At 36.5% G+C, this 144179-nt stretch overlaps 5 protein-coding genes across 12 annotated transcripts; 3 read left to right on the plus strand and 2 right to left on the minus strand.

Moving 5' to 3' along the window:
• The first annotated feature begins 424 nt into the window (after nt 1–424).
• LOC132156281 (protein FAM107B-like) lies at nt 425–25929 on the plus strand. Of its 2 annotated transcripts, none has more exons than XM_059565213.1 (4): nt 425–706; nt 19956–20133; nt 24708–24864; nt 24949–25929. In XM_059565213.1, exons 2-4 carry the CDS (start codon nt 20006–20008, stop codon nt 25066–25068), a joined length of 405 nt encoding a protein of 134 aa, XP_059421196.1. In that variant the 5' UTR covers nt 425–706; nt 19956–20005; the 3' UTR covers nt 25069–25929. The 2 variants fall into 2 exon arrangements, with proteins under 2 accessions (XP_059421196.1, XP_059421195.1); XM_059565212.1 differs by lacking the exon at nt 425–706 and adding an exon at nt 18654–18805.
• A 1823-nt stretch (nt 25930–27752) lies between these two features.
• Nucleotides 27753–28320, plus strand: LOC132155773 (nuclear pore complex protein Nup205-like). The gene is made up of 2 exons (XM_059564467.1): nt 27753–28062; nt 28140–28320. Exons 1-2 carry the CDS (start codon nt 27866–27868, stop codon nt 28318–28320), a joined length of 378 nt encoding a protein of 125 aa, XP_059420450.1. The 5' UTR covers nt 27753–27865.
• Nucleotides 28321–31991: 3671 nt separating this feature from the next.
• On the minus strand, nt 31992–77336 carry LOC132156282 (FYVE, RhoGEF and PH domain-containing protein 4-like). 5 transcript variants are annotated; one of them, XM_059565214.1, is made up of 18 exons: nt 77018–77336; nt 58887–58973; nt 48615–48755; nt 46473–46635; nt 40174–40582; nt 36936–37025; nt 36650–36795; nt 36403–36559; nt 36090–36228; nt 35952–36010; nt 35634–35780; nt 35345–35517; nt 35187–35217; nt 35018–35098; nt 34376–34510; nt 34158–34304; nt 32720–32860; nt 31992–32630 (listed from the first exon to the last, which is right to left on the minus strand). In XM_059565214.1, exons 1-18 carry the CDS (start codon nt 77106–77108, stop codon nt 32379–32381), a joined length of 2589 nt encoding a protein of 862 aa, XP_059421197.1. In that variant the 5' UTR covers nt 77109–77336; the 3' UTR covers nt 31992–32378. The 5 variants fall into 5 exon arrangements, with proteins under 5 accessions (XP_059421197.1, XP_059421198.1, XP_059421200.1 ...); XM_059565215.1 differs by lacking the exon at nt 77018–77336 and adding an exon at nt 71055–71235; XM_059565217.1 differs by lacking the exon at nt 77018–77336 and adding an exon at nt 64467–64770.
• Nucleotides 77337–79349: 2013 nt separating this feature from the next.
• On the minus strand, nt 79350–118453 carry LOC132156284 (protein bicaudal D homolog 1-like). 3 transcript variants are annotated; one of them, XM_059565220.1, is made up of 9 exons: nt 117926–118453; nt 105237–105449; nt 101010–101162; nt 93925–94401; nt 86949–88058; nt 86704–86855; nt 85450–85660; nt 80565–80640; nt 79350–80040 (listed from the first exon to the last, which is right to left on the minus strand). In XM_059565220.1, the coding sequence occupies exons 1-8, from the start codon at nt 118139–118141 to the stop codon at nt 80593–80595; spliced, it is 2580 nt and encodes an 859-aa protein (XP_059421203.1). In that variant the 5' UTR covers nt 118142–118453; the 3' UTR covers nt 79350–80040; nt 80565–80592. The 3 variants fall into 3 exon arrangements, with proteins under 3 accessions (XP_059421203.1, XP_059421202.1, XP_059421204.1); XM_059565219.1 differs by having other exon boundaries at nt 80565–80650; XM_059565221.1 differs by lacking the exon at nt 80565–80640.
• Nucleotides 118454–121168: 2715 nt separating this feature from the next.
• LOC132156285 (solute carrier family 23 member 1-like) lies at nt 121169–128083 on the plus strand. The gene is made up of 12 exons (XM_059565222.1): nt 121169–121323; nt 121934–122077; nt 122804–122961; nt 124335–124494; nt 124660–124841; nt 125319–125439; nt 125514–125670; nt 125825–126078; nt 126263–126427; nt 126974–127082; nt 127206–127301; nt 127533–128083. Exons 1-12 carry the CDS (start codon nt 121195–121197, stop codon nt 127736–127738), a joined length of 1881 nt encoding a protein of 626 aa, XP_059421205.1. The 5' UTR covers nt 121169–121194; the 3' UTR covers nt 127739–128083.
• Nucleotides 128084–144179: the final 16096 nt, after the last annotated feature.

Below are 144179 nucleotides of genomic sequence, written 5' to 3' on the forward strand. Positions count from 1 at the left end.
TTAATTTAGTTGTAACAAAAATATGAATTCTGTAATCCACTTTGTTGATTTAATTATTTATTTACATTTTTTTTACTTGATGTAGCTACTTGATGTAGTCTGTTCCTTGCACAATGCTACAGTGTGACTTAAGATTCAGACTATGAACCAGGCGTATTGAAGTAAACGTATCAAACCTCTGGGATGAAATCACCTCCGTTTTTAAAGCTCTTCTGTCACCATTTATCAACAGAGACTGGAAGAGACCAATCAGGACGGAACGTAACGTGTCCCCCGTTGTGAAAATAAAAGAACACGAGAGTGAGTAAATCATAAAATAATTTTCAGTTTTGTGTAAACTACTCCTTTAATTATATATTCGCATTTGCTTTGTGTATGTTGCACCATTAGTCTCCGCCCACCGATACTGCGCCACGCCCAGACCGTTTTCGGGGTGTCCCCTGCGGATGAATAATCATGAGGGGGAAATGGGCGGAGCTTCGCATGTGACTATAGGCGTTGGGTTATGTTGTTCGCCCGCCCCCCACTCCAAGTATTAATTTACATTTCTAAGGGTCCTGTCCACTACTGAACTGTTTCCAGCAGTGAAATAAACAGATTTAACAGACACCTTCATAACAGGAGAGATGAACCGATGCATTTCCTTCTTCTGAGGTTCATCTGAAGTCACTTGCCATAGAGAAGTATCGCTCAGGACTGATTTGAGGTATGTGTGTGTTTTAATGGGTTTGTGTTTTCAGGACACTTTGCATCAAAACGCGTTATTTGTCGTAGTGGAAACGAGACGCGCGTTATTGGAAACAATGTTTATGCACAGACTCATGAATTAATTGATTCATTGTTTATATAGTAAATGTATCAGCAGATCAAACAATGTACAATAGAACAATAAAGCGCTCAAATCACGCGCTTCAGAACGCAGCAGAACAATAGCAAACAAATGTTTGAAATAATGAAATTAGGCGTGTTTCGTATGACTGTTTTCGCAACAATAATGACGTATTATTTTTTTAATAATCAGTTATTATTTTAAATAGTACACTTGTATAAATAAATGTTATATTAAATAAGTACATAAATAGAGTAATATATATTGTGTATGAGATAAAGGTTGAGTTAAAAATAAAAAAAAAGTATAGAGTAGTTCAGTCGGCTATTCCAAGCACATGGGATGTGTCATGTCTTGTCATGTCTTCCTCTCTGTAGAACAGTGGCTCTCAATTACTGTCCAAGATTTTGATTTTAAGTTTATCTTGTCTTGTTTATGTGTTAGACCTTCTTATTTACTGTGCACACTATGGGGGAGTTGAATAACATTTGTATATTTCTTAGAAATAGTGTTATTTTATTTCATTTTTACAGTAAATATCATGTTCAGATGAACACAGTCTGAGCACATGCTTAACAGTGACTCTGACTAAGATCTGTATATTAGTAAAGATGTTGCAGTATATGTTAAGTATGGTCATTTTGAAATGGGTTTTCTGTATTGGAGGGGATGTTCGGGGTAGGGAGGGGTTGGTTCTGACCACATGTGTTTGCAATTTGTCAAATGCCTTACATCTGCTTTTTGATCTTTGAACCAGTCCCCCAGTAGTGCTAGTGAAGCCTTCCTGTTTCTGTTTGCGTATCTCTTCATCTGTTTCTTTGTCAGACACACCAGTGTGTCTCAGTGTGTGGTTTCCATTCTGTCTAACTATGAATGTGACACAGAGAAAGTGAGATAGAGAAAAAGACAGTCATGACTTCAGACTTCCCGTACATGATGATGCTTGTCCCTTGTGGACGGGTAGGACAGTGGTGGACATCTGGACACTGTGAGTCAGCAGCATGACTGACTTTTGTCTACACTGCATATCGAATGCATGCTGGCGTGCATTTATATGCAGCATATTGATTAACCCAATGAACATGTTGCTCTAGAGGAACTTCTTTCTCTTGTGGGACAGTGCCACTTCTGTACACCAGAGATGCAATGATATGTCCACATGTGTGTGTGTGTCTCAGTGTGTCTTAATGTGCTATGTTCTGTTATAGAGAACCCCTTTGTCTGCTCATTTAGAACTCACACCATCTCTTGTATCTCATATACATCTTATTATAAATTATGATAATACAACATTTCAGTATACATATATCACACAAAGGATTCTGAGCTATATCTTCTCATTAAAGCATGATGCAATATTCATGTAGGTTTTGAAATCATAAACGTTTTTTTTTTGTTTCTCATTTCCATGGATTTTTGCAGTAACCTTGACACCTAGGGGCTAGATTTTGAGTTATGTTAAACGGCTTGCGTTGATGTTTTGAAGAATGGGTCAACATTGAGATTTGATGTTTGGTTGATCGTTTGCAATGGGAAATTGTACAACAGATACTTTGCGTAAAGTGCATACTGTGTTTTTGAAACCGTTATTAATGTCTCAAGCATCTTTGGCGTAATGTTAAGTGAAAGGCAGAAGAGAATGGAGAAATTAGATGATACGCAGTTACATGTATGTTGCTGGATAACGGTTTGTTTATAATGAACACGTATAGAATATCTTGTGCATTTTGAGTAAGAGAAATCATCAGTGGGCAAATAAATCTGGGTTAGTATGGGATTCATTTCGCATAACATTTAACAGAATCATAGTTGTATCATTGAATTAAAATGGTTTTCATTTCAGATTTGAATTATGATGTAGGAAATTGCATGTTGTTTTCTTTTTGTCTTCTTGTGATTTATAATTTGTGCAATTATGGCGTCATAAAAGTCTGTGTCTAATCTGTAGCATTTGCATGTTTTTTGCCCATGAGTTTAGGTGTATGTTTGTGTGAATTATAGATCTGTAGCGTAATCCAGACATGGACAGCTGTCTGTAAATCCTTTAGTCGGATCTGACCAATAGCTGCTAGACATTCTGTTGCTGACATTGATTCTCATCCAATTTAATCAAACAAAGAAACATGACAATCAATCAGATTACTCTTCTCTTTTGCCCCACGCAGTCCCCAAGCATGCCTCAAGCTTACAGGGCACAGTGAAGGCTGGACTAATGGATACACAGTCTGATTCATGACCACAATATAAATCTTAGATCAAAATCAGGATTTCACATACTCAAATTAAACATTCTGTCCTGTGGAACATTTCATATTGTCCTAATAGAAGCCCAAAGTGTTTGAGTGGTGATGTTCTATTGTAAATATAACTAGATATTCTCTGTTTTGTGAAGAAGTGTTGCAAGCTAATGCTAGTACTGTGTGATGTGATGTTTTAGGTAGTGGTTGGGTGTTTTAGGAGATTGCTAAGGTTGTTGCAATTCACTAGGATGATCTAGAGTCTTCTAGGTGGTTGCTAGTTGGTGGTTGGAACTTGCTAGGGTGTTCCAGGTGGTTAAAGTTCAATAGGATGTCCTGGATAGTTGCTAGGGTGTTATAGGTGGTTGTAAATGGCTAGGATGTTCTAAGTGATACCTAGGATGTTCTAAATGGTTGCTAGGGTTTTCTAGGTGGTTGTTAGGGTTTTCTAAGTTGTTCTAGTTGCAAAAGCATTCTAGGTGGTTGCTGGGTGTTCTAGGTGGTTATAAATTCTTAGGATGTTCTAGGTTTTTACTAGAATGTTCTAAACAACTTCTAGGATGTTAGGTGGCTGCAACTTAATATGATGTTCTAGGTGGTTGCTAGGTGGTCATGCAACAAGTGTTGGTCTGATCATTCTTAATACAAGCTGCATGATTTGAGGTATTTATGTCCATGGCTCAAATGGGGCAGAAGTTTAATAGCTAGGGTTACATGTTTGTTTTATATCTCTAACCCTAGTGAGAGAAATATAGTGCTACTTCCCTTGTATGAGCAACAGTAATAGTGATACTTCCCTTATCAAGCAACAGTAACAAAACCTGCTGTCTGTTTTTAAGCAGACACACAAATGCCAAGCAGATGTCTGTATTTTTTGTCATTCGTGTTAAATCCATCTGTCTGTGCGGACAGACAGCGCTTGGTCAGCAGTCTCTTTGATAGCTTATCCTCTTCTTCATGAAGGCAGCAGTTGGCTTTTGGTTGGATCATCCCTGTGAGTGGAGTGTTTGCAGTTTATAGACTTTTAAAGTGCTTTCAGTGTAAACACTGATTTTAGTTTAATTTTGGATGTGCAAAATTGTGGATTTTGGTTTTTAAGCCTTTTTGTCACATTAAGTCATAATAAAATGGAATAGGATAGAAAATGATGGGGGGGGGGGTGAGATTTAGTAATGATGAATGATAGATTCAAAGTCATGTTGCCCACATGAGCACCATAGATCAATGTGTCAATCTCTGTGTTCTCAGTGATTGTTCATTACTTGCAATCATTAGTTGTAATCCTTCATGTCAAATCCTCATGCATGCATTCACATACGTCCCCAAATATACATTAGCACCTCACATGCCTCTTTAACATAAGCCCTGACCCGGCAGGTGCTGGCCACAGCTGAGCAGAATCAATGGCCCCTCTGTTCCGCTCACTTTGTTCTAAAGCGCACAGTTGCTGGGTTCCTCATATACATACTCACACACACCTGACCCATTCTGGACAGTTGCTGCACCACGGTGACCTGAGCATAGAGATGCTGGTTTAGCTTTTGCTGTTTGGCTTAAAGGGATAGTTCATACCTTGGAGTCATTCCAAATGTGTATGGCTTTACTCTGCAGAACAGAACAGAAGATATAAAATGTAAAAAAAAAAAAAATGTTTTAAACATCCAAGATTCTTCAAAATACATTATTTTGTGTTCCGTCCAAGAAAGGAAATCATACATTCACACAGAATGACATGAGGGTGAGTAAATTGACAGATCAAAATTTTTGGGTGAATTATCCCTTTAAGACGTAAGATATTTTGAGTTTTTGGTAGAATAAAGGCAAATATCAGGAAAAACAGCTACTGGTCTCTGCTCCAGTTAGTTTATGTACACATGTACGTAAACTATGTAAGAATGTAGTGTTTACATTGCGGTTATGGTCATGCTACAGCATTTTTTTCATAGTCAACTATCCAAATATACATGACACAATGTATAATCAAATATTTAGTTACCATTAAATAAATATTAGCAGTTGTTATTTTTATATTATATTTCCATGTTTGTTATAAATAATATTCACTCGGATATACATCATAGGAAAGGAAAGATGCTCACAGTTGCTCATCATTTCTTTCCAGCTTTAAAGAATGAATGATAGTTTCAACTCTGTATTTTAGAGCAAGTGCACAATGCATTTGTAGTTTGATTAATGTGTATACATCCTGGATAAAATTATTGATTTAAACTGACTGAAAGCAAACTTTTAAATGCATGCAAACTTTATTATTTTGTGGTTTTTAGAGTCTTGTATGTAATATCTATTTAAAGTGATAATGTCATATTCACTGTATGCTATTGGAAAACCTTTGCAGGTTCATCACATTCCAGTGGTGTGATGTAACATGGTGTTGCATTCACTGAATGATCTCTATTCATGCAGTATCTCTTCTTTCGAGATTCCCTTCTGTAGGCCTCTCTAATGACACAGACTCAGACACATACACATACATGAAGCGAACTAAACGAACTAAAACAATCTGCAAGTGATAATACCAACACTGTACATTCAATTAATTGCGGACTCATTTTACCCTCACTTATGACCGTTTTATACTCATTTGGTCACAGCTAAAAAAGAATCTAGAGAAGACGTGAAGCTGTAAGAGCAGAAAAAGTTTGAGGTGAATAAAAAAAAAGACCCGTGGGGTGAGTGAGAGGAACAGGAAGTCAATTTTTTTTCCCTTTACAGTAAGCACTAAGCCCCCACAGAATAGAGAAATGGCACACATGAGTGTGTTTAGCAGTAGGTGGTGGTGTGATGGATGTTTAAACAAGGATATGTCGACATAGTGTTATCTCTAGCATCTAAGTTGTGACCCAACTCAGCCAATTCAGAACGAGTGCGTATGTAAATTTAGGTGTAGTGTACTAGTCTTTTCTTGTATATATAGCATAAATGATAGATTTGTATCTATTTCAGTTTTCAGTCCTATTGAATTATTGACTTAGTGTTGTTTTTGACATCCACAGCCACCAGAGAGCAGCACAAAGAAAAGTTATTTTTATTTTTTCAGTTTGACCTAGGGGTGGGCAATATGGAAAAAAATATCATATAAGGTTTTTTTTGTTTTGTTTTTTACGAATAACACAATTCACTATTTTATCACAATTCTTTGTCATGTTGGCTTTACTATTTTGAAAGTTGTCTGAGCATTACAGCCAAACTAACTTCCTTATTATAAAGACAAGCTTTTCAAGGTAACAAAAGAAAGAATGGCAGATATTTAGACCAAAGAGGGTGAAGATTAAAAGGGCTACTGTCCCTTTAAGACCTGCACGTATTTAACATCCAGGTATAGGTTTTTCTCTCAACTGTTTACTTTCATGTTAGATATAACCAACTGAGTCTACATGTAACCCTTGTGTGTTTTGACAGTATTAGCGCAAAATATAACTTAGTTCAATAAACAGGCACTGTTTGACAGGCTTTGAATGCAGAGGTCAGACCAGCGTGCAAATGAAAATTTAAAAGCAAATGCAAATAATGAGAGAGTAACTCTACTTCTGAATTAACACTGCTGTGAATGCATGTTGTGTTGTACAGTATATGACGGAGGCGCCAGAACTGCAGCTGATAGAATGTGCGCTGTAGAATGATATTACGATATTTCTTCAAAAGCAGATCGTGGAGACATTTTTATCATCCACATTTGTGTTTATTAGGGTTTATCAGAGCTCTTCTCCACAGCAGCAGATTCACAACCCCTGCGACCACAGTTGGCATGGTGTTTTGTCTTTGCATTGGCATAATAGACTGAATCAGTTTTTGTTGTTATTTTGTAGTTTGACTCCTGTGTGATGGGGTTATGCTATGTACAAGTGACTTGTTTTAATTATACTGACAATAGGCAGCAGTTTAGGCTTCAATCCTATTGCTATGGAGTCCAATTATGTTCTGTTTTTCATATGAATGCCCACCCTGTAGTGCGGATGACGCAAGCAGTTTAATGCTAATAAAATTAAGTGTCTAACCCCTGACCCTTAGAGGAGCCCATAAATGTTTATTTCTTTCTTTCCTCTGTGCTGTGGAAACCACTTGGAACATGAGTTTTAATGTTTTCCGTTGGCTTCAAGGACATGGATAAGATTCAGAAGATTGAGATGAAATTTTGAAGGCAAAAGTGGGCGGAGGCGGCTGCTTTTTTTCTGCTGTAAAGCTGGGCATTTTAACATGGGGAGTCTATGGGATTGACTCCCTTTTACAGCCAGCCTCTAGTGGCCAGTCGATGAATTGCAGTTTTAGTCACTTCTGTGTTGGTTTCAAGAGAGTCCGCCCACTTTGAGTTTCAAAAACACTCTTCAGGAATCTACGGGTGACATCATGGACACTACGTCTATGTTTTTTAACAGTCTATGGGCAAAACACAGAAAAAAGTTTCCCGTTTATGGCTTGAAAATGTCATGTAAACAGCCTTCTCTGATTTCTAGCTTGTTGGTGGTGGCCTGATTCATTCCTGTCAAGGGAAGAGGTGGTTCATGAGAAAATGAGGGAGAGAAATGAATCATCTAGAGGACTGTTGATACGAATTGATACCTCTGTGGTCCGTAACGGATGTCAGGGTGGGACGTGGAGTGGGGGTGGTCTGGAAAGGCCTTCATGCCAGAAATGGGGTATAGTTGTGTTTAGAAAAGTGTGTGAAGAATTTATTGAGTCTTAGGTTAGAAATGAATACATTATGAAGAATAGGTGAAAGTGACCGTGCTAGAGTACCAGTGAAAGGGAATTGGGGAGGGGCTAATATACCCTCCTGTTGTGTGTAAACTGTGCCCAATAAGGGTCAGATGGTGCAATAGACTGCCAGCTGCTCCGTTCCTCCCTGCATGTCTTTTTGCCTAATGTGAGCGGAACAAAGAAGTGGCATCCTTTCCACCTCCTCCATCTCTGTGTGTGTGTCCCAGTGCTTGAGACTCAGAAATAGCTTTTTTTTTTATCACCAAAATGGCAAGGGATTATTTGAGTTTGTCTGATTCCTGTTATTGCCACCCCTTGTCTTCATCCAAGCTCTGTGTGTGTAGGCATTGGGGAGATGACTGGAAAAGGAAGCTGAGGGTGATTGATTGAGGTGCACACGCCCTCTGGTCTATCCTTTTATGTTGTAGGCCATAAAAAAAAAAAGAAAAATACATATCGGGCTGTATTTTTTTAATTTATTGTAGAAATCTATAGTGAAATCCCCTATCATGCTGTTGGGCTTACATTTTACAAGGCTCAAGCCTTTTGGATGTCATATTTAAAACATGATTCTTAGCAATTCTGCACAAACAATGATCTAAGTATGTAAACACTGAAATCATAATGATGTCACTGTGTGATCATTTACAGTAATGGTTAGTGCTCAGAAAGAGGCATGAGTATTTCTTTTTTTTTGTCGTTCTCCAGCTTTTTATTGTGGAAGTGTGTAGGCAAGTGAGTTTGTGAAAATTTAATGTGTGTGTGTCTGTGGAAGAGGGTTAATAAGAGTCATCCAAGTCATTATGAACTCTTTAAGATAAGCTTGTTCCACCTTTCCAGTGAACTCTTCTTTAGTGCTTTAGTATCCTAATTAACAGTTTCTAGAATACTAGGAAATGCAGTTTCCCAATTATTTTCCCAATCATTTTGTAGAAACATATTTTCAGGATTCTTTGATGAATAGAAAGTTAGAAAACAGCAACAGAAATCTTTCATAGCATTATAAATGTATTTTAATATCATTTTCGATTCATGCTGAATAAAATATTTAGAAAAATACATTATTTCTGATAATCTTTAGAATGATATGCAGTGCACAAGGTTTAACACACTCTCCCATTTTATTGTTAGTTCTTTCAGTGTTTGGAAATAATATAGGCAAAGTTTCTGATTATCAAATAGGAATCAAATGAGTTTTTTTTTGCATCTTAGTACCAATAAATGGTCTTTCTGTATTGGAAAGGAAGTTTTGAGCTTTGACACTTACAGCATGTTTTGATGTTAATGAACGGTTTCAAAATATCAAGGAAAATTAGATTTTCATGCAGAACCATACCATAGTCACACACATTACCTAATTTTAAAGACCTACCATGTAAATGTGATTTAATTTGATCTAACCACACTAAAAAAAATTGCATGTAGGTCTAACTTAATAAAATTATGACGCACATTTCCATGCATTTAAACGGATTTATTTGAACTTAAATTAAGTTAAATGTACTGATGAGTAAAATTCATGCTAATTTAATGCGATCACACCAATTTCATTTGACATATTCTGTGAATGTTCCCTGAACATAGTTCACTCTTGTTGATCCAACCAGTGTTGTTGCTGTTCAGACTGGAGTTTTCTGCACTTTTATGAAAATGGAAAGGCCTGTTAGAGTTTAAGTGTTTAATATTTAGTTATTTTGAACATTTTAAAAGAGTTAAAACAACAAAAAATAATGTTTTTTTGTTACCATTGGGGTGAAGAGTGGAGCTTGTGCTTAGGTTGTCAATATCTGTCATACACTCACATAAATGTTCTATGATCGTTTGATTGTGAAGAGTAGAAATGCTAATATAGACTCTATAAATCACGTGCTGGCCCTCAAACTGATTCAATTTTATTGTCAATGTCACCTTTATTTATATAGCGCTTTAAACAAAATGCATTGCGTCAAAGCAACTGAACAACATTCATTAGGGAAACAGTGTCAATAATGCAAAAATGATAGTTAAAGGCAGTTCATCATTGGATTCAGTTATGTCATCTCTGTTCAGTTAAATAGTGTCTGTGCATTTATTTGCAATCAAGTCAACGATATCGCTGTAGATGAAGTGTCCCCAACTAAGCAAGCCAGAGGCGACAGCGGCAAGGAACCGAAACTCCATCGGTGACAGAATGGAGAAAAAAACCTTGGGAGAAACCAGGCTCAGTTGGGGGGTCAGTTCTCCTCTGACCAGACGAAACCAGCAGTTCAATTCCAGGCTGCAGCAAAGTCAGATTGTGCAGAAGAATCATCTGTTTCCTGTGGTCTTGTCCTGGTGCTCCTCTGAGACAAGGTCTTTACAGGGGATCTGTATCTGGGGCTCTAGTTGTCCTGGTCTCCACTGTCTTTCAGGGCAATAGAGGTCCTTTCTAGGTGCTGATCCACCATCTGGTCTGGATACGTACTGGATCCGGGTGACTGCAGTGACCCTCTGATCTGGACACAGACTGGATCTGGTGGCCACGGTGACCTCGGAACAAGAGAGAAACAGACAAATATTAGCGTAGATGCCATTCTTCTAATGATGTAGCAAGTACATAGGGTGTTATGGGAAGTGTTTCCGGTTCTTTTATGCAGCCTAAATTAATGCAGCCTAAAAATCCTTTAACGGATTTGGATAATAAAAGCATATGTTATGTGTATGCCAGGTTAAAGAGATGGGTCTTTAATCTAGATTTAAACTGCAAGAGTGTGTCTGCCTCCCGAACAATGTAAGGTAGGTTATTCCAGAGTTTGGGCACCAAATAGGAAAAGGATCTGCCGCCTGCAGTTGATTTTGATATTCTAGGTATTATCAAATTGCCTGAGTTTTGAGAACGTGGCGGACGTAGAGGATTATAACGTAAAAGGAGCTCATTCAAATACTGAGGTGCTAAACCATTCAGGGCTTTATAAGTAATAAGCAATATTTTAAAATCTATACGATGTTTGATAGGGAGCCAGTGCAGTGTTGACAGGACCGGGCTAATATGGTCATACTTCCTGGTTCTAGTAAGAACTCTTGCTGCTGCATTTTGGACTAGCTGTAGTTTGTTTACTAAGCATGCAGAACAACCACCCAATAAAGCATTACAATAATCTAACCTTGAGGTCATAAATGCATGGATTAACATTTCTGCATTTGACATTGAGAGCATAGGCCGTAATTTAGATATATTTTTGAGATGGAAAAATGCAGTTTTACAAATGCTAGAAACGTGGCTTTCTAAGGAAAGATTGCGATCAAATAGCACACCTAGGTTCCTAACTGATGACGAAGAATTGACAGAGCAACCATCAAGTCTTAGACAGTGTTCTAGGTTATTACAAGCGGAGTTTTTAGGTCCTATAATTAACACCTCTGTTTTTTCAGAATTTAGCAGTAAGAAATTACTCGTCATCCAGTTTTTTATACCGACTATGCAATCTATTAGTTTTTCAAATTGGTGTGTTTCACCGGGCTGCGAAGAAATATAGTTAATTATATAGAAATATAGTTAATAACAATTAATATTATTAATTGTTATAAGAATGTAACCGCCAACACAACACTTGTTCACATGCTAAGTAAAATGTTTGTAGCATGCAAGTAATGATCAAGTAAAAAATGTTCACATGACAATGACACAGTTGCAGCTCATGTAGCCTACATCCTAACCACAGGAACTATACTTCACCATAATGTTAACCTCAAAAATAAACAAACATTAATATGCCTTGCCCTTTACCAAAAACACATTAAACTGCAATTAATTTCAACATTTATTCTTCTAGTCTGTCCCTATGCAAAGCATGCTGGCAACTAGAAATCCACTGCCCAGTTTCAGTCAATGCAACGTAAATGATTCATGTCGGCCCAACTTAACTTCAGTGGTTTAAGTTAACATTTTAGAAATGTAATTTCATTTAATATAATAAAACTGAGTGCAAATGACAACTGTATAAAAAAAACGAAAGATTTACGTTGTTTTAGCTTATTTTATTTCAGCAAACTGAGCAAACAACTAAAAAAATTATTTTTTTGAGTGCATCTGCTTCTTGATTTAACTTTAATCTTAAGTGGAGCATGAACAAAAGCACTACAACTTTTAATCATTAATGCAAACCTGGCTGATATATGCATGATTGGCCGTATGCATTGGGATGTTAAATGAATGATGTCCCCTCTATTTGCATGTGCTAGAACAAGGTACAAGACTGAGAATGGCAAACAGATGCTCCAGTCCTGTTTTTTTTTTTTTTTTTTTTATTAATTATGCATCACATCTTATTCACATATACAACATTTTTTTTTACATCCATCCCCCCCTTCAAGAGAACCCCCCCCCCCCCCCCAAAAGTTGAACATACAGCACAGCATTCAGTCACAATCATGGCAGAGTATCATATGGCAATGGTAATAACAATAATTAACAATAGTATACAATTAAAAGATAATAATAATTAAAAAAATTTTTTAAAATAAAATAAATAAATAAATAAATAAATAAATAAATAAAAATAAGTATACATTACAACAGTTAGGAGATAAGATAAAGTAAAAAACAAAACAACCAAAAGTAATATTACAAACAGCAAAACTTCTCCTATAACATTTAACTGTTATTCCTTGGTCTGGGAAGCACCTTCCAAAATATGGCCGATATTCTAGGTCCTACATAATCAAGAAATGGGGTCCATATATGATAAAATAAACCAATTTTCCCTCTGGACCAGTATGTTAAGTATTCCATGGGTAAAAGTTCAAATATTACCTTATGCCAGTCTAAAACTGTAGGTGGTTTATTTGAAATCCATTTCAACAATATAGCTTTACGTGCAGCATATGTTAAAACATTCCACAATTTTTGACAATGTGAACCTTTTATTTGTGGGTGTGGTAATCCCAACAATAAACACACTGGGTCCAGGTCCAACTTCTTATTAAAAACCAAGTCTAATTTCAAAGCCACTTCTACCCAAAAATCCTGGATATGCATACAGGTCCATACAGTATGTATAAAGCTACCAACTTCCCTGTTACATTTCATACACAGAGCTGATTTCCTTGGGTCCATCTTATGTCTGAGTTCAGGTGATATCTGAAGGCGATGCAGTAACTTAAATTGTAATTCCTTTGCTCTATTACACATGGATATGCTGTTAGCATGCTCCCATATGTCCGCCTCCATAACTTTATCTATTACTGCCCCAAGGTCCCGAGCCCATGTTTGAATAATTGTATTATTAGTCTTAATGGACTTATAAAAGGCCTCATAGCATCGCCTTACTATAGCCTTATTGCTATGTATTTTGTATAGTAGTTGCTCAATTGGTGACATTTCCAGAGTAAATTTATGCCGAATTGGATTCTGTATAAAGCTTTTGATTTGTAGGAACCTAAGAAAATGTGTGTGTGATAAGTTGTATTTCAGTCTTAGTTGATCAAATGACATCATTCTGTCCCCTTCAAATAAGTCTTTCAAAGTTGTGATACCAGCATTTTCCCACAGAGCAAACCCATTATCTGTCATGCCAGGGAGAAAATCTGTATTTCTTCGTATTGGAGTAATTGGAGATAAAACATCTGTTCTCTTTTCCCATTTCTTAATCATGTCCCAAGCCTTTAGTGTGGATTTAACAATGAAATTACCCTCTGCAATCTCTAGTTTATTTCGATTCAGGATAAAAGGGAGACTAGCTAATTGTAATGGCTTACCTAAATTATATGCCTCAATATCAAGCCAGACAGAGTCCGAGTCACTCCGTACCCAATCTACTAGATATCGAAATTGGGAAGCCACTTGATATAGTCTAATGTTGGGAACTGCCAGACCTCCCTGACCCGATGACAGTTGCAATTTTGTTAATTTAAGTCGTGGTCTTTTGCCATTCCATATAAATGATCTGAACCAACCGTTAACCGTCTTAATAGTATTATTATTTAGTACGACTGGGATCATTTGGAATTTGTAGAGCAGTCGTGGTAAGATATTCATCTTAATTAAAGAGATTCTTCCCAGCATTGAGAGTGGTAAAGAAGACCATCTCTCTAGGTCATCATGGATGCGTTTCAGCAAAGGCTGAAAATTTGCTTTAAACATCCTTTGCAGCAGAGGAGTAATAAATATACCTAGATAAAGAAAACCTTCTGTTGCCCATCTGAAAGGTGACAAGCCGGGAGGAAGAGAGTGATGCACCCGACCAAATGGCAAGGCCTCTGACTTACTGAAATTTATTTTGTAACCAGAAAACTTACTAAACTCGTTAATAACAGTAAGGACTAACGTAACAGATATTTCTGGTTGCGTGATAAACAATAAAACATCGTCAGCATACAGAGAAATCTTATGTTGCCTATGATTAATCGATATACCATGAATAGAAGGGTGGGTTCTAATGGCTTCTGCTAGTGGCTCGATTGCGATTGCAAACAGCAGTGGTGATAAGGGGCACCCTTGGCGAGTGCCCCTTCCCAAAGCAAAGTAGGGAGAGCATTTACCATTTGTGATGACAGACCCTACTGGGTTATGATAAAGCAGCTTGACCCAATCAATAAAATCTTTACCTAAATCAAATTCCTTGAGTGTAAAAAACAAAAAATCCCATTCTATACGGTCAAAGGCTTTTTCTGCATCCAATGACACTACCATACCTTTAAGATTATTTTGCTGACACAGCTGAATAATGTTAAGTAACCTTCTAACATTATTACATGAGTTCCTTCCAGTAATAAACCCTGTCTGATCATTATTAATAATAGTTGGGAGGATTTTCTCTAGTCTTAAGGCTAGTATTTTAGATAAAATCTTAAAGTCTAAATTTAGTAGACTGATAGGTCGGTAGGATGAACACATATCCGCTGGTTTATCCTTCTTAAGAATCAGGCTAATGTTTGCTTCTGTAAGTGTTTTGGGAAGAGCTCTCTTCTCGAAGGAGTCATTAAACATGGCAAGTAGGGGCTTCACCAACAGCGGCTTAAAACATTTGTAAAAGTCCGAGCTAAAGCCATCAGGGCCTGGAGCCTTTCCTGATTGTAAAACACCAACAGCTTTAGCTACTTCTTCCAGTGTTATCGGTCCGTTCAGTACTGTCTTTTGTTGGTCATTAGGCTTGGGCAGATTCAGATTGGAGAAAAAGCCCTCCATAAGTCTGGAAGACCCTGCTGGCTGCTCACTTGTATATAACTTTGTATAAAATTCTACAAAAACCTTATTTATGCCATTGCTATCCAGTTTTTCCTGCCCCAAGACATCTTTAACTGAAGATATGTTCTACTCCAGTCCTGTTTAAAGAGTGAATAGATGGTTTAGAGCTGAAACAACGAATCGATTTAATCGATAAAAATCGATTATTAAAATAGTTGTCAACTAATTTAGTCATCGATTCGTTGCTAAATAACTTTTATTTGCCGTAAGCGGCTCATTTCGTGCATATTTCAAATCTGCGGTGACCAAAGTGTGGCAGTATTGAGCCACCGGAGGTTTTACTCAGCCAGTACAGCAGGAGAAGTAGCGAATAGCCAATAGCTGGCCTCGTTTTATGTCACGTGCTTCCCGAACAGCGTCTCTGCAGCATTTAGCGGGATGTGGGAGACTGGGAGTACTTTACTTTGAGCCTTCAAAAAAGAAGAGTAACCTGTAAACTCTGCACTACTGAACTGTTTAAGGGGACGTTCACATATCGCGTCTTTTGCGCGCTCAAGTTCATTATTTCCAACACCGCACCGCATCGAGTTAAAAACATCTCAACTTTTCAGAATGCTGCAAGCGCATCGCGGGTCATGTGACAAGAACTAACCAATCAGCTTCATCCTTTCCCGTAACAACGTTAAAAGCTCGGTCAAGATGAAAGGAACAGCTGATCATAGCTGTATATGGATTTCCATTTTGAAATAAATTTAGTAGCAGAGCTACTGCAAGCGATTTTTTGAGCTGCAAATCCATTTATCCTTTGCTGAAATTTCCGCGTCTTCAAGGAGAGAGCACGTCATGGTTGCTTAGCAAAGGCAGACGCCTCAGGGGCGCTTCTGCACGAGCGCTTTGGAAAGGAGAAAGCGGCGCGCCTAGCGTTTTCCACGCGTTTTTAGGCACGATATGTGAACGGCCCCTAAGACTTTTATTTGTGCAGATTCTCCAGTACAATGTTGTTTGCAAATGTTTAGTCGTAAAAGCTGATAACATTGCTTTTTAACAGTTAACATTTAAAGCTTTACAAACATGTTCTGTGATCAGTTTGTCGTTTACCAGTTCAAAATTCAGTCGTGCAGCCTAATTATGACTGAATGAGAGGGGTAAATGTTTAAAGATATTTGAAATGCACTTTTTTTCTAAGTATTCACTGCTCTTTTTCACACAGCAGGTTTTTTGTGTGTGTCCAATTTTTTTTTCTGGACAACCTTCTGATGGATTTTACTTTAAATTGTGAGTTCCATTCAGGTTTCATGCCATTAGCACTTTATTCGAAGGATTGTTTACAATTTCACAGCAAAAGCTATAAAGCTGTTTCCCAGTAAATAATAAAATACAATGCACTGCAATTTTATTCTGTTTTATCCTTATTCTTCGTGAAAATATGTTCTGAAAGATTCCTTAATAAGCTTCGTTCGGGATGTTAAACTACTTTAGGAGCTCTAAGGACTGCCATGGTGAAAACATTATTTTAAATCTCCTTGTGAAATTTGCTAGAGTATGGGTCAGTGTTCTGATTGCAGAAGAGTTCGACAAAGGATTACTAACACAATAAAACAACTCCAGGTATATTTTTGATGAGGATATGACAGTGCAAAATGGTTAAAATCTCTTAAAAATCTATGCTGAAGGATAAAGACCATTTATTAATAATTTACTTGGGGAAAAAATGGGAAAAACTAAAATATAAGTACATAAACCGATTAATCGTAAAAATAATCGACAGATTAATCGATTATCAAAATAATCGTTAGTTGCAGCCCTAAGATGGTTTACAAGCATTCCTTTAAACTTAAATGCACAAGCACAGACATGCATGCAAATATATGCTCTGATGCATCATTATCAATACACAATCAGTGTGAAAGTATATTGAAATGCTCAGCCATGGACACACCCATGTTGTTAGTGTTGTGGTGGTCACCATAGAGACCACAGGGTTGAAGAGTGCAGCTCTGTAATTAAAAGCTGGATGTGGGGCTTTTATTAAACAGTTTGTCCTGCAGGACTCCCTGTGCAGAGACGTATAAGCAGTGCACAATCCATGTTGAAAGTGCTGTTGATACTGCAACATGAAGTTTGTAGTTCACACTATGGTGGTTGTTTGAGCATTATCAATAAAAAAAGAGGTCAGTTATGTGCATGTTAAAGTGATAGTTCATGGAAAAAGGAAAAAAAACTGTATGTTGTTCCAAATTTGTTTGACTTCTTTTCTGCAGAACACAGAAGTAAAACATTATTTTGAAACATGTTTGCCATTCCAGTTAATAATGGTTTCGAAAAGCACTGTGAAACTGTCATAAATAAAATATGATTTGTGGGCTATTTTCAAGCCATATGATAGGTCTGTGAGAAAGAAACTGAACTAAAGTCTCACTGATAAGCTTATCAACAACCACTTTTGGTTTATTCCTCATATTAAGCTGACATTTGAAATATATGGACTACTTTTAAAATAGTTCAGTTATGTTTTTTGTCATTTTGGAGAATGATAGCCTCAGTGCCCATTACATTATATTGAAAAGAGTGTCCAGAAAGACCAAGTGAATACTTCTTGGGTGAACTGTCCCTAGATAAGATCAATGTACCATCTTGACTTGTGAAATGAGACTTCTTGTTTTTCAGACTTTGTGAAACTTTAACGTTTCAACATTGCACTGTCAACAGGAACTACTCTTCAGCTGTATCTGTAAGGAAAGTTTGAGTGCAGATACAAACATTATAAAGTGGCCTTGGATGCACAGCATTTTGATAGTAGCACCATCATCCACTTTCACTAAGGTGTTCTTCCCTGAATGCATGATGAAATTACTGGTTGTAAATAAAACTGCCATACCATGACATATCATATGTCAACATTTCAGAACGGGACACGCAAAAGTTATTGCAATAAAACGTGTGCAGCAGCTCAATTATGTGTATTTAAATAGTGCTGTCTACAAACAAATGGTCAATGATGAGTGTGGATTTTGTCTGTGAAGGAGTGCCACACACTTCAGGCAGTGACATAATTTACCCTTGAGGAATTAGGATAGTATTTGAAATGTCCTCATATTGCTTTTCAATATTAAATTATGTTGTGACAAGAACAACTGGCTTGTTGTGTATCAATAGTTGTAGGCGAGGATGACGTCTAGTGATCAGCAGATGAACTGCAGCTTACAAACTGAAACTCATTTGGCACAAATCCTCATTCATTCTTTAATAAACTACAATATTGATATTCTTTTGTGGTTTAATGTACGTGCAGCATTTCATCTTCCAGAATAATGGCTTTGCTTGTGGCCTAAAAAATGAATTTTTACTTTAAATCAGTCAATTCTAAATCAGTTTTGAAGGTTACAAGAAGATCGTGAAAATGCTACGCACATTAACGTGTTAGAAAATAACACACAAATTTATGATCGCTCTGAAATATTGAATACATTCCTGTAGCCCCGTCACGTTCAATATTTCCCTTCTTTTAATAGCTCTAATCTCAGAGTCGATCTTATACATAGAAACAGACCTGTGTGAATTCTTTAGTAGGGAGTGTTCGTCATTTTATGTACGTGTATTTGAGGCCAGCTCTTTGATGTTTCTGTCTCAGGTGATGAAAGATTAAGCGGGCGGGCTGTTTGAGGAGCCGTTCTGGCAGGGGTGGGTGGGCTGTTAGGTAATAAACCATCAGGCGGAGCCAGAAGAGCGTTTTATAGAGCACAACGCCCTGTCAGAGATACAGAGCTGCAGTTTCATCTAGCTGTGGGAAGTTGTGCTTAATATCTTGAGATTTTTAAAAACACTCAAACGCAGAGATGACTACTATGTTCAGATACCCTGTGTTTCCAGTCTTTCCAGGTGAGATTTGGGTTTGGAATGCATGCTAGTAGATGACAAATAACATGGAAATGCACTTCAAAAAGTGTGAAGCAGTGTAGTTTTAGGTTAAATGTATATTAACCTAAAATATAAATATAAAAAATATAAATATTGTATGTCGTCTTTCAATTGATGTGGTTAAAAAGTATAATTTTGTATTTATCTCTTTAGCTATTAACATATTATTTGTATTATTCATCTGCATTTTTATTATTAATAAAATATTTTTTTTTACTAAAATGTACTTAATGTATGATGGTTTTTCCTTGTTATTTCACATTGTTAGGATGTGTGTCACATGGACACTGTTATCAGGTGATGAGGTCTTGTTTATTCAGATATAGTTGATCAGCCTTTCAGCTGATATGGAGCTGTGTGCTGAATGATACATGCTTGTTTGTTACTATAAAACTAATGTCTAGGATCCCGCTGTAAACAAATAACCATGTGAGATAGCAGTCACATGGGCTCGTCATTCATCATCTGTTTAATGATATTAAAAAAAATATATAAGATAAACCAGTGAGAGAGAGCTTTATTTATAAACTAAAAGAATGGGTTTCCCCCATATATCCTCATTTTTATTATTTTGAAAATAATTCAAAGGAAAAAATAAATTGGTTTTACCTGGAGAGCAGTGATCATAATGTGATTATATGCACATGTTATTTATTAGTCAGTTATTTTGTTTTGTGCTTTTAACTTTATGATTTGGGCTTTTTATTTAATTTTATTTTATGTGCATATATATATATATATATATATATATATAAAAAATTGACATTAAAATGCAAATTGTTTATGCTTTTGCTTTTTACACTTTACATGGAGTGTTTATAATTGTGTTAGTTGCATGTTGTTATGATACAGCATGGCATGATTTTGTCTTGCCAGGGGTCTTGTTTATGTAGTAATTATACTTGTATTGAGCCTATAAATGGGCATTTTAAAGAACACATTAAAAGAAAGTTAATGTGTTTTTTGCCCCATTCATCAGATCGGTTACTGTGGTTTTTATAAAAGGAAAAATATAAAAATATAAAATAATAATAATAATTTCATTGCTAAGATAAATGCAGAACTTTTATTTATGTTTATGTTAAAATAGGTGTTTATGTCTTTTTCTCAGGTCTGGACCAGACAGACATACCAGAGGGACTGTCCCGTGCACGGAGCATTATGGCAGAGCCAGACTATATGGACGGTGATGGCGATGAACTCGTTAAGCCCAAGAAACTCCTCAACCCAGTGAAGTCCTCCAGAGATCACCAGGACTTACACAGAGAGCTCGTCATGAACCAGAAGAGGTAATGCACACACAGCGTACTGTACATTAGATCCGTCATCTTTCTCAGAATTCATTTTGTTCTCTGTGGACATGTGCCATTTATAAACTTTTTTTAAATTTATTTACTGTTGGACTATAAATCTGAAACAGCCATCAAAGCCATCCTTTTTCATATAAACATAAGTAAGATTTTGGCGGTCTTTATTGAAATAATCCCTGACAAAGTGATCTGGACCCTTTTCCCCCCTTCCTTTTTATTATTATTATAATTGATTATACATTTATCCCACATGATATGAAACTATCATAGCTATATAGGAAATACAGTCATTATATTAAAATATTTGACCACATTTGACCAATCAGAATAAAGTATTATGTGATTAAAAAAAATGCAGGCATAACTTATGCATCATATAAAGATCAGTTTCTGCAAGTCCACTGTTGCATATTTCACAGATGAGTTCTTTAAAAAAAAAAAAAAAATCATGAAATCTGATTCTACCTAGAGGACTTTCTGGACAAGACGAATGATTTCCACCTGTCTGATCTGTGTTTGTGTGCTGTATCTAGGCAGACAGGAACCAGGAAAAAAATGTTTGATTCACTCGTTTTAGTCCGCTCATTCTTTTTACCTCTGTCTCTCTCATTCTCATTGGTGATGAATTGCAACAGCAAAGGTATACACACGTTCCCTGTTACATAAAGCAGTTTCTTCTTTTTCATTTGGAAAATCCCTTGAGGTTCTTGCAGCTTTGATGTGAATAAGAATGGATAAGTCACAGCACAAGTTATTTATGTTGCAAGAAACTTCTAACACACGCATTCTACCAGCATGATTACATAAACTCCTGTTATCTGGTTCTCACCTCCCACATTAGTTGAGTATGAAGGGAAGAGTTTGTAGAATTCCCACTGATATCAGAATCCTCTGTTGGGGATGTGTGTGTGTGTGTATATATATATATATATATATATATATATATATATACACACACACACACACACATATATATATATATATAATAGTATGTGTGAGCAAATATATGTTAAAGATTTATTTTAAGTGTGTGTGTGTATACACAAAATAAAATCAACATTTTCATTTACTTTTATTGCATTTAGCAGATGCTTTTATCCAAAGCGACTTAAAGTGCATTCAGGCTATACGTTTTTTTTCACCAGTATGTTAATTTATATCAAATATTTCATAATAACTAACTTAATGATATAATCAGTATTTTTCATGCCCAGTGACTGGAGATTAAATTTACTTTTTTAGCTAATTTTGGGGCATGGAAATCATGAAGATCCTCAAAAAAAGAGGAGTTATAATTTCAGTATTAACACTTTTTGTATTTTTCCTTAAGATGTTAGTGAGTCTTACTTGATAGAGAGTTGGGAATTAAGTGTGTGTGCATGTTCTGGGTTTGGAAATCTAAATGGGATTTGTTCCAGATGTGGGATGCTGATGTTACATAAGAAGGATTACAGCATCCTTTTAGACTTTCTTCCCTCCTTTCTCTTTCTCTGGCGCCCACCTTCTGTCTGCCTCCCACCCTGCTGTCGCCAACACTCGAAGTGTTTCTGTACACTCAGAATGTTATGAAATCACATCTACAGCCAGTGCAGAAGGTGAAGAACACTGAGTGATGGAGAGATAGAGGTCAGGCTATATAGTCTGTTGCATCGTATATTAGATAATGTATTGAGTTGGGGGGCCGGAGTGGGCTTTTATGTAATTGAGGCCAAACTCTTCTTTGCTTTGTTAATTTCTGTTCGCTATTCATCTGTTTCCTTGTCTTTTTTCTGTCATTTGTCTTGCTGTCTTTGATGAGTGACCACACATAATGATGAAGTGACTGTTTCTAGCAGTTCCCAAGAGACCAGTGTGTTCCTGTTATACATCAGTGACGCCACACACTGGCATTCTTGAAGATGTTTGTACTTCAGAAATTCACAGAACAGAAGTATTTTTTATCTTTTTGTCCCAGGTACAGTTAAATGATACAGCTAAACCTTCAGTCTTTAAGGGATAGTTCACTTAAAAAAATTAACATTTTGTAATCATTTACTCACCCTCATGTTATTGATTTTTTTTTTTTTTTTTACTCAAACCCTCATGTCATTTCAAACCTGTATGATCGATTTTCTTCCAAAGATTATTCAAATAACACTGGACCCCACTGATTTTCAGTTTATGGACAAAACAGCACTGATGGAAATGACATGATGGTGAGTAAATGATTGCAGCATTATAAACAATCAGTGTTTGCAAGTCCGTTTGTTATTCTACAGTCACTTCACGCGAGAAATATCACTTGTTTACTCCGACCCAACCACTGTTCCTGTTAAAGCTGAACGACAAAGAGAAAACAGCCATAAAACCACACCTATGGACAAAAGCACATTCCTATCTTAATATTGACTCGAATAAAAACAATAACTTCCTGAAAACTCACTAGTCACAAGATGCCAGTGAAGTATTTTCTTTGGAAATGCTGCATTTACACATTGTTAGAGCCTGTTTGTGGTAATGGGGTTATTTTTTATTCACTTATTTCTAAATATATTAGTTTAGACCAGAAGAGTAGAGAATAGTCAAATAACAAAATGACAAAGGCAAAGTTTTATGTTTTTATTGTAGCTCTATTTTTGGGATGATATGAAACGCATCATATAATAGCTTCAGCTTGGCAAAACAGATTGCTAATGGATTTAATTATTAATCAGAAATGTGCCCTGAATCATAAACCAATCATTGTTTCCTCCTATCATGTTGGTGGAATATATCTGATCTGTAATTGGTCTCATAAAGTTACTTGCACAACAGACATATTCCACTCATGTGATAAACGCCTGATGTGCTGCTGTTGTTCTTACTTCTGAGAAGAGACAATAGTTGGAAGGAGAAAGTAAAATACTGTTCAGAAACGAAATTAGTGGCATGACACACAAATAGAGAACCGACAGAAGTGTGTTATTTTTTATTTTATTTTACACTCACCTGGCACAGATTGTCATAATTAATTTTTTTTGGAGCCCTATACTATATAACTGTTGTCCAAATAGCCAAAACATTTAATCTCCCATTTTCTTAGCTCTGATTTTTCATCTGCTCCTCTTATTTTTCTCTTCATTGTCTAGACAAGTTTACAAGTTTTGGAAGGATGGACAAAACTGTTGACATGTCTCTGGTGTACCAGACAGAGCGCTCGAATAAGTTGTTGTCAGTGTTTCAGTATTACTTCTATATTTTATGTAATATTTTATTAATATTTAGAATTAACTTTCATTTTTAATTACACTTTTTTTTTGTAGTTTTGTTTAGTGCTTTTGTCATTTTTTATTATTCAAAAGATATAGCATTACTCTTTATTTCATTGTTTTAGTTTTGGCAGTTTTACTACTTAAACATTTATTTTGGTTCATTTTAAAGATCTAACATTTATATTTTATTTTATGTCAGCTTAATTTCAATTACCAAAATTTTTTATAGTTTTAGTTAACAACACTGGTTGTTGTAACGGATAGATAGATGGATGCATGGATGGATGGATTTTTATCATTATTGAATGAATTATAAAATCAGTTGACTATTCTAAATATGTGTTTCTCTGAAATTCTTTACATATGAACTATAAGCGTTTAATAAATAACTGGTTTCTGGCTTGTGGTTTAGAGAAACATGGGATTGAGAATTATGAATCAAAGATGTCACAGAAAAGTACTTTAATTGAAAGAGTTAATCTCCATACGCTCTAAACGCACAGCAGCCTTTGGTCATTATAAACCAATTTCAATCCCCAAAACCCTTCCAGGAATCCATCCATACTGGATTACAGTATGTGGGGCAGTCAGGATTTGTTCACAGTCATATTATGCAACTCTATGGATTATTATCCTTAAACTGTTCAGGAGTCATCTAATTTTTTGCTCTCATTAAATCAGACCTCTGATCGTAATGGAAGCTGTTATGGTTTTAAACGAACCCCAAATCCTAAATGTTAAATTTCAAAGTGCTCAAATTATGAAACTATTTGATAAGAGGTGTGATGAAACATTTCTAAGCAATCAGACTTAGATTTTTCATTTTCTGGTGACTGATGATAAAATTTGAAGTGTCCCATAGATTCGCTTTGAAGGAGGTTCCTGAGCCATATTTTACGGTGCATCTCAAAATCGCGTACTGTCCGAGTAGGTTCTACTTTTGAATTTGAACTGACTTTGCAACCTTTTGAACTTTACTTTGTTAAAAAAGTATGTTCTGTATGAATTTGGGTAGTATGAATAGAATTTGGGCATACTATATCCACCATGTCATGTGATGCTTCACTGCCATTCATAAATACCCTCCCATGGCCTCATGGGATAGTAAAGTGTCCATCAAATACACACTTCAGAATCTATCCAGAAGTAGTAGGCCATCTGGGCACTTTTTGCCTACTGTTTTTGGAATACTGTGAATTCAGACATAAAACATCATACTGTCGAGTTTTGCAGGGCCAGTAACCACACAGTTTTTCACTAACCGTAAAATTCTGGATACTTCATGTCAAGTTTTTCATAGTCTCATTGTTTTTCTTATTACAGGGGTCTTGCACCACAGAATAAACCAGAACTCCAGAAGGTGATGGAAAAGAGGAAGAGAGACCAGGTGCTGAAGACTCAGAAAGAGGAGCAGGAGGCGCACAAGAAGAGGTCAGACCTTGAGATCGAGCTCATGAAGAGACGAGAGACCCTCGAACAGGTATGTTTACTCGCATACGAAGACATAGACATGGTATAATGGGCATATCCAGAAATGATCGACTAAAATTGTCTTCTTGTTTAGCTGGAATTGGAGCAACAAAAGAATGAAGAGGAGCAAGAAAACACCCCAGAGTTTGTCAAAATGAAAAGCAATCTGAGAAGAACCAAACAGGAAGAGGACGGGCAGGAGCGTGCCACCTAGAAACCGTTTCTATGGCACATTTGTTGACATGGCAACTGGACTGTTGTTTGTGGGGATTTCCTGGTGTTCCTCCCCCATGTGTCCCTGTGAAACGAGTGACTGTAGACGAACGGTTCCTGTTGCCTGCTCGCAGACACAACCAGTATTCACGCTGCCTCTTTTTCTAAACAACGATCACAAATAAAGAGGATTGAAGAATAAACGAAATGCATACACACAAACTCTTGTACATGGGTGCAGCCTCTTTGCCACTGGTTGACCGGCTTTAAAGAACACGCATGGCAGAACAAACAGAGACCACATGATTACTTTGGTATATTTAATTTTTTTTGAGGGGGGCACATATTATTTTACTATTTTACATTAAAAACCTGAAATGGGACACTGGATGGACTCTTTTAAGCCAAAACAATGCTCTTTTATTTATGTTCAGTGTCAGCTTTTGTTTGCAAGGGCTTCTCCGAGACATTTTTATCTTGGTTGATGATTAAAAAAAAAAAAAGAAGAAAGGAAAGTAAATATGCAAAGTTGTGATGCATCTTGCTTGCTTTTTATGAATTGTAATGTCTGTGTGCTCCCTCTGCTGAATTACATAAGCAATACTAGTTCTAGTTTTGTGAGGTTTCTTTGCAAATATTTTTGTTATAACTTTTTTAATGAATACATTAATAAGTTAATACACTTTAGTTTAATGTGGTATTAAACACAAGTGCAACTGTTTTCTTTAACTTGAATGGTAGTTGTTCTTAAGAGTTTAAAAAGAACATGAAATGTTATTAATGTAGATTTGAGCCAATAAATAACCACTTTTTGTGTTCCCTTAAAACCTTCTTTTAATAAATATTATTTTATCATGTTGAATTCTTTTGTTAATTTGATGTCTGTGCATTTCTGTGTGACGAAGATGTGCAATTATTCTTATAGAGCAAGGTAATACTTTTTAAAAAAATATAATTTCCCTAAAAAATGAACATTTGGTTAAAATTTACTCACCATCAGGAGTGAATGGGTGGTGCTAGAATGAAAGTTCAAACAGCTGATAAAAACAACAAAATAATCCACAACATGACTCCAGTCATTCTATTAACATATTGTAAAGTGAAAAGGTGCATGTTTATATGAAACTAATCCATCATTAAAGGGATACTCCACCCCGAAATGAAAATTTTGTCATTAATCACTTACCTCCATGTCGTTCAAAACCTGTAAAAGCTTTGTTCGTCTTCAGAGCACAATTTAAGATATTGTGGATTTTCGTACTCCACAAATGGTGATATGGAGAGACACAGAGGAGACTGTTGACAAAGGAATTGTTGAATAAAGTCTTATTCAGTTTTCTTCACTTACAAAAAGTATTCTAGTCGCCTCATAATGTTACGGTTGAACCACTGATAGCAGATGGACTATTCTGATGATGTCTTTCATCCTTTTCTGGACCTTGACACTGTTATTTACTTGGCAATTTATGGGACAGTCTCAAGCCTCCCGGTTTTCATCCAAAATATCTTAAATTGTGTTTCGAAGATGAACGAAGCTTTTACAGGTTTGGAAGTGATTAATGACAAAATTTTCATTTTGGGGTGGAGTATTCGTTTACGGTGCTTTAACTTTAAACCATTGTTTCTGGTCAAAATAAGAGTCATCTTGTAACAAAATCCCATCCCGTTGTCCTCACACCAAAATCCACCAACATGTTTGTATAGAACTTTTTTGGACTGTGTTGCTTGTAAATGGTGCTTGATCTGTGCATATTCCTCTCCTGATTCAGATGACTCGTTATCTTAGGATTTAAGTTAAAATGTTTTGATGGATTTGTTTATTACAAACACACAGCTTTTCCCTTCACAAGTTGTTTGGACTGTTTGAACTCCCACTCTGATGTTACCCGTTCACTGCAGAAGGTCTAATCATGAGCAAGTGTGATTTTTCTGTATGTCTGATTGAATGGAACAACAGCCTTGAAATCCTGCAACCTTTAAGTTGCTGGGGCATATTTCTAGCAATAACCAAAAATACATTGAATGGGTCAAAATTATTGATTTTTCGTTTATGCGAAAAAATCATTTGGATATTAAATAAAGATTATGTTCCATGAAGATATTTTGTAAATTTCCAACCATAAATATATCAAAACTTAATTTTTGGATTAGTAATATGTATTTTGCCAAGAATTCATCTGGACAACTTTAAAGGTAATGTTCTCACTATTTAGACTTTTTTTTTCACCCTCAGATTTTCAAATAGTTGTATCTTGGCAAAATATTGTCTGATCCTAATACATCAATTGAAAACTTATTTATTAAGCTTTCAGATGATGTATAAATCTCAGTTTCGAAAAATTGACACTTAAGACTAGTTTTGTGGTCCAGGGTCACATTTATAAAAAATATATGCAAATATAATAATACTGAATTTACAGGTACCTCCATGTGGGATCGTTTGACTGCCCCTGAAGATTGTTTCTCCAAGCTGCAGAGAGAAAACCTGACCATCATCGAGAGTTACGGCACCGCGCTCATGGAGGTGGTGTGCACAGATGCTTGTGACGGCCATGAGATTGGCAGGGGGAGAGCAAACAATTCAACATAACCTTACCGAGTTCTTGAGAAATTAGTTATTATAACAGTAAGACCTCCAAATGGCTAGTGAGTTGAGTCGAGGACATCGTCTCTTTTCCAGATGCTGGCTCTGGCTGTGTTGGACAGGGTGCTGTCTATAGACAGACAGGGCCAGTGGCTGGTGTACCTGTGTAACAGCGGGTACCTGCGTGTGCTGGTTGAGAGCTTGAGACAGGACGATGTGGCCCTGCAAACTCTGCTCACACCTCAGCCTCCACTGCTCAAACCACTCTACATCTATGAGTCCAAAATGGCACTGCTTGACCCGTGTGGCTAAGACAGCACAGGGTGCGATGGAGCTCCTGCGCTGGGGGCTGGTCGCTCAGCTGGTGGAGTGTCAGGTGTTTCACATGCTCCCTCAGAATGTCACGCTCAGGTCTGTACTTTATAATCTAGTGACTAAGTTACAGATGAACATGTCCTGTCATCTTCCTCTCTGTGTCTCTCTTCCAGAGTGTTTGAGCAGAGAGATCCATCAGGGTTTATTCCTAGTCCTCTAGAGCGATACAGACAGATCCTGCTGCCTACCCTCAGACTGATGCAGGTCATCTTGACCTCCACCACCACGCATCACCAGCAGGGGGCGGCACGGGTACTTAAACATCCAAGAAATGCTTCCTCTGAAACGGGCTGAATCCATAGACAGTAAAAGAAATGGACACAGCGACCCCATTGGAACTCAATTGAGACAAGTGAAGCCCATTTTTAGCGTTTTTTAGCACTTCCGTTTCGTATATCTGCAGAGACAGACGCTGCTGTAGTAGAGCCTTAAATTTGCTTGTTTGATTCAAATGTTCAAATTTAGGATGTATAATATGTCTGTCTGTGTGCAAAGCTGTGCCAGAGTCTGGTGACTGGTTCTGGTGGAGTGGAAAAGATCCCATCAGTGCAGAGAAACTTGCTTGCCAAGCGCAGACTCGTCCAGCTGGTCAACAGTCGAGCCAAACTTCTTGCCCTCTGCTCCTGTATCCTAACACAGTAAAGACTGCCTGAGAAATCCAGAGATGATCCAGTCTGCTTTTCAAAATAACTTTTGACTGTTTATTCGGTTACATTTTTTGACGATTGCAATCTGACACTCAGTATGTTGGAAACCGTTGCATGTTTTTCCTTGACATTTCTCTGAAGATGTCATTGAGACGTGCCTGTTTGTGTTTTGGCGCCATCTAGAGTTCTACTTGCTGTACTGCACTCCCACTTACCCCAAAGACGAGTAGTATGAAGCTTGCCAAAGACTCACTTCTGCCAGGTTACAGAGGTCAGCTGTCTTTCGATCTAGTCTTCAAAGATCAATCAGTTTTGGGGTGTTTTTAACTGCATGAGAGACACATTTATTGCTTTCTGTGCAGATCCTAGTGGCAGCAGAGGTTTAAGCGTGTCAAGAGTGAGCCAGCAGGATCTTGAACAGCTTCTCTTCTCTTCTCTTCTCTTCTCTTCTCTTCTCTTCTCTTCTCTTCTCTTCTCTTCTCTTCTCTTCTCTTCTCTTCTCTTCTCTTCTCTTCTCTTCTCTTCTCTCAAAAACTGTGACACTTCTCTGTGTGATGTGGCGAACAGCTTCAATGAGCCATTACAGAGGAAGCTGCTGGAGGTGGAGCGTCTGTATAGCAAAACCTGCTCGCGTCACACCTTCATCCAGGCCCTGACACGCGGGATCCGAGGCCTAGTGCATCACGCCAGAGGCTGATCACTCCCATACATGTAAATTCTCTCAAATAGTGTAAAACATTACTCTTTTGTATTAAGAAGCAAATAATTGCTTTTTGTAGTTTTGATAACTATCAATCAACAGATTACATTTTCTTGCTCGGAAGATCTCTGTATTAGATATCTGCTTTTTTTTTTTCAAATGTGTTTAATAAATGGTTTTTTAAACAGACAGACCAGTTGTTCCTGTGATTTTTATTTTTCTTAATCAGGATGCTAAGTACTGTTGCTTGAGCAAATAAAGCAGTTTTTGTTTCTGGTGATTCGCATAGTCAAGAGCAGAGGCACAAAACCATTGCAAGATAATCTTGTTTTATTTTACAAGGTACACTTTATAGAAGGCAGTAAAGTGTGTCATCTTCAGTTTAATTTGTATGTATAAAACAGGCTCTGTCTCAGTTTTGAGAGCTGTTGTAGCTTTACAGTGGAAGAGATTCTGGGACAGAGAGAAAACCAGCAGATTACATTCAGATTGCATGGTAAGGATTCTTTCGATTGGCAACAATGAACATACATCCATGTTTTAATACAGAAACTCACGTTCAATATACCAACCTTGTTGTTGCCATAGTTTGCCTGTAAAAATATGTAACTACATTTATAAATGTCATAGGCACATCCCATTCAAAAATATGGACTGTGGAATCAACAACTGGTTGACAAGGACAATGATATGACTAAAATTCTTAGCTGTGATATTTGTCAAGGTCAAGCAGCTTTAAAATTGTTCATTGTTACCACATGGCAGAGTTTCCCAGAAACATCAAACAAGTGGTTTATTTTCTTTTTAAATAAATTCAGATTAAGATTAAGATCGAGTGTGAAAGAGGGCCTGTAACGCACAATGTTGGTGTGTTGAAAGTTAAAAAATTAATTCCCAGTAATGTTAAGAATATGCAGAATGATGTACTTTAAGTCTGAAAGAAATAAATGAACATGCATATTTCTTAAATACAAAGGGATGAATAAATGGTCCGATCTACACAGAGACTGAAAACCGAATTGTGTGCTATGTAAAATCATGCATTTCTGCTATAAATTATTTTTAAATAATAAAATTATAATTACAATATTTAAAGAACATATACATATCCCTGCTCCAGCGGGCCTTCTGAGTGTGATTGTGCTGCCCACAGTAGATATACAGAACAAAACCACCTCCATTAGACAAATAAAGGTCCGTTACAGAAATCATCACACAAATTTGATGTACAACCAGTTATTCCATTAAATCCCGAATCTATTACCATGATTAGAGAGCTGATATAGAAGTCTGGGGGTTGACTGCTGATCTATTGACACCAAAGCCACAATTTTGTTCATGTTTGATTACAATGTGCTTTTAAATGAGGAAAAGAGAAACGGCTAATAACCGAGCGAAACATTATTCACATGGTCTCGACTGCTGTTGTTCCGTTTCAGAAACTGAGCCGAGGTACAGCAGACTTTTAGATCCGTCAAAAACTTGATGTCGGATGTGCTGAGGCACTGCAAACCAGAAAGTGGCATTGATGCTCACTTAAGTACATCCCTCATAAGAGACATGTTCCTTGTTGGTCCTGGACTGCCGCTAGTGGTTAGGATTGGTTAATACTGTCCTAGGAGGGTTGCAACGGTATGATATTTTGGCGTCTCGGTATACAATATTTGAATATATTTTAGCTGCACTTAAGCTAAACATGGGAACCCTCTCATTTGAAACATTCATATAAAAGAGTAAAATTCAGGACAGAGACTAAATGAATAGGCTACTCACGCAAAACAAACTTTTATACAAACATTCAAATTGCACATAATGTAGTTTTCATAAAAAACAGACATAAATTATTATTAACAGGTTAAGCTCCTTTCTTCTAGCTATCTATCAAAATTTCCTGAGGTAAATGTGACTTCTTTTCGTGGTCAAAACACTGATTGGGCGATTAAATGAGGTCTAATACATTTCAAGTAGGTCTTCTAAATCTTTCACCATACCTTCTGATGTTCATTCACGTTTATTTCATAGTAGTAAAGATGAAGATGATGTACATCACTGAGATGTCTATTTTGATGTCTACATTTAAAGTTGCATCCGCAAGATGTATTTTTAGAGTGTTTGCTCATCTGCAATACGTCTGTAAGATGTCGTGCAGACGTACGTGTGCTATCTGGTTTAACGCATGCTCCACTACTACAGCTTACTACATAGGCAGACACAACGATTAAAAGAGCGCCAAAAACAGCATTTCTTATTTGGGTTTCATGATAAAATTGACAGAATTTGAAGGCTTAAGACTTTGTTTCTTATCAGACAGGTCATTGTGCTACAAGTTTGGAGAAGCTCTATTCAGCCTCGCATCTCTTTCACGCATGTGCAGTTGAGATTCTCAGTCCAGTTGCATTTAAGCAATAGACGATTTTAATACTATGATATACCAGTATACCGCTGCAACACAACCAAGGATCAACAATGTTGACAACACACCATGTCTGCTTGCCATAATGAAGGAGCTTCTATTGCATGCGGAGCATTTTGCATCTGAATGCTATTTATATTTGCAGTAAATTGCAATCTTGTCTTTTGGAAAACGCCAATGTCCTGCATATACAAATCAATTATTATTATTTTTTTTAAATGGTGTCGACACATCTGGATTTTTGCCTCAATATACTATACATACAACATGTTAATGTTCTGAATTGTACAATTTTTACATTAGGCTAAAAACAGTGCTGCGTCAGCTGTAGTATAGTGTGATGATGGAATAGCATGTCTGTTTCTCCATGTGTTCACATGTGCTCCGTTTGCATCCTTTGTGAACTTCAAATCTCTCAGGTAAGAATGAAGCTGATATCCATATGCTTTCTGGATGTGTTCGAATCCAAATGGATCTTTAGAACAACTGGACCAGCAGTGATGGCGCAGCAAGCGGGAGCGTAAACACTCTTCTTACCGACAGCATTGCCACGTCAGTACTAAAATCTTCAACAAGAGTTTGCTCTCTTTGCTCAGACGCCATTAGAGCTCGGCTCTTGGGGGATTTCCGTAGAATGGTGTTCTTCAGGCGATTTTGGTACCTCTCCTGTCACTGCCATACGTATCACTTTGAGCCAGCGCTGTTTCAGTTCCTCGCTCTCTGCTGCAAAGCTGTGGACTGATTTCGACTGAGAGATTCTGAAGCTCGCGGGAGGGTCGGTGGGTCTTGGGCTGTCCTCCACCTGGTAGCCGAGCAGAGGAATCGAGGACTGGGCCTTGACATCCTGTGAGGACAGTAAATCTTTGTTTAGTAAACGGAAGTGCTGTGCAGGAACAGAAATAAGACAGTTCAGTGAGAAACAAGCACACTGACCTGAGGTGCTCTGTACAAGTAGAGAACTAGAGCTTCTTTTTGAGGAATGATACACCAGACTTTCTGCCATGGCTTGTTCTTCTCGCAGTACTGCAGGAAGCCACACATGATACTGTTGCCCGAGAACTGAGCAGCTTCAATCTGTGAGGAAGAAGCAGTGAAGTTTAGCACACTAGTATAAATGCTTCATCACTCCCATATTAGATGACAGCATGAATTTCATGAAGCGTGTCTGGGTCATATTTCACTTCAACATGAAAAGAAATCATTTTTCCAAAGAAACCTAAGGATATACATGACTATATATATATATATATATATATATATATATATATATATATATATAGACACAATGTTTCTTCAGTATATATAGGTTTTGTCCTAATTAAAACTATTTCTGATTCATTTACATCTCCAGTTTTCAGATAAAATTAAAAACTAAATAGCAAACCATCCAGACACATTCCAAAAATAAGAAAAAAAGAGGGAATAATATGCTTAAACATGGTGAAAATAAAATTATGGTCCAAGCATTGCCCTAATTCATGCTATATAGTTAAAAATTGTAAATATTGTAAAGTATGCATGAATCATGAAAGTATCTCTTAATTTGCCTTATTTCAATAATCAAATAACTAACCAAATAATATTGTAATGACAATCATCCTGTTAATGATAAATAACAATGACAAAAACTAAAAAGTAAAATACATGGATTCAATAACAAGGCTTCGTTTAATTTATGCAAAATGTAATTTACTATTTTTTATTGTAATTGTGAGGTGAAATATGAATCTGACATTCACTGAAAGTGAGTAAATCAAAGAATTAAAAAAAAAAAGCCAAAGAACAGTGTAAGTTTCAGTTTTTCAGTAATCATGATAAGTAAGAGCATTTCATCAAGAGTCAGTTTGCTTCCATGATACACAAAGTGACAATTTAGAACAGGGAACAAGCAAAACTATCACTTCACAAATGTATTTTAAAAATGATTTGCATAATCAGCTTTGTTGCTTTGCTCTCTCTTCTAAAGTGTTACCAAACCAGAACATTCAAAAATAAAGAGTACCAGTGATAACACTTTATAATAAGCCTTATTAATAATATTAAGTTAACAGATCATGAATTCATGTAAATTTGTTAAAAATGAAACATTCAAATATTTATAAATATACATCAACCACTGATCTGTTAAGCAATACTGAATGTTTGTTAATGACTGGTTACTGCAGGTTATTATAAAGTGTTACCGACCGATCTTACCGCTGATGAATTCACCACAACAGTTCGTGGACGTCGCAATTTCTTCCGTAACTGTATATATGTATATATATATATAAAGGTTATATGATGTCCTGTTTTCTGACAGTACAGTGCGTGGTAATTGATACATAACAAAATGCAGTTTTAAGCTCAGGTCACATGATCCTGAATTCACCTCTAGAATGCCCTTCTTCTTGCCCTCCCTCTCCTCGCTGTCTATATGGCCGGTCAGGATGCAGAAACAGTCTTTGCACACCTTGCTCATCTTATTCCCGTCATATTCCAGAGTGGTTTTGTAGTCTGAACACTTCCAGCAGACCACCTGAATGAAACAGACATTTCAGCGCATGAAAGGCGATTTAAAACGAATGCTTTTGGTTTGCTGCTGCTTACGTATCCGCAGGCCCGACAGTGATGTCTCCTGCGTGTGATGGCGTTAAAGGCTTCTTTGCACTTCATGCACATGGTCACCTCATTGTCTCGGATCCAGCGAGGGGCTCTTTTACCCAGCTCTGATATCTTAAGATCCTACACGGAAATATAGACATGATATGATAAAAACAAATACAAACAAACAAATCTGGAATACTATGACTGTATACTCCTGGGAATGTGTGTATTATATGCATACATAAGTACATATACACCAAAAAATGACCCTCTGACTTATACAATAAGTCTGAAACATCTAATAACAGTAGCATTATCATTCATAGTACTTATTTCTAGAATTGAGACATAATGCAATGGCTAAATAAATAAATACAAATAATTTACATTTAAATTGTTAAATGAGTTAATTAAAATAATTTAAAAACTAAAATAGCTGAAAAATAAATGTAAAAATGTAAAATTAATATCGGTCTTATGCCATTTCATTGTCTATAATGTTATTCATTTCAATAATATTTCAATAAATATTTAATTGATTTAAGTAATTTTCATTTAATTGTTAATTTCAATAATATTTCAATCATTTTGTTCTTTTAGAACATAGTTTAGGTGAATAGTACACTTCTGAGAAGACATACTGACCGTAACTTCCTCCACATCTTTGAATGCTGACTTAAAGGTCTCATTTTTCTGGAGGGAGATGTCTATTGTGTTCTGGAATGCCTAAACACAAATGAAGCCAATTTTAAAAATGGACTTGCAATGACTTGATTATAATCAGCATAAGTGACAGCTGATATTGCATTTTTACCTTTATCCAGCTTTCTTTATCCTGTTCAGAGCTGTAATAAGGCAACAATTAAAACCATTTACCTTAAGGCAACCATTAAAAACAACCTATATTGAATGAGATACAGTATGCATTAGGATTTCTAGAAAGATGGCAAGCACAGACGGTCTGCTCTGTACCTGGCCTGCAGCTCCAGTGTCCGTTCCTTTCCGGAAACCTGAAAGGTGTGAGGATAATCCTCATTGTATGTCTCCATCACCTTCATGCCTTCAATCCCGATACGTGTGCGGACCGTAAACTTCTGTCCCACCAAGCTGAACTTGGGAACGCAGTACAGCAGCATGTTGTTGAACTGTGGGAAGACGTTAATAGAGATTTAAGATAATAAATTGCCAAATGCTCCTATACTCATATTAACTCATCAATGGTTACAAATCCTCAGCATGGACAACAGTTACTTGTCCTTACCAGGAAGAGATATCTGTCCATGGCTGAAGTGTTTCTGGCTGCCAGTTTTAGAATATGACCCTCCTTTATTAACTCATTTGAGGCGTTCACAATGTCCTCTTCCTCTCCCAGCATCTCATAAATCTCCAGCAATTTCTTAAGGTTTTCCTGAGAGACAGAAGACAGTATAAACAGAAAGGCCACAAAACGACATTTTTTGAAGATGTTATTGAAACAAGAGGCAGAGATATTGAGTAAGTGACTGAACCGACTCTATTAAAAAAGGATTGTTAGACGTAATCTAGAGTTTCAGTCCTACAGCAGAGGAAAAACACTCACTGTTTTCCTAATGGCGGTGTTGGAATGAGTGGCAGCCGTGGCAATGATCTCTAATGACTCTGCGAAGACAAGGGTTTTACATTAAGAAATGGTCATGTTATAATTCTGGTTTAGGAATCTGCTCGCTCCTGAACTCACTTTCGGCATCCCGCTGGTCTATGTGATCCTGAGGAAGTTTCTTCAGATAGTCTTTGAGCAGCATCTCGTACCGTGGCACTCTCTGAACGGGCTCCAACATGTGGTGCTGCAAGGACAGACTGCCACATACTTCCTGACGCTAAGCACACAAACATACACATATGAAGGCTAAAACAAAAAGATATATCCAGAGAGAGTAAAGCAATATCTGCCAGACTGATTAAATCAGCTGTAATTTCGCTTTTTTGAAATGATCTGTCGTAGTATCGAAAGTAATAAACTGCAGTTTAATACTTAATACATCAATGATCACCTGGATTTCCAGAATGATGGCTTTAAACGGAGGTGATCGATCTGTCCACTGCTTCAGGAGATCCATGGCATGATCAAAGTTCTTCACATATTCAGCGTACATCTTTAGAAAGGGAGTGAGTTTCTGTAGGATGTCCCCAATGCGAGGTGTTTCCGTCCTAGAGAAACAAATCTCAGAGCATTAAGACCATATTCCTACTGAATAAACCAAAACCGATATCTGCGAAGAGAGAGTGGGAATGTCTTACCATTCTCCCATGCGTTTTTCCAGGTCAGGCAAAAGGAACTGGCTGTGGAAGGTATGAATGGAAGAGATGTTGGAAAAGATGTTTTTCACCACATCCACAGGGAACGTATCTTTTCTGGCTTCTTCTATCAGCTTGGCATAAAACACCTGCAGAGCCAGAACGAGATTATGTATGATCTACTATCTTTAACTTAACAGTACTGGTTTCCCGCTCAGGGTCTCGCAGGAGTTTGGTCAGAGTCTATGAAAAAAGCAAAAAATGTTTGAATACCCAAATGAGCTCTTACCTTATCTAGCAAGTTGAGTCGTGCAACATAAGCCTTCTCTGTCTGCAGAAGTTCATTTACTATCTTGTAGAGTTTCTGCTCATTGGTTTCCTAAACAAAAGTAGTTGAATATGAACACCTCATCCGATGCAAATCAACAGATTTTTTTTTATCCTTTTTCTGTTTCTTTGGCCTGATGTTTCATGAAAATGATAATGTTTCAAAGACCTATAATGGTTAATAATATCGCATTAAACATAGAATATAAAATATATCAAATATTTATAAATAAAAGAATAGTAGTATGATCAATTTTGTTCAAATTGCATAAATGACAATGAAAATAATGATTTCTTAGCAAAATAGAACTTTTTTTCCACACACACACACACACACACACACACACACACACACACACACACACACACACACACACACACACACACACACACACACACACACACACACACACACACACACAGATATATTCTATATTCACCCTTTACAATTAAAAGTAGACCAAGTTCACATTTTAATTAACAAAAGTTTGTTTTTAAACTTTTCTGTCCTTGGCAGCTCTTCTTGAGGCATTATAAATAATTCAGATTGTCTAAAATTCTGAGCTTTGGGCTTGTGTTAACTTAAATTATACAAGATATGTTTGTTGGATTTTGCTGAGAGGGAACTAACACTGCAGATGTGTCTTTGGCGTGACACCCAGCTCAGCACAGCAGTTCACATGGCTGAAGGGAAACAGAGATCTGAACCTAAGGGTCAAGGGCAAAGCCAATTCAGAGGCTGACTCCCACTCCACCTACATTCCTCACCTCCCCATAACATTTTTCCCCTTCTTTCTCTCTATCACACCCATACACAACTGAACATCCACTGGCATGCACTCGCTGTACACGCTAAGGTCTCTTAAAGGAACTTCCTGATGTACACTGCCCACATGTACACTTCCTGATGTACACTATCTGCCTGTCAGCAATTTGAAGACACATCACGTCTATCTCTTCTTATCAGAATCCACTATTTCAGACACCCTCTAAATCTTAGCTGATGAAAGAAACCAGGCTAACTTCCAATACATCCAGCCTTTGGCACAGCTGAGTGCAATTCAAAAGAAGCTCATTGTTGAAACGTAATTCAGAGGACAGGAAAAGAAAGGAGGGCTGAAAAAGGAAACAAGTTAAGCTAATCAAAGAGGGAGTGGTGTGGACAGAGGATGGATGGTCTGTGTACTTGAAGCTTCAAGCGTTTTCACATTCACAGAAAATCGGTCCTTACATTTTATTAACATTTTAAGTTAATATAAATGTAATACCATTAAAATAATTAAAACTATAAAATAACTCAAATGGAAGTATGTAAATAAATAAATAAAATAAATTACATACTGACCAAAAATGCTCACCAAAATGATATTATTTATGATAAATAAATAATCAAAAACATTAAAATATCATAATTGACATAAAAAAAATAAAGCTATGAAAAAACACAGATGGAGGTAAGTCAGTTACGTAGTATTATGTACAAACAATATTAACCATAATAAAATACATATGTAAAACAATAAAACATTCTAATTCAAAATTTTCAAAATGTAATTAATCTTTAAAATAATTAAAACTACAAAATAATTCCACTTCTATTCTGTCCACTTTTTGTTATGTGGTGACCAACGATAATACTATTATGATAATGATAATAATAATAATAGCTAAACTATGATACAACACAAATAGAATCAAGCTAATTATGTATAGACCAAAAATAGTTTTAAAATCGTTAATAAAACAAGTTAATAAAACCATAACTAACAATGGAAATATGGGAACTATTTAGTGACCTAAAATGTTAAACAATTCTGAAACTTGACTGTATTCTATTTCTAGATTCCAGCCTTGAAACATTTTCTTAACCAACTTCAGGAGGTGCATGCTGGGATGCTTTAAAAATGACACTTAAAGAGTACACATGCTGGACCCTTGCTGATTGTATTTCTATAACTATCCAGTTCAACGCATCCATTCCAAACAAGTTATTTCATTTATTTATCAATTTACTGATTACATGACTAAATTTTTAAACTTTTTAAAACCATATCATACATTTCAGTCAAGAGACTGACTAATCAACTTTTGATTGTCTATATCATCTAGTGCAGGGGTCAGCAACATCGAAACATGTAATCACTGGCACACAAGCAATAGGAACAACTGCATTCCCATGTACATTTTGAAGTATTCATTCCTCATAGACACAAAGTCTGTTAGGAGCCATAAATACTATGTGTGAGAATTAACCTACGCTAGTCTACAGATGTGCACGGCTTCTGCAAACCTTTCGCGCAAACGCTGCACAAGTGGGCATACAAGGTGCTGCTTGTGGTAAAGTCTGTTTAGCTTCAGTCAAACTACGCAATTGGCGGCATGACAGCTTATAGTTTATTCTGCATTTTTGTTGCTCATAGCAATAAATAAATTACTGCTATAAATGATGGTTATTTTGCAGTCGGTATATACCATGTGTGTGAATGACAACATTGACATACACTGGTGTCTACACTGAAAATCTGTTTTTTAAAGTGTCATTTAAACATTAGAATAAGCTATTTTTTTTTTAAGTAAAAAAAACTATTTATGAAAATATGCTTCTGAAATATTTAAGATTCTGCATTAAGATTCTGAGCTGGTGGGTGGACACAGTGGTTACCCGGAAAAATGTAAAATAGCACTTCATGCCCAAAAGTTTGCGAACCCCAGATCTGGTGGAAGGATGCCATTAAATACAATTAATTTTCTTGAAAAAAATATAGATTTCATTCATACTGGCAATACAGTATATAGCAGCTATTTTCACCCTTTAGCCGTGAATATACTCACAATATAAAAAAGCGCTTGAGTGCATAAGTGTACCATAATGGCAGATTTTGTCATCTGACGCAAGTCTACATATTCAATATCTATGAGATTTAAAAAACAAAACTGAAAGTGTTAATCCATGTGCAATGTTTTCTTCAGAGGAAATGAAGGCCTGGTCGTAAGTCTAAAGGTTCAAGAAAACAAAAAAAAAACAGGCTCTAATGTGAACGTCAGCATGTAAATCTGGCACATGAGACAGCACATTGAGGTGTCAAATAACTGTGTGCCAGTGTCACTTCCGACTCCATTAATACACTCACACTCACACAGACAGACAACATCGGAGCGGATCTTTGCAGAATACAACAAAATTTCCTTTCACATCTTACCTTCTGCTCTGGGATGCTGTTCATCACAACGTCATGCTGCTCTGGCTCTTTCCTCTCCTCCTCGGCCTGTTCTGTGTGAGCGTGAGGCGGGTCTACACAGTCCTCTTCCATAATTTCCTTCTTAGCCCCATCGCCGTCATCTCCATTCAGCAGTCCCTGGCTGTCTATCCTCTCAACCGGAGCTGTGTCATGTGTAATTTCATCCATGTCCTGATTAAAGTCCTGTTCTTTGTTCTTTTGGTTTAGAACCCCATTGGGGGGTTTGAGAGCATGATCTGGGCTGTTCGCAGCAGAGCTGGAGTCTGTGGGCTGCTCCGTCTGTCTCTGGTAGTTTTTGCGAGCCGGGCTGCAGTTGGGAGATCTGCTGACCTGCTTCAGAGGAGCGCCCTCCCTCCGACTGTCTGTGTGACTGTGAGCAAGAGAGAGAGACAGACAGAGTAGAGGAAGGTCACCTTCTTTAGAGTCAGAGAACTCCAAAAAATAACTTTTACCACTAACAGAGTTGGTGAACGGAAAGATGCAGAGAAGGATGTGTCGTTTGTGTAAATGTGAAGCTATTAAAAGAAGTGTTGAACAAACTTCCTGTGTCTTGTGGGGCGGTGATGTGTGTGCTTGCAGGGGACGTGTAAATGTGCTGGTCATGGGAAGAGTGGAGGAAAAGAGGAGGATGGGAGGAACAGGGAGGGTGAGGAGAGGTAGAATGCGGCTGCAGTGTCCCATGAGACAAGGCTGCCCTACTTTACAATACATGCCAACATGCAGGAACACACATTTACACACTCAAGAGAGTGAGACGGTCTTTCAGGAACAGTGGGAGCAAACTATAAAATATATAAGAGCTCATATACAGTCCTTCCAGACAGTCTGGTCATACTTTTATCACCCAGAAGGGGTTTATTTTGTGATAATGACCAGATGACTGGACAGGAACCCACTTATTACACGGCTGCTTATTGAATAAATAAATAAATAAATGGACATGAAATATTATTTTAGTTTAAATGATTTTACTATGAGACATCAAGTTGAGCCACTTTGTAAATATTTTATATATTAGGTTTTATGCAAAAATACAGCTTTTAAATGTATTAATCTATTAGTAAATGTCCAAATTAACATTAAGAATAAGAAATGCTTGAGATTTTAATTGTTAGTTCATGTTAACTAATCTAATTAACTATTAATGTAACAAATGCCTCGTTTTGAATTCTGGCTCAAAATGATAGAGCGTGTCACGTATATCGATTGACCAATCAAAATTGATTCATTCCAGAGTGCCGTGTAATAAGAACACTTTTTCTTTTTTTGACTGATGAACAATAAATAATAGAGATGCACAAAATAGAAATTGTGACAATACCAATAATAAATATTTTTATATCATATAAATAAAATAAATATTTTATATCATATAACTGAATTAATATTTTGACTTGGCCGGTTTTACCTTATTGTTTCTGTATAAGCATTTTACATGTAAAATCAGGCATTAGACTATTACAATGTACAATAGTTGAATAAATATTATATAAAATATGATATAGAAAAAATTTGGGGAAAAAATTAATCTTGATAATATTTGCTTCTTATGATGATAAAATTCTAATATCGGTGATATGGTCACTGATATATTGTGCATCACTGATATATTGTGCATAATCATCAAAACCACATAAGTAAACTGTAAAAACATAACCCATTCATGACTTTACACGAGCGTGCATAAAAGAACAAAATTAAGCCAAAATATAAAGCTTTGTGGTTCATGCACACACACACACACACACACACACACACACACACACACACACACACACACACACACACACACACACACACACACACACACACACACACACACAGATATCCTGCACCTCCAGCTGTTTCCCTGTCTATGGCCCACCTGCCCTCTAGATCAGATAGCGTTTCCTGTGAGATAGAAAATGGAGATGTGGATCTGAGGGTACAGAGCACCACAGTGAACACTCCAGATTATACACTTCTATTAATAAGCTGTTGAGCTCTGGACCACTGAGATGGATTAATATGTGCTATCTAATATTTTGTTCAGTGCATGACTCAAAACATTTCAAATCTGTCCTGCGCAAAGAACAAAAGGTAAGTCTTTGTAATCTGGTATGATGAACTGCAATCACAAAAAGGCATATCTGGAAAACAAAATTAATTTATCGAGTTAAACCACACAAGTAGGGCGGTATGGATTTCATTGTTTTTTTCCCAGGAGGTTGTAAACCAACCCCGTGCAGTTGTCTGAGGTCATGGGTCTTCGGTCAGCCCAGGCCAGACAGCTGCAGGAGTTATCAGACCCCGGTTTACTCCATCAACCCGTGCACTCTCCCTTTGCTCCATAGCTTACAGGATGAATTCCTGCACAGATTCTGACCCACACACAACACAATGGCACTAGACCAGCAGGCAAAACATGATAAGGGCTCGCAGGGGTTTATTTGAGCGGAACTGAGGTTAATGGTCAGTCTATTTTGTTACAGTGGCCATATGATTTCATGTGAACTACACTGATGCTGAGCTACAGACTTATAGCAGATGAAGTTAATGAGTATTATGCAAAAAAAAAAATGCTTTGCAATGAATGGTTAAGGGGAGTTATTAGTGTTTAAATCCATGTAACCATAGTAAAAACAGTAATCCACTGTCTCAAGAGGCTTGTTTCATTAAACAGCAGCAAAAGCAATGTGATATAAGACACCATTGTTTAATAAATAATTAAATGCATTCACATTAAAATAATTTTGCCAATAATATAGTATATTGGGAATTGCATGTTACTTGAAGAGACTTTCACAATTGTTTTGCTACAGAACAATTACATACAGTCACACCTCAAATTTCAGGCACTGGATATTTAGCAACTTGTTATCAACCTATGTTTTTTAAATCATTCAATAATTTCAAAATTCAGGACAGTGTGTAATTTATGTTTTAGAATGCAATGTGAAAGTCTCTTCAAATAATGGGAACCACAGATCTTATTTTACTCTTAAAACCCATTAGAAATTCCAGAGGGAGGCCTTGGTGAATTAGCCTTCAGGTTGTCCTACAAATGACTGAACAGCTAGCTCTGTTGGCAGCAGTAAAAGTAAAACATACTGTAGAGTAAGGCATGAGCCAGGGAAAAAGTCTAAATCATTGCACTTTGTTGAAATGCACTTTAAGCACTTTCAAAAAAGTTGTACCCGAGCTAACAGTGAAGAAAGGATGGCTAGAAATAAATTGATAAATCAGCCTTACCTTCTATGTTAAAGTTTCATCACATACAACACTAAATGTCTCATACAAAACCAGTTCTTTTCACAATACTTGAGAAACTCTGAACAGAACGTTAGAGTAAAACCAGCTTCTGCTTTTTGATCTTCTTGTGTAATGTCAGGGAAGACATTTCTTTACAGTACTTTAAACATGTTACACAGCTTACTCTGATTTCAAAATATTTCCCTCTATATTTTGTACAAACAGTACACAAATGAATAATTGTATATATATATGCATATATATATATTTATATATATATACTTACTTTTATATACTTGGGATGCACTAAATTGATCAAAAGTGGCAGTAAAGACATTTCTAATGTTGCAAAAGATTTGCTGTCATAAATGCTGTTCTTCTGAACTTTCTATTCAAGAAAGCTGTGAAAAATGTATCACGGTTTCCAAACAAATGTTTTTAACATTGATAATAAGCAATGTTTCTTGAGCATCAAAGAAGACTGGAGTAATGGCTGCTCAAAATTCAGCTTCGCATCACAAAAATACATTCTTTTTAACCCTCTGGAGAAGTTTTGTCATGCCTTGACATTTGTGCTTTTTTCAGTTTCTTATAAATATCTAAATGGGTAAAGACTAATCTCACTGTAATCAGCACAAACTGGGCTGTAATAATATGTGAAATGCATGTATGTACATGATTGTGTTTTTGACAAAAAAAATATTATGCGTGGTTAGTGAAAAACTAAAAATGTTAAAACGCTTGAATAAGGCAAAAAAACACATAAAGAACAATGGTTCCCGGGATTTTTGAGAACTGGAGCTTGTAGCCTAGAATTTCTCTTTCTAAATTATGTGAAAATCATCTTGTTTACTCACTCACAGAAAACAATATATTGATTTAAATTTTCTAAGACACTTTTTGTTGGTAAAAGTCATATGCGAGTAGGCGTCAACTACCATGAATATCATTGTGATTTACACCTGAGAAGACAAAGGGCCGCATAATGAGCTGCATAATGAGCCTTTAGGTCAGCTGTGTGTCACTGAGAGTGAGGAGTTACAAGAGAGAATGTGAGGACAAAATAAATCTATATCATTTTATGTTTGTAGTTTATTAAGAATATATTTAATTATCCCACAACATAATTTAATATCCACTTGGGGGAGCAGTTAAACAGTTTATTAGAAACAATCAAAGCTGACTTTCAAACAAATTGTTTGGCATGCTTACTCCAGTCACACAATCCTTCAGAAATCCTTTTAACAATCTTATTTTCTACAAAAAAAAAAAAACGTTCGTTGTTATTATTATCATCATTATTATTAATGTTGAAAAGAGCTGAGAATATTTTTCTGGGTTTTTAGGGGGAATAAATGGAAAGAAAAGCATTGTTTTTACATTTGTTACAGTTATCTATTTGTTACATTTATATTATTTACCTCAAGCTTTCGAAGGGTATAGTGTTGTATATTGTTATTGAAACTTCATAATGTTTCACTTGATTATACATTTAGTCAGGAATTATAGTTTGGAAAAAGTCTAACTAGTAAAACGTTTACACGTTATGTGAAAAATAGTACACGTATATAAATAAATAAACAGAGACCTACTCATGTTTATGATCTCTGCTGAATAAAGTGCTTCATTCTTTTTTTCTGAGGAAATCCATTTCTCAAATCCTCAACCACATCACATCTTTTTGGGGTGAATTATGTGTTATTCCTCTCATTGCGAAGCAAACAGTAAAATAAAAAAACTTGAACAGTCTCGCTGCTGGCCCTGTCCCAAATGGCACACTCCGGACTTGTGGACTTGCTCAGAGTCCACACTTCGGTGACGTCATGTAGTGCAGACCTATAGGGCCCTTAGCGCGAGTCCGCGAGGGTGCATTGAGAGGTATTTTGGGACAGACTCGATCATCACGCCGGAAACAGGAAGAAGGTCTGGTTGTTGTTGTTGGAGCTGCAGGTCGATATGCTGCCGATTGTTGTTGTTGTTTAGGGTTAGGGCCTGCTTTTACAGTTCTATAATTGTAAATGCCACCTGGGCATTAGAATAGATGTCATGGTTATTTAAATGATAAATACATTTGTACATAATAATACATAATGTTAAATTTTAACACAAAATTAAAATGAGTTTAAGAAAAATGTATAGGTTTCAATATTCATACTACGTTTATATGACTCATAAAGCCATGACATTCGGTTCTATTTATGTAATGAATCATAATGCGATCGTATTATTTAACGCGCTATTATTATGTTTGAGATATCAACTGGTCGATAATGTTTGTATAACTGTAAGTAACAACTGGTAAAATGTACGCCTATGTCATAAAAAACATTAATACTTTTACACTTAAATATTCTCTTCTCAGCCATGTTTACAGTCCGTGAGCGAAATATCCTCCCATCTGTTGTCTGATTGGTCTTTCGCAAGGATTCCTGGGTAGTTGAAGTGCGTGGAGCCTGCTTCTATGCGGGCTTCGCGGAAGACCGCTTCAAGGGTACAAAGGGTACTTTTTATCCAAAAAAAAGTAGACCCGTTACAGATTCGATTGATGTATTGCTCTTATCTGTACGATTAAAACTGAAAGTGTAATTTAAGTTCTTTTCGGGGTTATCAGGAGAAAATGACTCAAAACGCGTATCCGCGTTAATCGACTTGATAGGGTTAAATACACAAAAACAGTAACTTTTAATTGCAATAATATTTCTGTTTTTACTGTTTTTTTTATTCAATAAATGCAGCATTGGTGAGACATCTTTCAAAAACATTTTACTGACTTAAACTTTTGAAGAGTAGTGTACTAATGAGAAAACACTATAATCAAACTTCCTCAAACTGTAAGCTACAGTAATGGCAGGATATATGAATATATGAGACATATGAAATATGTCTGATCATATAACAGCCAGACGTGTTTGTCCGAAGCGACCAAAAGCAAACAAGATGAAAGAAACAGTAAACTTATGTCAGACTATGTCAGTATATACATATCAGCGAACAGAGGAAAGAGAGGGAGATATTGATCCCAAGTGTACCTGTTCTCCTCAAAGTGACTGATGAGGTTGGACACTAGGCCCCTCCCTTTTGCTCCTCCTACTCCTCCCCCCTCCATGCTGGGATCGATGGGTGACGTTCCAGCAGCCAGAGGAAAGGAGACTTCCGTCACCGTACTCTGAAGGTGTGGTGGCTTAGGAGGCACTGCAGGAAAACAAAAAGGGGACACAGATTATGTTTACTATGCTAATGTAACAAACCAATATTTACTTATTATACACGATCCAAGATTACCATTACATGACCAGTGTGAGTGGAATCAGGTTCCACAATCTCCACGCCATAAGCAGCATGAATTTACAGGAACGAGTGCCCTGGATTAGTTACATGTCTTGCTTAAAGGTACAGGTTGTAGGACCTGCCACTAGAGGGCGCACTATCAAAACAATAACAATCGCGTGGTTTGATGACGCTAAGAAGGAGCATGGAATGATGGGATTTGTTGTCTTCTACCCAACCGCTGACGGCCATCAATTAGACGGAAAGATAAATCATGGATTTAACGCGAGTTCAATGATTTGCGCAAGTAGATTACATACAAAGTCAATGCAAAGACGAGACCAGACTATGGATCAGACGCGTCCTCGCGCGGGTCTAGAGAATATTAAGCTTGTTGATCGTTATAATAGCGTGATCGGCATCTCTTTCTAGTTGAAATTTGTCACGAAGCCACTTCCGCATTTGTCCATGACACTGTTATCATGTGGTTTCTACGTCAGTAAAGGCGGTCACAAAGGGCAACTAACATCATTGACAGGCGACTGCACTGCCCCGTGTCACTGTTTAGAATGGGAATTTTCTCATGATTTACAAATAGTTGAAAACATTAGAGATATTGTTAGTAATCCGCTGGAAAAAATATATAACATTAGCCTAGTGGTTTTTGGATATTTTACTGCAATTATCTTACAAATTGTACCTTTAAGGGCAAACCAGCCCCAGAGCTTTCACTACACCTTTAATCGCATTTAAGGAAGTGTAATACAAAGTGCCGAAACAGAACATAAACGTGGGAAATTCCCTAAGTTGTTTTAAGGAAGCACTTGGGTTATTGCAGAAGGGAGGGCCACTGCCCTGCAGAGTTTAGCTCCAAACCCAATGAAACACACCTGAGCTAATCAAGGTCTTCAGACTCACTAGGAACCTTCAAGAAAGTGTGTTTTGGAGCTAAACTCTACAGGATATTGGCCCTCCAAGAGAAGGACTGGACACCTATGGTCACCACAAGGTGGCAGTGTAGCTTTAGTATATAGCGATGGAACCTGAAATACTCGGAAAGGTGAGATGAAGTGTATCTGAAAGCCAAAGAGTGACAGCTGATCTAAGTCAGTTTGATAGGGTGGATACATTTCATACATATCTAATTCACTAAATGTGGTCTTTGAGGTTTATGTCACTGGGCTTTTTGCTTTTCATTTTACATGAGTTTTATAAAAGAGGAACTTGATGCCTTTCTGTTAATCATATCCGCAGCAGATGCCCTGAATACTTTTCAGCAAATTTGCAGAGCGATGACAATGTAGAACTTTAGCGTCTGTAACCACCTATAGAACTGACTTTTTTTCTTTTTTTTTTTGAATTAACAGAGGTTTAACTGTGACTCTTATCACTAGGAAATCATTCACACTTTTCAAACACGACAGAGAATCTGCTTAGTGATCGAACACAGGTTCAGGGGCGCTATGAGGGTGTTGTACAGCACTGTTATTTCAACATTAATCAGTAGCCACGCTGATTTGAATCCTGTTTATGGTAACATTCAGTGTCCAGGGCCTGTTATAAAGGGAAAGATGTGTTTAAAAAAAGGTTTCAGAAAGAGCTTTAACAATGATGCCATAGATGAACCATTTGGGGTTCCTCAAAGTGAACAATTCTTAAAAGAACTTTTTATTTCTAAGTGTGAAGAACATTTTAATAATCTAAAGAACATTATTTTCCATTATAAAGAACCTTTTGTGCAATGGTAAGGTTCCAGGGATATTAAAGGTTCTCCACAGAAGCATTAATGTCAATATACCCCCATAGATGAGTTTGCATGTATTTCTGCTACTTCTTTAGCATGTATTCTGTGGAATTTTGGAAGGACTTGTGTGTCTGTGCATACGGTGGGCATTTATCCATACCTTGTGGTTTGAGATGGGGTGGAATCCGTCGGCCTGAAACTCTTCCATTTACTCCAGTAACGCTCTTTTTGCTGTATCTACAACCATGACTCAACTTCTCACTGCGATGATCTTGCTCATTAGGAATATGGCTAGCAACGGCTGAAGGACAGAAAAAAAGTATGGGTATAATTGGGATGGTAGCAGTTTCGAAAGCAGTTTGTTTTATCTAATTGCTTATAAGCCATACTGTGTGCAAACTTCAGTTGAGTGGCAAGAACATGCAGTACTAACAGTGTTCTGGTAAATACACTCTTTATGCAGAAGTGAAATGCAAGAGGTCTGTTTTTTTTGTGCTCCTGATATCAGTCAGGGCTGGTATAAAAGTGGCCTTGAAACTAAAAGTGACTTAAACTTGAAACAAAGACTAAAAATAACCACAAGTTCCTCTGTGTCTAATGCAGAACAGATAAATAACCAGCTTGTTTGGATGATTAATATTCAACCTGCTATGAGGAAGCTTTTTTGTTCACCTCAACCAAGAAATGTTTCCTGAAAAACAGCTTTGGCAAATACGGTAAGGCATGCACGTATCTGTAGACAATGACAGCTGACCTTGAAAAGTACAGATCTAAAAATGGCTGAATTTTTTTTTTCATGTGCAACACAGTGATCTGTTTTAAAATAACTACATGAAAATGATCTTGGTTCCCACGTTGTAGAAGAAAAACAAACTTTCCAAAACAACAAGAACAACATTTCAGTAAGCTATATTTTACTGCAAAAGTTGGACTAGTGATACAGTCTGCTCTCATAAAAATTAACAAGGTCTTTTGGAAAAGAATTAGAAAAAACAAAGGACTACAGACATGTCCATAACCACTAAAATAATGACACAGATATATTAATTAATACAGTTTGTAGTACCAGCATCAAGTCAACATGAAATGACTTTGCAAGTCATTGTACTTCCATAACCAATAAAGATATGGGACATGGGTTTATCCATCAGAAAACGTCTGGATCACAGAAACATTCTTTGGCAGGTTTTTGGAGGAAAAGGACAAAAAAAATAAGAGGACAATAAAATAAGAGAACCTGGTGATGTCATGCAAAAAGTAAAGTATTTTCAGAGGCAGAGCAAAAGATTTTGATGTTAAGTTACTGTAAAATGTTAATGTGAATTCCATTTCAGAATTCCTCTTTTGTTTCCGTAATGTACTTTCATGTGAAGCAGGATATGCAACAAGAAAATACAATTAAGGACGGGAACTGACTCGATCTTGAATGCTACATACCATAATGAAGCCAGACTGAAAACAAGTCTTCAAAGCTAATGCAAGTATGCAGTCTCTATTAGCTAATACTATCTCCCTGTGCGAGGACGTCAACAGAAAAGAAAACATTAAAGTATTACATTATTTAAATTTTTTTTAAAGACATGCACCAATAAATCATTCACAATCAGATGAGGAATGTGTATTGAGGAAGTAAACAGGGTTCATTTTGAATTTCGCTCGCATTAACCTATGCTGTACCATTCACTCATATTAGTAAGTATGGGAGAAACCACTACACAAGGTTCAGTGTGTCCAGTTTTCTTAATAGCCAATTGGTAAAGTCATTGCATCACTAAACCTGCATAGATGCAGCCCAAACAGTCAATGTTCTGAAATGCACACTTGTGACTATTCACGTGGACTGGCTTTATACCAACCTGAAATATGTGACCACAAAACCAGTCTTAAAGTGGCGCTATTATGGAAGTGAATGAAAACATCCAGCAAAGTTTGAAATCTAAAAGTGCACCATGTATAATGTTTTTTTCTGACTGAGTCATGAAAACGAGTCGTTTTTAAAACGAATCTTTAGCTTTTTCAAGGTGACGTCAAACTGAAACATTAGCATATTTATGCCCGCCCACTTGTTGTGTGCGCAGACCCGGGAAAACTTGAACCTCCCTTCCCTCAAACACCGTAGTGGATTCCTGTGGAGAAGACGCTGTGCTCTGCACTGTGAGGGGAAATCCGTTAGGGTACGTCGAAAAACTCATTTTCTCCACCAACTTCAAAATCATCCGAAATCGCTGCAGAAGCACCGACCCAGTGTTTACAAAGTGAACATGCAAGGATGGTCAAACAGTCTTTCCAAAAAAAAAAAAAAACTTTTAAACAACAATGTAGGACGATTTTGAAGTTGGAGGAGAAAAGTGTTGGGAGGTTTAAGACATACCCTGTCTTGAACCGTTGTACACAGAGTATGCATGCGCATCGCAGAGCTGAACAAGACTTGCAAAAAGTGTATAATCTGTATTTATTTTTTTAAGAAAATTACCAATCGTTTCGTTATATAAGTTGTGACTGATAAATTATTTGCGACTGAAGAAAGGGAGACATGAACATCTTGGATGACATGGGGGTGAGTAAATTATCAGGATATTTTTATTCTGAAAGTGGAGTAATTCTTTTAAAAACTCGTCGTCATGTACTCTGAAGCCTACTGTAGCATGCAAAATACGTTTTTAGTTCGCTCCGCGCAGCTTGTACGTATATATCTGTAGCAATATCTGTTCACTCGCAATTGTCTAGAAATGTATGGATGAATAGTGAATGCTTGTCATTGTTATTACTTGTAGTTCTGATAAAGAATACAGTAATACGTTCATGTACAAACTGCAGTGCTTTATCAACACGTTTCTGCATTGGGCTAACACATATAACATGGCTGTTTGGGTATATACCACCAAGCTGTGGGCAAGTAATGGTTGATGGGCGTTCTGTTATTGACCTGCACTACACACAGTAGACCAATCATGACAGACTGGGTCATCAGACCAATCACCACAGTTTAGCGTCACACAAAGGAGGAGTTTGAAAAATCAATCGTTAAAGAAATCGCTTGGGAGTCATTAGCCGCATTTCCACTGTAGGGCCAAAACCGGGCGTGCTAGTGCGTGCCACGGCCAGTCGCAATTCCACTGTTACTTCTGGTGCTTGATTGTGCCACGTTGGTGCTTCCTCGGCGCCAATGTCCCGGGTTTTTTGGCCCGACGAAAACCTTGGCCAAAGCGGGCCAGCTGGGGCTAGAGGAGTGGTTATGAACAAAGGCGGAGTTTCTCCACGTCTGGAGTCGTCAGCCGCGGATCATTTCAGAAAGCTAACAGCTATAACACCAGCATTAAATACTTTTTTAAATAAATTGAGCTCAAAACTCACTTTCAGTCAGCAGCGAGTGTTTGAAATAACTTGATCCGATGTGGATTATAATCACTAAACAAGGCAGAAATATTTATAAGCGATGCAATATGCACGCTAGGCATTAACATCACCATAGTAAACATGGTAAATGCGACTACTTGAAGAAATCAGATGTCAGCTCTTAATCTCTATCACAATTGTGTACTAATTTTGTAACATATTTTATCTGTCATAAGTCTCGTTATGTCTCGAGTTTAGCTCCACGTAGCCTAGGCCTAGCTAGGTCATAAAAATATAATAATTGTTTTTGTTCGGGAGCTTTTATAAAAATATAGAAATTATAATTCTTTCAAAATGTGATGTATATAGGCTATTGTGACTTCAAATAAACAGAAACAAGACTTGACTGAAACGCAGACTATGTTCATAACACTTTAATTCTGTGTGACTAATTTTCAATCCTGATAAATTAATTTATTATGATCAATGTATCACTTATTATAGTAAAACATCAATGCTTTTGGATTTAAATATTTAACAAAGCAGTGACTTATTTCTTATTATTTTTCTGATAACTTCTCTTTGTTGGTGAAATAATGGGGTTGCGTGACGTTGTTCCTGAGAGGCGTGTAAAGGGCGGGTTTTAGTGAAGTGCACTTTAAATGGAATATATTTTAAAATTGAGATAAGAATAGAAAATTTTTCCATTGATGTATGGTTTATTAGGATTGGACAATATTTGGCCGAGATACAACTATTTGAAAATCTGGAATCTGAGGGTGCAAAAAAATCTAAATACTAAGAAAATCACCTTTGAAGTTGTGCAAATGAATTCTTAGCAATGCAGGAAATAGGAAATTTACAAAATATCTTCACTTATCTTTATATTTTCTTTACTTAATATCCTAATGAAAATGGATAATTTTGACCCATACAATGTTTTTTTGGCTATTGCTAAAAATACACCCCAGCGTCTTTCATGTCAGGTTTTGTTCCGGATTTGAAATATTTAAATGTGAGTTTGGCAAGCAGTTTTTGACATATGATATTTCCCCAATTAGTTAGGCAACAGTAGAGCTGCAAACACAGCCACTTTTCTTCTTTTCTTCTAAAAGGACGGTGCTCTACCATACAACATGAAATAAAACAAATGCATAAATTTTGCAGACAAGATAAAATGCCACTGCAAGATCTGCGAGGCCACTGACTTCTTTACTGCACACTACATTCAAAAGTCATAACACATTAAGGAACTGTAGTTGCAACCCTGGTTTAGATTCCTCTTTCAGGTTATTCATCCTGTTCGACCACCATGACATCCTGTTCGACCAGTATGTGCTACTGTATTAACCTCACAATAGAGTCCATGTATATTCACACCAAGAATGATAGCTATAAAAAAAATATAACAATAACTATATTAGCGTACAAACCAATGGACCATTCCTTATTTGGGTGCAATGAACAGGACACACAAGTCTGTCGCTTTCCGCTGTAAACCATCTTGTTACAGGCCCTCATGCAAATGGTGTCTTGCCCATGTCTTGTTAAATTAAAGCATGGGGATGTTTATGCATTAGGGAGCACAAAGAGAGGCTTTCTATTGCCTTCCCAGCTTCATCTGGCCCCCTTTTCTTCACTGGAAACATCATGAGGATGAATGCTGCTGTTGTACTGGAAGTAAATATATGGTGGTGGTGGTGGTGGTGGTGATGGTTTAAGGACAGCGTCATATGTGATTGTCCCATTTTTCTCAGTTTTGGCTCAGTTTGTGGCCAGGATTGAAACAAGCTTTCTTTTATGGACCAAAGAATGCCTCTAAATGCCTGCATTTCCCAGAAAATTTCAGTCTCTTAAATAAATATTTTTGTAATATGATATCCCCAAGACCATCAAGACCAACACTTAAAATTATTATTATTATTATTATTTTTGCCTGTGTGTACATAATAACTTTTTCTGTATTTGAACAAACTCCTGGAGCTTATGTATATTAAACTCTGACCCAGGCAAACACCTAGCAACCATTCACAACACCCTAGCAACCATCAACATCACTACAGCACTGTGACAAGGAATTTTGCAGGGGCAAGCACCACCAACATTTTTATTAAAATTGGGTTTGCATTAATACATACCATTTAATAATAATTAAAAATGCATAAAAAGTGTGACAAATAGACAATTACAGTCCTTTCTTACTAAGCATCAAGATACAACAGAAATTAGTGATATTTAATTCTGACTTACATTGAGTACTTTCACACGTTCAGTATTATCAGTACATTCATCAACATTTTTCTATTAAGAGGTCATGTGTGACGAGGGTTGTTATTAAAATGAAGAAGTTGCAACATTACCGGAAAAGTTCTGAGGCTATGTGTGAAAAACAGTGTACAAGTACAAGGTTAGACGACTGACTCTAACATAAGAAGTCTGCTGACGCAGTTCTCCAGGCCATGTAGTTGTACACCTGTAGCACAGGACTCGAAAATTATAATTATCTAAACCGTGGAAAGAAATTTCATCAAACTGGATGGATGCTGAAATTAAGAGCTATTCTCCATTGAGAAGATGAAGAAATTATTCAACAGATTACTGGAAGAGATGTCTAACTGAAAGCTCTGTCAGTTATGTTTTATGTTATCTCACACAAGACAAATTACTAGTATTTTTAACATTTATACCAATGACTTTTCAATTGAAAGTGTTTAAAGGACAATTCCAGCAAACAGCAACAGAGTTGTAACTAAATGTTGGTGTTAATGTGTGAATGGTATTCGAAAAAAGACTGAAAGCTGCTGCAGATGTAGTAAATTTACTGGAAAAGTCAATTCAGCAATTTCGCATGAAATATTTGCACTGAATAATGCACTTGATAACTGGCCTCTGAGTTACCATGGCAAGAGATCAAAATATCCACATCATAACAGATGCAAATCTATTAGAAATGTGTGGCTGTTTTTTTGCAGCTATAATTAGAAAAGTGAGCCAGGTTAATGTTAAACCACGTGTGGCCTAGTGAATGTAAACTATGATAAAAATTGCCACTAAAATGTTTGCATTGGAAAAAGCATAAATGTTCTGCCTTCCGAGTCTAAAACACAGGGGTGTGCCAACTTTGGCATTCCTGGCTAAGTTTAGAAAGGAATAAAAAAGTCTGTGGTTTGACTTGACATATACAGAGAGTCCAGTTCAAGATAATGGCTTAAATCAGATCAGCATCTGAGTTTAATAACAGCAGTTTGTTCCAGTAAAAAAAAAAAAAAACTAGAAATGTCTAGCCTTTGGTCACTGAAAACATTCCAGATCTGTTTACATTTCTGTACATGAAAATAAGACACATGAATTCCAGTTTTAAGTAGTTGCAACATAAAAAAAATCAACCTTAATTTGAATAGTAAAATTTCTAGTTTATGGGAAATCCACCATAAATGTATATTTGAATATGGCTGCAATTTTGGTACTGTACTATCAATAAAAACCTTGTGGGAAAGTAACAACCAATACAGAACAGATAAGAACAGCTCATTTAGTTTGCAAATGGAGATGGGAACTGACCATAAGGAGCAGAAGTAGTTAGCAAAAGTTTTCGGAGCTTGTCATGCAACAGAGAAACACAGACAGGCAATAAATAAACGTGAAGGAAGTTAGAAATTAACATGCATGCAAAATGCATTTTCTTTATCATGCAATGGTGCTAGATGAAAAAAGCTAACTAACAAGACTGAAAAATGTGAACTGCTTGAACTTGTTCATCCATGTTGGCAAACAAACACATTACAAAATTATCTAAAATGTAAAAGACAGGTGACCAAATGTCTGAGATGGACATATCTATGTAGAATAAATCTAAAGCGGAACCTTAAAATATAAAAAAATCTCATATGAAATATTCAGTAATGCATTCGGATTTCAATTATTATATAAAAAACTTTCATTTTTAAAGTAACCACTGTCACAGAGAAGAAAGACGCACAAATTTGTGTTAATACACATAAAAGCTCTTCCAGCTAATGTGCTGTTGCCAAGTTTCATTATACTGTCACAATATCTAAACAGACCATGTTAACCAATGAAAACAGTATTAGCAGGGGTAAGACTGAGATCATTGTCAAGCCAAAGTAATCTCACCTTCTGTTCGTTAAAATGAGCCCAAATAATCCCAGGACAATGAGAAATATAACAGCAGTTTTCAGCATTCAAGCCTTCCGGTCCTCTATAAACCTCAGACTGACTGAAACTCTGCCACAAAGGCACAAGGAAACAGCCCCTCCCTCCCTCCGAACACACACGCACACACACACACACACGCACACACATACTGCACTCAAGCATAACACTTACATTCATTGTGCATCAAATCCACTAGATGTTACAATGTATATAGTGCTGTGTGTTAATGAACACCTGGAAAAGATTCTCACATGAATATAATTTCAGGTAATGTGATAAAGGGCAAATTAAATAATAATTTCCTCAATAATTTCTGTATAAAATGATAGAATAATAGAAAATAGTAAATAGAAAATAAAAAAATATAAATAAGTTTTGTTGCATTGTAAAGACATTCTTTAAAAATGTTCCTTTTATGTTCTGGAGAAGATTAGGGTGAGTAAATTATGACAAAATTGTTGAATTTCTGAATGGAGCGGAAATCGGACTTTGACGTAATGCACGTAATGAAATAACTTGATGGTATAAATGAGGAAGAAATGCAACAGACATTAGTCAGAGTGGATGACACACAGAATTTTTTTCAATTGAAGAAAACTAGGCTGTGTGAGGTACACTGTGGAAAGGTCATAGATCAGACGTCGTTTTCAAAACTGTTCTGTAGGGTTTTTTGTCTACTGTAAGTTTTCTGGAAAGTTTCATCAGCTGAACAATTGACATGTTGTTAAAAAGCAGTACAACTCATTAAACGCATTGTACTTCTATCTCTCACAACCTTATTTTCATTCCGGTAAAACACTAAATGTGGCGGAACCCTGACAAAGGTCTGCGGTGCCCCTTCAACAGCTTTGAGCAGCATCAGTCTCATTCCAAACCCTCGTCTTAATAGCACACAAAAACTCTCATGTTACAAAATACTGAGAGGAAAATTCAAATGGACTCCGGATACACAGGCTAAAATTAAATGAAGCTCTCACTGGCACAGACTGAATGGCAATCATTCAAGGGTGGGAAGTTATAAATGGACACACACAAGTAGTCTTCAACATGTAAACTGCATGCAGCGGTCTGCCACACCTTACACATTAATTAAACTGTTTACCAGATTCCACTGCAGATCTGACTTACTTTCATTTCATTTTCAACACTGAGTGGCGACAGAGAAGAGTCCTGGGCATCTGGGGTTGCACAACCTTCTTGACACATCCCAGATAGCCACAACTCAACTCAAACCAGTACATACTGATGCCCTTTCTGTTGGATGCAGTTAATGAAGTAAAATGGTCTGCTTTGCTGCTTGGATCAATTCCAGTGATTCCAGTGATCCAACACCTCTAGTTTTTCCTCTTTAGAGGTGCACCGACATGACATCTGAACATCAACCTGCCACAGCAACAGTATCTACAACAATTACTCAAGAGCTGTCAGTGTATAACTTATGATATAAAGTTTTTTTTATAAAGATTTTTTTTGGGATCCTGCACTTTATAACATACTTTTGATCAATTAATGTATGCATGCTGAATAAAAATAAACATTTCTTAAAAAAACAAAAACAAAAAATGCTTAAAAAAAGCCTAAATGCAATCTACATGGTATGTGAAAGTGACGTACAGCCAAGTATGGTGACCCATATTCAGAATTCATTTAACCCATCCAAAGTGCACACACACAAGTAGTGAACACACACACACACACACTTTGAACACACACCCGGAGCAGTGGGCAGCCATTTATGTTGCGGCGCCCGGGGAGCAGTTGGGAGATCAGTGCCTTGCTCAAGGGCACCTCAAGTCATGGTATTGCCAGCCCAAGACTCGAACCCACAACCTTAGGGTTAGGAGTCAAACTCTCTAACCACTAAGCCACGCCTTCCCCAAAGGTGATTGTTCAAAATACTATACACAAAGTATATAAGCAAAAAAATACAAATAAAATAAAAAAACACTCAACCACTATATGTCAAATACTCAAGACCAAAACCACACCAATAACCACCTGGTTATAAAGATCACATAAAGTTGAAGATCTCGTGTAATCAGCTCAGTGATATCTCTTACATTTGGCCTTATCACGAGTCCACAATTACAGTAAGCTCAGTACAGCGTTCCTGTCTCCCTTTAAACAAGTCTGTCCAGCACAACTACTGTAGTGACACGGCACCATAGACCTCCATTTGTATTCCCATATAATGTCTGGAGAACAAAATCTTTCGTTAATATCGATCTGACAAAATGAAAGCAAACTTCGTGAAGGCGACGAGGCCTTAGTTTACACACGGAGCTACATACACTCACAGCACAATATGTAACCTTGTTTTTTAAATGAAGTGTACATTTATTCATTTTTAAGTCCATGTAAATTAAGTTTTTCAGTTTTAAAAGCAATAAGCAAAAATGACATTTTGTAGATCTCATCGTTTCTATTCATGTGGTGTTGTGCTGGGTAACCCACCGTATAAAGTCATTGGTCCTGTGATCCTTCCCCACATAACTGTAAATTAAACATCAAATCTGGTTTGATATAACTACTCAATTATTCGAATTCTTCTCCATGCTAACTCATCCTTCCATTAAGAGAAACAAAAGCATGCAGAATGCAGAGGAAACAAACGAGGGTGATTAGACCAAGAACTGAGGTCGATGGATCATTGACAACACTGTACAGCCTATTCATTCCCATAAACCTCAAAACTATTACATAACATATAAAAGTATCCCTTATCTCTTAAAGCAGATCATAAATCCAACTGCTCGCAGCTACAGTTTTTAAAAGAAGATTTGATATGACACATAATTCATGCATCAACAACTACAATTAATGTAATCCTCGACTCCCAATGATCCGAGCTAGAAGTCTCAGTGAAAAGAGAAAGGAATAGACAGATTAGGAAGCAGAGGAAGGGAGAGTTGTTGCTCACCTTTGCTCTGAGGGATCTTCACCCCAACACAAGGTTCCTCTTCATCACATTGTTTGGAGGGAAAACAGCTGGGATTACTGGCTTTATCTGAAAGATGCCAAGAGAAACATTTAGTTGGTTTTATTCTCAGCACTTTTCTGACAGTTTCCAGAAAGTTTTTGAGGTACCTTCATGATCTTGAATTATGTAGATAAGAGAGGAAACTGGGGGGGATAGAGATACTAAGAAACATGTGGGAGGGGCTAAAAAAAAAGAACAGGAAGAGATCTGCAAATCTTGGTGCCAAAGGGTAAATTACACTATACCATTTGAATCAATAGCGAGTTATGCTCCCGATATCAGCCTCCATTCCTCTGGAAATACATTTTTATTAGAGTTTGGAATGTCTGTGAGGATTTGATCCCATTTCATCCCAAAGGTGTCCAAGGGAGTTCAGATTTGTATTTTTAGCACGCCAGTTCTTAAACACAGGACTCAGCAAATATTTTTTACATGAATCCTGCTTAATGCACACAGCACTGTTCTTTTGGAATAGGAAAGGACCCTTTTTAAATTATACAAAGTTGTCATATTAATGACAAAGAGCTTAAACTAACACCACAATACAAAAAAAAAAAAGATTGAAATAGGCTATATTAAATTATACAACTCTTACAAAGTTAAAGCATAAATTAATGTCATGATAAACACTTAAGCTTAATTATACAAAATCGTGTAATACAGATTTTAAGCTTAAAATGTCACAATGCAAACTAAATAAGTAAATTAAATACTTCTCATTAACTCTATAATTATGCACGTGAACGATGCAAAATAAATAAACATAATCTGTATGCAACATAATTTTTACCTTAAAAGTGCAAAGATAAACTGTATTATGTGTAATAGTATGACTGCATGAGAATTAAAGTATAGAAATATCTTCTGAATGATAAAAACAGGAGCAGAAGGTCTGTGTGTGTGAACAGAGAGGATGAGAGAACATTAATCCAGCATTTGTAGCAAAACAAAGGAAAGTAAATCCCCAGAGACTCGCCAGTAATTAATTCTGCTGTAATATCTAGTCCATGTGAGAGCTGTGTTACTGTACTCTATTTCTATTTTCCAATGCACATAAAAGATGAAAGCCAATCAGTAAAAAAGTTACATGTGGTTGCCAATTGTAGACATGTGTGCATGAAGGCACACACTGACAAGCTGAAAATCTAAAATCACAATAATAATGTTATACTTCTGAGTGAAAACTCAAGAGAATGGGGGAGTAAAGAAAAACAAAATACAGTGATGAAAGATGGAGAACTTATTGAATAAAGTAAACAGAGAATGTGACAAAAACAGTCAGTTCAACGTCCAATGAAACAAGTTTACAGTAAGTTACATTTTGAGTGGTTCAGGGTGCGCTTGTGCTTTATCCTGGGCATGAGATTAAAGCAAGGCTTTTTCCTCATACCATCTGGAGCCCTTGTGACAGAAGGATCTGGTGTCCCCCACACACTCAAACGTGCACACATGCTCACATACTAACCATTTTTAATAGCATCTTTACAAAAAAATCGCATTCTGTAAGCTTACACAACAACCACAACAAAGAAACTTTAATGAAGACGAAACCCTATATAAACCCTATATAAAACCTTTCTGAGCTATCAAAGACAGATTCTAAACAAACTGTAAAATGGGTTACTGGGATGTATAGAGCTGGAAAACCATGCATAGATAATTGCATGACACCTCAGTTTATCTGTTTGCTTGGTCAAAAACAAAATACAGCCATCTTTCATCAATGACATGTTTTATGAGGTTGTTTGTAATCCTGTGTAGCATGTAATTTCGCATTTATGTGGAGCCCTTGTTAGAGCATTAAAGTAGATGCTCCATGAATCATGTTCACAGTCGAGTGGCCATTATAATTGTAAATATTGTGGTTTTCAATAGGCAGTGAATTATGGATCTGGTCGATGCAAGAATAAATGCTTTCCTTAATCAGGCTCAATCAATTTTCAGTATGTGCACATTCATTTAATGTATTTGTAACCAACTAAGAGAACAAACAGAACGCTAAACTGAATTACGATGATGCATAAAAGCGATGGTTCATCACATTAATCTGGCATTTACAAACTGGGCCCCAAAGTGCTTGAACATTGATTTAATATTGACACAATAAACAAACACAGCAAAATCCTTACAAATAAAGCAACCAGATTCTACCAAGTATAAAAAGCTTTTTTGATGATACTAGGGCTTAATAGAGTTTACCACGGCTTTATTGCAGTAATAATCAATATCAATAAAGGCAATTATAATCATCAAATGCAGCTTCTTACTTGTACAGACCATGTTTCATTCCCATTTTTTTATATTATCATTATTCTCAATATAGTTTTTTTATTACATTAAAATTACAAGTACAATGATTTCTTTTTTACTAACCTAATTTAAAATACTATCATCTATAAATAAATTACAATATTACTTTATTAAAAAAAATAATAAATGTATTTATATATATATATATGTATATATTATATATACATATACATGTATATATATATATATATATATATATATATATATATGTATATATACGTATGTATGTAGTATATATGTATATATACATGTATATATGTATATATATGTATATGTATATATATATATATATATGTAAATATATATATATATATACATATATATATGAATGTTATTCATTTTAATTTATACATATACATATATATATATATATATATATATATATATATATGTATATTTATATGTTCAACCATGCTTGAATTTACAGCAAATTGTTCAAAGATATATCAATAATCTGATGAATTTTGCTTATTGTTATGCAAAACATTTTGCAAGAAAATTTAGATAAAAAGCATCTCTCTACCTGATTTTGAAACTTGCACAGGTCATTAAAAAAGGTTCTAAACAAGACTGTTACATATCTTGAGTACAACGTGAGATTTGATGCACAAGGGAACGCACTAAAAATCTGAAAAATACCTGCTCTGCTCTTGGTCCTCCAATGTGTCCTGCTCTGCGTCTTCCTCATACTTTTAAGATGTTTATTCATCTTAAGCAGCAACAATATGCTAAACAACGGGGAAATGCCGACAGCATGCAACTCATCTTAAAAGTGTCGCTCATAACAAGTGGTTGCATTTTTTTTTGTCCTTCCTGTGGTTGTCTAACTCCTTCCCCTCAACTCCTCCTTCCCACTCAAAATTGGTTTCTCAGCCAATGTGAACAGGACACTGTCTAAATAAATGTCCATTCAAAACCATATTGGCACTTTAATCATCATAGATGATGTACTGTGCTACCAACACCTCCAGAGAAAAAAAATGATGAAACAAACATCAGTAAAATCCTCACATATGTGTAATTAAAAACATCCAACTATTTCCTCAATGTACCATCTACAAAATGTTAAGTGTGCATGAATGTGCTGACTGTTGGCAACTAGAGAATAATTAGTTATTGATAAAAGCTGCGGCGTCAGAGACTGATGAGAATGAAGTCTAAATGTGTAACAATATCAACAAACCAACCCACTTTTTCCGCTTTCATCTCTCCAGTCCCAATGTGAACAGAACTACGGGAACGTGTGAAATCTCTTATAGGCCTTAAAAAAATTATAGAAGGAAAGGAATGGATGCTTCACTTTCACAACCCTAAGACAAACCTAAGGTACTAATGACAAACAAGAAATGACTCATAATCTTAGACTTTGTCTGTCTTTGAACTGTCAGCATGCTGACTGAGCTCCACACATACAGTAATTATGACCCTTGATCAGTTATGAGCCTCTCCTCTGTGTTTTTGAGCTTGTTTTTATGTAATATTCCTGCAGCACAGTTCTGCTTTTCTGCTTCTTGCGTGTGTTCATGATTAACCTCTCAACTGAAAGCAGTCCCATGTTCAACAGTGAGAAGCAGATAATAAAGCATTTCTGTGCTCCTGTTCTCAGCACGAGACAGTGTGGGTGGAAGTGAGGTCATCATTTATAGACACAACCAAGACTGTAGAGGGACACCATCACCCTTAGGTGAGAAAAATGACAAATGAGACCGCATTAGTGCGGTTTCTCCTACGCATAGAGAACCACTGAACACTTTTGCTGTAAAAAGTCCCCTAGAATTTCAAAAGTGATCTCTTAGAACTTAGAATTGCCATAAAGTTCATAATCAAAAGTCAAAAATCAATACCAAAATATCCTAGCTCTATAATTGTGTAAAACATAAACTACTGGTCAAAAGTTTGTAATAATTAAAATTGTTTTATTTATTTATTTATTTATTTATAACTTGTGCTCCCCAAGGTTACATTTATAAAAAATAAAAATATCTGTCTTTATTAATACATTTTAAATGTAATTTATTTCTGTGATGGCAAAGCAGAATTTTCAGCAGTCATTTCTCCAGTCTTCAGTGTCACATGATCCTTCAGAAATCATTCTAATAGGCTGATTTGGTGCTCAAGAAACATTTCTTATTATTATTAATACTATTTTTAAGGAAGACAGGATAGATTACTGTTCAAAAACATTGACAATAATAATAACCATTATTAATAACTGAGCACCAATAATAACTGTTAATAAATCAGCATATTAGATGATTTCTGAAGGATCATGTGACACTGAAGACTAGAGTAATGGCTGCAAAAAACATCTATGTCATCACAGGAATAAATTACATTTTAAAACATATTTAGAAAAAAAACAGTTATTTTAAATTGTAATAATATTACTGATTTTTACAGTATTTTTAATGAAATAAATGCAGCCTTGGTGAGCATAAGAAACGTGTTTGAAAAACATTAAAAAAACCTCAATTATTCCAAACCTTTGACAAGCGGTGTAATGGTAAGTTGTCTCTTTTTACTCAACTTGTGTCTATGTAGGATAAACACCTCAGAGATAGTTAATACTTAAAAAGAGACACAGATAAATTGATGTAAAATGCTTGAAAAGGGGTGGTAAAGCAGTCTTAGTCATCTGTGACGGTTACTACGTATGTGTTATTTAGCAAGTTAATGATACTTTAAACTCAGATCCAGACTACAGATCCTGTAAAGAGATACTTCTTTGTTTAATCCGATAGCTGTGTGGTGTTTGCACACACTTATCGCACACAGACACATACAGATCTCCACCTGCTTTCATGAAGCACCCTGACCTGTTTCCACATCCATCTGTTTCTGCATCTGTGTCTGTGTTTGCATTTATGTGGCTCATTCAGCCCAGGTTCGCTCATCGCTGTGAGCACACAAAATTATAATTAGATATGTCATTGCTCTAGGTTTTACACAAAAGCACCGTTTAAATCCCCCCACATACAGACACACGCCACTGCTTCAGTGTCTGCAGAGTTAAATATGCATCTCTCCAGACAAAACTGTCACACATAAACATCCACTAATATACCAAACAGCAGGTTTCTATTCAACTCTAGTTGAACCATACTCTTCTGCGGTAAACCTGATGAGCTTCAAGAGCCACAGCCCTTCTCGAATGTGGCCATCTGTGTGCAAAGTAACGGCGATCTCTACATGTGAAGAAACATCACAGACCTGAGTCTTTGTCGGATTGGAGACGGCAGCCCTGTGTGGGAGATTTCCACTTCAGTTCAGTTCCGTCGTCCTAATCCGAAAAATCATGCCAGACTGAGCAGTCCTCTCATGAACCCTCCCTCTCTAGTCATCCTCCATCCTACCTCTTTCTCTCGTTCTCTCTCTGGCTCTACACTTGCTTTACTGCTTCTCCTCCTCCTTCTTCTATTCCCCCTCTCTTGCTTCCCCCGCACACACTGTGTTTTCCGCTCAGCCTCTGTTTTTTTCTCCACCGAGGATAATCACATTCCAGAGGAGGGACAGCATATGGCAGGGAAATGCCACACGCTCTTGTCTGTCCGTCTTTATGTGCCAATGTGTGTGTGTGTTGCATGGACAATTACCCCTATTGTATTACCAGAAGGGTGGGCCAACAAACAGGGGGTCGGGGGTTTGGGATTAAAGGGGCGGGGTGTGACTCGAAAGAAAAAGCTAGAGGAATATTGATGAGTGGGTATGATATTTGGAAAATGCCATCTTTTCTCCTCTGATTGGTCGGGTCACTGGAGTGCACGTATCGCTGTTATTCAGCGGAGGGGCGAATTTGAGGCTGATTCTATTGGAGGGCACACACCGCTCATGTGACGAAAAGGAAAGGGCCACATGGGAGACTGAGGAGGAATACAGATGAGTCAGTGATTTGTGGGGGAAGGGGAATGAGGTGGAGGGCACTGTCACCACCTACAATATTCTCACACTCTCAGATGATGACATACACCATATATATATATATAAAAGTATACCATTGTATTATGTTTATATGGTAAGGCCAGTACAATGCATAAGGAATCTTCACTCTTTGCAGATAATCAAAATATTGTTTTATTATAAAAGTGTTTATGAGAGACTGTAGTTTCTTTTTTAATGATACCATTTGATTTTAAGAAATTAATAATGACCATTACAGTTCCTGAATAAAAAAAATATATAACTTATAATTTAGTGTGTGTGTGTGTGTGTGTGTGTGTTATTTTTTAACTAATAAATGTGTGTGTGTGTGTGTGTGTGTGTGTGTGTATAGATAAAGCGCTGTTACTGACTTTGAGATTTCTATGCTAAATTTTATAAGGATAAAGGATAATTCATATCAACATTACAACATTATCCGACTGACACCAAATTATTTTTAATGTTTTTTTTTATTATTATTATTCAAAGTCCTGGGACCATGGTAATAGTAATTCAATTACTTCCTATTTTTTACTTTTGCAGAGAATCAAATCGTGTATTGTGTCACAGAACAGCTCTATAAAGCAATAATGCCAAACAGAAAATGAAGCAATTAAAAAGTGCTAGCAATGTTTTTTTTTTTTACACTTCTCATTTAGACTGCCTAATAGCCTGATTGAATTCCCAAAATGCCTTCAAATGTAAACACACACACAATCAACACTTGACTATAAACTGCTTCATTTTTTTCTGTCATATGCCTCGGTGGGATAACCTTCGTGCCAATTCAACCAGTCAGCCCAAACACTCCTGACCTCTTTCAAATCACACTTCTTGTAGTCTCTTTCTGTTTTCACTCACATGTCTGACCACCACTCTTGCCTTTTGACAACCTCACTTTATTAAAGTCACATCACTGCAAACGCACCCAACATGTTTCCCATCTCCCCCACACTCCTGTCCTGATCTCCTCCTTCCATCAGTAACATGTTCAGTCCTCTCCTCCCCCTACATAGCTTGTGGTAAATAAAGCCTCAGGCCATGTTTTTACACAGACTTTATTCCTTCTAGATGCTTCTGAATGATCCTTTGACATACTGCTCTCATAGTCATCAGGCTTTAGTCTGCACTGAGTGTACTCATACATTCAATAGGCCTAAAAATAAAAATCTATAAAAAACGTATAGAATTTCAATAATCAAATTTTTTTACTATATTGCGTAACAATAAAATATATCTGAATATTTTATGTACAATTTATATTATTATTTGTATAAAAACTTAAGTTAACTTTAATTAAGTTCCAAAAACACATTTATACCTGAGCAAATAGCTTATCTGAAGAACAAGGTAAATAAATAAATAAATAAATACAATTTGGAGAGAAAGGTCTGTCCATTAGGATAACATTTTGGAAGTCATGAACCTGGTATTTTCAATCATTTAAAAATCAAATCCATGTATCTTTCATTTCATCTATCTATTATGTTTGTGGTATTTATACAGGCAGGAAATGACTCGAATTGAGTCACTGAATCTGTAAACTGTACTACACATTTAATGATGGCAGGTGTGGGTGTTTGTGTTCTTAAAACGGGTGCATTATTATTGACAAAATAGCCCTTCCTGTACCTTGTTATAAACTCATAGCACAACCAAAACACCATCTCAATGTGCATATAAACACATGCTAGTTCAGATTTCCTTGCAGACAGCTTTGTGTGGGTGTGAATCTTAAAAGCAGATGAAAATGTTCCTCATTGCTGTCCAATTTGGCCAAGTTAATATTAATAGTCAAGCTTGAAGGGAAAACAGTGCTGACACTCACTATGTAGCTCTCCTTTTTCTGTGTTAATAAACAAATCTCATTTTTTCTACTCAAACACACACAATAAGTTCCACACTTGGAGAACAATTATCCTACACATAGACAAAGCAGCACATACTTGTCACCTATTTTGGGCACAGTGTTTTGTGAAGCATTCTTTTATAATAACTATGTGAATAGCAGTACAGTGAGTGAGTTATTGCAGACTCCACTGGCTTCTGTACTTGAGTGTCAAAGCACCACTGACCCCTGCTGGACAATAAGACGCATTTGTTTATGTTCGTATTTTTTCTTTGAAAGTACTATATAAATATAACAAGCATCAAGTATTAAAAACATGTAATAAATGTTAAATAATGAGAATAAGTGAAAGAATAAATACATAACTGTGAAAAAAAATAACAGAAAATGATTGGCAATTTTTTTTTATTATAATAATAATTTAACCTCATTCCAGAAGGGACTTCCACATGCATGCTGCACTTCAAGACCAAAAACACTACTCTAAACACAGACAGAAAATGCAATGAAAGAGAAGGAAAATGTCAGAAAGAGACAGAGAAAAAGGAAAAGAGGAGGAAGCTCTCAAGATGGAGGTGGAGTGTCATCATGGCTCAGAAACTATGAAGGGAAGCTGTATGGGAAGGATGTGATTTCATTATTCAGGTGCATGAAAGCATTTAATACGTTTTTCAAAAGCAGAGGACAGCCTTCCCTCCAGCAGAACATTTGCACGTGTAAAAGCATTCTTATCACCTGCTGAACAACTGTAACAATGTCAGCAGTGCACACTGATCAGCAACCGTTTAGAACAGCCTTGAGTCCATTTATTTTCTCCAAAGACCAAGCAACTTTGAGATGAATCAAAACTTGATTCAAAGCTAAAAGGTATTTGAAACGGGGGCCGGATTCTCAAAAATAAAGAAATTTCTTAAGATAAATTCCACTAAGTTCGTAAGAATGTTCTTAAGTGCAATTCTTGAAAAATTCATAATACATTCTCAAATATATTCTTAAGAACATCTTAATTTTTTTCTTAAGAAGAAAATAACAGCCGTTATCTGAATGAATAGCTACATGACGCACTGATAAACTCACGATTGTCTTCTTGCGCTTCCTGTAGATCATAATAAGCACGCATCATAGACTGTATATTTTCGTTGCGACTTTGACTGGCGCTCAGCTTCACGTTTTAAATGGGGCCTGTTTTTGAACAGTTACTTTTAAAACAGTCTGTCTCAAGCTGAAGCGATACGTTTCATTCATTTTGTGCTGTTTTGTCTTCCGGTATGTGAGTCCGCACTTCTACAGCAAATGCTTTCTGTGCGTTCATATGCGCTGAATACTGCCAAAGAATATGTATTTATAAGCTAAAATTAACGGCGTTTAATTAAAGCTCCCTATCTGACTCGTTTCAGAGTTGCTAATGAGTTTTGAAGTCCGCAAAAAGCAGCGTCACACACAGGCTAATCATGACTGATCTGTTTAACAGTCACCGCTGTCCCTTCAGAAAACTCCTGCACATCCCTAACCCTCGTTACCCTCCTACGTATTATATGTAGCTGTTGTTGTAATTCTTAAATATAACAGTTAATTTGAAATAACCCAATAAATTCATTAAATAGTTCTTATTGTTTTGGATTTAAGACAAGTCTGGGGCTGTCCTAAACTTAGCTATTCACGATTATTTTTAAGAAGATTCTTTTCAAGAATTTGAATTCTTCTTAGGTTTTTTCTTAAGAACAATCTTAAGAAAAAAGATAAGAATATCCTTAAGATTAATTTTTGGGAATACAAAATATTCTTAACTTTTTTCTAAAGTTAAAAAATAAGAAGAAAACGGCAGTCAAGAAGAAATTTCTTTGTTTTGTGAATCCAGGACTTATGAAACTAGAAATCTATTTTATAAGGGAAAGAACAACTCATCCCAGGAACCACTGTGGATGATGGAACAGAATCAGCATTGATGGTATAACATAAAACTTTGCAAGTTTATTTATTTTGTTTACCAACTATGCTACAAAATATTCAAATACAATAAAAAATTTAAAAATGCAATACTATACAAGTTGTTTGAGAGTGCAGAAAGACTATACGATCTACAATTATTGATTTATAGCAGTGGAAAGTTTCCATGGTAACTCTGATTGGTGGATCTAACTTAAAGGAATAGTTCACCTGAAAATTAACATTTGCTAAAAATTTACTCACCCTCAGGCCCTCTAAGAACAGATTTGGAAAAATTTAGCATTTGATTACTGTACATGCCCATTAATGGATCCTCTGCAGTGAATGGGTGCCGTCAGAATGAGAATCCAAACAGCTGATATAAATATCACAATAATCCACAAGTAGTCATGACTTCAGTCCACCAGTTAACATGATGAAGTTAAAATCTGTTTTTGTAAGAAATAAATCCAGTATTAAGACGTTTTAAACTTCAAACCATTGCTACCAGAGTCCATAATAATCCAAAAAATTGCTTTCTCCAGTTCTCCAAATCTTTTCCGATGAAGAAACAAACACATCTACATCGTGGATGGCCTGAAGGTGAACCATTTCTGGGTGAACCATTTTTCATGGTTTTTAGGTTGTGTAATACTTCACAAATACTTAAATAGCTTACCACACACACACTAATCACTTTGTTCTGGTGAAAATAATATTAGAAGTACTAAATTGACTTCTCAGTAATGGTAGATAAGTAAATCGCTCAAAATTATTTTCTCTTTAGAGAAAAAATGAACGTGATTTTTACTTCCAGAACTCTCTAAAGTTAACAAGGTTTATTACCATTAATTATCATATTATCATTAATTAATCAATATGCAAATCTCAGATTTTGTTAGTGTTAAAAAAAAACCTTTAGTCTCTTCCCTCCTAACAGATTAGAAAGTGAAATAATAAACTGAGGTTTTTTAAATAGGCCATGACCAGACCTTTACAAACCCACAACTCAATGTAAACACACAAAACAATGGGCCAGTAGTTCCTGCCCAGAGGAACGGCTGGAGGACGGACTTGCGCGTGCTGATCTCAAGAGATATGTGCTTTTCTTCTGCTTGGGTCGGTAACTGATTTTGCACACAATCCTCATATAACCAGTCTAATATACTGTGGCATCATTCTACCACAAAGAAATATCTGACCTGCAAATTCAAGTCTGTGCTATACTGGTAGTGTGTATGTTGGCCATGTGGGGAGATGTTTTGTCTTTAGTATGGCTGAAAAAAATTAACCTGACACCTGATGTCTGGGTCCCCAGCCACCCATAAATCACGAAGGTTTAGATTAGTGAAAAGAAGCTTATGAGTTAGTTTAAATGGGCGGGACAAGACATGTGTAAGAGAGAGAATGTGTTGTCCTGAAACAGCTGCAGGCATTATTTCAACAGAAAACTGAATTCAGTACAAACCAGTCAGTGGACAACAGCTCGGATTACTGTGTGTAACTATTAAGAAACATGTTGATGAGTTCATCTGCCGCATGGAATACATATGGGCTAATTATTCTCTTGTTAAACAGTTTATCAGAGATGTTTGTCTTAGTAATATTTTGTTATACTGTTCCATTTCTGAAACAACTTTCCTTTTCTGTTGATGTCCCCAATCACAATTTTAAATACATTTGGAGGGGGGGGGGGGGGGGGGGGGGGGGTTCACAATCTCTGTGTTAGGCAGAATATGATGGTAAATAATTTTAACCCACCCTCCTGTACAGAGAGTAAACTTCTAGATAGATCATCCTTATTTCATTCAATACCTGTATGACTTTCTTTCTTCTGCAGAAGACAAAATAAGGCATTTTGAAGTATGTTTAAATGTTTTGTCCACTCAATGAAAGTCAGTGGGGTCCAAAACAATGTAAGAAAAAGAAGAAAGTAATTTTTCAAAATATGTTTCTTTGCATTTTAGAACAACGTGAGGAGGAGTAAAATACATTTTTTATTTATTTTTGGTGAAATATCCACTTAACACAGATTTACTCTTCAAAAGTAACACCAAACTATGTTGACAACCAATACATGAACAATTACTGAAACTGAATATTACCTTTAGCTGGCCAAAACCAATACTTCCGTCGATGCTTAATTTTTCTTAATCCATTCCCCATGATACTGTATGTAGTTTTGTGATTACATGAATGAGGCTTTCCTATGCATCAACAGATACATTTTTCGATCTCAACTGGGTTAGAATCAGAGTTCCTTCAACAGCCTCCTCTCCATTCTCTGACAAGCAACCGCTACTTCGCAACCACGGCTTCCTGTAGATGCAGAATGGGCCAAAATATCCACTTTATCACAACTTCCTCTCTCATTCCCTCTTGTGCTCACCTCTAAAAAGCAGTCCCGTTAACAAAACAATCTCCAAACGTCTTCCTAATGAAAGATGAAAGATTTTGGCAGAAATCTTTTTACTTAAAAGAAAAAGGATCTTAATATCCTGTTAAGATTCCAAGTTTTTCAATGATTCTTCATTCCTTGACGTTAATTGGACAAATATACTATGTTGCCATTCGAGGATAATGTCTCCAAAAAAGAGCCTGTTCTAGGCTTGATGCTTGAACTACAAAATTGCCCCATCCCACCAGCCCAAGTGGGGAAACTCCAGACAAAAATCAGGAAATGGCAGTCATCTACAAGTGTTTGCTAAGAAGCTGAGTTGATCAAGAGGAAAGGGGCATGGGTAGGACTGCCCTGGGCGGAGGCATGGGTTATGTAAAGCTCCATAACTATCAAATTCTCATAGGTAAACAAAGCAGAGATCTGAACTGGGTGAGACTTGAGTCAAGGGTGAAATCAATAATCTAGGGTCTTGACATTTGTACAGTCAAGAGAACAAATGAAAGGAAGGAAATTACAGAGAGCTAGATTTTAAAATCCTACACCCTTTAGAGTAACTGTTCCTGATTTCTCACCACCAGGCGTAGATCTTTTTAATCAAACTACCTACTGAATGATATGACTAACACAAGACCTTGCAACACCCCTGTCTGCTGGGCATTGTGTGTTTCATAATAGGCAAGATAGGAACTCACCCTCCCGTCATCAGACCCTGAGTAGGAATTTTCCCACTCTGACAGGAAGTGCGTCACTACAGGACCATCATGCATGTAAATAAACTCTTAACCCCATCCCCTCCCCTGAACGTTTACATGGAAAATATGGAGTTATTTCAAAATTTGTCTTTGTTAAAACGACACCTTTGGGTGATCCTGTTCAGGTGAATGCTCAGCAAATGATCTTAAATGAACTATTCAATTATTTATCTTATACACTACAGTTCAGAAGAGCTAAATTAGCTATAAATGACCAAGCACTTTTAAAAGATAAGAGAGTCCAGGTTCATAAAATTAGTTTTAACTACTCCACAAAGTACAACTTGATATGTAACATTTAAAGAAACAAATATATAAATTACAGTAACATATAAGCAGTCCTGATTTCCAATTTTGAAATAACTTCATAAATGCCCATTAAGTTCTGGACACAATGTTAAGAGGTTGCAAAACCCTTTTGGTGTTATACTGCCACCTGCTGGGTGTTTCTACATTATGTATTACTGAGACAAACTGAAAAGCTCTGTAGTGTAAACATACATAACAAACAATCATAAGGATTAAGTGTTAATGCAAATTCCTTGCAGATATGACTATTTATTTTAGACTAGATTTCAGTGTTATAGTTGAAATTATGTCTAATTTCATGTGGCTGGCCTACAGTGTCCTGTCCTCAAATATTTACTAGAGGATAAAGGAGGGTGTGTATCCATGAGATATTTATAGCCCCTCTCTCTCACACATCACAAACTAAAACCCTGCTAGTGCAGAATACACCAATCACAACCAAATAAAGTCTGATAAGCTCTTATGATGTTATTATGACAACAGGTCTGGCTCACCTGACTCTGACTCTGAACTTCTAAAACATTGACTTCAGTGTAACTGAGGAAGCACGAGATTCAGTGAAGCACTACAGAACATTAATAGTTAACTTTAACAACAGCACACATTTGTGTTAGTGGTCACTCGTAAAAACATAGTTATTTTAAGCCCAAAAGTTTGAAGAGGAAAGCATTTCTATTTAGTTTCTAACTAGCATTTTTTTTTCTCCAGGAAATAGCTCCCAAGGAGCTGTTCTGTTTTCTGTTTATGTACTATTATGTCTATTGTTAAAATGAGCTGAATATGAAAGCAGCTCAATAATTTCTTAAGCTACTGAGAGAAAGCTAAGGCATGACTGGTATTTTCAAATGCAAGCAGACACACTTGTTCATAAAAAGTACACACTTTCCTTGCTTCTGATTTTATTAATAAACAGAGAACTCAAGAAAAAATGTATTTTGTTTTCCTGCCAGTGTTTTTTCCCCTTTTTTTCTTTATTTAGTTCTTCCACTCAGTATTGCTTCAATAATTGCTGTATTATATATTCATATTTATTGTTTATAAATTTGAGAGTGATTCAGAGAGTAAGAAATACTTTTGATCTTAAAATCTTGATTTCTTATGCTGATTTATTGATTTTCCTTTTTTATCTCTCTTGTTGAAGATTAAACTAAAACACTGTTATAGAATATAATTTACAACAGCTATGGAATGTTTGACACCACAGGCATCAGAAATTGATTAAAATTAGGGATAACATCAAATTTTCATGTTGCGATTAATTGTTAATGCTTTTATCACTGTATACAGTATTATAACAATGTTGAAAGTTAGTTTTAAAAAAGTGGTCATAATACAGTATAAAAGGTTTAATATGTTTTTCTTATAACAAAAATAACTATGCAATAAAGCAATACAGAAAAAACATATAAAGTTAAAAGTTTTACACAGATTAAAGTGCAAAAGAACTATAAGGACTAATAGGTATCACTTTAACCAGTGGCGGTTTCTCCATTAAGGAAAGGGAGGGATTTTATTTTTCTTTTACATTCAACCACAGTGTTACACTAGCTGTTTGTGCTGCCTCTAAATAGTCCAATCAGCGTCGAGTCGAGTCGAGTCGAGTTTTGTGTAGTACCGCCCCCTTTTTGGGCGATTTCTGTCAAACTGAGAATCGCCCCGAGTGCTCTCATAGACTTCCATACAAAAATCATTTTTTTCGAACTGCAGGCACTACAATCCCAATGAGTTCCGGGAGGGCTCGCACTAACGTGCTTTCGTCATCGTGCGTAACCTTAACTTGTGCAACGACTGTTGGGAACAGTGACATCCAATAATATTTAAAAACTATTTTGAATTTTAACAACTAGAAAAAATTACTACTTTAATATCTTTATTAAATGTGAAAAAAAAACTGAAAGATGGGGACAGCTATGCCTTTGTCAGCTGAACTTGATCGACATCACAGCGAACGTTACCTCAGCGCAGATTAATTCTATCGTGTCATTGAAAGAAATACCATTCATTCGTCGTAGCAATAAGGATAAATTGGCAATTAAAGAATTAGGACAGCCAAAACCAAAATTAAACATCAAACAAGTATCCACAAAGGGCGGGAAGTCATATAAATGAGGATTTTCGAGGACGTGGTATGAGCAGAGAAAAATGCTAACGTTACCAGGCTGTGAAGTAGCTGATGTTATTCTGCTAATTTACCGCTGCATTTTGTTCCATCTCGAGAGCGTGACGGACATCGCATGGACAACTACAGGTGCCACTGAAATGCATCATCTCTCGGAGAAGGTGAAAAAACACAAAAGTGCAAAAATGCATATGGAATTGGCAGGAGCCGCCACTGACTTTAACCTTAACCTAAATTGATGAATGAATGAACTAATGAATGAACTAATACTAACTAAAGAAGCCCTAATGTAAAGTGTGAACAAACAATAAAGAATCAAAACACTTTCAAACAATACCTAGGGTATGTTGTAGTCCAGATTCAAATGTAAAAAAAAGTTTGAAATATTAAGCCATATTAAGTCTAAATATTTAAGTATTTAGCGCTGTGATAAACACAGCAAGTCCACAAATCTTAATGGCGATTTAAATACGTTTTAGAAAGTAGAGCAGCTGCTTTATTTATAGGGTTTCCAGGGTAACGGCTGCATTTTCTGCAGTTTAGCGCCATCTGCTGTCAGAGAGTGAATGTGCTTTCATTCAGCGTGTCTAATTAAATCTGCCCCAAAATACAACAACACAGCATTCAAAATCCCTGGGAGCATGATTTTGAGGAGATGTGAGAATGTTGAATGTTTATATAAATAGAACAATGGGTGGTGTTGGCGCAGTGGATAAGACACGTGCCTTTGGCGTGAGAGACCCGGGTTCTAATCCACTGTGAGACACCAATGTGTCCCTGAGCAAGACACTTAACCCCTAGTTGCTCCAGAGGCGTGTGACCTCTGACATATATAGCAATTGTAAGTCACTTTGGATAAAAGCATGAATAAATGTAAATGTAGAATGCATATTAAATGCAAGTAAAGTATCTGCTTTAATGTTTCAAATAAAATGTAAAAATATTGGTGACAATGTTGCATGGTCATACGGGGTAACAGATATTCATGTAAAAATGGATAAACATGCTAAATCTGACTCATACTTATTAAAATATATAAAAGAAAAAGAGATCATACTATTTTTTTTTTGATGATTTAAAACGTCTAGCTGACAAACAGGTAAGACATTGGTTTGATGGATAGTGGATTGGTAAGATCTGCAGCATCTTTAATAAGACAGGACTGGCCTTAAGGATAAATACTGTATTATAGAGAAAATAAATCACGTTGATTTTTTTTAAAACTCTTTGCTCAGCTTAAACAACACAAAAAATTAAACCTTAAAACCAAATACAGATGCAACATTATCCGAAGAACTGCAATGTTTTGCTGTCATTGAAAGGCAAAATCTGCCTTTCATTTACCCATTCACAGACACACTGGATTCTATGGCACCGATTGACATTTTTAACATCAGTAGCTGTGCTGTGCCAGGCAGAGTAGTATTGACATTATAGGCTGTTATTACGAAACACAGACTGACTAAATAAACCTGAAATATCTAATAGACTGGACAGTATAACAGCAGTACACCTGCACATTAGTTATCCTAAAGCTACAGAATTATGAAGGCTGGCTCATAGTCAGAGATGAGACATGGCACTATTGCAAACACTGTAACACAACCAGTTGGGACTTGTTCACACTCATATCGTGAGCTTTCAGTACAAACAGAGCTATCTTCCAAGGTAGAAAATGGAGTCTGGCATGGATTCCAATGCATTTTCCACGTTTAGTCAAATCTCTTGTGTGCTGTCAGAGATTAAGGCAACCCACGATGATGAACTTGAGCATGAAAAGATTGGAAGCATGAAGAGCTGGTTTAATATTAAAACTGAGAAATAAAAAGATCCATCGAAAGTAGATGTTACTAATTTTTTTTAGCCATGTTGCGAAATAAATATTTCATCAAAGACTTTTCATTAATGGCTTTCATTTTGATCTAGCACTTCACCATTCATTCCAAAAGGACCTCCTCCATAACTTCACAGTGTTGTTTACTTATCGTATGGGCTAGGCCTGGTTATGTTATGTTTATCAGAATGTCAAATATATTTATAAAATATTAATGCAATAAATCAAATACGAAAATATTTTGCAGGTAATACCATGGTATCAAGGCTACATTATATCGTGGTGGCGATACAATGTTTCAATCGTTAATAATAACTACAATATGTAATAAAAAATAAATAAAAAATGGTCGCAGCTTTTAGTGGGAGTAATTTAATTACTCATATCATGGCATAAAATTTTGGTTATATAGCCACATTAGAAACCTTTAAACGCATTTCCAGTATGGTGTGAACTGTCGCTGTTTACAGGCGGACCGAGATATTTCAACAAATGACCATTCAATGTGTTCTTTAAGTTGCGCAGAGAACACTCAAAGGCCTGACAACGTAACTATTTCACTGGAACAAATGCTTCCAGTGTTTTGGACGTTTGGCACGAGGAGGATAAGCCCATAAGCCGACTATCCGCTCTCACCTGACCGCTTCACTCACCTGCGGATTCCGGGCAATTCTTCACCGGCAAGCCTGCTCTCCGCTTCGGCTTTGACTTCCTCCGGATAGCGTTTCTCCTCAGTTCACTCATGTTTTTGTATCCTCATTACAACATTTAAAAGACCTTTAAATAACGGTTGTTTTACGTCCACGCAGCATCTCGGTTCATGTCTTAACAAGCGTCTGCAACCGTAAAAATAACCATTCAGAGTTATGCAAAAGTAAAGCGAAATGCTTCGTTTAGTATTTTCCTCAGATTCTCGGGCTCTTACAGTAGTACACTGTTCTGAGCCAGTTACCCTCCTAAGAGCTCTGATAGCAAGATTGGCCCAGTCCTGTCATTTCCTCTGTGCTCTGATCGCCTACTGTATATTTTGACTCGCCGAGCTCTTTGATTCATCTCAGTGAGTCGAATCGTTTGAATCAGTTTACCTAAACACTGCTTAGCCAGTGAAATTGGAGAACCGGTGTTATGGCGAATTTTGACTCTTTACCTGGGGATTATCTGCATAGAAGAACTGTAACTGTAAAATAATAATAATAATAAATAAAACGATCAAAGTTTATGAAAAAAAAAAAAAACTATAAATGAATACATTATTAAGTTCTGTAAGGTTAGGCAGTCATTTCAGTTTTGACCTCCTACTGTATTTTGACTTGAAAACACTTAGTGATCCAATTTACTGCTGCATAATTTAATCTTGGATTACTGTATCTGCATTAAATAACTGTACAGTAACTACAAAAGAATTGAAAAAGCAAAATTAAATTATTAAAATAAATAATAAACACATATAGTGTTCCTGTAGCTCAAGTGGTAGATCATTGTGTTATCAAGGTTGGGGGTTCGATTCCCGGGAATACATGATAGGTAAAAACTGATATCCTGAATTCACTGTAAGTCGCTTTGGATAAAAGCATCTGCTAAATGCATACATTTATTTATTTAGTTAATAAATTATTGTTCAATTATTAAGTACACTTAGTCTAGTCATTTCCTACCGTTTTTGATTCACCTCATTGAGTTATCTGAACACCGCTTAGCCAATCAAATTAGAGGATCGGAACTAACACTTGTATAACGTTGACAATAAAAATTAAAAGACCAAACTAAATTTATATATATATATAAATAAAATAAATAATGACAAAATCACAATGTGTTAATTATTTGTTTATTTTTCCTTACTAGATGTTGATATAAGGTGCAAAGACAAATGTAAGCTGTGATACACTACTGCATTGTGCACATTAAACATTTAATCATCAAATAATCAGGACAGGACTCAAAAAATATTGTTTTTAAATTTTACTTAAAAGAAAAGTATGTGGCTTATGACTGTGTACACATAAAAATATCCTGCAGCAAGATCATACTTTCACCAGTACACACCATCTGACATTGATGGTGTTACTCAGTAAATTACACTTAAGAGGCAACAAATCTACCACAATGTGTAGTTAATAACACTGAAATTCATTGGAAATACTCAATAAGAAATTAGTACAGTCTAAAACGCCAAATGAATGGGTTCTACTGAACAGAAACTGAGAACTGGGAGCTAAAAGAGATTGTGAATAAAACCATTGTTGCTATATATCCTTCTTTGCATGTCATTAAACAGACTATCTTTGTTCTCGTTCCACAATGGATACAGTTATGCTTTGAGAAACGTCTGATAGATTCTTCATCTAACTCCATCAATAACCTTTCAGTCAATCAACAAGACTGAAAATGTGTTTTTGTGGTTTGCTGCTGTATACAAACAATGACATCTGATATTTATTCATGTCCTGCTGGTAAATCATGGTGCAGTTAGAGGACAGATGACCAAATGACATTAAAATGATCCTGTGCCTTTTTTAAAATGCATAGATAAATGTATTTGTGCTATATTTAGGGTAATGGTTGGATATAACTTAAAGATAAAAGAAAAGAAAAGAGAGAAAGAGATATGTAAAGAGGTTCTAGTGAATATGGGATACAGTAAATAGGGATTGTATGCTGTCTTTGGAGCAGATCTGAGAATAATAAACCCACTTCATGTTCAAATTTAGCAGTGCAGTGGCATCAAGCCTCACTCAAGCTATAACTCCATTCCCTCAAAAATATAGGCCCTGAACTAGGCCTATATGTCCACTCAATCCTCAAAGACTTATCTGACATCAATTCGGCAATAAAAAAAGAGAATTCAGGTATAAAATATAATATTTATGCATTGCAATAAACTGTTAAAAAATGACAAAAGAAACAAATTCCATGTGCAAAGACATTAAAGAAGCTAAGATTAGAAAAACTCAATCGTATTATCACTCTAATGCAAACATCACATCAGGAGCTTGAAGGTCAAAATCAAAGTCACTCAAATATCACACTGATGTTGTTTCTATTTGATGAAAATTATGTGTACATGTCTCTCAATAATCCATTCACCTCTCTTCAACTCTGCAAACACATCTTTCTTTAATGTCACACTTTTTTGTGCATCAAAGATTGTAGATATTAATTCTGACTGATAAAAATCTCCTTGCATACCATAATAATACTCCTGGGTTGATGTAATTAATACAAATTTTTGTTGTTTAAAAGTGTATTTTTAAGAAAAGCTGCATTCATATTCAAAATCATATTCATAGTAAAACAGTCAGACACAAAACACATCATATTTTTAATACACAAATAAATAAAGCAATAAATAGTGAAATAAATAGGTATAAATCAGTCAATTTCCGTTTGATCTAGTCTCACTCGAGAGGATAATTAGTACTTACAATATGCATCACTAAATAATTCATCCAATTTCGGTGACTGTTCGGGCTCCTCTGGAGCATCTGATTGGCTGGAGGTTATGATTGATTGATATGCTCCACCCCCTTCATCTGTCTCTGTGAGGAGTCCAACGACAAGAGGCTAAGGGCCAAAAAAATGAGAATGATGGGCCAGACAGTTGAAAGAATCACATGGAAGTCTGGAGTTGGCCGCAGTCATCAGGTCTTCTTGAAGAGCTAACAACACATTAGGACTACAAAGACACAAGCGACACAGGCAGAAGGGAGAGAAAACAGAAACAGTGGCGATGAGTAGGTGTAAAATGAAATCGCCACATCCTGTTTCCTATTAAACTGGCGCAACGGTAATATAGAAAAAAAAGCACAATTCACTGATACAGACATGAACATTAACTCCCTTTTGACAGACACACAGGGGCACATGCAAAAGCAGGTAGCTTTTAAGAGGCAAAGTACAGTAGTATGGGACGAAAGGAGCGTTGTCTATATTCGACAACTCAGGATGAGAGGGTGATGAAAGGATGCTGGGCATCTCAGTGTTATTTTTGTATACTTCAAGAGGCTTTATTTAAATACGTGAATACGTATACGTTTGACTGGTAGTGTATATCAATTGTATTGCAAAAGTGTGAGGAAGTGGGTGCTGCTGTTAACATTAATATTTGTGAATGCGTGAGCCTACATGACATTTTTTGTTTTTAGAAACAGAGTGAGAGAGAAAACAGTAACGTGCGAGTTTCTCTAAAGGACGGGTTACCTGTGGCCCGTGGATGCCCTCCCATGCCTCAGTTGTGGGGAGGTTGGCGGTACTGAGCCAGCAGGCTGCTGACAATCTAAGAGAGACTGATAAATTAGACATATACAGAGGTGTGACAGTCAGGGTTAGTGACACAAACACAGACAGAGATGGGCACAGAGATGCCAAGTGAACGAAACTGGAAATGGCTGCAATGCTCTAACGTTTGGGCGTGATTCTGTGTGTTAATCTCAAGCAGAATCGCATGCAAAATGAACAGATAGAGCATGTAGAATGAGAAACATTATTACAAATATTCAGCTGCGTATATTCATGTGTATTCATGAGGCATGGTAGGTATAGATGGAAAGAAAAGCAAGGTGGTATCACCTTCAGTTTGTTAAACAGAGATACACTACTTTTCAAAAGTTTGAGGCGGTAAAATTGAGTTCTTATGTTCACCAATGCTGCAATTATTTGATCAAACAATGCAGTAATATTGTGAAATATTACTACAGTTTAAAATTACTGTATTCTATTTCAAATATGTTAAGATAAAATGTATTCCTTATATTTTCTCCGGTCATCAGTGTCACATGATCCTTCAGGAATCGTTCTAATATGCTGATTTGGTGCTCTAAAAACATTAATTATTATTATTACTGAAAACAGTTGTGCTGCTTAATATTTTCGCGGAAAGTGTCTTACTTTTTACCCAAGATTTTCTGATGAAAAAAGTTCATATTCAACAGCATTTATTTGAAATAGAAACATTTTGTAACATAATAAATGTCCTTACCTTCATTTAGATCAATTTAAAATTTCCTTCCTGAGTAAAAGTATTAATTTTTTAAAAATAAAATAAAATAAAATCTCTGATCTCAAACTTTTAAACAGTAGTGTACACAGGTGCAAATGACAAACGGCGTTGCTGCTTTGTTAATGGGAGCATGCAAATACACATGCGTTTACACATTTAACAAGACAAAAAAAGTAATATTTAAAACAGTATATTTGATGTTGTATAGCTAAGAGCACATATACACATCTGGAGCAATCTATGGAAATTTGTAATAACAAGATTTTTTTAATTTTCCCATTACAATTTGAGTAGTTTTTAGGATGATGTGAGGGTGTTTGTCAGGGTGTTGCTATGCAGTTATTCTATGTGCTTTTTAAGATGTGGCTCTACAGTGTCTGCGTGTACTGGGTTAGTTGTTTGTAGAAATGCATTTATGACATAACCATGTTCATACTGCGAACAATTATAGCTATCTACAACTCCAGAGTCAAAAATTTAATTTAATTAAATTTTAATCAGAAGGAAACTACTGCTCTGTGGTTGGGATATGTTTTTGTCACCTTGGGCAAAACAGCATTTAACAAATCCAGTAATGAGCAAATGATGTGAAATGTGGAAACACTGACTCCTGCAGGCAGATGGAAGCATCCATTGCTCATTAAAAGGAAAAATAAAGATTGTTTTTATGATACAATATACTGACAGTTGAAAACTGTTTTGACAAAAAATAAATAAATAAATAATAAAATAAAATAAAACCTATAGAAGTGTCACACCTCAGGAATGTGATGCATTTACATTATGTCACATTACTATAGTTGAAAATTATGACTGTTGAAATTATAACAATTATTAAAACAATTTGTTAAACATTCGTAAATTTAGTGGGAATCAAATGGTCAAGTGACATTGCATTCTATAATGTTGGGTCTTCGTGACACCGGTGAAGTGGATCAGACTGGTTTCCATTACACTAAAGTAGAATTCCAAACAACATCATACATAATATACATAACATGTCTTTAAGCAAGGCACAGGAAACAGCAATATTACACTGAAATCTTGGATAACTCCTAGAAAAAAAAGAAATAAAGAAAAAAATAATCCAGAGACTTGTCTATACATGTAAATTTAACCGCTGTGAACTACATCTCTGTCAGCCTTGCATGAGCAATGCTAACACAATGTTCTGATGTTCTGTACAATCTTTAACTGCTGACCTTGTCAAATGCTTTTTCGCCCCAAGGGTTCTCAAAGGTGAAGGTCTTTCTACAAAACGAGAATTTTTAGTACATACTGTACACATTATAGTTATGCAGTATAACAGTTTATATACAAATGTGTAAAAAATTACTTTGAGACACAGTAAAAGCTCTCATTTGTTAATGTATTTTTTTTGTGTGTGTGTGTGTGAAAATTTCCTGTTATATTATTTTATTTCTTTTTCTTTTCTTTTGTCTTAGTCAAGAATGCATTTTTTTGGCATTCTCCTTGCTATTTTAGCAAATATTTACATTCTTATTAAGAAATATATGTAAATAAAAAGTAGCATTTCTTTATTGCTGTTTGAGTTGAACAAAACAATATATTTTAGTTAAATTAAATAAATAGATAAAACAAATCCTTAATCTGAAATTAAAGTAAACTCTTCTTGTCCAATAGTTTACTTAAATAAAAAAATAAAAAAGTTATCATAATGGCAAAATCTTTTCAGGAACTCTTCCTGACAACTCATTGTATTACTTTATATTATGCTCTTTTATGTTTGTCAGCAAGGGACAATCTTACATTTTCAAACAGTTACCACTATTTTGTATAAAAAACAAAAAACTGATAATTAAAAAAAAATTAAACAAAAATATATTACAGTAAAATACATTATATATAATAATATAGAAATATTAACATGAAATGATCAAAGGGCTTAAAACTCTCAACCCTGTTACCCACTGTATATTAACCCTAATAAAATGCATTTAAAGTCATACATTTAATTTAAGATGGAACAAGACAACTGATTAAAACCTAAACACATTATGTGCCTAAAAGAATGTTTAAAACATTCAGAAATTGACATTAAAAATTTCCTTATCAAACTAAACAGGCACCCATTCCATAGAATGACTCATGATATAATGAATGGCACTTTTAATGTGGCTCTGTACTCTAAAGCTTATTGAAATGCAGTAGCTGGGCAGCAGGCACCATGTGCAAGAACACGTCTCTGCATTTGCATATGACAGATCCTGCACTGCCATATGCTGTGTCCATGAATAGCTCTGCTCTATAAAGGGTGCATTGAGATCAACTGAGCATTTAACTGTTAGCTAGCAAAGCAGTTTGCATTTATCTTTAAAATAAGTTTAATGTAATTATACATAAGCTGCTACTCATGATTTCATTATTTAGCACTTTGAAAGACTCATAAGGTTTGATGACTACAAAAAGGCCAAAGTAACTGCCAGTGGATGGCGCTGTAGTTATGTCGTGCTAGACGTGCTATTAGCCAATGCAAAAAGAACTGAAAAGTTCCATCACACAAACTAACTGCTTTGCATGCAGTATGTAGCACCCATTTCATCAAGCTATAAAATGGAAGCGAACATGCAGGAATTATATTCTAATAGAAACATGCACCAATCAATACCTGTTCTGCTTTACAGAGTAATTCTTCCAGTATGATCCGAATACATGTCCTTACTGAAGCAGATTCACAACAATTGTGCTTGCCAAAAAACAGTTTTCTTACCCAGGCCGCAAAAAAATGACATCAAGCATAGTGCAATTTTTTGTATTATTATTTAAACATATTTTTATATCCAGACATTATTTTAATAATCTACGATCTCATAAAGCCAATAATTAAAAGTTTGGAATGATTACTATTTTTTATGATTCTAAAAGAAGTCAGAAAACATTCTAATATGCTGATTTGGTGCTTAGGAAACATTTCTTAATGTTATCAGCGTTAAAAAACTGCTGATTAATATTTTTTGTGAACCCTGTTATAATTTTTTTTTCAGGATTCTTTGATGAATATAAAGTTTGAAAGAATAGTATTTATTTGAAATTTGTTTTGTAACATTATAAATGTAATGCATCCTTGCTGAATAAAAGTATTCCATCCTTTTTTAAATCTTACTTACCTCAAACTTTTGAATGGTAGTGTACCATGTGGAAGAGTTTCCACAAAAATGTTAAGCAGCAGCACAACATTGATAATAATGAGAAATGTTTCTTGGGCAGCAAATCAGCACATCAGAATGATTTCTGAAGGATCACGTGACACTGAAGACTGGAGAAATGCCTGCTGAAAATTCAGTTCTGCCATCACAGGAATAAATTACATTTTAAAATGTATTAAAATTGTAATAAATTAAAAAAATTTAAATTGTACTAGTTTTTCACCACATTACTGATATTGCTGTATTTTTGAACAAAGAAAATACAACCTTGGTAGGCATAAGAGAATTGTTTCAAAAACATAAAAAAAAAAAATCTTAATTTTCAATAGTGTCTTTCTAGAGCTGGGAAAACATAATTCTGTTCAGAATAATATCAGTAAAAAAGTCTCTAAATCTATCCCTGAGTTGAATCATATGCTCCAAGCAGTCATAGAATGGAAACCAGTCTGTCCTTAAACCATGTCACCTACTGAGGGTCACCACTAGGGATTCTGGGAGTCCCAGACTGGATTAGAGAAGTTCTTGAAGCAGATGAAGGTGTGAATTGAGTCACATTGGAGCGCATACGATATCTCACGGAAAGTGGCAATGGTTGCCGAGTGCCCAGGACAGGAGAACGGTAGGGGGAAGTAGGAGCAGATCTGGGAACGTGAGCATCAGAGTCTCCACTATGACAAACCTCAATACTTAGCATCTCGGGGTCTAAAACTAAAGTTTGAGTGCCCAGTTTCCACTGAGACTGGCCACGGAAAAACGGCTGGTCTGAGGAGGTCCAGGAGGAGGAGGATGGAGCAGGGACATCCAGTGAGGGAGAGCTACTGGCTGATGCAACCATATTGTTTTGGAACAGACAGAAAGGGGGTTTTGAAACCGATGCAGTGGGGCTAGGGGGAGCAGTGAGTGCAGTTCGATGACTTACTTTTTGAGGGCTGCTCTTAATTTTTGTCACTTTCCCTCCACGGCCACAGTACGACTGTTCATGGTCAAACTCCAGGTCCTCCAGGCGCTGGGTGAGGGCCAGTTTCTGCTGAATGGCCATTCGCAGTAGAGAGTTCAGAGTCTTCTTTTCATCTTCTGCGGCAGCCAGCTGCCTCTGCATCTCATCCAGCTGAGTTACGTACTCATCACATCTGGACAAAGAGGGGGAGAGAACCTCACCACTAAGTTTCAGTGCGAAAAAGAATATTCAGCTTAAAAAAATATGGCGAAGAACTTGATTTTGTCCATATAAAGTCATTGGATTCTTGAACAAATGGCTCTAGAACATCAGTTCAATTCAGTCCAAAATTCACTGTGTTGTAAGATACATAATATGAATTTTATTAGTAGTAGTTTAAAATAATTATATTGTAATTAATTAAGAATTATTGTATTAAATTAAATAATTGTATTGCATTTATGCCACATTTAAAAATAAATTTAGTCAATAAAATCAATAAAACACCTTTTGATACAATTTTAAAAATGTAAAACTTTTAAAGGTCACACTTTATTTTAGGGTCCAGTTCTCACTATTAACTAACCATTAACTATGACTTGCCTCACTTAACTCCTTATTTGCTGCTTATTAATATTTTATAAGGTAGTTGTAAAGTTTAGGGTGTTGGGTAGGATTATGGATGTCATGCATTATATGTACTTTATAAGCACTTATAAACAGCCAATATGTTAATAATAGACATGCTAATAAGCAACTAGTTATTAGTGTGAACTGGACCCTATACTAAAGTGTTAGCCTTTTATATAATCTTAGTCGCATCCCAGCTAACATAAATATATTCTAAGAACGTTCTGCTGATGTTTCATTGTTATGAAAACATTATTTCTGAATGTTCTCTGAACATTAGACTTTAGAATTACTAAAAAGGATCTTTATTGGAATCATTGAGGAGCCAGAATCGTTAATAGGAATCCGAATCTGAACTTATTTCCATCCCTACCTGTAACAATAACTAAATGGCTCTTTAGCTATTAAATAACACTATTCTGACCTAGGTGATATTAGCTGAACAGTAAATAGTTTAGATTTAGAGGTGGAGTAAGCAGTTACATTTTGATGAAAGATTACACTTTAAACATTTTTGATGAATCATGAACGTGTATTCAAAAAAGAAACTATTCCAGTTTGGATGTCCTCAATAACATTAAATCAGATAAGGGCTGATAAACGCACCTTGTGGCAAACATTGCCCTTAGTGAGGAAAAGGTGGCTGCGTCTTCTTTGAGGGCCTTTAGTTCATTTCTAAGCTTCATCATTGTCTCCGTCACCATGGACTTCTCATTTTCATATTTACTCTTCAGGTTTGCAAGGGCCCCCTCGGCAGTCTAGAAACAAATTTTTATAACATACCAAGTTCTGTTATATATGCTTTTATTTGAGACCAAACACAACATAAGACATAAACTTGGCCTTCTTACCTGTTTGTTAGCTTTCAGGACAAGACGCAATGTAGCAATCTGCTCTCTTTTGGTGCTCAAGAGGGATTTGAGTTTCAGGATCTCCTCCATGCAGACCTCTTTCTCCTTATCGAGGATGGGTGCCAACTCTCGTGCCGAAGCCCTCTGCTTGGACAGCTGGAGCGAGCGGTCCACTGCTTTCTGCAGGTGCTTGATCTGGTCACGGATGATGGCGTTGAGGTTATAGATGTTCATGGGTTCGCGACGGAGATCACCTGTTTCTGGCACTGGGGAGGGAGAGAGAGATGAACCATTGATTGGTGAACCAAACGGGGTTTTGTTGGGACTTCCTCCTTCCCCTTTAGTTCCTTCTCCAAGGGGTTCCTTTGATGGAGAGTCTTGAGGACTCTTGGACACGTCTGAGGAGTTAATAGCAGCGATCCGGCGAGCTAAACGTGGAGAAAGCATGGCTCTTGGGTCTTCAGGGCCTTTGAGACTGCCGCTACGTGTGACCCGGCTCTGGCGGTAGTAGTCCAGCATGACACGGTTTGGAGTTTCGTTGTTGCACAAGCAGACATGGTGGTAGAGCTGAGCGAGTTCCTCGCTAAACGTAACCAGCTCGTCCTGAGCTGTGTTCAGCATGCTGTTACTTTCGCTAGCCATAACAGAAGCACACCGGAGCTCCGCTTCCAGACCGCTAAGCCGCTCGCGGCTCTCGCGCCAGGCTTTCTCCAACCGTTTCACTTGTTCTTCAAGAGCCTGGACCTTCCCTTCACCGTGGTTGCTCTCTTCTGATTGGTTCTCCACAGACTGGTTATATTTTTCCTTCAAAACCTTAAGCTCCGCCTTCAAGTCAATGACTTCAGTCACAGCAACTCTGTATTTGCACTCCAGAAGCTCCATTCCATTGATGTCTGCCTCATAATCGCAGCAACCATTAATGGGACCGACGCTCTTCTCGGACTCCTCTGTGTCAAACTCCTTGTCGCTGTAGAGACGCTTCATAGAGTTGAAGCGCTCCGTAAGCCGGTGAACACGCCTGTGCTGCTCAGTTAAAGCGCCCTGTGTGTGCTGCAGTTGAGTTTGAGTCTCCTGCAGGTTGGTAAGTAGAACCGCCTTCTCTCGCTCAACCTAGGGAACAAGATGATACACAGTTTGTTTCAATACTTTTGCTAGAAAACATGGAATATTTCACTTGATGTGCTTATAAAACTCCACTTTATAGACAGTTGTGATAGCTAGGTGTGTTAGCTTGCTTGTTACAAATTTAGCATAACTGCAGACCTGCCATTGAACTCAATTGGTGCTTAATTGCTTTCTGATCACTCATTGTATCAGAAAGGTCAGCCATCTAACAACTGAGGCTGAGATGAAACCCTGTACAAATTGTGAATAAAAACAGAATGCAATGATGTGGAAGTTTCAAATTTCAATATTTTATTCAGAATACAACACAGAATGTTTAAACTGAGAAAATGTATCATTTTAAGGGGAAAATAAGTTTTTCCCCTTTTTACATTTTAAATTTCATGGCATCAACACATCTCAAAAAAGTTGGGACAAGGCCATGTTTAGATGCGCCAAATGTTTTCTATGGATGAAAGATCTGGACTGCAGGCTGGCCATTTCAGTACCCGGATCCTTCTTCTATGCAGCCATGATGTTGTAATTGATGCAGTATGTGGTCTGGCATTGTCATGTTGGAAAATGCAAGGTACTCCCTGAAAGAGACGAAGTCTGGATGGGAACATATGTTGTTCTAGTGGATATACCTTTCAGCATTGATGGTGCCTTTCCTGATGTGTAAGCTGCCCATGCCACAACCCCATACCATCAGAGATGCAGGCTTCTGAACCGAGCGATGATAAAAACTTGGTTTTCTGGAAGTATTCCTGAGCCCAAGTTGTGATTTCTATTACAGTAGCATTCCGGTATGTAATTCACTGATGTTTAAGGGCCCAAAGATCACGGGCACCCAGTATGGTTTTCCGGCCTTGACTCTTACGCACAGATATTGTTCTATATTGTTGATATTATGCACTGTAGATGATGACAGGATACAGGTTTAACTCTTTTGAAATACTTCTGCTAAATGTTACACTGTCAGACATGCAAAAGAAGTCTAATGTATCTCTTGCTCTGGCTACTGTGTATAGACCACCAGGGCCGTATACAGAATTCCTAAAAGAATTTGCAGATTTCCTCTCAGACCTTCTAGTTACAGTTGATAAGGCGCTAATTATGGGAGATTTTAATATTCACGTTGATAATGCAAATGATACATTAGGACTTGCGTTTACTGACCTAATAAACTCCTTTGGAGTCAAGCAAAATGTCACCAGGCCCACTCATCGTTTTAATCATACACTAGATCTAATTATATCGCATGGAATCGATCTTACTGCTATAGATATTGTACCCCAAAGTGATGATATTACAGAACATTTCCTTGTGTCGTGCATGCTGCGTATAACTGATATTAACTATATGTCTCAGCATTACCATCTGGGCAGAACTATTGTTCCAGCCACCAAAGACAGATTCGCAAATAACCTGCCTGATCTATCTTAACTGCTATTTGTACCCAAAAATACACATGAATTAGACGAAATTACTGACAACATGGGCACTATTTTCTCTAATACATTAGAAGCTGTTGCCCCCATCAAATTGAAAAAGGTTAGAGAAAAACGTACTGTGCCATGGTATAACAGTAATACTCACTCTCTCAAGAAAGTAACTCGTAGTCTTGAACGCAAATGGAGAAAAACTAACTTGGAAGTTTTTAAAATTGCATGGAAAAACAGTATGTCCAGCTATAGAAAGGCTCTAAAAACTGCTAGGGCAGAGCATATCCACAAACTCATTGAAAATAACCAAAACAATCCAAGGTTTTTATTTAGCACAGTGGCTAAATTAACAAATTACCAGACGCCACCTGATTCAAATATTCCACCAACGTTAAATAGTAATGACTTTATGAATTTCTTCACTGATAAAATAGATAACATTAGAAATACAATAGCGAATGTAGATTCTACAGCGTCTAACACTTCAGTTTCATGCATCGCACCCAAAGATAAACTGCAGTGCTTTACAAATATAGGACAGGAAGAGCTAAATAAACTTATCACTGTATCTAAACCAACAACATGTTTATTAGATCCTGTACCCACTAAATTACTAAAAGAGCTGTTACCTGTAGCCAAAGAACCGCTTCTCAATATCATTAACTCGTCGTTATCTTTAGGTCACGTCCCAAAACCATTCAAGCTGGCGGTTATCAAGCCTCTTATTAAGAAACCAAAACTAGATCCTAGTGTACTGGCAAATTATAGGCCTATTTCAAATCTTCCATTTATGTCTAAAATATTAGAAAAAGTTGTGTCTGCTCAATTGAGCACCTTCCTGCATAAAAATGATCTGTATGAAGAATTTCAGTCAGGTTTCAGGCCCCACCATAGCACAGAAACTGCACTTGTTAAAATTACAAATTACCTGCTTCTTGCGTCAGATCAAGGCTGCATCTCATTTCTAGTATTACTTGATCTTAGTGCTGCGTTCGACACCATAGATCATGACATACTCCTAGATCGATTACAAAACTATACAGGTATTCAAGGGCAGGCTCTAAGATGGTTTAGATCCTACCTGTCCGATCGCTACCATTTTGTTTACTTAAATGGGGTGTCATCTCATTTATCATCAGTAAAATATGGAGTGCCACAAGGATCCGTCCTAGGTCCTCTTCTATTTTCAATATACATGTTGCCCCTTGGTAATATTATTAGAAAATACGGAATTAGCTTCCACTGTTATGCTGATGATACTCAGCTATATATCTCAACGAGACCAGATGAAACTTCCCAATTATCTAAGCTAACAGAGTGTGTTAAAAATGTAAAAGATTGGATGACAAATAATTTTCTCCAATTAAATTCGGATAAGACAGAGATATTAATTATTGGACCAAAAAACACCACACAGAATCTTGTAGATTACAATCTGCAACTAGACGGATGTACTGTTACTTCCTCTACAGTCAGAAATCTGGGTGTTATATTGGACAGCAATTTGTCTTTTGAAAATCATATTTCCAATGTTACAAAAACTGCATTCTTCCATCTTAGAAACATTGCCAAGCTACGAAACATGTTATCTGTTTCTGATGCAGAAAAGCTAGTTCATGCATTCATGACCCCTAGACTGGACTATTGTAATGCACTTCTAGGTGGTTGTCCTGCTTCGTCAATAAACAAGCTACAGGTAGTCCAAAATGCAGCAGCTAGAGTCCTTACCAGGTCAAGAAAATATGATCATATTACCCCAATTTTACAGTCTCTGCACTGGCTACCTATTAAGTTCCGTATCAGTTACAAATTATCATTACTTACCTATAAGGCCCTAAATGGTTTAGCTCCTGCGTACCTAACTAGCCTTCTACCACGCTACAACCCATCACGCACCCTAAGGTCACAAAACGCTGGACTTTTGGTAGTTCCTAGGATAGCAAAGTCCACTAAAAGAGGTAGAGCTTTCTCACATTTGGCTTCCAAACTCTGGAATAGCCTTCCTGATAATGTTCGGGGTTCAGACACACTCTCTCTGTTTAAATCTAGATTAAAAACGCATCTCTTTCGCCAAGCATTCGAATAATGTATCTCTTAAATTGTGAGTGTAGTTGCATCTGCATTTTTATTCTTTAGCTTGGGTTAAACTAATTTTACTTCAGTTTCAGCAGCTATGCTAATGATGTCTCTATTTTGTTTCTATGTTTTGCCACGGGATTAACATCCCGTGGTAACTAGGATTTACACAAGCTCCAGTCTGGATCCAGAACACCTGAGAAGAGATGATGCTGACCCTCAGAGGACCCCAGATGACGCTAACCTTGAATCAACAAACAGAACTAACAAATATTGCTACATGTGTGACTGCATCATATAATTACTATTAATTAATAATATTGATAGTTCATCATCTAGCTGACTACCTCTTGTATTATTATTTTTATTTTTCTAAAATCCTGTCAAACGTGCACAAACTACTAGCTACTACCAAATATTGTAGAAACATAATTTTCTGTAAAGTTGCTTTGTAACGATTTGTATTGTAAAAAGCGCTATACAAATAAACTTGAATTGAATTGAATCTATTCTATTGTGAATAAAATAAGTTTATGAGATCTGTAAATTATTCCATTCCTTTTTTACTCACAATTTGTACAGTGTCCAAACTTTTTTGGAATCGGGTTTGTACATTTAAAAAGTAAACAATGGTGGATGGGGAAACACTTTTTTTCTGATTAAATGCCAGACAATTACAGTAGCTTGAAGGGTGAGGAAACAAGAAACAAATATTATAGCAACTGCTTTGTGCAATTGGATGCTGAAATAGCAAGCTCTTGGCTATGTATTCAATCCCACACAGCTAGAGAAAGCATTACTACAGCCACATTCCCCAGAGGAGACCATTGGGTGCAAACATGTTATACAATACAGTTTATGAAATTGATCTAATTGTTTAAACCGTGGATAAATTTATGTGTGGTAACATAGCTGTTTTTAATTTTTATTATAATTTTTTTTTATCATACATGACTAAATGGCTATAGCGTTTTTAATGTGTCATTACAGATATATATAACTAATTACCTTAAAATGCAAATGAGAGATTTTAATAAATGATAATTAATAGTGTTACACCATCTACATAGGTATAATTCATGTTGGTAACATTAAACAGGCAATCTTTGGTCTCATTAATCTAGTACTTGCTCCTGTTCAAATCGATTTGGCTTTAGGGCAAAGTTAAATTTTATATATTTTTATTTTTATTTAATTAAATCCTGTACTCTCTAGAGCACTGCTTTTCTACTTCTGACTGAATTGTTTGCTTGTGGTTATTTCCAAATGTACTGTACAAACTTACTACACTTTTATAATGGCTATTGTTGTTAATTTATACATAATTTCCCAATAAATAATGTTATATAACTAATATGCTGTATTTGGTATTGAGAAAGTGTCCATTAATGATTATGTTTTCATCTTCATCTTCATCTATAAAAGATGCAACCATAGGGACACAACTGACAAATTCATTAACTAGCATTGTCATTGGAAATACCCTTAACTTTTAAAGGTATCTCTTTTTTTTTTTTTACATCTACCAATGAATCGACAATAACACCAAGCTAAATTCACTGCAATTATTGTGTCATAATTTTTTTGTCTGATTTGCTGTGTGATGCTCCTTTAAGCAGCTGATGCTCTCTATGTTTCCGTGTCTGCACTAGCAGATTTTCTATTCTTGTCCCATGCTGTCTCTCTTGCTGAATATGCCTCTGGTACATGCACATACAAATACATTACTGTGTCCTGCTTTTACAGAGACCGGCAAAAAGCACTCATTCATAATGGTAATCAACATGACAGCAGCCTCTCAAAGGAAAAAATAGACTATTGCACTTAGAGCAATGATCTTTCCTTCACTCAAATTTACACGGCAAACTCTTTCTACCTAAAGTATTTTCAAGTGATACGTAGAAGTGTCAAGGGCATGAAAATGTGTCAATTAAGGCAAGCTTTGATGTCTGTTAAGATTGACTGGATACAAAATGTTTAATGCCCTTTAAAGGGTTTAAAGCATCTACTGTATGTTTGCTTATAAAGTAGCAGTAGATGCATTAAAAACTCTAATGAAAAGCTCTCAAGCTCTCTCAGCAGGAGTCAATAGTTGCCCATTAATGCACAGTACAACAGCTGTTTTCACCAAAACATCCCTCTATGAGTATCTGAACAAAAACAGTTGAAAAAACACAAAACCCCAAAAAGTTTTTCTGAAAATAAAATAAAACATTTAAAAAGTCAATTTATTATATTTCAGGTTGTTGTCAAGGACAACATTTCTCACTTCAATTTAGTTTCATGCAAAGTTAGAAAATAACTAGTAAATAATATAAAACAATTAAATATGGTAGATAAATGTGACTAACCTGTAGGAGCTGTTTTTTGAGTTTCTGTATCTCAGACAGGTTGAGTTCACTGAAGAGATCAGACACCGGGTTCAGCACCTCTCCCTTCCTGCCTCCAAGTTGGTGATATTCTCCGTTCACCTTTGGTCCATGCCCATTGCACTCATTACAGCGGTTACGTTCATCATTGTTGGGGTTAGACCCAGATGCAGACGTGCCGTTGGTTGCTGTCTCCTCTGTGAACTTCAAACCCTCCACGGCAGAGATGGCCAGATGGGTGCTGGCTCCGTACACACTGTCCGTCAGGCTGAGATGATGGGCCAGCTCCTTTCTCAGATTGTTCTTCTGATCCCTCTCACTCTTCAGAGCATCCAACGCCTCTTCTAATTGACCTTCAGAAATGTCTTTCAAACGTAAAGCATCTTCCAGCTGGCTGTTGAGTAGCACCATCTCTTCCTCAAGCACTTTGATTTCATGCTTTAGACCTTCATATTCCACCTGTTAATTTTAAAGAATTGAAAGAGAATTTGAACAGGCATATTTGTGGACACTTGACTGTATAATATGATAATAATAATATTTGTGTATGTGCAATTATTATTGTATATCTAAATCTATATACTGATACTATATATATATATATATATATATATATATATATATATATATATATATATATATATATATATGCAATAAAAAAATAATATATATAGTATGTGTGTGTGTATTATTATTATTGTGTCTGTGTGTGTGTATACAATTCAGACAACTTTTAAAATTATGCCATATGACCTGAGTAAAATGAGTATAAATGCCCCAAGCAAGTTGCATAATAAATGATAAAAAAATTACATGGTGACATACTGCCACTCATTTCAGGTAAATGTTTTCCGTGTAATATATATTAACACATTGCATAATCTTAAAGGTATGAACAATATGATCGAAGTAGGACATGTTCCTAAGTGAAAATCCTATCCCATCCAATCATCCCATAAAATCCCAACTCTTACCTACTACTAAAATCATAGGTTTATGAAAATATTGAAACCCCTAAACCCCAACCTTAAGCCGTCAAATCTGATTGGTTAATAGGAATGTTGATCCAGGATTATCAAGGATTTTTAAGGGATAGTTCACCCAAAAATTACCCCATGATTTACCCTCCCTTAAGTCGTCCACAAGTTATATGGCCTTCTTCTTTCAGACAAATACTGTCACGGTTCGTGAATTCACCGTCTCCAGCTGTAGTCATGTTATGTCATGTTGATTGGTTCATGTGGGTGTTGCCACTGATCGCCTGATCAGCGGCAGGTGCATCTCATTCCAACCGCCTATTTAACGCCCTGTCTTTCGTCTCCTGTTTGTCAGATCGTTGTTTGAGGTCCATGTGTTGATGTCTGTTCGTGCTCCTGTGTTCCTGTCCTTGCCCTGTTTCCTGTTTCGGTCTCCTTTGGATTATCACAGTCACTCACGGATTATAAACCACGGATCACCGATCTACCACCACCGTCATCGTTACCAACGCACTCAAATCACCTACCCACCTGTCTGTGCTGCCATCGTGGTTCCTGCGTCACTCACCAGCATTCATCCATCACAACTCCTGTCAATAAACTACCTTTACTTGCATCTGCCTCCTGTCCTCCATTGTTAGCGTCACAAATACAATGGGAGTTATACAGTATTTAAAAATGTACACATAGGACGGCTTGAGGGTGAGTAAATAATGAGTCAATTTTCATTTTTGGGTGAACAATCCCTTTAATCCAGAAATGTGTCCTACTGGGTTAAGCTTGATAAGCTTGAAGGTACAGAAGGAAAACTTAATTCTGAGGGTGTAAAAAGGGGGCATAAAACTACACTAAACATAATTTGGTGCATGAAACTTAATGATCTGACCAACATGGAGGCAGCGAGTAATCAACCTTCCTCCCTCGAAGTTTTCCTCAGCACCAGTGTTCGGAGGATGGACTCCCAGGAGCGGACTCTTAACGACACTGGTCACACGGTTCAGGCTTTAGTGACGCAGGTGTCCGAGCTCACCCAACAGTTCCAGCTATTACGAGCTCCCACTGCGCCACTCACACCGCCTGTTCCACCAGCACCATCGGAGGCCCCCTCCCAGCCGGAACCACGCCTCCCGATTCCGGAAGCGTACTCGGGTGAGCCCGACTATTGTAGAGCTTTCCTTAACCGTTGTGATATGCATTTTGCCCTCCAGCCTAGAACGTTCGCCAGTGAGAGGGCCAAGGTGGCCTTCGTTCTGACCCTGCTCTCTGGGAGGGCGGCATTGTGGGGAACAGCGGTGTGGGAGAACCAGGACCCATGCTGCGCCTCGTTCCAGGCGCTCTCCGCCGAGATGAGACGGGTCTTTGATCGGGCCGCCGCAGGACGGGAGGCGGCCAGGAGGCTGGCGGAGTTACGCCAGTACGAGAGATCTGTCTCGGACTCGGACTAAGGAGAGGCGGAGGTCCCTGGGCCTTTGCCTTTACTGCGGGGGAGCCGGACATCAAGCCCACGCCTGTCCGGTAAAAGGCCAGGCCCGGTAGTACGTATGAGGCTACTATCGGGTGGGATCTCCGCCGAGAAGACCTCATCATCATCATCACCATCATCTTCTACGCTCCTCCCGGTATGGCTGCGGTGGTCAGCACAGACACATCACTGTCAGGCACTACTGGATTCCGGGGCAGAAGGTAACTTCATGGACAGCACATTAGCCCACAAGCTCCACATTCCCCTCAGACCTCTTCCGCACCACATCACGGTTCACGCCCTCACTGGTCAGCAACTTCCCACCATATCATACATCACTGAAGACATTACACTCCTCACCTCTGGCAATCACTCCGAGACCATCTCTTTTCACATCCTTGACTCTCCCCTGGCACCCATTGTCCTCGGACACCCTTGGCTCCTCCTTCACAACCCTAGCATTGACTGGCTCTCTAACTCCGTTTTGTCTTGGTGTAAAAGGTGTCATGAGTCTTGTCTAGTGTCTGCCTGTCCGTCTGTGTCTGTGTCTGTGTTGCAGGAGGAGGCGGTGGATTTGTCTAACGTGCCCGCTGAGTACCTCCATCTGAAGGAAGTGTTCAGTAAGTCTCGGGCTGCTTCTCTTCCTCCGCTTCGTCCTTACGACTGTGCCATAGATTTACTATCAGGTAAATCTCCGCCTAAGGGCAAACTCTATTCACTTTCTGTTCCAGAGAGGGAGGCTATGGAGAAATATATTTCTGATTCTCTAGCTTCTAAATTCATCCGTCCTTCCTCTTCTCCTGCGGGGGCGGGGTTCTTTTTTGTGGGAAAGAAGGACGGATCTCTGCGACCTTGTATTGATTACCGGGGACTGAACAACATCACGGTAAAGAATACTTATCCTTTGCCGTTGATGTCTTCGGCCTTCGAGAGGTTGCAGGGAGCGTCAATTTTCACAAAACTGGACTTACGCAATGCGTATCATTTGGTTCAGATCAGGGAGGGGGATGAATGGAAAACCGCTTTTAACACCCCCAGAGGGCACTTTGAATACTTGGTTATGCCCTTTGGGCTCTCCAACTCCCCAGCGGTCTTCCAGGCACTCGTCAACGACGTGCTGCGAGATATGATCGATCAGTTCATTTATGTCTACCTGGACGACATATTGATTTTTTCTTCTTCTCTCCAGGAACATGTGCAGCACGTCCAACGAGTGCTTCAGAGGTTGCTAGAGAATGGGCTTTTTGTCAAGGCGGAGAAATGCGAATTTCATGCACAGTCAATTCCATTTTTGGGGTATATCGTGTCGACTGAGGGAATACGCATGGATCCCGAGAAGGTTAAGGCTGTGGTAGAATGGCCAAGCCCAGATTCCCGTAAGGCCCTACAGAGGTTTCTGGGGTTCGCTAACTTCTACCGGCGTTTTATTCGCAACTTCAGCCAACTAGCCGCACCTCTGACCGCCTTGACCTCCGCCAAGACTGCGTTCAGGTGGTCGGAAACAGCTGAGGCTGTGTTTGCCAAACTGAAGAGCCGTTTCATTTCAGCCCCTATTCTGATTACCCCTGACCCTACACGTCAGTTCGTGGTGGAGGTCGACGCATCAGAGGTGGGGGTAGGAGCGGTGTTATCTCAACGTTCTCCCTTAGACGACAAGGTCCACCCTTGCGCGTATTTTTCATATCGTTTATCTCCGGCAGAACGAAATTACGATATTGGTAACCGAGAATTGTTGGCAGTTAAGATGGCATTGGCGACACTGGTTAGAGGGATCGGGGGTTCCTTTTATAGTATGGACTGACCACAAGAATTTAGAGTACATTAGCACCGCCAAGAGGTTGAACTCCAGGCAGGCTCGGTGGGCACTTTTTTTCGGACGTTTTGACTTTACTATCTCGTACCGCCCGGGTTCCAAAAATATCAAACCCGATTCTTTGTCGTGTATTTTTGACCATTCCGAACGCCCGTCCACTCCCGAGTGTATTTTTCCTGAGACATTAGTGGTCTCCACTCTCACATGGGAGATCGAATCGAAGGTCAGAACGGCCTTAGAAGTGGTAACGCCTCCGCCCGGGTGCCCACCGAACCGTTTATTTGTGCCGGAGGGATTAAGGTCCAACGTTATCCAGTGGGGACATTGCTCGAATGTAGCTTGCCATCCAGGGGTTAACCGTACTAGATTTTTAGTCAAGCAACGATTCTGGTGGCCACTTATGGCTCGCGACATTCACAGTTTTGTTTTGGCTTGCTCGGTTTGTGCCACTGGTAAGACTTCCAATCGGCCCCCTGATGGGTTACTCCAACCGCTGCCGGTTCCTTCGAGACCCTGGTACACATCGCTCTAGATTTTATTACTATTCCTCTCCGGTCCGTATCTAATAAATTGGCTCCCAAATTCATTGGCCCGTTTACTGTCACCAAAATCATTAGTCCGGTGGCAGTCCGCCTTAAACTCCCTCCTACGTACAAGAGAATTCATCCCGCCTTTCATGTGTCCAAAATTAAGCCCGTATTTCATTCTCCCATTAATCCGCCTACCCCGGTCCCTCCCCCGCCGCGTCTCGTAGATGGGGAGACCACCTATTTGGTAAATCGTATTCTGGACTCTAGAAGGAGGGGACGCGGATTTCAGTACTTGGTGGACTGGGAGGGTTACGGTCCGGAGGAGAGAAGTTGGGTACCTGCTAGGGACATCCTGGATCACTCCCTTATCGATGATTACAATCGACAGGTAAGAGATTCTGGGGACGCCAGGAGGCGTCCTTAGGAGGAGGGGTACTGTCACGGTTCGTGAATGCACCGTCTCCAGCTGTAGTCATGTTATGTCATGTTGATTGGTTCATGTGGGTGTTGCCACTGATCGCCTGATCAGCGGCAGGTGCATCTCATTCCAACCGCCTATTTAACGCCCTGTCTTTCGTCTCCTGTTTGTCAGATCGTTGTTTGAGGTCCATGTGTTGATGTCTGTTCGTGCTCCTGTGTTCCTGTCCTTGCCCTGTTTCCTGTTTCGGTCTCCTTTGGATTATCACAGTCACTCACGGATTAGATCAGGTCAGAACGGCCTTAGAAGTGGTAATGCCTCCGCCCGGGTGCCCACCGAACCGTTTATTTGTGCCGGAGGGATTAAGGTCCAACGTTATCCAGTGGGGACATTGCTCGAATGTAGCTTGCCATCCAGGGGTTAACCGTACTAGATTTTTAGTCAAGCAACGATTCTGGTGGCCACTTATGGCTCGCGACATTCACAGTTTTGTTTTGGCTTGCTCGGTTTGTGCCACTGGTAAGACTTCCAATCGGCCCCCTGATGGGTTACTCCAACCGCTGCCGGTTCCTTCGAGACCCTGGTACACATCGCTCTAGATTTTATTACTATTCCTCTCCGGTCCGTATCTAATAAATTGGCTCCCAAATTCATTGGCCCGTTTACTGTCACCAAAATCATTAGTCCGGTGGCAGTCCGCCTTAAACTCCCTCCTACGTACAAGAGAATTCATCCCGCCTTTCATGTGTCCAAAATTAAGCCCGTATTTCATTCTCCCATTAATCCGCCTACCCCGGTCCCTCCCCCGCCGCGTCTCGTAGATGGGGAGACCACCTATTTGGTAAATCGTATTCTGGACTCTAGAAGGAGGGGACGCGGATTTCAGTACTTGGTGGACTGGGAGGGTTACGGTCCGGAGGAGAGAAGTTGGGTACCTGCTAGGGACATCCTGGATCACTCCCTTATCGATGATTACAATCGACAGGTAAGAGATTCTGGGGACGCCAGGAGGCGTCCTTAGGAGGAGGGGTACTGTCACGGTTCGTGAATGCACCGTCTCCAGCTGTAGTCATGTTATGTCATGTTGATTGGTTCATGTGGGTGTTGCCACTGATCGCCTGATCAGCGGCAGGTGCATCTCATTCCAACCGCCTATTTAACGCCCTGTCTTTCGTCTCCTGTTTGTCAGATCGTTGTTTGAGGTCCATGTGTTGATGTCTGTTCGTGCTCCTGTGTTCCTGTCCTTGCCCTGTTTCCTGTTTCGGTCTCCTTTGGATTATCACAGTCACTCACGGATTATCACCACGGATCACCGATCTACCACCACCGTCATCGCTACCAACGCACTCAAATCACCTACCCACCTGTCTGTGCTGCCATCGTGGTTCCTGCGTCACTCACCAGCATTCATCCATCACAACTCCTGTCAATAAACTACCTTTACTTGCATCTGCCTCCTGTCCTCCATTGTTAGCGTCACAAATACAATGGGAGTTATACAGTATTTAAAAATGTACACATAGGACGGCTTGAGGGTGAGTAAATAATGAGTCAATTTTCATTTTTGGGTGAACAATCCCTTTAATCCAGAAATGTGTCCTACTGGGTTAAGCTTGATAAGCTTGAAGGTACAGAAGGAAAACTTAATTCTGAGGGTGTAAAAAGGGGGCATAAAACTACACTAAACATAATTTGGTGCATGAAACTTAATGAAAAACTGTCAAAAAAGTATTCCCCCTGTAACAAAACACATAGGCACTAAATTTACATTAAGTGACTGCATGTAATTCAACTCTATAGTCGGATTTGCTCACATAATATGACACTGTGTTTCACAGTTAGTGTGTGTATGTGTGTGCGTGTATACCTGATTCTGTTTGAGTGTTGACACTAGTTTTTGTAGAGTAATGTTCTCCTCCTCCAGTTCAGTGTAGTCCTGCAGCAGTCTGGTCTCTCTGAACTTATACTCTCTGATTTCCTCTCTCATCCTGTTCCTCTGTAGCTCTAACATCTCATTATTCTGAAAGAGAGAAAGGGAAGGTCAAAAGGAAAAAAAAATGAGTCACTTGGCTGTTTATGCATTACCCCATGTCAGAAGAAAGATTCACAAAATCAGCTTGTTAAAAGGGAAATACAATATTGATGTTCTGGACAGCATACAGTAGTTTGAGGGATTTGTCTTCTCCAAAGAGGCGAAGAAAGCAGTATGTTGTGAAACACACACACACACACACACACACATGCACGCACGCATGCACACACACACACACACACACACACACACACACACACACACACACACACACACACACACACACACACACACACAAATAAATTAAATACATTCAATTAAATAATCAAATTAAACTAAATTAATTTAAATAAACGTATACACAGTAACCCATATACAGTGTATCTATTGAAATACTCCTTATTGTCATTAGAATCATAAATAAAATAAAATGAAGAATATAAGCAGCAGTAAACCCAACATTTCTATTAAGAACCTCCTGTTTGTCATTATATTGGTGTTATGTGTAATATGTCATAGTGAATCTTTGTAAGGAATCTATAAAAAAATCCATTAGCCGTACATACAATAGCTTTATATTTCTGTGAGTCAGAGTCTAAGATGATACTGAGTCTGTCAACACTTGAGCTGACAGGAATGCTGGGTAACAAATTGCTTTCGGTCAGAGGAAACCCTCAAGTCACTTTTCTTCCTCACCGTTCAACCTATACGGGAAAGCTGAAACAAAGGTTTCTTTAACAGCTGAAACAGAATATTACAAGCAAGATGAAAAAAGTTGTATAAATCTCAATGACAGTGAGTCACAATCAGAGGCCAAAAGTTACCTCTTTATGACTTTCTACCAAGGTTCTAGCCCTTGTACAACTATTTTTGGCAGCTTTCAGTGAAGTAACCTTTGGAATACTTTAAACCAAGGCCATGTCTTAAAGAATGGAAAATGCTAAACATTTAGACATTTCATAAAACAGTTTACTAATATTAAATGATTTGCAGCTTCCATCATTCTTAGCTTTCTTTCAATGTTACACTGATGCTTTGCGTTGGAATTCACGCTCTGCTTCTGTGATTGGATTGGCCATATCAATTATTTTGACACTGACGAGTGCTGTTAGAGTGAAGCAGACCAGGTTGAAAATGTAGCTTTTAAAGCTTTCTGTCATCTTAAAAACCAGATCACAGAGCACAGAAGACCAGTGGAAGTATTTCAAATACTGTTGCACAACTGGGCAGAAATGCTGATGAAGAGTCAAAGGTGTGGAACAGACATGGGAACCAAGCCAGCCTCGGGACAAACCTAAATGATGATTAGTCAGTAGGACAGGCATGTTTTAATCATCTCAAGACTACACGTTTTATTAGGTCTTATAATTTAAACTACCAATCAAAAGTTTAGGATCAGAATGTTTTTATTTTTTCTGAAATAAATTAATACTTTTATGGAAGAGATCAATTGTCATTCACTCCCCCATTTACAATCCCTGCTGGTACCGAGACTCAAACCCATGACTCTTTAACTAATCCGACCGTGACGCTTGACAGAAAGCAGCTTTTTTAAGCTATAATAATTTTACTGTTTTATAGTGTTTTTGATCAAATAAATGCAGCCTTAGTGAACATGAGACTTCATAAAAAAAAAATTAAATTACCAACTTTGAAAAAACAACATTATATAATAAAATAGTTTCGTTTAATTTGATATCTACAGAAGTTCTAAGCGGCCATGCATTATTATTTTTTTCCTTCTTTTATTTCTCGTTATAATAACTTAATTTTCTCATTATCTCGACATAACAAAAGTTGTTATCTCGTTATAACGACTTAATTTTCTTATCTCGACATAAGGAAAATTGTTTTCTTGTTATAACGACTTAATTTTCTCGTTATCTCGACATAACTAAAGTTGTTTTCTCATTATAACGACATGACAGTTTTTACTGTTGCTATAGTAACAAACTAAACTTTGACAGGCATCTGATGGACAACCATGCAGGCGCTCTTACTGTAGCATATATTTCAGCAAATTTTGCTTCGCCTAGGTAATAACGTCTACAATACATAAATAAAGGCTGATCAATCACTGTTGATTTTTCCAGAGACAGTACACCAAATGTTTTATTTTTGTAATTAACATTTCAAAACCACACCGCAAACACAGGCTGAGCGCCTTCAGAAGGATGCAGTACTATTCTAAGATCTTTTAGAGCTGTTTGGATTAAACTCACTTTTAATTTTCCCTTTATTTGAAATTTAATTATTTATAATTTGAAATTTAGTCATTAGTCATTATATGCTGCGACAGATGTGTGTTACAAGCTTCTGTTTGAAAAGAGAAAACAACTTTCGTTATGTGGAGATAATGAGAAAATTAAGTCGTTATAACGAGAAAACAAATTTTATGTCATGTCGCGATAACAAGAAAATTAAGTCGTTATAACGAGAAAACAAGAAGGAAATAAATGATAATGCATGGCCACTTAGAACTTCCGTAGATATCCTAGAGACTATTAAAAAAAAATGTGTTTAGTCGTTCACTGAAGCTGAAACAAAACAAAAAGTAAAGCTGTCACCAACAAATCCTCCATAACTGGAAATGTCATGGGCAGAAGATATTTTGCACACCCTGGCAGATGACCTTCCCCTGAGCTGAGATATTAATTACTGTACACAATACAGGAGCTCTTCCAGAGGATGTGATGTCTCATTGCATATTCCAAACACTGCTGTGCCAGTTCAAATGAGCTGGGCATGAACTCCACGGGATAACTGACCAATTATCTCCCAGTGCAGCTCTATTGTAGCAGTGGTAATCATGTGCTTCACACAGTCAGGGGTCAGGAGCAGTGCAGTAGCCTACAGTACTGGAGCAAACCTAGAATATGCCATGCCAAAATCCACTAGAGGAATGCTGGTTATGAGATGGAAGTGTTGCACAGACATTAGGAAGTACACAAAGGCCAGAATTAAACTAGTGGTATAAAATGGTATAATAATGATTTCTAAACCACCCCTTACACGATATGCTCAGTGTTACATCAGTTTTTATTGTTATATTTTCTGTTTTCATTTTTGTTATAAAGTTTTAGTAATTTAGTTGTTTTTTGTTTATTATTATTATTGTCCATGTCTAATATGTTTATATAGTTTTTATGTCAGTAGTCACTAGAGGCAGAGGGTGGTGTCAGGGTCAGAGACCTTCGCTATAATGTATTGTAGGGTGCAAATGCATGGCTAAACTGGGGCATAAGAGAAATAGCCTGATCATAATCTAGAAGCATTTCATCTGTAGAAGAACATCAGCTGCAAGTTTGCCCACATCTTTTATTGTTGTCTTGATTTAATTTTAATCTATATATATATAATGCTTCCAGATTATGATCAACTACTTTGCCAAACTAAATTTTTTAAGAGTACGCATACAAAAGAAATTCTACATTTCTAAACTTCTAAAGCCACTTTTATAATGTCCATTCAATGATTTATTGCTTAATATCATAATATATATCTTATATATATATATATATATATATATATATATATATATATATATTAGTGTAAACATTCATAAAACAAAACTATTTGTAAAATAAAATTTGCATGACATTTCAGTGATAATTTGAGCTATAACTGAAAAATTGCTCATGTTAACATAATCTAGACTGTCAGAATACCTCGATTTACTGTAGTAAATAAGATATTCATAATGTGAGGTATATGACCCGGTGTGAAATTCCCTGTATCATAGGGCCGCAGTGGCCGAGTGTGTACAGTGTGTCTTTGTGCCGACCTCAGGCCATTTCTCTTATGCCCCAGCTTAGCCATGCATTAGCAGCCTACAATACACTATGGCGAAAGTCTTTGACCCTGACACCACCCTCTGCCTCCAGTGACTGCTGACACACTACACACAGACTGACTCCCCTCAAAATAACCCTTTGACCCAAGATGGAGTTTCATATAGTCTTCTAAAATTAATTACATTTAGAAAGTGTGTATACTTGGATAGGTTTTATATGGATGTAATGTGACAGCAGTTCCACCAGTAAAAGAAAAAACACAGCTCACGTCTCTGTGCTCCTGCACCAGGGCATTGAGACGTTCAGTCTCCGCTTGGGCATTGGAGGCCACGGAGCTGCTCAGGTTGAGCTGGGTTTGAAGGTCCACCAGACGTCCCATATAATAGGCCTCTTTGGAGGCAGACTCCTGCAACAATGTCTCTTCATTTGTCTCGCCATCCTCGGCTACTTTACGCTGGTTGGTGTACGCCTGACTGAACGCCTAGAGGAAAATGAACGACAGAAACAGAAAAGGGGTGTTTAAGGAAGTGTCTACAAAAATTATGACTGTGTTCACAACAGCCTACTACCATAATACCAAACAGCTGATGGTAGCCATTGACTTGCATACAGTATATAATTATTTTCCACACTATGGAAGTCAATGGCTACCGTCAACTGTTTGTTTACCAACATTCTTCAGAATATCTTCTTCTGTGCTCAACACATACAAAACCAATGTGATCTGATATTACAGAAAGCGACAAGGCATTAAGATTTGATCTCACTCAGATCTGATTGAGCCGTCAGCATGGAAAATCAAAGGTGTGTCAATATTACTGTTAGATGCGATGTGTTCGTTAATGTAATTTGAATTTAAATCACACTTCCCGGTGAGAAGGGCCTACATTTCAGAAAAACTGCTCCACCCTTCCTCTCTCATCACCTGCCCAGGCAAAGTGCTCCACTTCAAGGTAACTGAGATAATATTTCAGCTGCTCACTCGAATCAATAGAAACAGTGTTCTGATTCCCCTGACACAGGTTTTCACTCCATGCAGATCCGCTGTTTCATGACTTAAGCATCCTGTCTTGATTGGAAGATGATGGTAGATGGTAAACAGGAAGGAGGAATAAGCCAGAGTTAACAGTCTGACCTGTTCTGAAAAATTATGACAAGGCTAATCAGTATTTGAAGATTATTAAATCTATTGCTCATTTTATGGTTTCATGACTCTACGTGTACACTATTGCACTTGTGCATTATGGTGCATTTTAAGTCAATAAAGCAAAAATGACAGGTTATATGGTGTCTCTGTGATGCTCACAATAACTGAGCCATTATGAGAGAAGCATAACTGGGATGAGTAACAGCGGAGACCTCCCATCTGAAGAGAAAATCAATTAAATACACACTAAAAAGAGGAAGAGAAGTGTATATGGAGGGGCGAAAAAATCAATTGGAGGCACCTTACAGCCAATCTGAATGAAAAGTTGCTGATGTGGATAGAGAAAATGTCAAATACTGGAATGGCTTTCCCAAGCACTAAATCAATTCCAGTCATAACTAATTTAAGAAAGAAAGATTTCAAGAAATACACAATTTCAAAGCAAAAGCTTGTTCGGTTAAATGCAAAAATTGGTTTTTTTATGTAAAGATATTTAGACATATTTCTAAATAAACCCAAACTAAATATTTTACAAAAACATAAAAATAAAACAAAATAACATGATACAATATAATGTATTATAGTAATGAGAAATGAAATGAAAATATCAGTATCAAAAAAATCATAATGGTCCAGAAATTATTTAATGCAATAAATAAGTAAATGCACAATGATATGTTATTTATCATATCAACTGTTTAGTTTTATAAGCAGATATTACCCATGTATTAGAGTATAAACAACATGAGATTTCTTTCTTTCTTTCTTTTTTAGTGCCTATAGTGGATCAGAGTGAATTTTCTGTTGTGACCACAGGCCATTTATCATACTTGCCCATTTCATGAACATGAACAATGAAAATACTCCCATTACATTTTTTATTATTATTATTGTCAGGAATTTGATTTATATTTGACCGGATTCTCAAATTCTACCTAATAATCCAGATTCAGTGGTTAAATGGTCACTTCCACAACATTATCAGTGATTAATGACTTACAGTTAAGTATATTTCTTAGACAAAGATACTATATGGCTTCTGAAGACTAGTGAATATAATCCTTTATATTTTGGGGTGTACTATCTCTGTAACACTCACAGTTTTTTCTTTCCTTTTGATTACTGAACTCTGGGAAGAAGGCACAAAAGCAAATGGACACACCACGTTGATTAATTCAGTGACAGAAGTGTGAATAAGCTCTCATTGTGATTTAAAATGAGGGCCTGTCAATGTCCCAGAATCCCTGCTGAAGGCCCTCTGCCGCCCAGCTGCGCTTTGAGAGAGAACAAGAGAGAGATGTATGGACTCTCGTATCAGACGTTGCTGTGACCACAGACTCGATCTTTGCTGTATAATGTAGGAGGCAGATGGTTTGTGGAGGCAGTGTGTCCATAAAGCTGAATTTCTCCATCTGGTTCCTGTTATTTAAAACGGGCAGTCACACTACGATGCCCACTCAATAGCTAATCTCTAACCTAGTCTCTGAATTGTAAGTTTGTGATGTTTATGGCATATTAAATTTTTATAGATGAAACTCAAAAAAATAAAATAAAAGTCACAGCCATATTTCTTCCAAATAAATAAATAATGTGTATTTAATATTACATGTGTGTGTGTAATAAATATAATATTAAATATCATGAAAATTATATATATATATAATATGATACAAATATAATCAAATAGTACATAAAAATGTAATATTTTCGATGTATATTGCCTGTATGTATATATATATATATATATATATATATATATATATATATATATATATATATATATATATATATATATATATATGTATGAATGTGTGTATATAAATATATATACACACACACACACGTTTTTATTATATAAAATGTAAAGATTATTTTAAATATGATTAACAAAATTTAAATAGTAGATAAAATTAAACAAAATTCTTACACACTAAATATATCTATAAACATAATAAATATAAATATACTATATCCTGCATCACTATAACTGTCTGGTAATAGACTGTATGTTTTACATACATCTACTGTACAACAACTATGTTTTACATACATCTACAACAACAGGAAGTATCTAAAAGCACAAGTGCCAACAGCTACAGCTACGATAACATTAAACTCCATACTGTGCAAACATTAATTTGAATTCACCTCTTTCATGAGAACATACGTGTGTATAGGAAACAGAAAGAAAAGACAAAAGCGAGAGAAAGAGATTGCTCAGAGCAGACATCAGTCAGTGTTGTCAGTGATTTGTTCCAGACAGTCCTGGTCGCAGCGTCTGTGTGTCTATGACAGCAGGACCGCTGCCAGCACAACCCAGAAAATCCTTGTTATTTCCGTAACTGGGCCACAGTCAAACCTTGCATCATCTATCTCGTTCATTCAAGGGTATTGGTGGTTAGTATGCATCTTGCTTGCATCAACGATACAGTATGTTATGGTATCAGTTCAATTTGCAAGATATTGCAAGATTTTTTATATACAAAAGTAAAACTTGCTAACCTAAGTATGGTGACAATATTTAACTGCATATGACAACAAACCTTAGAAAGAGAGAGTAATTGGCACAACAAAGTTCTGCACACTCCTAACAAACCTCCTCATGACTCACGCAAAAATGAATCCCAACATAAATTACACACTGATTTGAACCCTGACATCAGCACATATTGCCAAAACAATGTACGAAAAGGTTAGCTCATCAGATTCATTTCTGATTGCTGCATTTATTAGCCCTATACTGTAAATAAGCTTTACAGTATGTTGTCGTACACATACTTTTGTAACATGAATTCTGTAAATGACACAAAAGTTTCAGTCTCTGTCTGTTTAACCTCATAATTAACTCACACTTTATACAAAAAAATGGGATCTAGAGATAAAATGGCATTCTTTAGAACATAACCCTCTATGTACTATTACAACCATCTTTCCTAAATTGCTCGTATAGGCATGTATTTGCTGCAAAAAAATGTCAAATTGTCTGAAATTTCAGTGACAAAACTATAAATTCATCTTTTAACTATTCATTATTCATACGATCCTACACCAAATCCCTAAAATCTGTCCAGAACAGCCACTAATGAGATGAGGTGTCCAAAACCTAGTGAGCTGTCTATGTAGTATACACTGGCAAAATAAACTGCATTTTAACTGGAATGGAACAGCAGAACAGTAGCAACCTAACACTAACATCTTAATCTTAAAAAAATCTTAAAACTAACACTAGATGGCTCAGACGTTGGCATCTTGCTAGTCTGATGAGCAGTGTTGGAAAGTTGGAAAATTACTTTTAAAAGTAATGCATATTGTGTTACTCCTAAAAAAGTAACTATTACGTTACTTAGTTACTTTTACACCAAAAGTGAAATGAATAAGCCTCAGGCTGAAGGAAATGTAAATTCACGTCTGTACAGAGGAGGGCGCAGCTCAAACAAAGCCATTCTGGGCTGCATGAAGAATAGGATGCAGGAGAAGAAAGTTCTGCACTCTTCAACAATAAAAAAACAACAACAACAACAGCAGCAAAAAACACAAATGCTATGTTTATCTAGAGTCATTTTGCTTATTTCGTGTGGTTGAATTGGATCATCAAAGGTCAGCAGCACAGAAATTGGTTATTAAAATGGGATTAATTACATAAAGAATATTTGAATATTATTGCAGGTTTGCATCATATTCTGAGTTTGTATTTCACAGTTTTCTTTTCTTTTTAAGGGAAACTGAATCTGCTTTTGTGCAAGTGACTTGAGCAAATGCATGATCACATTTAAACAAGAACTACAGTACAGTGCTGCCCATCATGTTTACACCATGCACACAACACTTCTGCACTTACTCACTCAGATATTTATTTCTCTATTTACTTTAAAAAAAGTAATCTAATTCCATAACTTGCATTACTTGTAATGCGTTACCCAAACACTGCTAATGAGTCAGTAGTTGAATCCAAAATCACATTGTTTTAGAGCATGTACTGAATTAAATTAAGAAAAAACTTCTTGACCATTGATGAAACACATTCAGTAGATACTATGTATATACAGAAGTGTAGTATGAATGCAGACCCAAACAAAATACATCAGCCATCTTGGCATTGTCCTTATACCTATGTCTGAAATAAAGGTGGACTATGTCATATATACAAATAATATACATTATATAAAATATCTTTACAATTAAATACATTTTTAATCATTTGGAACTAAATATGCATTCATAAAATTTACATTTTCTGCATTTTTCATAACCTCCTCAACACATAAATTTATGTTTGAGTCAGAGGTATTGAGAAAACAATTGCTCTGTTGCAGCAATAGTCTCACCCTCATCTGTAACCTTTAAAACTAACATATTTGTCTGAATTACCTCAAGGCAAAGTCCATGCTTAGGTGATGCAGCCAGTTCACAGATTTATCATCATGACTCAGACAGAGAGCGTGTCAGAGTTTCAAAGGCTTCCTGTCAGTGTGAAGAAATATAGATTGAACCAGACACATTAGAAAGCCAGCATTATGGAGTCTCACGGCACAGTATATTACCAAAGGAGTCATATAGAAAACAGGAAGCTTAAATAGTAAAAGCTTTGCAGAAAAAGCTATAATTTTAAAGGAAAAATAGGTTGATTTTAAATTTCATGGCATCAACACTTCTCAAAAAAGTTGGGACAAGGCCATGTTTACCACTGTGTGGCATCCCCTCTTCTTTTTATAACAGTCTGCAAACGTCTGGGACTGAGGAGACAAGTTGCTCAAGTTTAGGAATAAGAATGTTGTCTCATTCTTGTCTAATACAAGCTTCTAGTTGCTCAACTGTCTTAGGTCTTCTTTGTAGCATCTTCCTCTTTATGATGCACCAAATGTTTTCTATGGGTGAAAGATCTTAACTGCAGGCTGGCCATTTCGGTACCCGGATCCTTCTTCTACGCAGCCAAGATGTTGTAATTGATGCAGTATGTGGTCTGGCATTGTCATGTTGGAAAATGCAAGGTCCTCCATGAAAGAGACGACATCTGGAGGGGAGGATATGTTGTTCTAGTGGATATACCTTTCAGCATTGATGGTGCCTTTCCAGATGTGTAAGCTGCCCATGCCACATGCACTCATGCAACCCCATACGATCAGAGATGCAGGCTTCTGAACCGAGCGATGATAACAACTTGGGTTGTCCTTGTCCTCTTGAGTCCGGATGATATAGTGTCCCAGTTTTCCAAAAAGAACTTAAAATTTTGATTCGTCTGACCACAGAACAGTTTTCCACTTTGCCACAGTTCATTTTAAATGAGCCTTTGCCCAGAGAAAAAGCCTGCGCTTCTGGATCATGTTTAGATATGGCTTCTTTTTTGACCTATAGAGTTTTAGAGATTTAATTTCCATTACAGTAGCATTCCTGTATGTGATGCAGTGCCATCTAAGGGCCAGAAGATCACGGGCATCCAATATGGTTTTCTGGCCTTGACTCTTACGCACAGAGATTGTTCCTGAATCTTTGGATGATATTATGCACTGTAGAAGATGATAACTACAAAATCTTTGCAATTTTCCTTTGAGAAACTGCTTTCTGATATTGCTCCACTATTTCTCGCCGCAGCATTGGGGGAATTGGTGATCCTCTGCCCATCTTGACTTCTGAGAGACACTGCTACTCTGAGAGGCTCTTTTATACCCAATCATGTTGCCAATTGACCTAATAAGTTGCAAATTGGTCCTCCAGCTGTTCCTTATATGTACATTTAACTTTTCCAGCCTCTTATCGCTACCTGTCCCAACTTTTTTGTAACGTGTAGCTCTCATGGAATCCAAAATGAACCAATATTTGGCATGACATTTTAAAATGTCTCACTTTCAACATTTGATATGTTATCTATATTCTATTGTGAATAAAATATAAGTTTATGAGATTTGTAAATTATTCCATTCCTTTTTTACTCACAATTTGTACAGTGTTCCAACTTTTTTGAAATCAGGTTTGTATTACATCATATCCAAAACTAAAAATTATTTGATTCAGCTCACGAATATTTAAATGCATGTAACAAATTTCTGCAAGCTCTTAATGGAACATCTAAAACATTTGTCTTTTTTGCAAGAGCATTACATGCTCACATAATTTGTGTTTATAAAGACAAAGGGAGGATGATATTCATACAAAATGTGTTCTTCAGTCACACACATCTGCAACAATGCACCACTTCTTATTCACTGCAACACATGTTCAGCTGACAGTGTTATGCAGGGCGAGAATAATAGAAGACTGTATTGCTCCAAGGGAGCAATAGGAGCCCAGAGCAAGTAAAGAGGCTTTTCTTCTTCATTTTACCTTGTTAGAAGAGATTTGATACTGTTTAAAATTGAAATCCACAGCATGCATAGTATATATAAACAGCAGATGAAAACTGCCTCATCTTTAGTTGAACAGAGCCACTTAAATCTCTTATTCTGGGTAAGCATTAATGCACATCAGCACTGCACACTGCCAGTTGATGTGAAAATTATCTGCAGCTTGAACGGTGGTTTACTTCAATGATAAATGCATACCTCATCATACTAAACAGTCAACAGTAAATTTGCTCCACCTCCCGAGGCAATGAAAACAAGTCCATTCATCACAGTTAAAATGGTATGATTTGGTTTTATATGGTATGCTGTCCCTCCTTTTTTCTCTTTTTTAGAGTGTCGTCAGTCATAGGCAAAGACTAGGCCAGGTCTGGAGTATTTAAGGGCGGGCAGTAAACTGCTCTGTATAGAGAGGTTGTATTCCAGTCCTCTGCCTCAAGCATCTTATAACAATGTCACTTAGTAGCCATCCTTAGAGAGCGAGCGTCCTACATACATGCTGGGAAGGGAACTGAGGTAGGACAGGGTCCCATTTAATTAGCACACAGGTCAGGAGCCAAGCATGGGCCACTACCACCTGAACACACAAACACTGAAGGGCGGGAAACTTCCACCAAAATAAAAGTAGCTGATTTTAGGTTTGAAAATGTTGATAATTCATATAAAAAATGAAAATGTATTTTTTAGGTGCACTATATAATAATGTTATCTTTATTTAATACTCATTTTTTATGAGTAGAAATACTTGTAAGTAGAAATACTTGAAGACAAAGAGAGAGAAGTACAGGAAATGTGCTGATGACCGTGATACACTCTATAAGGCAGCAAATGGATTTGTCACACTTAGAGGGAGAACAAATAAGGGATATAGAGTCTATAGTCTACAATTGGCTGAAACAATCATAACTGTAAGAGCAGAGTACAGACTTTATTCATTTCATTGACAGAGGCCAAAGTTTCTTTTACAGCAGCCAGTGAAGTTGCAGTCTAGAAAGTTGAAGAAAAGCAACAATCAATACATACACCCATGGGTAAAGCAGACCGGCTCTTTCCCAAAGTCTCATTGCAGCAGAAATAACAAGCAAAAAACTGCATGGTCTTAGGCAGTTTCTGCACTGAGAGAAGTAAACAGTACAGGCCTGAAACCGTACCAGTTCTGTAGAGCCACTACTGTTTGATATTTTCAGATCCACCCAGAACTCTGAAAATCACTCTCCTTGAGAGACCGGTCTCATCCCTGTGCATGATTTTAATAAAATGTATTAAATCATTCAAAAAAAGATCCAGAAAAACAATTTATCAGAAAATTAAACAGAATTTGGGGGGAAATAAAAATTTAGAAGGCCCTAAAAAATGACTTTTGTTGAACTTTCAATAAATTGTTTTTAAATATATCTTTTTGTATATTTATCCTGAATCTGGGAAGAAATAAAACAGATAAGGGCCCTAAATTTATGCATTTGGCAGATGCTTTTATCTAAATCCTTACTTCTAAGAATGAGCAATGAAATAGTGATCCCTATAAGTATAAAATTAATTAGGTCTTTTCTCTGTAGTGGCAGTGAAAACGCTGTTTATTGGTATTAATTTGAGTGTGGTGCTGCAACAATCATTTGCATCAGAGACTTGAATCAATATCTCTTACCCCTGGGTAATCTTGAGAGAAGAGGTCCTTTGTGCCAAGAGGTTAGGCTATGGGGGCTGGGTAGATAAACTAGGGCCTGTACGACCAGTCTTTATCAATCAGCTCCTACTGATGTTCTGAGGGGGAGGCAGCCACGAGTCCTATGAGGCTTCCTTTATACTCTGTCCTTCTGTCTGTCTCTTACTACATCACTTTCCTTTACTTTCTCAGTCTAGGACAGGCAGATTTATGACGCCATATATGGACGACCTAGAAATGCTCTATGCCCCTTTGTGAGTATTTAAAAGAGGCCCGACAGTAACTAAGGACAGGACTCAAAGTGTTTATCAAAGTTCCCGATTTTATTTCCACCCTACCTTTCAGTACCACTTACATTATTACTTTATTTACTGCCATCTGAACTGTTTTATAACTTTAATAAAGAGGTACAGATCGATGACTTTGAGCGGCTTCATGCTCAAGGTTAAAGTACTTGCATTCATGAAGCTCAAAAAGTAAACCATGATGCTAGCAACACCAAGATCATAGGTTTGACTTCCAGGGAATGCATAATTACATGTTTAACATGAATGCTTTGATAAAAGTATAAATGCAAATGTATAGCTTAGTATGTAAAAAATTGACCCATTTCTACTAACTGTGAATTCCATACAATTGTAACAGCTAAGATATGAGATGTGTGCAGCATCTTCCACAAAGCAAGATTTCACTGTATAGATCAAGTCACATCAAGAGCATTTCAGTGGAAACAGATCTGTAGGGCACTATTGTTCAAGTACACACACACACACACACACACACACACACCCTGAATTTGTAACCATAAAACACTCAACACTCTATTTCCTCGGTTTCCTGAGGGATTGAAAAACATTTTGAGCTCTATTTGCCGTTTACCACAAATAGATTAAAAAACAAATGCATAACAGTGAATCATTTTACTCCTTAGATCTGCATAGCTGAAGATGTTTCATTTCTATGCAACAAGTAAATAAAAACAAAACATTTTGTCAATTTACTCATCCACATTTTATTAAAAAGACTCTTCCACAGAACACAAAATAATATATATATTTGTTTTCTCTTGTTTTTTCTAACATTGTTTCGGACCCCATTGACTTTCATTATATGGACAAAACAGTTCAAACATTAGAAATATCTTCTGTGTTCTACAGAAATAACAAAGTCTTACAGATTTGGAATGACTTGAAGGTAAGAACTTTCCCTTTAAGCTGGGTTTTGGGGTTAATACTATTGTAGCATTTTCTTTTTGGCAACATTTAATAAACTAATGGTATTGACCTGTTTTCCATTGGCCAAATTCTAATAATTATCTAATTATCTATCAAAAGACTAAAATATGTGCACAAAAATATCCTTCACCTATAGAAAACAAACATGCCCACAGTTATGTTCAACACACAACACTATACTACGACTTATAAAAACAAACAAAAAGGTGTGCATACAGTGAAGGCATATCTTAAAAAGATTTCATATGGCATTTCCTTCCTCTTGCACATTCAGACAATCTGATTTGCAAGTAAATTCTGGCAGAACTCTCAAAGGAATTGAGCAGGTAGCTCAAAGGCAAATAGTGCAGTGTGGTCTTTTCTGTTTTATATTCATCAAAATAAAGGAGAAATGTGGACAGATAAGGAGAAAAGAGACCAAACACAGAAGGCCAATCCTTGAGAGGAAATATCACCGACTCGTGCCCTTCATGAGACTATCAGCTGCAGACAGACTCTATTTCAAACAGCACAGATGCTTTGAACATAAACAGAGATACAGATCCGAAAGGCAAGAAGTAAAACAGAAAGTGCATTATTGATTGTACTATGAATCTTAGATGATAAAGCAACATTTAAAGTGTCTGCACTGTCTGTACTCAAAGTGTTTCTAAATAAACATGCATTTCTAATTTTTCTGAAATTAAATCTGAATAGATCAAATGGAATACTGCATTGCAAATAACTTACAGATGCTGCACAGGCCTATGCAATTCCAAACTAATTGATACGATGAAGGCAAATTATGTCAAACTCACACCAATTTTGGGGCTGGTTTTGAACGACATGCTATGTCATGATTTGCATGAGAGAGTTAGTTAAATACAAGCCCTCAGGGCAGACTAGTCTGATCTAGGGGGAGCTGCCATGAAAAAAATGCAATTACTGACACAGTTTCATGACAGTTATTCACTGCAAATGACTCACTGCTGTCAGTGAATAAATATAAATGTCTGAGATAAGCTTTCATACATATTTTCAAGCTAAACAAAGACCCATTAGTCATAGTCGTTGGCCTTCCATTGCGCTTAACTTCAGGAGAATTTAGGGATCAGGCAAACACAAAGACACACATACAATAGTTAATACACATTCTTTAAAATATACTACTCCAAATAACAATTGATATTTGTATGTGTCATTTTCTGAAGATGAATTTGAGCTAGACTTTGATTTTTATTAATACTAAAAACACCTAAACAAAGGTCAAAATTCATCAATTCATCAAAGAATCCTTAACAAATGTATCCCAGCGTCCACAAAAAAATTAAGCATCACAACTGCTTTCAACAACACTGATAATAGTACTACATGTTTGAAGACTGGAGTAATGCTTCAGCTTTGCCATTAAAGGAATACATTACATTTTCAAATCTGTTCAAATAGAAAAGAGTTATTTAAAATTGTAATAATGTTACAAAACATTACAGTTTATACTGTCTTTTAAAATCACATAAATGCCACCTTGGTGAGAGTTTGTTTTTTGTTTTTTTAAACTTCCAGACCCCAAACTTCAGCAATGTAATGTAGATTAATACAACAAAACACCCATCAATTACGACATATGAGAAAATTTAGATTTAACAATTCAACACCCTAAGCCTTTATGTCTTCATTAACATTGACAATCAACATTAATGGATACATAAATGCAACCACAGTTCCTGGATCACTGTAGCAATGAGAAAGTATCCTGTTCCATTGCTTTTGGTCTAAATGTTCCTCTGTCTCTCTCCTTTCATCCTTATCTCTTCATCATTTCACCTCTCTAAAAGAGTCCATTTGTCCCATATATGTTACACTGTGCTCGATCGAATACACTAACAAAACAGCAAAGGGTGTCAACTTTGGATGGCTACTGTATACTCCATATGCCTCACTATACTTATAGTTGAGGGTATAAGGAAAAAACATGGGCTGATGTTTGAGGGTAAATACAGTATGATGTATTGAACTGAAAGTGTATTATAACAACACAAACGATACATACAAGCATCGCACATTACTTGCATAACACTAACAAGCCAACATTTGCTTAGTTCTGTCTGAGTTTTATAAAAACCAATAAACAGACAATACAATTTTGCTTAATATATATATGCCATATTGAGTAAACATCTTATTGACTGACATTAGACACAGATACATAGAGAGAAGACAACATTTCCCAGCAGGGATGGACATTATGGGCCAAGATCCCAAAAAACTTACAGACACACTAAATATCCTATACCTGTGAGCTGTGACACCAGAATCAATCCCCTCTTGAGAATGAAAACTCATGATTGAACAATATTTTAAAATATACTTACAAAAAAGTAACAGGAAAATACTATTAGAAATAAGTACTGTTAGTGAAAGACGGCTTTAAATACATATCAAATATTATTTGTCTATGCGTGTAGGCTATAGCTACATAAATTAGAGAGCTAGACAGAGAGTCAAATGAAATACATCTCTCTCAATTCCAAATGTGTTGTTTACACACACATGAATAAACACATATACTGTACAGCAGACCATCCGAGCTGTGTTTACCTCATGCAGCTGCTCTAGCTCCTGTTTGAGAGCCTCCTGCTCGGTCTCCAGCTCCGCGTACTGCTGCTTGAGCGTCTGGTTCTCCTCCAGCACCACCAGACCGCATTCCGCAGCCCGGATCTTCTCCCGGTTCGCTTCAGCGAGCTCTCGAGTCAGCCTCTCTACCTCGGCCCGGTAATGATCCACCGATTCCCCGCATCCTCCACCGGCTGCCATAGCCTCCAGTCTCCGGTCGGGTGAAATGTCTGCTTCCTCCGTTACCGTCACTCTCGCGCTCTCAGAGAGGCGGAGGCTGATGAGGAGATTCAGGTGGATGCTGCAGTCCAGCCGATGCGCCTCCTGTTTGCTGTTGCTTAAATGATGTTTACACAAGTGGCATATGAACTAGACTCGACTTCTTCATTGTAAATAGTGCCGTGATAAACTGCACTAATGTTCCATCCCTCAAAGACATTTTTTTTTCGTTTCCAACTTGCATTCCAATATTTTGAGGAAAAGCGGCGCCATCTACCCGGAATGCAAACTGGGCAGAAGTTGATTCTGTCTATCAATATGTGTCGTCACTCCATACCCCCACCCCTCATCAATTACACCGTCTTGTTTTTTTATTTTTATATTTTTATACTGTATATTATATATGAAATATACAGTAGGAGTAGGCTATATGTAAAGGTCAATAGAAAAATAGTAATGCTAATTATAATTAGTTACATCATATGTGTTAATTATAATAATACATTCTAATATTGGACAGAAGTATTCACTATTATTATTATTATTATTATTATTATTATGTTTCGTGTGTATAGCCTACACACACACACACCCCCCCCCCACACACAAACGCATCACATATGGTTTCAGAAATATCAGAAATTCTCAGCTACATTGCAACACTTATTATTATTATTATTATTATTATGTTTGATTATTATTAGGGCGAAGGTGTATGAAAACATGCATTATTTACAAATTAAGGTATATATATTTATATATTGCGCCACCTGTTGGACAAATAAATCAATTACATTCTTAAAGACAAATGAGCAAAGAATTTGATTTGCAGGCATGAAAATGTATTTCTTTCTTTCTTTCTTTTTTTAAAGGCTCTTAATTATGCATTGTTTACATAGGCGGCTGGTCTTTGAAAGTCCAATCTTTACCAATTATATTTAAAAATACGATAATCAAGAAAAACTTTGCATGAACAGTCATGCAGATTCATTGTTTAATGGTGTGTGAAGGTTTTCTTAATCATTAAAATCTGAGCTATAATCATGAAGATTCTGAAAGTTATAAAGTAACCCAACAACTTTAAGCCACAAACACCACAGGTCCCAGTTACAAAAGGATTATAAACTATAAAACTGTAATTTACTGTGTTTCTACTGCCATTGAAACAATCACTGATCACTGAAATTAAGATATTTGACAATAATTGCTACATAATTCCTTTAGTCTCTACCTTACTTAAGCTGAATGTAACACTGGACGTGACACATTCCTGATCCAGAAAGCACTTGAATGAAGCATGTCTAAGTACATTATAAGCATAAGAAGTAAACAGGCTAAGAAAAAGACCTCACTGTACTTCTGTCAGTTTTCCCCAGCCTGTGTGTGATTTAGTTTTCTCAGACTTTGTGGCACATCTACTGGATTCAGCTTTTCAAACATAATAATTTGATTAGCCAAGCACATCATTATGTGTGTGCAGAGGTGAAAAATCACATGTGCATTATCTAGAAAACTTCCTTTTACAATCATTAACGCATGGGACTTTCAAAACTGTGAGATTCATTTCATCTGAGGAATGTCTGTTAAGGTAATGAAAGAAATGTACTTATGTTCACCAGAACGATGGGATTTTTCAAAGTAACAGCCCATTGGGCATATATCAGGCTGGTCTGATGAAAGAATGATTGGATGATTAGGTTTGTCCTGTCACTATCTTAAATAAATCTCCAAAATGAGAGGCATGTGATACATAGTATTTGGGAAGTCTTGCACTAGCCTGGTTCAGAGAGCCTCACTCAAATGTAAAACCATGCTCACGTTCATTACTCCCTGCAGAACATTTGGCATATACTGAATCACTTATACTAGTTTGTTGCACATTTACCTCCAGTAAATGTTTCTCATACTAGGTTTATTTCTGAAAGTGAGTTTTTTTTAATGGGCACATAGCCTAAAATTGGGATGTGTGTGAGAGTGGTTGAGGAGTCTGATGGCTTGGGGGAAGTACATGTATACCTCAAATGCCCTGCAAGTTGCTTTTAGATAAAAAAAATCTGGCAAATGAATACATGTTAATATAAATAAGCTGCAGGCAGTGTATGAAAAATCTATTTTTTTTTTTTTAATAGAAACAAAACATATTTTTCTTACATATATACACGCAGGTGTGTGTATTTACATATACATAATAAACATACACAGTACTCATGCATATATTATGTAGACAAAACTTTTATTTTGGATGTGATTAATCTAGCACTAATATATATATATATATATATATATATATATATATTTATATATACACACACACATACATGCATACATACATATATATATATATATATATATATATATATATATATAGTGTTTTGTTTTCATTTAAAGTTTTGATTATTTTTGTGTTTTTGCCATTTTTATGAATTATTGATTTTTTTATGTCTGTGTGTTTTCCTTTTATTTTAGTTTTAGTTTGTTCAAATAGTTTGAGTCATTTTAGTACATCAAGTTAAACTAAAGGAAAATTATGCTGTTTTAGCAACTAGCTGGAATAAAATAAGAGTACATTTACTTGATTGCATGTAATGTTTATTTAAAGTAACTAACCTTAATATTTTAGTTAACTATTTTTTTGCTAGATAAACCTGCAATCAAGTTACTATGTAAACCCAGCAATCATTCAACAACTTTAAAGGATCCTTGCCCTGAGATAAGTAATAAATTATTCACTTTTGAAAAAAAGAAAGAAAGAAAGAAAGAAAGAAGAAAGAAAGGTTTTGAAGATGCATTGCATGGTGATTAACATGCATGCAAATATACTGGTGCACATGTACACATTAGTGTGTGTTAGAGTGTATTCCTAAGCCAGAAGCCAGAGCAGCACGTGGCTCTGGTCAGCTGCCTGCTAGTTGTGGTGTAATTGAGTTCACATGAGCAGCTGATAGGTCCCACAGCATTTACAATCAGTGGCAGTATCCCCAAACCCAATCCCGTGTCTCTGTTTTTCCCCTCCTTTCTCTACTCTCTTCTTTTTTATGCTGTCCTTAGCTCTTGCCCTCTCTCTTATTAGAAAGTGTAATATCTCTGTTATAACACTGTCTCCTGCCTTCACACTCATGGCTCCAGAGAAAACCAGTGACGGGTTGGACAACCACGCATTTGCTGTGAGTAACCTCCATTAACAGACATACATTTTTAGGTAGAATTACTAATTTCTTTCTTAAATTAATCTTAGAGCTTCTGGAAGATTGAATATACTGTAGGAACATTACATTTCAAAAGACTGTGATCATGAGTGCATAATGGGTCTTGCTTTTACTGCGTAAATCTAAGTTATAGCAGACTTTTGCCAGGATATGAGATCCTTAAAATCACACAGTTATAAAAATTTGATAATTTTTGAAAAAAATTTTATGATCTATGTTGTAACCAAAGATTTTAATCACTCTTGATCATGCATGTGTTACTCATGTTTGTTATTGTTGTCATGCTCAATGTGGAACTGGAGCAGTGTGTGTGCGTGTGTTTATCACTCACAGATCATGACGCATATTTAATTTTTATTTTGAAATGCCATATAATAATAATAATAATTATTAAATTCAATTAAATCAATCAAAAATAAATCAATAAATAGATTTGGGGAAGGGGGCTATTGGTTTTTTAAACAAATAATATTCACATGTGCAAAGTGAAATTGATGGAAAATTAGGAGAGGGTGTTGATTGAAAACAGCTAAGCCAGAAACTGAATTTGAGTGTTTTCTGACTTTAGGTTGATGGTATAGACCATTTCTGTGAGTTACCAGAGAATAAAAATGGAAGTGATCATTTTTCTGAGGAGGGAGACAGTATCAAGCTAGCATATTGTGTCACTGATATTCCACCATGGTACCTTTGCATCTTTTTGGGGATTCAGGTAAGTGGCCTGCACACATCTACCTGTGGAACAAGTTAGACCTGTGTAACATGTTAGATTTGTACAATAAAATTTATCTTATATTATCAGTCCTTTAACTCAATTCCAATCTACCAATCTTGATTAGAGTGTGCACTATGAACAGCATTGTATTCATCAGTGCCAATAAAAAACAGTTCCAATGTACAGGTGGAACAAAAAACTGTTCCAAGAAAATCTGTTTGTGTATGTATTTTGTTTTTTTTTAATCTGGCTTTTATGGCCCATATACAGTACTATGCAATAGTGAGAACAAGAAGCTCACATTCAAGGAAAATCACCGTAATTTTATTCAGAAGCCCAAACTGAGCAGATACATGCAATTTGCTGCAGTTGTTGTTATATTTATGGCCAAAAAGTAAAGTGAAATTATGATAGCTTGTAATGTAAATCAAAGAGATCTTTATAACAATACTTATATAATATCAAATAGCAATTATCACTCTATATCTCCCAATAATATGATTTCGTAAGATGATATTTAAATATTGAACTTTTCAACAACGTTTTGATCATAGTGACCATTTAAAGGCCTTTTTTATATACAATTGAACTTATACTGATTTCTAAAAATTTATGCAAAACAAATGCATTTTCTCTATTGGTGTTAGACCTTTAGTCTTCACTGTGCATAGAATGTGTTACAGAAAGAACGTACATAACAATTTCTCTCCATTTCTCTGACAGCACTATCTTACTGCTTTTGGTGGCATCATAGCCATTCCTCTGATACTGTCCCAGGGCCTTTGTCTACAGCATGACGGACTCACGCAAAGCCACCTTATCAGCACTATCTTCTTCGTGTCAGGGGTGTGCACCTTACTCCAGGTCACTTTTGGAGTGAGGTAAGGTTACTTTTATCACTCTCGGCAAAGTCATATTTCACAAGCAAATAACAGAATTCAGAAACAGTGCCAGAACCAAGGCCAAGGGCAGTGCACCAAGTAGGAAGATATGTAATGACACGTAAAGAATATTTTAAGGATGAGGTGTAACACTGAAACAATGAAACACTGTTTGTGTTCTGTTGTGTTCATCTTCTTGAATCATGCAGGGTTGTCTTGTGGTTACTGAGACACATGGGACTGTCCTTGTCAATTATTTAACCAGGGGTGTTTAGTTCTAAAAAAGCTTGTTTGATTATAAAATAACCTTGATTTTCTGAAGAACGTTTATGATGCAGTTTGCTTTGAATTAATTTATCCAACTATTTGTCATAAGATCAATTTTATATAATTAAAATGGGTCATTCATGAGTATATACAACATATACATTACATATTATTATTATTATTTTGACCGTTTTCCTCTCAATAATAATAAAAAGTTATATAAAGAGTTACTTATGTTCCAGATAAACCGTCTCCCAAGACAACAATCCAAAGATTCAATCCAAGGGTTCATAATAATGTAGGCTTAGCAGCAATGTTTTCACCGTCTGATAAGCCTCTGCACTATAGGCAGAAGTCCTATCGCGTTCTTTTGTTGGTGCTACTTGACCCAAATAAAAGGGAGAAGAAATCCTGCTATATGTTAACTCTACAGATCTTCAAGAGCATACTATTCAAACATGATGGATCCAAATCAGTCTGTTATTGAAGTACAGCAGCCAGAAATATGTAGGACTTTGGTCAGAGTGATTCCTGCAGAAGCTAAAAACCGTAATAGGATTGGGAATTTTTCATTTTATTATCTTGAAGTTCAGCACATTTTAAATCCACATTCCTCAGGAATCTCAGCTGTGGAGCTCCCTTTTGTGTGAAGCAATAGAATTATATTATAATTAATTCAAGAAAAATGTCTTAACACCCCTTAAACCATGCAAATTACCTTTTGTAGGCATAACTGATTTGGTGTAAGATTGCATAAATGACTCTATATGTTAACTTGTATAATAAATTCTTTATATACAGTACCATAGAAGTACCATAAATCTATTAACAACAGAACAGCTTTACCTTGTTTTTGACGCGCTGAGATGGATTAAAGACTTGCCTTTTAGTGAGGAATCACGGAGGTTTGAGAATGACATACTAAAATTGTCAAGTTGACAAAAGGGTTTGAATGTGAAATTCAATTAATGAACTGAAAAGCAGAGGGTGGAAAGACACATCTCAACACTAATGTCAGAAGAACCTATGTACTTCTTGAAAAGAAATAACAAAAACAACAAGCGCTAGATTTTTGGTGACAAGGCTCTTCTTTTTCCTAATGCAAGGTTACCCATTCTCCAGGGTGGAACTTTTACACTCCTGTCGCCCACCATGGCTTTGCTATCAATGCCTGAATGGACCTGTCCAGCTTGGACGCAGAACGCAAGCCTAGTTAACACCTCTTCCCCTGAGTTCATTCATGTTTGGCAAAGTCGAATGCGAGTGGTGAGTATCTCAATAACTGATAGACTCTCTATGTAAGGACTCATGAACATATGAGACTGATAAGTAGATCCAAATAGTTTTGAAACTTAAACCACTCACATTTAAAAATACAATGGCTATACTGTTAAAAATTATATCTTAATTGTATAATGCATCTCTACACAGCTCCAAGGCTCGATCATGGTGGGCTCCCTATTCCAAGTGCTGGTGGGATTCTCTGGTCTAATTGGCCTTTTCATGCGTTTCATTGGCCCTTTGACCATTGCACCAACTATTTCCCTAATCGGCTTATCACTATTTGACTCTGCTGGAATGAATGCAGGACACCACTGGGGCATCTCTTCCATGTGTGTTATTCTCAAAACGAATCATCATTAATGAAAATATATAAAAATACATACTACACAGCACACAATTTGCTGATTTTGAACAAACAAGCAATCACATTTAAGGCTACAGAAAACAAAACACCCCAAAGTGATGTAACTGAGTCAAAAATAAAGTAGCATATAAACTGATTCAAACATGTGAATCATTTATGTGAATTGGTTAATGTGTATGAATTGTCCAAAAGAAATGATTCACTATTAGGAATCAGAATACCAACTGAATATTTTAGTTAAGTTTGTAGCCTTTTGACTTTTAGTTAGTTACTCCCCAATACTGTTCCCACAATAGTAGCTAGCCAATGTTTTAGTTTAAGTCAAACTCTCATGTTCAGTGTTCATTTTTGGTATACTGCTTGATATAGTCTCTGGACATGTAATGCTTTTTTAAACTTGAGCTGTCAGAAAGCCTTAACACCGTCTCATTGTCCTCCGCAGGACAACGTGTTTGATTGTGATATTCTCACAGTACCTCCGTCATATTGCCATCCCCTTCCCCAAATACAGCAAAGCCAAGAAGTTTCACACCACCAGGATTTACATATTTCAGATTCTGCCTGTAAGTCTTATATCTGTTTTCTAAATATTAATGCTCCTTAAAAATACGTTTATAAGCAAGGTGTGCTTTCTTAGGTCCTGCTAGGAATCACTCTGTCATGGTTGATTTGCTACCTGCTGACGATCTACAATGTCCTGCCCTCAGACCCTGATAAATATGGCTATCTAGCTCGGACTGACATTAAAGGAGATGTTATAGGCAGGGCGCCTTGGTTCAGATTTCCTTATCCAGGTATTTCAACCAGCACAATTAAGAGCAATAAAGTATTTTATATGCCCATATTCTTACAGGAATCATAGTTTATTATTGCTGATGTATTCTCAGATAAGCTATTGAAATCTTTAATATATTATGTTTTTTTACGGCTATGTAACTGTATTCCCAGGTCAATGGGGAGTGCCGACTGTTAGTCTGGCAGGAGTTTTTGGAATCCTGGCAGGGGTCATATCCTCCATGATTGAGTCAGTGGGTGATTATCATGCCTGTGCCAGGTTATCTGGTGCCCCACCACCACCAAGACATGCCATCAACAGGGGCATTGGCATTGAAGGCATCGGGTGTCTGCTGGCAGGTGCCTGGGGAACAGGCAACGGAACCACCTCTTACAGTGAGAACATAGGAGCATTGGGTATCACCAAGGTACGGTAAGTTTTACAATACGTTTTACTGGTCAAAATGTATATTTGAATATACTTCACAATGATTGCATAGGCTCCCAACACTACTTTCTAATTTTATTTATTTATCTAATTATATATATATAAATGGGAGAGAGATTGTTTGGCATGTTTTCTGTGAACTATGACCTTTCATCTTTTTTCAGGTTGGTAGTCGCATGGTGATTGTGTGCAGTGGCTTTGTAATGATTATAATGGGAATTTTTGGGAAAATCGGAGCCATATTTACTACAATACCAACACCTGTTATTGGAGGAATGTTTCTGGTCATGTTCGGGGTCATTATGGCTGCTGGTGTTTCAAGCCTACAGGTAAAAACAGTACTGTTAATGCAAAAGGGAATATATCAGGGAAAATGTGAGATGTGCTCAAGTAAAGTACCAACACTACCATTCAAAAGTTTAGGGTCAGTGCAAATTTTTTAACATACTGTATTGATAGAACTCTCTTAAGCTCACTAAGATCAAATTTTTTATTAAACCTATAGCAGAAACAGCAATATTTTGTAATATTATTAATTTTAAATAACTATTTTACATAATATATTTTAAATTTTCATTTATTCCTGTGATGGCAAAGCTGAATTTTTCAGCAGTCATTAGTCTTTAGTTTGATTTGGTGCTCAAGAAACATTTCTTATTATGATCAACATTGAGAACAGATGTGCTGCTTAATATTTTAGTGAAAACTATTTTTTTTTCAGGATTCTTTAATGAATACAAAGCATTTACTTGAAATATTTTCTAACATTACATTCTTACATTATACAGTATTGCAACATTATATTCATATTTTTTCAATATCAATATGCTTCATATGATGTTTTATTATCATGGCTGATTTCCATTTTTTATTAGTATACAGACATGAACTCTTCACGCAACATCTTCATCTTTGGATTCTCTATGTTCACTGGGCTTGCCATTCCCAACTGGATAATGAAAAACCCCACATCCATTGCAACAGGTATTTATTACTATGATAAGTACCAGAAAAACACGTTACAGACTCTTTATACGTACAGACACATCTGCTGTCAAAACACCTTTTGCATTCCAAATATGTTTTCTTTCTTACTTTCTGCATTAGGAGTTGTTGAACTGGACCATGTACTTCAAGTGCTTCTGACAACAAGTATGTTTGTTGGAGGATTCTTTGGATTTCTCTTTGATAATACAATACCTGGTGAGTTCTGCTAATAATCTGCTTCAATTACTGTGCCTATTCCTAATGCACATTGAAAAAGACACGTTCAATTTAGAGTATTATTGTTCACTGTACTCCATGCATCTCCCCTTTGCTTTATGTATGCAAATATAACAAATAAAACATTTTAAATGAATAAATCTGACTAATCAAGCAACTTTTGAGACTGTGCAATAACTGTTTCTTAATATCTGTTTATTATACCTGCAGGAACGAAACGTGAACGAGGCATTATTGCATGGAAAAAGGCCCACCAAAATGAGTCAGACAACACTTTAGAAAGTGATGACGTGTACGGACTGCCCTTTGGAATTAATAGCTGCCTTTCCTCCTTCACATGGACAAAATATGTGCCCTTCTGCCCAACACACAAAGTCAGCAGACAGGATGACACACCGTCCAGTTTGGATTCTTAGGACACCAAATCAGAATCCAACAAAGGTGATACACACATCATAGCGGGAGTGGCACTATAGTCTGTGATGAGGACTTCCATCTTAAATAAGTAACAAATAAGTCACATCTAGAGGTACGGACTGAACTGAGAAGGCAGCTATCCCCATGCACATAATGAAACATTTCATCTAAAGCTGTACTGTGCAAAGATCTCTCTCTTTTTTTCATCTCTTTCAATTATCTGTAAACAATGTTAACATTAATTATTTTTTTTATCTTTTTTTTTTCTTTTCTAAATGGTGCTCTAGGGGTGATTTCAAATAAGAATGGGAAGAGCCTCAATAGAAAGCAACTGTAAACATTTATTCATAATGTCTTGTTTCTTTTTTTATGCTTATAATTTTAAATGAAAAAGATTATATATTGCTGACAAACTGTATATTGCACTTTGTACACATATTTTAACCATGTTTTAAATAAATTATTTTCTCTTCCTTTTACTTTAGATGTCATATGTAAGGAATAATTGATGACGGGCTGTTGAATTATTAGAAAAATAATGCATAATATATATATATATATATATATATATATATATATATATATATATATATATATATATATATATATATATATATATATATATGTGTGTGTGTGTGTGTGTGTGTAACCCATCATCTCAACTTTTTATAAATAAATGTCACCATCTACTGCATATTTGATTAATTTTGCTTGCTTAATGTTTAGGACATAGCAGGAAAATTCGTTCTCAATTTGGCAAATTTACAGTATTTGTTAACCGTTTTTGTTTTATAGCTTTGAACAGATTAATGAAGGGTCGATTCAGTCGTCTCTTTGGGCTTGGGTCATCTGCTAAGCAATGTACATTCTCATGAAGATACTTACACCCTGGAAGAGAGCAGAAGTCAGCCTATGTACCTCTGCCAGCTTCTTGAGCTCAGATGACTCTGGCTTTTACATTTGCCAATTCTTCATTTAGTATGGAGAAATTTACCATTTGTGGACTTCAACCCGGTCAAAAGGATCTATGACACAGAAGCACAAAAACATATTTAACTTATTGATGCAAGACATGCTTTTAATGCTATTTGATGCAATTGAAATATTATACTGACTGACTGCATTACTGCACTGGAGCATTGAAAACGGAACAGTACTAGCTGCTAATTTGGGAAAGTAACTAACTAAAACTAGCACTGCTAACATATTACTGTTTACTAACATGACACTGTTTTCCAGGAACGAGCTATTTTTCTTATCAGTAGCGGTGCGGTAGTTCAAATCGCGAATCGGTTCATTTGGACGCTTATTCACAATGAACCGGAACAAATAACAAAACTATTGTTCGTTTCATTAGACTCCCCTAAGTCCTGCGCTGATTTTAATTGCTATATACAAACATGATAAATGGAAAGGGTAGGCTACAAACATAAATGTTACACAACAAACTCAGTTGTGAAATTCACGCAGTAAATCTAATATGATGCCATTTCTGCTTTAGAAAGCTAGGAACACACAATTTATGGACAATAAATCCCTTAACAGCTCTAAGGAGATCGTTAAAATACACCTGATGGACACATGCTGAAGTATTATCTGGGTTTAAAGGGTCCTCAGAGGGTCTATAACTCAGTTAATGAGGCCACAAGAATGAAAAACCTTATTCATACCTTATTCAATGCTGAGGTGGCAGTGACCAAAGTCCCCCCCATTAAAAAAAAAAAAATGTTTTTTTTTTTTTTCATTTGTCACCCGGATTTTGTATCCCACAAGATGGCGCTAAATAACAATAGACGATACATTCAGCCCGTTATTGGAGCTCCAATTTCCTCCACAGTCTACTACAGTCCATTGTCAATGAACTGCCAAATTCACACCTTTACAAATATAGTTGTTGAACCATCATTGAAAGTTATTTAAAGTTACTTATTTAAACCACTTTCTGCACTTTTAAGACAGTACATTCTAACAGCCTTGTACCTTTGAATCAATTGAGCTGTAACACATGCGTTATGCTGTAAACGTTTGCTACAAAAGGACACCTAACTTGTCTAATTGTCAAAATCAAGCCTCAGTGCATCAGCAGGAGATGTTGCTCCGCATTCCAAATGCTCTCATAAGTAAAACAGTGCGAACCACACCCAAAGTGCATGAGTTGATTTAGTGTTATGGAGCTTGGAGCGGAAAGCAGTGGTTGGTGGAAAACTGTGGTAGGTCTACTAAGTGCAATATTATATATTGCATTTGAAAATCCCAGTCTGTCCTGTATTAGAATATGTGATATACTGAGTTGATATACCTTTACATAAAGGTCTCGTTCTGCAGATGTGTAAAAACTCTAAAAGAACTTGACATTAAGGTCAACATTCAGTGGACATTTTTAGGCCCTAATGCAGTTTTTATTTACAATATCAGCTCATACTTCAAATGATCAAGATGAGTCAATCAATGTTGGCCATTAATATAGTGAAAATAATAATAAAATAATTTACTAGTAATAATAATAATAATAGTGAAACAATTTAACAAATAATTTTTTTTAATACAGCAATATTAAATCTACAGGTTTTAATCTTTATATTTGTTTATTAAACAATAAAAACACATAAATAGCGCCATGTCTGTCAATAACATACCCTGTCTGACGACATGCATCTAATTGATTAATTTCTGATTTTCTGTCAATTATTCTTTTATGTATCTGTTATTTAAATAGGCTTATATATCTGTTATGCATCAAGTTTATTAATAATAAGTATATATTTTTTTCAGTTTATTTTTTCACAATTATGTATATTATTTCACAGTCAGCTAAAATGGAAAAGGAATGAAAACCGCATTTTTTGTTCATCCTCCATCCTGCTGAGTTCATGATTATTGGCACGTTTATATCAGTTTCCATTGAGGACAGAATCCTGTGGAAGCCATCTGTTGTAATCTCTCCATCGCCAGGCTTCTGCTCCGAGGTTCCTCCCTTTTCATAAATCACTAATAAATGAGAGTTTGTGATTATGGCTTGTGAAGCTGACCATCCTGATCACAACAGAGCTGACATGTCTGTCAAACTATTACCTATCTGCTCCTCATATTCACGCCAAAGGGAGGAAAAAATATATATTTCAAGAGAGACTAAAGCATTTTCAAGAGCATGCCATTTTTACACATTAAAAGCATCTTGTTATTGCTAAAAACATTTTAGCTGTTTTTTTTTTTCCTTTCCAGAAAGGACACAAAATCTATAATATAAAACATTTGGTTTTAAAAAGCACTTTAGTAATTATATAATTAACTACATTTTATTTATTTAATATAATATATATAATAAATATATAATTTATAATATAATACTGGTTCTGGATCATTTTTTTTTCTCCATTATTATTTTGCACGGGGTTATTATAGCATAATCACATATTGTTGCACTTGGTTAAATAAAGCAAACTGCAAATATGTATCACATATTACTGTACATATTTCATGTCTTTTCAAATTATATCCCTTTTGTTTATAACACGAGCATCATGGTTCATGGCTATATATTGTATTTTTGAGAAAATATTGATAATTTTTAAAATGTATAAAAATCTTTTTTTTTCTACATATAATTTGTATTCATTAGGATAAGATATCAGTGCAATATAAAACATATTTTTCCAAGTAATAAATAAAGATGATTTCTTTGTAATTATTTATGAAATTCACTAGCAATTTCTGAGTGAAAAATATTTCTACACCATATTTGTTCAGTGTAATTTTGCAGAGAAATAGTAGTTCAATCATCAGTCTATTCGGTTTTTTTAATATTGAAACAGCTAAATGAAAGGTTTCACCTTTACTAAACCTTGAAACGTTCGATTTTGCAGATGATGCCTGAGAATTGCAGCATATTGTTTCCTCGCTTCTGATATTCAGAAGGATCTGGAGCTTGTGATGGTGATCCCTGTGGAGAAGATGATTCTACTAAAGTCTGCTGGACATCCTGGTCTCCTCGCTCTGGCCTCAAGGCTGTGTCCCAGGAATGTTTGATGAGGCAGCTCCGGTGCCAAAGGCCCCAGTCTGGATCTCTCTGAAGCAGACCTGAGACACAAGCACTCAATGTGGGCTTGTAATCCTGCTTATCATCTCAAGCCAAAAAAACATTCTTCACCTACCGATTCCAATGGAACCAGTTTTTTGTTCACTCCCTTGCGTGTATAGGAAAGTACTAACTGAATAGAAAGGAAGAGGTCACGAAGACAACAGTGTACAGAAAGATGGAAAGCTTATGTATTTGAGAGGTGTCCAATAGTTCATCCTTTAAAAAGTGTCTGGATTGAAAAGGCATGGTTTGTGCTGATATGCAGCTGTCACAAAGTGACTCTGAACACATTGTGAACATATCAGTTGAGGTTAAGTTGAAACTGAAACCATTTGGAAAGTGTTTGGAGGCATGTACTTCCCTGATTTTAGTGACTATGAAAGTCACTCAAATCAATGTGTGCATGGGCTCACCCACAAGGGGAGAGCAAAAAGTTTGGATACACCTTCTCATTCAAAGAGTTTTCTTTATTTTCATGACTACGAAAATTGTAGAGTCACACTGAAGGCATCAAGGGCTATTTGACCAAGAAGGAGAGTGATGGGGTGCTGCACCAGATGACCTGGCCTCCACAGTCACCGGACCTGAACCCAATCGAGATGGTTTAGGAGTGAGCTGGACCGCAGACAGAAGGCAAAAGGGCAACAAGTGCTAAGCATCTCTCGGGGAACCTGATCTTTACTTAATATCCTAGTGATTTTTGGCATAAAAGCTGGCTGCACTGTCCCTTTTTAAGGCTCCAATGCCATTATTCTCTGATTAAAAGGTGTTTAGATTGACCAGTCAGTCCTAGACTGTAAGGATACAGTTGCAAGGATACCGCTCTTGTTCTGATTTTATCTCCTGCTGGGTTTCTGGCCACAGGCCCATCACCCGGCGCACTGACCTGAAAGGAAATCCCTCATTCAACAGCCGCCTGGAGAACTATCACATAACACTGAGGCCAACACATTCAGTCACAGAACAGTCACACCTAACCAAGGGTCATCTATCCCACAGAGCTTTGCATTCATTAGCCAAATCTCCTCCCAAGAAATGTTCATTTTGCAAAACTCTGCTCATAATCTTAATTTCAGAGCTGATAATGATCACACTGCATTTTAGAATAATATGAGAATAAAACAATATGTCACTTGAGGCCAGTGATTTTACGATGGAGCGTTCAGAGGCACAAGTGCTGTTTTATGAAAGGATGGCGAGAGCAAAACAATAAGAGACCAAATGTCAAAAAAAGATAATAATCAGAATAATGGCATGCAATATAGTTAATTAATCTGTTTGTGGTTGCCAAACAACGTACCAATTTGCTGCTTTAATATAAAAAAAAAAATAATAATAATATATATATATATATATATATCATAAGACAAAAATTTACTTGAAAAAAACCCCCTGCTTAGGATTTGCTTCCATAGATTTTATCTTGTAAATTATAATAATTTATGTTAAGAAACTGAATTATTTTGCCTTACGGCACAGGCATATTTTTATTTACATGTTTATTATACATTTATGTTTAAATGTATATTTAAGAATAAATACATTTATCTCGTCTCAGTGGTTTCGATATTTTATTTAGAAAACAAAGCCAACACTTACAGGAGTTGCAGTGCTGTTTAAAGCATGTACTGTGCATGCCGTAAAATAACCTTTTTGTGTCTGGTAATCTATTTTGAGCTTTATTATGATATGGAAAACTGTTTGCAGGGTACAAAACCATATCTTAAGTGTTATGCTCTGAGCTTCGCCCAACTGGCAATGCTTTATCATACTTCTATGTTTATTGGAAGAAAAGTAATTTTTATAGCAGACCTATTAATATTAATCTTATTTGGACAGAAGACAAGAAAATATGCTTATTGCACTGCCAATTGGCTCTTTCTGTCATGTGTACACTAGCAGGGTCTTTCACAATATCAGGAGTGCATCTCAAGGGTTCTCTCTTTCACCCTTTTAGCTCCACTAGAACAGACCACTCATCTGTCTATCTGGTTCACTTCTAGAGAAATACTGGCACACACACACACACACACACACACACACACACACACACACACACACACACACACACACACACACACACACACACACACACACACACACACACACACAGTTTCACATGCCACTCACAGACAAACATACACAAGCAGGTGGGAGAAATATGAAATTGTTTTCTGCTGCAAATTGTGAAATCCACTTAAACAGACTGTTTTCACAGCTGTGTGATAGGCGCCAGTACTTAGGGCCAGACGAAGCAGCTAATATTGTAAAAAAAAAAATTATAATAACTATGTCAAACCTTAGGGAAAGATACACTCTTGGAGAATGTTTTAGATTGCAATGCTTCTTTAATGGGGGCTGAGACAGCGACCAGTAACGAAGTGGCATGTTTTGTGCAGATGCATTATTTCCATTGCACTGGTTGTCCATAGCTATGTAAAGTACACATAGCTCATGTATACTTTTAGGGACGCAGCAAAATATTTAATATAAAATAAGCTAAGATTAGGTCCCAATGAACTGGCTTACTATAAATTATCCTATTAAAGCATGCTACTCAAAAAAAAAAAAAACAGTCAACATTAAATACTGAATTTTAAATAATTTCATTTACTGTGTAATCAATTTTGCCTCAACACTTGTACCATATGCTTAATTAGTAAATTAATGTACTGTTTGTACATGCTATTGAGTAGTAATACTCAATAGCACACAGAATCTTGTTACCAAATTAAAAAACTTACTGTACCAACCAAGATGAAGGGACTGATTCACATTCTAATTTACTATGTGTCTGCTTGTGGTCCAGTCAACATGTCAGTGAAGTCCAGGTTTCCCGGCTGATGTAAGTCACAGTGTGGTCTGCCCTTGCTGACTCAGAAGAACAAAAGGGAAATAAATCATAAAAGCCACATCTTACAGTGCTGCCCACCCAGTAGAGAGAGGGGTTTAGACCGATGCAACAAAGATCTACACATTCACATTCTGCAGCAACACTCAGATCCCATGAGTCTTAAAGAGTTAGACTGAGCAAAAACGAATGTCTGAAATGACTAATTGGTTGATTAGTCAATCTTTCTTTCAACTGAGCAGTTTCTCTGTTTATTCCACTCAGAAATGTTGTGAAGTGGAGGACATTTTTATATTTTACATGTAGTTTGTTTTTCAATGCCACACACAAAAACTAATTATGAATGAGAATATTTTTTTATTTAAAATAGTCTCTGTATTAAACTGTACAGTCGGCCAATCTTAATTACAAGATATGTTTAGATAGGGTTTATTTTGTAAAAATAAAATATTATATTATTATATTATATTATTATTATTATATTATCCTGCTTATTAAATAGCTGGATACTTATCCAAATTAATAAATGCATGTGACATTTCTAACTGCATTTTCTTTCTACTACAGCTATTTATATTGGGAAATATTTATTCATAAGTTCAAAGGGATATTTTATTCCGGAAAGACCAAATGAGGAGCATATTATTAGTAAACGTAATATGGAAATGTTTATTAATAATAGTGACACACATCTATTGAACGCAAATAAAATGTAACAGAACTATTACGGGCACTACTTTATTAAAATCAGAGCTTTATGGGGCGGACAGCAAAATTTACAATTGTGCAAACCTGACAAAGACTTTTCCATTGTCAGCACAGATGTCTGTAGTTGATATAATGGGATGACATAATGGAAGTGAAAACATCACAGCAAAGACCACTGGAACTCTCTGGTTCTGTATATAAAGTAGATGTAGTGTGACGGGTTTTTGAAGAAATAAACACCTTTGAACATAAGTTTATGAAAGCATGGTATTTAGCTTTCATAAATCATCTGAGACAGAACAGTTCCTCCAGATGCATCAGTGCTTTACTTAGCTTTCAGACTCTGTAGGCCTAAAAACTATATGAACCATTAGATTTAGTTTGTAATTTAAAGGAAATTAATATGCTTAAAAACACTTCATATGAGAAACTAGTTGGAATGACCGCATTTACCCTAAAAAATACCATTCGCTTCCTGGATGAACTGGCAAATGCTAACAAGATTTCCCTCAATTTGGGGAAAATAACTCTTAAGTGCTTTTTGAAAGCTCTTCAAAGGTCTATGTTAGTAAGGCGCCATAAATAATGGATCCCAATTCTGAATATTTTTGGGCTACATGACTCCGAGGGGGAAAATGATGAAGGCTGAACTTTCCATGTTCTCGAGAGATAGAAGGTTGTTATTCTTTCTTAGCTAAAATAAATAGAGTGTGTATTAAGCGCTATATCCTCACAGTGGTTTTCATCATTGATGCATGCCCTAAATACATTTGAATTAAACACACTAAAATTTGAATTAAACACACAGCAGCAGGCATGAACTGGTATGCATCAAGAGCTTCGAGTTAACATTTGCATGCTCTGATAAAGGTTGAACACAGATGTAGTATATCTTTAAATCAAGAGTTTTGATTTAAATTATCATTCCAAATTTAGCGCTGCCATAATCAAAACAAAAAAAAAATCTATTTTTAAGTCAAACTTTGTTCAGCGCAACATAAATTTTGCAAGGTCTGTTTAAAAAAAAAAAAAAAAAAGATGCAATCTATTATAAGCCTAATTTACATTGAAAGCAGCCGTTTTTAGTTTCATTTGTATTGTGTTAGTAGAGCCTGTTAAACTTGACTGCTGATGGTTATAGTCAATAAGACGCAAATTTTTATTTTTAAATACTGCACACAAAACTTTTTAGTGAATTCGTCTCAAAAGCAATCTTACATGTTTGAACAGACTGGACAGTTCTTTCTCTCTTATAATAAATAGACTCATATTAGGATTTGGACAGAAAATTTCAACCTTTGAATCTTGTTTAACATCTCTGTCAATCAAGTGATTCAGACCATGTAGCAATTCTGCACTACTGAATTGTGGGATTAGTAGTCATCCCTCTTTTATATAACATAAAAATCCAGCGGAGCTATCATCCACTTAGTTGCATAATCCATTTTACACTCATCAATGGTACAAAGAAATTATCTATTTCTTGCAAATGAGAAATATCAAGAAAGGCCGTGAGTGAGAGTGAGAGCTATCTTTATTTTATATTTATAGCAAGATGTCAATCTAAATCCAATTTGCATCATATGAATATAGTTAGTGAAACACGAATAAATAGAAAGTCTCTTTTTTTTTTCTCCACACCTCGCTGCATTTTTCATATCCTGGGGTTGAACTCGTACACTTCAGTCCCGCCAGCCTGCTTACACTCCCCAGACTCAGCAGGCTCCTGATAGAAGCACATTTATCTTCATTAAACAAATTATTTCACCTCATAACAAAGATCTCTACCCTTCAGGACCATCAGAGAGCCCATTAGAGTTCAAACCCTCCGTCTATTCATTTTAAGAAGCAGTACAGTACAGAGACAGTACAGTAATTTCACCTACATTTATGTAATTTCACCTACATATATATAATTTCACATGCATAATACATATGTAGCCAAACCATTTAGACACCAGATGAGCAATAAGATCAATAAGATGTGATAAATGACTTTAGTGATTTTTCTGTTTTATTTGCAACATCAAAGTCTTTGTAACACATATGTCATCCCTCACACATTCACACACATTCCAGTGACTTACTGGGAGTTATGGCTAAATGGTATTTCAGAATCCTTTATTTCCAGCTGGCAGACAAGAATAGAGATGGTTTCTAGTTTATGTTGAAAACTTGCAGTTCAGATTCAGATTTTCCCCAGACCTTTTCAGAAGGTGTTTGATTACAACGTCACTTCACAGGACAGTTTGATTTCATACGAGCAAACGGGGCTCATCTTAATGGAATGTATCACCTCATGTGTTTTACTGAGCATGGTGAATCTGACCTGTATAGTCCCACAGAAGAATATCCATTGAAAGTATGCAGCTTTAAACGCAGGGGATCCAGATGAATCTGTTTCTCCTCATTCTCCTAATTCAGAGCCTGGTCTGATCTGGTCTTGTCCACAACTACCTGCTAATTTGAACAAAAACATGCATGCTTAGCAGAAACTATGAAAGCTTTCTTTATGATCTATAAATGCTTACCAAAATAGCACACTGACAGTATGTATAAAAGTGATCCAAAAGATGTGTAGGCTATATTCCAAATCTTCTGTAGCCAAAGGAAAAAAATAAAGAAAATAAAAATAAAATAAATAAAGAAAAAGAAAAAATAACTAAAAATAAATATATATTTCAAACAAAGGTAACTAGTTAATTATTTGCTTGAAATCATCTTCTTAGCTGTAGTTCTCAAAGCTCTTTTGCACTTAACATGCTAAAAAGTTTAGTAAAAGTTATGGGAAAGGCTGCTGACATCATGTAGTAACAAACGCAAAGGCTGTTTTTCCATTTGATCAAAAGTAGCCAAACTGGCATAAAACTGGGAATGAGTGTTAAGTAATCAAGTTAACACTTCTCACATTTTGTCTTTTGGATGTGTCATGTTATATCTTCCTAAAATGCCTCTCAAACTTTAGATTTACTGTTCATATACTGTATATACTAAGCCAAGACCCAGCATGTATTTTCCCTCTTAGAATTCCCCAACCTTTTTGTTTTCCGAGTGTTTATGAGGTATGGAAAACCGTAAACAGCAGTGGGGGACAAACATCTGTTGCAGACGAACATCCCACTGGAGACATTTAATTTTGCCATAAATGGAGGTGGTTGGCAGAAAATTATAGCTTCCCACGGAGACAGGGACAAAATACCAATTTCCAATTTCAACCCAAACCACCAGCTGACAAGAAAAACACTGCAAACTCTGTGAATTTATAACTTTTAATGAGAGAGTTGCAGTTAGGTATATAGATGGAGTATGGGATTAATGGAAGCATTAGTATTGGCTTTGAGTTACGGACTGTGCATATATCATACAAGGTCAATGGGGTTTGCATATCAACACTCATCACATGCGTGAAATGTTGCCCTGTCTGTCTCTACATTATCCTTTTCTCGCTCTAACCAGACAGCACAGCAGCTGTTTGTTCTGTGATGCCATCTGGACTTTGTCAAGGTGGAACGATACAGAAACAGAGAGACAAGGGCCAGAAACCTTGAGAGCCAAGCAAGCTACTTTATCAAACTGTGCATGCCTTTGTATTTATAGTAAACAAAGTGTTCAGAAGGAGATCTGTGATTTTATACTGTGACAATATTCATACAAAGGCTATTTTTGAAAAAAGGTTAGTATTGTTCTACCTGCAACACTGGAAAATAGTGCACTGGAAGAAGACATTAATTGTATAAATGGCTTGTTTTCTTAAAAATGGACTAAAACGGCAAAACAAAAAACAAAACAACAACAAACAAACAAACAAGAGGTCATCATAGTGGCAAAATTATCTAAAAAACAAATATTAAAATAATTGTATTGATTTTTTTTTAGTAAAAAACAAAACAAAACACATGATTCAAATCTATAATAAATGTTAAAAAAGAAAATTATTTTTAATGAATTAAGACAGCAGTATTTTCCTACCCTATTGTCTGTTCGAAATTTGCAAAAATCCCAGAGTTCGCAGTGGAAAGCATTTTAATTTAACGACATGCTGTTTTATGCGAGAGATTATACCAGCGGGGTGGTTGACATTTCAAGACTGCATTGCTGGTGAGTTTTACAAATGTTTTAGACAAAGTCTTTTTTTCTAACTGTCGAAAAGCTCTACCACTGGAGAGGGCGACAACTGTAATTATAGTCATAGTCCATTTCTTTTATGTAATGCTCTCTTCTATATTATTAGCTGCATGAGAATGAAATATATTGCATTATTCTGCCTCCCTCACTTTCAGAATCACATGAAAACATACATTTAGACACAACATGTGAAATCCAGATGATTTACCTTTTAAAGCCGCTTCCGAAGACCATTCGGTCATGTCTAATAGATTATAATACACTCAGAAAAAATGGCTTATCAAGTATTCATACAATGCTACATTGGAATCCCTTTCTGTTTTTATTAAATAGTATCATAAAAGTAAAATAAATTAATTTAATGGTGAAATGTAAAAAAATAAAATAAAAGCAGAATAAAGGCATTTATTACAAAACAACAACAGATCTGCCAATGAAACATGAAAATATATCAGATGATCTGACTGCATATCTTAAGAAACAGTGAGCACAACTCAGCAGTGCTTCCCAGCAAGAGTCTCCTGGCTGGTGAGTTCTACGTGTCATAAATTATGGATCAGAGAGCCTTTGCTTCAGTCTGGAATACGGAATATGAGAGTGGAGGACGGAGCAGCAACCTGGAGTGGATTTTTCTCAGGCCAACCAAATAATAAAACACATTAATATGCGTACAAAGGTAGAAATGGGAACAAATGTTGATATATCAATAACATTTGCATGCACAAGTGAGATCTTGAGAACAAAGATTCAAATAATATATTTAAAACTGTACAAAGGTAAACTATAAAAAAGGAATATGAACTGTTTTCGAGTTTCATTTATTCACTAAATGTTATCCAAAGCATTATCCAAAACGTTGTACAAAGTGACTTATTTCAAAAGAAATGACTAATTCTATTGACAAATTATTTACACTCACATGAGATGAAAACTTGTATTATTGGTGGAGATTTTGATATGACTGTCATATTAGTCACTGAGTCATCCTTTAATTGATTTGTTTGGAGAGAAAAAGTAAGTATAGAAGCCTGTTAAAACACACACACACACACACACACACACACACACACACACACACACACACACACACACACACACACACACACACACACACACACACACATTTGAAATAATTCTTAGATTTGTGAGATATGTAGTCAGAAATGTGAGATGTAAACTCAGAATTGTGAGATGAAAAAGTAAAATTACCATTATATTTTATTCTGTGGCAGAAAAAAATGAATTGCAAGATGTAAATTCAGAAGTTCAAAGGTCAGAACTGCAAGATGTAAGCAGAGAGAAAAAAAGAACATCAAGAATGAGAATTACAAGAAACACAGTCTGAATTGTGAGATATGAACAAAAAGTTGAAATTACTTTTTCATTTTTATTCTGTGGCTGAAACAGGATTCCAAGTGAAAGAAGTATGAATAGTATCTGTATAAAACATGAAATGATTCCTAAAAGGGTGATGTCCACACAGTACATGCAAGAACTTAGAAATGTCTAATTTCAAGTCAAACTGGGATTGATTTTTCAGAGATTTAGCTTCCAAAAAAATGTAATTTTTATGTTTGTAATAAAGAGCACTAGACTTAAGCCATATGTACACCTCACATCTGTCCAAGATTCAACATTACTAAAGTAAAATCCACTCTGCAACCTGTACTTACAATAAACTTCTGTCTAACTATCTGAACATGAGCATCTGCAAAAAGGGCAGGGCCAAAGCACATACAGTATACCTGAATTATACATACAGAATTAACTATATTTATATCTTTCTCAGGGTAACATTCCAATTACCTATTTCTTTTCCACCACACAGAGTTGAAACAATCTGGCAAAATTTTCAACATTCTTGTTAGCATCCCAGTTTCTTTGGTCGAACCCCGCAAATATTCTCATTTTGCCAGAAGGTCGTCTAGTCCTGTTTAAGCTTTATCCATATATCTTTTTTTGCTCTTAAATTAAATGACTGTTTATTGCCCTTAAAGGGTCTGCGGTTGGAGGCTATGTATTCGTCACGTTTGGTTTCCCAAATGAAATCCTTTGTGATGTTGTCATATTAAGATGACACTATAGTGATTTATTGAGAAGAAGTGTCATGTAGTTGCCAGGAAAAGCAGCCAAATGAAGGGGACCATGGTCGGGTGGGTTCCATAATTGAAAACAGACATTTCAGTGGCATGCTGGAAACTTAAAAATTGCCTTTTTTTTAAAAACTGTTTTGTCTGTAGTCTTTTGACCAGACAGTTTGGAATAGCTCTCAGGCAAGATTTACGGTGGCATCCAGAGGTCTTTCTCTGAATGGCATTTCTGGACTCCTCAACCAGAAACATCCCTGATCATTCTAACTGAGGGGTACAACACGTATTATCAATCAATCAATCAATCAATCAATCAATCAATCAATCAATCAATCAATCAATCAATCAATCAATGTATATATATATAGCCATATTTGTAAAACCCTATATATAAATATAGCCATATTTGTAAAACACTGTATATAAATATCATCCAAAATCTGTTTCAAATTCTGAAAGAACAGTTTTTTGCAGTACATTTCAAATTCAAATTAATTTTAAAAATATAATTCAAGAATATATTGTAGTAGCAAATGTATTTATTTATTAATTTTTGTAGTCATTTTAATGTCTATTTAGACAAAGCACAACACTTTCATTTTTTTCCACTTCATGCGAAGTGAAGCAGGAACCAGGCCCAGGTGTTAGGAGTTAACTCCTAAAACTTATATCACAAGCACATATTGTTCTACGGCTCATCTGCCCGCTGTGAAACGCTCCTCTGCCAGGATAGATACATCTGGTAGAGAAAACTGCATTGGATTGAAAGTTCAAAAGACTTACTGGCCTCATCCAGCTGCCTTTGTGGCCTTGGACGGAGAGTAAGCACAGTCAAAACACATTGTTTCCGTGATAAGGTAACTGACAGCAAGGTCAGAGCATGATAAATCTTGGCTGAGAAGACCTGCTGTAAACCTTTTGACTTGACCTACTATGTTGCCCTATCTGTTTCACAGTATCTAGTTCTAATGCGGTGCAGTCACAGCTCTAAAGCACATGACATTGAACAAAGTTGAACAAGAAGTGAATTTAAAGTAAATACTATGAAATTATGCTCACGCTACGGAATGAATGCTTTTTCAGCCAGGTTTGTTTCACCCTTAAAGTTGTTTCAGAGTTTCACCCTTAAAGCAACAGATCATACCAATGGCCAAGAAAAAATCTTCAGAATTTTTAGCCTTTTCTGTGATGTTGCAAAGATTCTCTGAGATTATCTAAGAACTTCACAGCTGATATTCAATTCTCATTTCATATTTTACTTTCAGGACATGACCCTATAAATATCATGTTGCATCTAAAAAATGCAAAATATTATGCATAAACGACATAGGAATAATAAACTGGTCGCTGAGCAAAGCCTCAAATCTTTGAACAGAGTCAAACAGGATGTTTTTTTATTTTATTTGAATTTTATAGGACTGTACACATTTTTACTTTTGGGTTTATAAAATATGTGTTGCAATTTTGAAGCCCTCTAGGTTGCATATTTATGTAACAAAATGTGTTTGGCTTAAGCAGTAACCAAGAAGCTTGCGTTATAAATTTTATTTATCTTGCATTTATTTATTTACTTAAAGAAATAAGAAGTAAAAAAAAACAAAAAAAATTTCTTTAGGGCTTTGGCATGATTACCAAAACAGACTTTACATTAAATCACACACACACACACACACACACACACACACACACACACACACACACACACACACACACACACACACACACACACACACACACACACGAATACAGCATGACCAAAAGCAACACAAATATACAGTAAACAAAGCACTGTGACATAACCAAAGGAAAAAAGAAAGTAATTATTGTAGAGAATTCAGATAAAACACATTACGGTTTAGTCATTTGATGCGATCATACTTGGTTAAGTATAATACTATATTATGATGAAATAATGAAAATATGATGAAATGTACTCATCCTCAGCCCATCCAAGATGTAGTTTGTTTCTTAATTTAAACAGATTTTGAGTAGTTCAACATCACATCACTTGCTCACCAGTGGGTCCTCTGCAGTGAATGGGTGCCGTCAGAATGAGAGTCCAAACAGCTGATAAAAACACCACAATAATCCACAAGTAATCCACACGACTCCAGTCCATGATTTAATGTCTTACAGTTTTTTTTCGATTGCTAAACGACAGTGAGCACATCTGGAGCTACATGTGCAATACTCTAACTACAGTCTGCACTTGCAACAGTCACCTGAGCTAAACAGTTCACATCACCTGCAAAACTCATTCCAAGCAACACATAAGTGTGTAGAGTTTGGAAAACTGTGTTCAAGCAATGAAAAACGAACTAGAGTTTGGTCCACATGAACTGCTGCTGTGCAGACTGTAGTTAGAGTTTTGCACATGTGACACCAGTTGTGCTCACTGTTGTTTAGCACTCGAAAAAAACTGTAAAGAGTGAAAAGTTGCGAGTTTGTAAAAATGAAACAAATTGTTTTTCAACTTCAAACCACTGCTAAATACGAGTCCTCATTTTAAGACATGGCTTTCTCCAGTGAAAAAGTCGTCTCAGGAAAGCAATATACACAGATCAAGAACCGTTTACAATCAAAAGGAG

Source organism: Carassius carassius, chromosome 13 (genome assembly GCF_963082965.1).
Source record: "Carassius carassius chromosome 13, fCarCar2.1, whole genome shotgun sequence".
NCBI classification, from domain to species: Eukaryota; Metazoa; Chordata; class Actinopteri; order Cypriniformes; family Cyprinidae; genus Carassius; species Carassius carassius.

Bases quoted from the DNA above. Each gene is read 5' to 3' on its own strand.
- LOC132155773 (XM_059564467.1), top strand. From the start codon at position 27,866: ATGTGGCCCTGCAAACTCTGCTCACACCTCAGCCTCCACTGCTCAAAC. The intron at 28,063-28,139 runs GTCTGTACTTTA...TCTCTCTTCCAG, and splicing joins CCTCAGAATGTCACGCTCAG to AGTGTTTGAGCAGAGAGATC.
- LOC132156285 (XM_059565222.1), top strand. From the start codon at position 121,195: ATGCTGTCCTTAGCTCTTGCCCTCTCTCTTATTAGAAAGTGTAATATC. The intron at 122,078-122,803 runs GTAAGTGGCCTG...TTTCTCTGACAG, and splicing joins GCATCTTTTTGGGGATTCAG to CACTATCTTACTGCTTTTGG. The intron at 124,842-125,318 runs GTGTGTTATTCT...TGTCCTCCGCAG, and splicing joins CACTGGGGCATCTCTTCCAT to GACAACGTGTTTGATTGTGA.
- LOC132156281 (XM_059565212.1), top strand. From the start codon at position 18,763: ATGACTACTATGTTCAGATACCCTGTGTTTCCAGTCTTTCCAG. The intron at 18,806-19,955 runs GTGAGATTTGGG...TCTTTTTCTCAG, and splicing joins TGTGTTTCCAGTCTTTCCAG to GTCTGGACCAGACAGACATA. The intron at 20,134-24,707 runs GTAATGCACACA...TTCTTATTACAG, and splicing joins CTCGTCATGAACCAGAAGAG to GGGTCTTGCACCACAGAATA.
- LOC132156284 (XM_059565219.1), bottom strand. From the start codon at position 118,141: ATGGCAGCCGGTGGAGGATGCGGGGAATCGGTGGATCATTACCGGGCC. The intron at 101,163-105,236 runs GTGAGCTGTGTT...TCTCTCTTTCAG, and splicing joins TGGTGCAGGAGCACAGAGAC to AATAATGAGATGTTAGAGCT. The intron at 86,856-86,948 runs GTAAGAAGGCCA...ATTTGTTTCTAG, and splicing joins TCCTGAAAGCTAACAAACAG to ACTGCCGAGGGGGCCCTTGC.
- LOC132156282 (XM_059565214.1), bottom strand. From the start codon at position 77,108: ATGAGTGAACTGAGGAGAAACGCTATCCGGAGGAAGTCAAAGCCGAAG. The intron at 34,511-35,017 runs GTCAGTATGTCT...ATTTCCGTGTAG, and splicing joins AAGATGTGGAGGAAGTTACG to GATCTTAAGATATCAGAGCT. The intron at 32,631-32,719 runs GTCAGTGTGCTT...CTGTCCTCACAG, and splicing joins ACTTGTACAGAGCACCTCAG to GATGTCAAGGCCCAGTCCTC.